Consider the following 144,179-nt stretch of genomic DNA (forward strand, 5'->3'; position numbering starts at 1 on the left):
ATCCAATACTAGGTAACCCTCTGTTCCCCCCGGGACTAGACAATAAACGGTTTACAACACTAAGGGAAAAAGGGCAGATACAGGCTTCATCATTCTTAATACAAAAAAAATGGCCCTCAGTGACCAAATTGATGGAGGAGGAAGGCCCATATAATATGCCATTTTGGCAGGCTATTCAACTACACCACTACCTGGTATCCATACCGAAACCAGAAGAGTTCAATAGGGTACTAACTAGATTTGAGCAGGCCTGCGTAAAACCAGGGAACCTATTACGCACTCTATTGATTGCATACGGACTATTGACAAACCCAGAGGACCAACCGAAACTGCCTTGGGTGAGAAAGTGGGAGGTAGATTTAAACTGTACCTTGACAAAAGAACAGATCCAGAGGATATTGAGGTTTACTTTTGGCCCAGTTAAATGCACCAGAACGCAAGAGATGAACTATAAACTTATAACAAGATGGTACATCACGCCCAAGAAATTACAAAAATGGTACCCAAATCAATCTAACTTATGTTGGAGATGTGAAAAAGAAGTGGGCACATTGTATCATATTTTTTGGTCCTGTTCTAAGATAAAAACGTACTGGGCGGGAGTGAGATCTATAGTGCAGAAAGTTGTAGAATATGAAATAGAAGAGAGCCCAACCTTTTTCTTGCTAAACATATCGGATATACCAGCAATTAAATATGAGAGATCGTTGATTCCACACCTGGTAAATGCGGCTAAGGCAGGCATTTCGGGTTGCTGGAAAAAAACACAACCCCCGTCGATAACAGATTGGATAAATAGGATAGAAGATAATAGGAGATTAGAAGAACTAATTGCCAAGACACAAAATAGGCAGGGAAAATATGAGAAAATCTGGAAATCATGGAATGACTTCATAAGCTCTGAAGAAGGGAAACAATACATGTAAAATAAAAAAGGTTGAAAAGAAAAGGAGAAAATAAAAAGGCGTTCTTTCTTTTTAACCACTTGCCGACCGCCGCACGACTATCTACGTCGGCGGTCAGCCCCTCACAGGCAAAGTGACGTAGGTCTACGTCACTAGCTTGTGAGGGTCTAGGGAGCGAGCGCGCGCCCCCGGAGGCGCGCTCCCGCTCCCGAGTGGTCACGGACCCCCCCGCGCGTGTGACCGGCGGACCCGATGTCCGCCGGCCACTCTGCGATCGGCGGGGGAGAGGGAGAAAGTCAGGCAGCTTGTGTAAACAAGCTGCCTGTCATTCTCCTCGCTGTATGAGAGCTGATCATATGGATCTACTATGTAGATCCGTTGATCACTCTGCATACAGCTGAAGCCACAGCCAATCACAGTTAGAATCACGCCCCTAGGGACACACACAGCCCCTCCCTCTCAAATAAAGTTAACCCCTTCACTACCAGTGTATTTTTACAGTAACAGTGCATATATATAGCACTGATTACTGTAGAAATGTCACTGGTAACCCCAAAAGTGTCAAAAATGTCAGTCAAGGGTCCGATCTGTCCGCCGCAATGTCGCAGTACCGCAAAAAAAATCGCAGATCGCCGCCATTACGCGTTAAAAAAAAAACAACAAAAATGACAAAAATCTTTCCCTTAGTTAGTAAACGCGATAACTTTTGCGCAAACCAATCAAAATACGCTTTTTGCGATTTTTTTTACCAAACATAGGTAGCATAAAACAAATTGGCCGAAAATTTTAAAAAATTTTGATTTTTACATTTTTTTTGGGGGGAATTTCATATAAAAAAAAGGGAAAAATATTGCTATTTTTGCAAAATTGACTCTCTTTTTTTGTTTATAGCGCGTGATCAAAAAATCGCACAGGTGATCAAATACCGCCAAAAGAAAGCTCTGTTTGTGGGAAAAAAAGGACGCCAAATTCGTTTAGGTACAGCGTCGCACGACCGCGCAATTCTCCGTTAAAATCACGCAGTGCCGAATTGCAAAATACCCCCTGGTCAGGAAGGGGGTAAAATCTTCCGGGGCTTAAGTGGTTAAGGATGTTCCAAACAGTTGATTTGGCCACACCTAATGTTTTTGCAATCTCTCTGATGGGTTTGTTTTGTTTTTTCAGCCTAATGATGGCTTGCTTCACTGATAGTGACAGCTCTTTGGATCTCATATTGAGAGCTGACAGCAACAGATTCCAAATGCAAATAGCACACTTGAAATTAACTCTGGACCTTTTATCTGCTCCTTGTAAATGGGATAATGAGGGAATAACACACACCTGGCCATGGAACAGCTGAGCAGCCAATTGTCCTATTACTTTTGGTCCCTTAAAATACCCTCAAATTAAAGCTCAAAGTCTGCAGTTAAAGTACATCTTGTTTGTTTCATTTCAAATCCATTGTGGTGGTGTATAGAGCCAAAAAGATTAGAATTGTGTCGATGTCCCAATATTTATGGACCTGACTGTATATATATAATGTTTGGAGGTTCTAAGTAATTTTCTAGCAAAGAATACTGATTTTAACTTGTAAGCAACAAATTTTAGAAATAGGCCAGGTTAAATTAGTGGTTAAATTAGCACTAAACACTACCATCTTGTGGGAAAACTACTAATTACAGTATAATGTATGATAACTATTGTTGCACTATCCTGTATAAACAGCATGCTAACACAATACTTTTTTTTTTTTTTTTTAAATAAAAGCAATGACTTACTGTAAACTCTGAGATTATAATGCTGCAAACATTGCCTTGATGGCTGTGTTTCTATAAATGCTTCATAAATTCCTTCATCATGTTCAGTTACATTGAATATAATTAGGGATCGATCAGCTGCAGCGCTCAGCCGTCCTTCATATCGATTATCTTTAATTGTAACATTATTGGGCTTTGTTACAGCAAAAATCTCTTCATTATGCCCAGCTACCCAACTGACAGTAGTGGTGTCAGTATAATCAACAGGTAGAGTGACATCTTCTCCTTGTGTGCCAATCACACGTCTTCTTTCTCCACATCGCTCAACATTTAACACTCCTGATAAGGGATAAAAATTAGATTTAGATACAGCATAGAGAGATTCCTCATAGACTTATTTTCTAGAGAACATTCTCTGACATCTACATCGGGCTAAGATAAGGGAGGGCAACAGACACACAAACCCTTTCTTTATGTACTCTTCCCACCATTGGCATGTCATGGTACTGAACCAGCAGCTTGAATTCTGCAATTCCTGCCTGAGCAAAGGATTCATTCATTGACAACTTTCTTATTACTCCATTATCTTTGTTAAGCGGTCCTTTCTTTGCAACTATTTATAAAAGGCAACGTCAACTTTTTTTGTAAGATTTGGACAGAGAGGGTAAAGTTTGTACGCGTTTTTACTGCTATATAAATGAGTCGGTAGGGCTTTGGGCTTTACTATAGTCAATTGTCCCAAATTTTTTTTTTTTTTTTTGGCTACAGCTAGATTAAAGTAGTGATAACCCTAAAACAAAAAATTATCCTGTTGTTTTAAAGCAGGATATACAGCACAGTGCTTGTGCAGTGTCATTTGTCCCTTTCTATGCTGTAAAATACCTGGTGGAACCTGTCTGTTCCTATGTCTCCCTTAGTGTGCTGACCACGGTAATCATGGCTGCAGATCCATGATACTGTGGTTAGTTTATGTGCCTCCGTCATCCCGCAGTCTCTCCCTCTCCCGCTTTCCACCTCCATCATCCTGCAGTCTCTCCCTCTCCCCCTTTCCCTCTCCATCATCCTGCAGTCTCTCCCTCTCCTCCTTTCCCCCTCCGTCATCCTGCAGTCTCTCCCTCTCCCCCTTTCCCCCTCCATCATCCTGCAGTCTCTACCTCTCCCCCTTTCCCTCTCCATCATCACGCAGTCTCTCCCTCTCCCCTTTCCCCCTCCATCATCCTGCAGTCTCTCCCTCTCCCTCTCCCCCTTTCCCTCTCCATCATCCTGCAGTCTCTCCCTTTCCCTCTCCATCATCCCGCAGTCTCTCTCTCTCTCCCTTTCCCTCTCCGTCATCCTGCAGTCTCTCCCTCTCCCCCTTTCCCTCTCTGTCATCCTGCAGTCTCTCCCTCTCCCCCTTTCCTTCTCCATCATCCTGCAGTCTCTCCCTTTCCCTCTCCATCATCCCGCAGTCTCTCCCTCTCTCCCTTTCCCTCTCCGTCATCCTGCAGTCTCTCCCTCTCCCCCTTTCCCCCTCTCTCCCTGTCATGGGTCTGCCACCTAAGGGTTAACTTAGTGCAGACTAATTGCAATGATTGGTAACAGGCTGCCCTATTTAAACACCTCAGAAGCACTGTGTCATTGCTGTCTGATCTGCAGCTTTACTTTGAGTCTGTTCCTGTGCTTGTATTGATTCCTGTATTGACCTGGCTTGTCTGACTTCGTTGCTATCTCCAGTCCTGGTCCCGGCTTGCTTTGACTCTGCTATACCTGCTTCCTGCCTGATATCCTGCTGCCAACCCCTGCCTGTACACTGACTACTCTCTGCCTGCTGCTTGAACTGTATCTGATTACCTGTGTCTGAAACCGGCTTGTCTGACCCTGCTCCAGTCTTTGCCCATCCAGCTCCTTCCAGTGCCTGGAGACGCTGTCCTGCATCCGCTGTGCATCCGCACCTCTTTACCTGCTTCTTCCTGCTGCTCAGCAATCCAGCCGCGTTCAGTGACTTATCAGCTACTCTTCTCAACTGCCAACAGAAGACCAGCGCAGGCACTCTTACCTCACTGCGCTCTTGCATCCACTGTTGCAACTCCAGTGGTGCCTGAGCCAGGGCTGTACGAGAGGTCTCCCTCTGCACGTCAGGCTCTGCTACAAGGTACGTGACAGTATCAGACAGCCATGTCTGAGCCTGCAAGAGGGACCTCTGCAATGGATGAGATCTGTCAACATCTCACAGCCCTCAACCAAGCCGTCAAGTCCCTGCAGGAAGGCTACGTCCAGCTGGATGAACGTGTGCAGTCTTTAGCCACCTCTGCAGGACCTATCACAGCTCCCTCTCCTGCTGCTGCACCAACGCTGACTACTACAGCACCCACTGTGATGATGCTACCACCTGAACCCAGGGTTCCTACACCTGAAAGGTTCTCGGGGGATCGAAGCAAATTCAGGGCATTTCGCAACGCATGCCAGTTATTCTTTGCCCTGCAACCCCGGACTTTCTCTCTGGAATCTACTAAAGTAGGATTCATTATCTCCTTACTTCAAGGGGAACCCCAAACCTGGGCCCACCGTCTACTCGAGGAAAATAGTGCTCAGATTCATGCTATGTCCTCTTTCTTTGACGCAATGGCCCAGCTGTACGATGACCCCCAACGAACTGTCACGGCGGAGGCTGCTCTCCATGCGCTCCAGCAAGGCCGCAGAGCGGCTGAGGACTATGTCACGGACTTCAGACGCTGGAGCGCGGATACACAATGGAATGATGCAGCTCTGCGACACCAGTTCCGCCTTGGATTGTCGGAAGGTCTTAAAGATGAGTTAGCCCGGGTTGGAGTACCTAATACCTTGGAGGGCCTTATCACCCTGGCTATCCAGATTGACCGTCGGCTCCGTGAGCGTCGGTCAGAAAGATCTTCCCCGCAGTTTCGTCCTACATGGATGATGCCTAGAGCTCCAGTTCCTGCTCATCCTATGTTTACAACTTCAGCTCCAGCCAGTTCAAGTTCTATTAACCCTGCATCAGATGTCCCTGAACCCATGCAACTCGGGTTAATGCGTCCTGCATTGTCTCCTGAAGAGCGACAACGCCGCCGACTAGGCAACCTATGTCTTTACTGCGGAGAAGCCGGCCACTATGTGAGGACCTGTCCTATTAAGATGCGTAAGTGTCCATCTGTCTTCCCTGCTAACCTGTCAACTTTATCTGCTAATGCAACTCACCTAGCTCTCCCACTCTCGTTCCAGCTTCCAAAAGGAACTATCTCAGTTAACGCCATTATTGACTCTGGAGCATGCAGTTGTTTCATTGACTTAAATTTTGCCACTCAGCAGCAAATTCCTCTGCGACCTAAGACTCAAGGACTTTCTGTCTACCTGGCAGATGGCTCATGTATTAGATCAGGACAAGTTACTCAGGAAACGCCTCCGTTACCCGTGATTACTCCTACTAAACATAAGGAGTTATTGAGCCTGGATGCCATCTCTTCTCCATTATTTCCCATCATCTTGGGCCTACCTTGGCTTCAAGCCCATAACCCTCAGATTGATTGGAGTTCCGGAGAGGTCAGTTTCCAATCACGCTACTGTCAAAAACACTGCTTTTCTGAATTCCCTGACGCCTCATTGACTCTGTTATGCACGGACCCTGATTCCGAAATACACCAGTTGGTGCCTGAGGCCTATCATGGGTTTGTTGATGTTTTCAGCAAAAAGGGGGCTGACACTCTCCCTCCACATCGACCATATGACTGCCCGATTGAACTATTTCCCGGGGCAGAGATCCCCTTTGGGCGAATATTTCCACTCTCTGAACGTGAGCAAGAGGCCTTAAAGGAATATGTTGATGAAAATCTAAAGAAGGGATTCATCCGCCCATCTACTTCTCCTGCAGGGGCGGGAATTTTCTTTGTTACTAAGAAAGATCAGTCTCTGCGACCATGTGTGGATTACCGGGAATTAAATAAAATCACGGTTAAAAACCGCTATCCCCTTCCCCTCATGCCTGAATTATTCCAGAGATTAAGGTCCGCGACCATTTTTACCAAGTTGGACTTGCGAGGGGCCTATAACTTGGTCCGTATCCGCGAAGGAGATGAGTGGAAGACAGCCTTTCGTACCAGATTCGGCCACTTTGAATATCTAGTCATGCCCTTCGGGTTGTGCAATGCCCCTGCCACCTTCCAGCATCTTATAAATGATGTGTTCAGAGACTTTCTGGATATCTTTGTAGTCGTGTACTTAGATGACATCTTGATTTTTTCTACGTCCCTTGACCTGCACCGAAGACATGTCAACCACGTTTTGGGCCGGCTCCGCCAACATGGACTGTATGCTAAACCCGAGAAATGTGAATTTGAGCAGCAGAGCATCCAGTTCTTGGGGTTGGTGATTTCCGCAGCAGGAATTAAGATGGACCCCCAAAAGGTTTCTGCTATATTGGACTGGCCTGCACCTACAGATAAGAAGGGGATACAACGTTTTGTGGGGTTTGCAAACTTTTACCGGAGATTCATTAAAGGCTTCTCTGCTATCATTACCCCAATCACGCAACTGACCAAACAGAACCTGCGGTTCTGCTGGAGCCCAGAGGCTCAAGACGCCTTCGAAACTTTAAAGAAATTATTCACTTCAGCCCCTATTCTCAGCCACCCTGATCCATTGCTTCCCTACATACTTGAAGTGGATGCCTCTGAAACAGCAGTAGGGGCAGTTGTTTCACAACGTCAGGGTCTTAAAGATTTAATGCATCCTGTAGCCTTCTTTTCACGCAAACTCTCCCCAGCAGAAAAGAACTATGATGTAGGGGATCGAGAACTACTAGCCATCAAAACAGCTTTGGAGGAATGGAGGTACCTGTTGGAAGGCGCAGCACATCCCATATTAATATACACGGATCACAAAAATTTGGAGTACTTGAGGTCTGCCAAGCGTCTAAAGCCTCGTCAAGCTCGATGGGCATTGTTCTTTTCTAGGTTTTCTTTCCATATAACCTACCGACCAGGATCAAAAAATATTAAGCCAGATGCTTTATCACGCATGTATGATGACCCCAAGGAATCAGTAACCCCAGATACCATCTTACCCGAAGGTAACTTCCTGATGATACAGTCTGACCTACTCTCACAGATAAAGCTGGCCTCCGTGGGCATCTCTGGCCCTGCCGGAAACACTTTGTCGTCTAAGGAAGGGTTGTTGTGGCAGGAAGACCGGATTTTTGTGCCAGAAAATTTACGGGTGAATGTTTTAAAGCTACTTCACGATCACCCATTGGCAGGCCATTTCGGCATCCATAAGACTCTCGATTTGGTACGACGTACCTTCTGGTGGCCAGATCTGGAAGGGTTCTGCAAGAGATACGTGAGCTCATGTGCTGTCTGTATCCGAAACAAGACTGCAAGAAGCAGGGCTTGGGGTTTACTCAAGCCTTTGCCTGTCCCTGACAGGCCTTGGAAAATGATCTCTATGGATTTTGTAGTAGAACTTCCACCTTCTGAAGGTTGCACAGCAATCTTTGTAGTGGTCGATCGGTTATCTAAGATGGCCCATTTTCTGCCCTTAAAAAATACACCATCTGCCTTGGAAACAGCCCAAGTATTTATTAAAGAGATTGTTAGGTTGCATGGAATCCCGGCAAACATCGTGTCTGATCGAGGTGTGCAGTTCACATCACGTTTCTGGAGGGCCTTATGTGGGGTACTTAAGATTGAATTATCCCTTTCCTCAGCTTATCACCCTCAAACTAATGGGCAAACAGAAAGGACTAACCAGACACTCGAACAGTACATTCGATGTTTCACTTCCTTCGTTCAAGACGACTGGGTGTCTTTATTACCATTAGCAGAATTTGCTTATAATAATGCCAGTCACTCAGCTACAGGACAATCACCATTCTATGCCAATTATGGTTTTCACTTGTCTTTTTTGCCCGATTTTATTCCAGAATCTACAGTTCCAGCTGTCCAGAGCACAGTGGACTTCCTCAAACGCAATAACCAAGTACTACAAGAAGCAGTAACAAAAGCCCAGGCAGACAACAAGAGAGCATTTGACAAGAAAAGAAGAGGGGAACTAAGTCTTCAGTTGGGCGATCAAGCATGGCTATCTACAGCAAACCTCAGACTGGCGTGTCCTTCGAAGAAACTTGCACCCAAGTTTATTGGTCCATTCCCGGTGAAGAGGAAATTGAACGAGGTATCGTATGAACTATCCTTACCTGACTCGTTTAAAATTCACCCTGTATTTCATGTGTCACTTCTGAAACCTGCAACACCAGATCCTTTTCCTAATAGGGGGGCGGGCCCACCTGAACCAGTGTTGGTTGATGGAGAAGAGGAATATGAGGTGGAAGCAGTGTTAGACTGCAGAAGGAGGAGGAACCAATTGCAGTATCTAATTAAATGGAGAGGTTATGGTCCTGAGGAGAACTCTTGGGAACCAGAATGTAATGTCCATGCCAGAGAGCTAGTTCGTGCCTTTTTCCGTGCCCATCCAGAAAAAGAAAACCAGCTAGGCATCCGGAGGCTGCCCGTCGGGAGGGGGCAATGTCATGGGTCTGCCACCTAAGGGTTAACTTAGTGCAGACTAATTGCAATGATTGGTAACAGGCTGCCCTATTTAAACACCTCAGAAGCACTGTGTCATTGCTGTCTGATCTGCAGCTTTACTTTGAGTCTGTTCCTGTGCTTGTATTGATTCCTGTATTGACCTGGCTTGTCTGACTTCGTTGCTATCTCCAGTCCTGATCCCGGCTTGCTTTGACTCTGCTATACCTGCTTCCTGCCTGATATCCTGCTGCCAACCCCTGCCTGTACACTGACTACTCTCTGCCTGCTGCTTGAACTGTATCTGATTACCTGTGTCTGAAACCGGCTTGTCTGACCCTGCTCCAGTCTTTGCCCATCCAGCTCCTTCCAGTGCCTGGAGACGCTGTCCTGCATCCGCTGTGCATCCGCACCTCTTTACCTGCTTCTTCCTGCTGCTCAGCAATCCAGCCGCGTTCAGTGACTTATCAGCTACTCTTCTCAACTGCCAACAGAAGACCAGCGCAGGCACTCTTACCTCACTGCGCTCTTGCATCCACTGTTGCAACTCCAGTGGTGCCTGAGCCAGGGCTGTACGAGAGGTCTCCCTCTGCACGTCAGGCTCTGCTACAAGGTACGTGACACTCCCTACCTGTCAGCTCGGGAGTCTGTGAGCCATCTCTTGTCCTGGACTGTCTCTCCAAGATATTCTCAGGGTGCTCCTCTTTTTGCTCTGGGGGCTGTTGACAGGTGGGCACAATGTACCATACTTGGTGGATGTGTGCCAATGTCAGACGGTTCAGGATAAGAGTCAGTTCTTTGATTTATTCAGTAACAATGGTGAATATTATCAAGAACCCTAAAGCTGCCATTCTTAACGAATCTGTGGGTGGTATTCTAGACATTCTCTGACCTTGATATTTTTTAAGTTTCTCGTGGCTCAAAATTGCCATAGCATCTGCTTGGAAAAGCCCAGTAGTGAAGCTGGCAATAAAGGCCAGTGTTGGGGGTAACTAGTTAGAAAGTAACTGATTACAGTATCTACATTACTTTTTTTGGTAACGAAGTAATGTAACTAGTTACAATACTAATATTGGTAACTACACTACTTTACTAGGCTATAGGAGGTAACTACACTACTTTACTAGGCTATAGGAGGTAACTACACTACTTGACTAGGCTATAATAGGTAACTACACTACTTTACTAGGCTATAGGAACGCGCTTTCCTGCGTTACCCAAGCCGTGCGATACAATCAATATTTCGAAGAATAGAGAGGGATGAAGTTTATGACTTTTTGTTGCACTTTATGTTTTATTCTGTTTTTTCAGGTTTTGTTCTCGTGTTTCCCAAAGCCTGTGTTTATACAATAAACTCTATGCAGGAAGAGTGTCATGTATCTTCTTCTACACGGTCAATTAAGAAAGAGGAAAGTAAAGTAATAAGTAGTGAAGTTACTTTTCAAATGCAGTAACTAGTAAAGTAATCTCGTTACAATTTACAGAAGTAACTAGTAACTAGTAACTAATTAAATTTTTTGAGTAACTACCCAAACACTGATAAAGGCCCATACATAAGATAAGGAAATCGTACGAAAACATCCGTACAAATAACGATCCGGCGATCCGGCAGCATTTTGTTGCGGATTATGTTTTACATTCTCAGTATTTACCATGACTGTATTGGCTGGCCTGCGGGATGTGGGAATGCCAAGCTTGACCCTTAAAAGTCCCATTCGTGGGCTTGATGTATATTCTACTGGCCTTGTTTTTGTGTTTCTTACATACCCCTGCTTACGGTTACATTAAATTGCATTATTTACTACCTCTGCCTTATCAGCATAGTACAGTTATTACTGCATTCCACCTGCGTCGTGGACCTATACTGTTTTACTCTTCTATTGAGCAATGATGCTTTCTACAGTATTCTATGATGGTTGTTAAGACATAAATTTATTAAAACAAATCCTTTGATAGAATAAAATAAAGTTATTCATGCAATTTAAAAAACATTAATAAAACATAAAAGTATTATATATATATATATATATATATATTTTTTTTTTATCATACTTTTATTTAATACTTTTATGTTTTATTAATGATTTTTAAATTGCATATATATATATATATGAAAATGCTTTTAAGATAGAAGCTTGCAGTACACACTGTACAAGCTGAAGTAGACCTTCACAAGACCTTAATTGGAGATCTGGACCAAGAGAAACTCTACGACACTCTGTGTAAGAATTATCTCTTTTCTCTCTTTTCTTCATTTTGTTGTGTCTTTTATAGCACTACAAATGTACCCTTTTCCAGTATGTTAATTTAAATGATCAACATAACTTTCTGTCCCTAGGTACAAGATATCTATTTCTCCACCTTAAAATACATAGTTAAAGGAAATAGCATGTGACGCACTAACTCCTGATAACATTTTTTAAAGATTAAAAAGAACAAAAACTTTTACAGTAAGTTCACCTATACTCCACCCCCTTCTTCACTAAAAATGCTACTGGGATACTTTCCATTCCCAAGCCCCAAGGTCCTTCCAGGTTCCATTTGGGTTCTGGTACCAAAAGTAAGCTTTGGCAAGCTGTGGGATACATGTTCAATCAGAGCTACTGATTGGTTGCCTCTGACCAAACAGCCATGAGGATCACAACCCATACAATGGAAACAACCAGAGGATGGTAAGAAATAAGTTGGTGAAGGTATTCCATTGGGGCTTTTATCATTTAAAGGCCACAAAATGGCCTCCTTAAGATCTTTGCTTCGGAAAAAGCTTTGCTCATTCCTGCACTCTCTGTAAAAGAAATTCTACTCTGCCTTAAGAAAAACATTAAATTATGTAATTAGAATGATCCTAAGAGGACTAATGACTTACCCGTTGGAAGGTACAAAAATATCAACACATATGGCAGAAGATCCTTCATCTTGATATGGTTTTTAGAGATGATCGAGGTCTACTGAGGCAGGTTGTGAATCAAGAACCTTGTGTTCAAAGACTTTCAACAAACAGTTTTGATGATAATGCACCAAACCTCATTTGCAGGTTGGGTATATACTGTATCTGTGTCATATTCTATTTCTGTCCACAATTTTGAGAGCTCAGACCAACAAACAGACCTCTGATACACGAGTCCTATACAGAGAGCAACGGTAATAGTACCATTTACCATCATTTAAAGGCCACAAAATGGCCTCCTTAAGATCTTTGCTTCGAAAAAAGCTTTGCTTATTCCTGCACTCTCTGTAAAATAAATTCTACTCTGCCTTAAGAAAAATATTAAATTATGTAATTAGAATGATCCTAAGAGGACTAATGACTTACCCGTTGGAAGGTACAAAAATATCAACACATATGGCAGAAGATCCTTCATCTTGCTATGGTTTTTAGAGACGATCGAGGTCTACTGAGGCAGGTTGTGAATCAAGAACCTTGTGTTCAAAGACTTTCAACGAACAGTTGAGATGATAATGCACCAAACCTCATTTGCAGGTTGGGTATATACTGTATCTGTGTCATGTTCTATTTCTGTCCACAATTTTGAGAGCTCAGACCAACAAACAGACCTCTGATACACGAGTCCTATACAGAGAGCAATGGTAATAGTACCATTTACCATCATTTAAAGGCCACAAAATGGCCTCCTTAAGATCTTTGCTTCGAAAAAAAGCTTTGCTCATTCCTGCACTCTCTGTAAAAGAAATTCTACTCTGCCTTAAGAACAACATTAAATTATGTAATTAGAATGATCCCAAGAGGACTAATGACTCACCTGTTGGAAGGTGCAAAAATATCAACACAAATGGCAGAAGATCCTTCATCTTGCTATGGTTTTTAGAGATGATCGAGGTCTACTGAGGCAGGTTGTGAGTCAAGAGTCTTGTGTTCAAAGACTTTCAACAAACAATTGAGATGATAATGCACCAAACCTCATTTTCAGGTTGGGTATATACTGCATCTGTGTCATGTTCTATTTCTGTCCACAATTCTGAGAGCTCAGACCAACAAACTGACCTCTGATACACGAGTCCTATATAGAGAGGAATGGTAATAGTAGCCTTTGTGGTTGACGCTAACCAGCTGAAATATTGAGAAACACTGTATGCTTAAAGTCACACATATATTGGTTCTCATCTCGCGCCGACAAAAAAAGGTCCTGCAAAGGTCAATGGGTATGGGCAACATGTAGTGACTAATAGCAAACAATTATCTTTAATCTTTTAGTGCTTTAACCAAACCACATGTGTAGCACTCTACAGGTAGGTGCTAGGTAAATGATATTGGGCCTTGTCTGCCTAACAGCAGGGCTGTGATTTAATTAGTTAGGGTGTCATGGTTTCCAGATGTGCTTGCTGAGAGGGAAGTCTCCCCATTGGCTCCTGTGAGAAGGTTCCTCATAGGGCAGTGGAGGAAGCCCAACCAGGGGACACATCCAAGCTTGTAACTACCCCAGAAGGCAGATTATGCTGCAAAGGATTCTGGGAGTGGGTATAAGTTTGGAGGAGGCGCATGACACAAGGTCTTTGGCGGGAGCAGAGTCCCAGGAGGGAGAGAACGGCTGTCTCTCCTCCTGTCTGAGGAAGAGGATCTCGGGGTGTCCCCTGAGGATCCAGAGAGTGATGAGTTGAGCTGAGGGGATCCAGTGTGCTGAGAACCTGCGGAGAGTCAGAGGGGTCCAGTCCCAGGAAAGCCTACACAGGTCCTGAGTACTGAGGATTGCCCCTAGGGGTCTGCCTGAATTTAGAGGGGACCACTCCGGAGGAGGTTCTGGGATCCAGTGCCAGCTAGCGGTGAAAGGGGGTACCTAGGTTGAGGACCTTGAAGTGACAAAGGGAGTACATAGTCAGTGGACCCTGAAAAGTTCAAGGTTAAAGGGGGTGCCAGAAGTGTTAACGTACAGTGTGAAGTGTACAGTTCAGTGTGTACAGCGTGAGGTACACAGTGTCAAGAGTTGCAGTCATACAGGAATCTACACAATCCTACCTCAAGCCAGTGTTTGGCCTGAGAGAGCATTCATTGACTTTGCAGTGCAGCAGTGTCAGTAATTCTACAGTAATCAGTCCTGGATCTTTTGGACTCCAAGCCGAGGATTCAGCACTTTTATTCAGTACAGTGAGTGTTCTGAGGGTCAGTGAGCATTGGCTGGCGTCGGCTGGCGTCAGGACAGCGTTAACAGACATTTTTCTGGAGAAAGTCCCAATTGTATCTAGTTCAATCCCTAAAGGAGTATCCCACTCAAATCCCTTCTCCCATCCCCTACAAATCAAATAAAATAACAAAAAAAAAAGATGCCGGAGTCGTTCATGTCTCAGTTCTCACACCCGGGGTCACAGCTCACATGGGCTGGAGAGGTAACCGGTAACAATGGCAGACCCACATCAGGCCACAGGCCTGGAAAACCTGCTACACACGTATACACTTTAGAAATGTATATAAAGTATGTGAGTTGTTTTATCTACCAAAATATTTGCAATTTTGAAAAAACAAAAAACAAATTCCAATTTGACAAAATAATGACAAAAAGCAAACTACTTATTTTTTTTTACATCTACTCTTGTTGGCCAAATGTATGTGGACACCCCCTCCAAATGGTTGAATTCAGGTGGATCTACTGAAGGATGCTACAATATACGAAGACATTGTAGACAAATACATGGATGTTTGGTGAAGGCCCTTTTAGGTTCCAACCTGACTGTGTCCATGTATGTACAGTATGTATGTGTCCAGCTCCATAAAAACATGGTTTGATGAATTTGGTGTGGATTACAGAAGTCTGAGACATGATCTCGGTAAAGTGATGCCACATCCCAAAAATAGATAATAAGGAACTGAAAGGGGGAAGAAAAAGGATATCTTCATCCCCTTAAAAAGAGTCGGACTTTGGAGGCATCCATTGACTGATTTCAAAAAGAATGTACACTTAGAAAAAATATATGTATAAAAGCAAGTTTATTGTATCAAAAAGTTCCATAAAAAAATCATCATGTAAACATACATAGATAGTCATGTGACAGTATGCTCCTAAATCGAAAAAACCCATGTGCATAACAAGCATAACATATTTGATTAATTCGATTCAGACCGTGTGAATGGTCAAACTTATCTATTTTAGGATATGCAGGGTTCAATAGTAGTGGAAACGTAACCAAACAATCGCTACTGTACGTGTTTCGCTCCGCAGCTTCTTCAGGCGATTCCGTGGAGTTATGGCAGCAGAAGCATTAGATATCTTGTATCCTCCCCATATATGGACTGGTTGTCAAGATCATATGACCATTTTTAAAGGAACTATAACATATATGTCTCCTTTGTGTATTACTGAAATGTTACATGTAGAGGGCCGATCCAGGTATGTTGCCACTGCTCGTAGTGTTTGGAGTGGAGGTGTTAAAGAATAGACCTAGAAGGCAATGTAAGTAGCAATACATGAGTTTCCTATGGCCAGGCAATTCTGTACAGATTAGATAAATAAATAGACTACATACTAAACTATCACACTCTTCCCTGATTGGATACTACTGTATTTACAATTCAAATTAAAGAAAGCGTCACCGCACATAAAGGGCAGAAAAAGGCAGATGGGACTTGTATGTGCCACCGAGAAATCACACAAATAAAGTAAAATACCAATTATTCTAATAAAAGCCCCACTGGAATACCTTCACCAACTTCTTTCCTACCATCCTCTGGTTGCACCCATGGTATGGGACATTTTCTGTGTGAGGGAATGATTGGCTCTTCGGCCAGAGGCAACTAATCAGTAGCTCAGCCTGCACATGGATCCCACAACTTGCCAAAGCTCAATCTTGGCCGTAGAACCTAAAGGGAACCTAGCAGTAGCCTGGAGCTTGAGAAAGAAGTTGGTGAATGTATTCCAGTGGGGCTTTTTATCATTTTAAGGCTACAAAATGGGTTCCTTGTGACCTTTGATTCCTAATAAGTTTTGATCATTCTTGCCCTTTCTGTAAATGAAATTCTACTCTGCCTTAAGTACATCATTAAATTATGTAATTAGAATGATCCAGGGAGGACATAACTGATGGCTCACCTGTTGCAAGGTGCAAAAAAAACAACACAAATAAAAAAAAAAAAGATGATTCATCTTGCTATGGCTTCTAGAGATTAGCAAGGCCTACTGAGGCAAGTTATGAGTCCAGAGAACCAGAGAACTTGTATTGTGTTCAATAACTTTCAACAAACTGTTGAGATAACAATGCACCAAACCTCATTTGCAGGTTGGGTAAATGCTGTGTTTGCATCATTTTCCATTTCAGTCCCCAATCAAGAGAGCTTAGACCAATGAACAGGCCACAGATGCGTGACAACTGTATAGAATGGTAATAGTTAGCTTTGAGGTTAAGGCAAACCGACTACAATTTTGAGAAACTCGTTCATACCTAGGAAAATATGTTAGACATATATTCTGTCTCATTTTGGTTTCTACATAACAAGTTCCTGCAAAGGTCTATGGGTATGAGTAGAATGTAATGGCTAATAGTAAACAAGTGGGTTTCATCTTTTAAGTAATGCTTTAACCAAACCGCTAAATACATTTATACATTTTAGAAATGTATGTAAAGTATGTGAATTGTTTTGTCAGCCAGAATATTTTGTACAAATTCAAATTCTTAATTCCAATTTGTTATTGTAATTACAAAAAGCTAAATACTGGTGATGTGGGGTGAATACACTGGAGGTATATCTCTCGCACCAATGGGTGTTTTATAATTGAAAATGGTAAAATTTAAAACTATAAATGTGAAATTAAATGTGAAGTGAACGTGTATAGCCTCAAATTGGGGGCTACCTACAGCGCTTGCTAATTGGTGGTGTAAACATAAATTACCCGGTGCACACAATACTTAATCACATTAAAATAAATTCATAAATAGTTCATAAATAATTTCATAGATGCATAAATATAAAAGTAAATAAGTAAATATAAAACAGTGAAATTCAATATATTGTAAATACAATTAATAAAGTGCTGTGTGCTTAATTGTCCCAATGAGTGCTCAAAAAAATTACATATGTAAAGTCCATAAAAGATCATATGGTGACTTTAGTGTAAACAGTTCAGGATTATTATGGAGAGAAAGTGCAGCTGCTCTGTGCCCAACTTCCAGATGGTCTTGGGATGACACTCGGTGGGCTGTGAAGAGTAACAGAAATGCTCACTCACCAGAGGGAATGGGTCTTATATGCCTTATGGCACTAAGAACGGACAGCGCTTGTTTGGCCACCTGGGCCAGGAACGGTCCCACTTTAGGGTCCAGCAGTCTCAGCCCTCACTCCTCTCTGTGTTCCACCTTACATGCGTTTCGTCATTCCGTTGACATCTTCGGAATGACAAAACGCGCGTAAGGTGGAACGCACACTGTGACGTCATGGGAGCTGAGTGGAACGCAGACGGTGTTCACCGCTCACCACTCCAGGGCTCCGTCTGTGACGGTCTACATTGTTTTATCTTGCCTATGTCGGCTTATATTGCCTTTTCTTTTAACCTTGGAAACAAATAAAACGTTTTAAATGTTATTACACCACTTTTCACCTTTTTTCTGTTCCCCACCCGGTCGGATGCATGGATGGAGAGGAGTGAGGGCTGAGACTGCTGGACCCTAAAGTGGGACCGTTCCTGGCCCAGGTGGCCAAACAAGCGCTGTCCGGTCTTAGTGCCATAAGGCATATAAGACCCATTCCCTCTGGTGAGTGAGCATTTCTGTTACTCTTCACAGCCCACCAAGTGTCATCCCAAGACCATCTGGAAGTTGGGCACAGAGCAGCTGCACTTTCTCACCATAATAATCCTGAACTGTTTACACTAAAGTCACCATATGATCTTTTATGGACTTCACTCCTCTCCATCCATGCATCCGACCGGGTGGGGAACAAAAAAAGGTGAAAAGTGGTGTAATAACGTTCAAAAAGTTTTATTTGTTTCCAAGGTTATAGGAAAAGCCAATATAAGCCGACATAGGCAAGATAAAACAATGTAGACCGTCACAGACGGAGCCCTGGAGTGGAGAGCGGTGAACACCGTCTGCGTTCCACTCAGCTCCCGTGACGTCACAGCGTGCGTTCCACCTTACGCGCGTTTCGTCATTCCGAAGACGTCAACGGAATGACGAAACGCGTGTATGGTGGAACGCAGAGAGGAGTGAGGGCTGAGACTGCTGGACCCTAAAGTGGGACCATTCCTGGCCCAGGTGGCCAAACAAGCACTGTCCGGTCTTAGTGCCATAAGGCATATAAGACCCATTCCCTCTGATGAGTCAGCATTTCTGTTACTCTTCACAGCCCACCAGTGACCAGTTTCATCCCAAGACCATCTGGAAGTTGGGCACAGAGCACTTGCACTTTCTCACCATAATAATCCTGAACTGTTTACACTAAAGTCACCATATGATCTTTTATGGACTTTATATGACATTTTTTTGAGCACTTATTGGGACAATTAAGCACACAGCACTTTATTAATTGTATTCACAATATATCGAATTTCACTTATTTATATTTTCTTATTTACTTTTATATTTATGCATCTATGAAATTATTTATGAATTATTTATGAATTTATTTTAACGTGATTAAGTTTTGTGTGCACCAGGTAATTTATGTTTACACCACCAATTAGCAGGCGCTGTAGGTAGCCCCCAATTTGAGGCTATACACTTTCACTAAATACTAATGATGTAAAATAAGAGGCTCATACATGTCTGCTATCTCTCTATGGTTATTATACACCCTCCCTTCACTGGGCAGCATGGGTTTATGGAGGAGGAAGTGCTGCTGAAGAGTATTATGGGAGATATAGTTCCACTGTAGAGTGGTGGTATTGCTCTAATGCTCGAAAAGACTACAGTTGCCAGGGAGCCGAGATACCAGAGGGAGGAGTGGAGGGATTCATAGTGCACCGCCCAGGAAAGTTTGAGGCTGTTGACAGCAGTACGTGGAAGAATCCAGACCTTAGGGTAGCATTCCCAGCTGACCACGGTCTCTGCTAGGAGCACGGTCTATGCAGCAGCACCACCAGCAGTATGGGAACATTGCTGTAACTGCCGCATGTCGGTTCCAGCACACTCCAGAGGAAGCAAGCGGGTTGGCCAATCATCACCAGCTTTCCTTGTGCAGGTTCACCAGAGCTCAAATCCTCAATCCATGAGGGGCCCCTCCTTCATTGGCATTGAACTTGGAAGCACAGGACTGATGAGAGTGTTCTTAACCCTATGTAAACACTGTATGGCAGGAACTGAGTCTCTTAACTGCCTACCATCACCATACTCTCTCCCTCCCTCTGGTAATGTCCACCACATATAACCCATCATAGAATGACATCCTAAAATCCACTCGAGATTACTCTACCATCCTGAACTGTCCTTATATTGGATTCCCTACCACTCCTTTAACTTGATTAACCTCTTGTTCAAACCACCGCTACAAAGCACCCCTGCACCTCGTACTTTGAACTGAATGTAGGTTGTGTCCTCTACTCATCACTGCTAGTACACTACTGTTAAAGGGCCCCAACAATAGCAGGCAGAAGAAACCACACAGAGACCCCCCCCCCCCTTATCTCACTCACTTTTGCCTAAATTTCACCATCTGTGACCTATCTGTGGCTGTTAGGCCCTGTGAAGTCCTGCAGGCAGTATTGGACCTAGCATGGTCACCCCATTGCATTGTGGGCAGTGTAGTTCTGGGGCTTAGACTTATCCACTGTTAAACTGCCCTTGCTGCACCTTTGGTGACCTTGGTATAGTTTAAGCTGACTTGGGTAGATAGTGAAGCTGTAGGCCCAGGTACCATCTCTGGTTATTGTAGATGAGTGATCCTGTATGAATCTATCCCTAAACATGTGCAATGTACTATTCTGTTCTATCCACTGACCAGTTATATCCTATATATTCTCTAGCTTAATATACAGTCAAAAGTCTAAAGGTTTCTAGCCTTACTATATGAGGGTTACTTTTCAACTGTGTTATTGTCCGTTTTCTTTAAGACAGGGCTGGTGCTAAATCTTGAATTGTGTGAATTTACCTGGGAGCTTAGAAATGGTTGAGGTATCAGTATAATCGAGATGAGCATCAGAGGACCCATTGAACTAGCAGCTCCTTCGGTGGCGGAGCTGCATACAGTGCCATGAAAAAGTATTCACACCCCTTGAATTTTTCCACATTTTGTCATGGTACAACCAAAAACGTAAATGGATTTTACTGGGATTTTATGTGATAGACCAACACAAAGTGGCACATAATTGTGAAGTGGAAGGAAAATTATAAATTGTTTTCAAAATTTTTTACAAATAAAAATGTGAAAAGTGTGGCATGCATTTGTGGTCAGCCCCCTTTACTCTGATACCCATAAATATAATCTAGTGGAACCAATTCCCTTTAGAAGCCACCTAATTAGAAAATAGAGTCCACCTGTGTGTCATTTAATCTCAGTATAAATACAGCTGTTCTGTGAAGCCCTCAGAGGTTTGTAAGAGAACCTTAGTGAACAAACAGCCTCATAAAGGCCAAGGAACACACCAGACAGGTCAGGGATAAAGTTGTGGAGATGTTTAACGCAGGGTTAGGTTATAAAAAATACCCCAAGCTTTGAACATCTCTTGGAGCGCTGTTCAATCCATCACCTGAAAATGGAAGGAGTATGGCACAAATGCAAACCTACCAAGACATGGCCGTCCACCTAAAATGACAGTCCAGGCAAGGAGAGCATTAATCAGAGAAGCAGCCAAGAGGTCCATGGTAACTCTAGAGGAGCTGTAGAGATCCACAGCTCAGGTGGGAGAATCTGTCCACAGGACAACTATTAGTCGTTCACTCCACAAATCTGGCCTTTATGGAATAGTGGCTGGCAAGAAAAAAGCCATTGTTGAAAGAAAGCCATAAGAAGTCCCATTTGCAGTTTGCAAGAAGCCATGAGGGGGACACAGCAAACATGTGGAAGAAGGTACTCTGGTCAGATGAGACCAATATTGAACTTTTTGGCCTAAAAGCAAAACGCTATGTGTGGTATAAAACTAACACTGCACATCACTCTGAACACACCTTCCCCACTGTGAAACATGGTGGTGGAAGCATCATTTTGTGGGGATGCTTTTCTTCAGCAGGGACAGGGAAGCTGGTCAGTAGTGATGAGCCGAACACCCCCCGGTTCGGTTCGCACCAGAACACCGCGAACAGAGGAAAAGTTTGTTCGAACAAACAAACCCTATTGAAGTCTATGGGACTTGAACCTCGAAAATCAAACTGCCTCATTTTGAAGGCTTAAATGCATGCTATTGCCCCAAAAAAAGTGTATGGGGGTCCTGACCTGGGAAACATGTAGCAGTAAAAAAAAAAGTTTTTAAAAACAATCGTTTTTAAAGCACCACTGATTTACTGATTTTAATGAGGCTTAAAGTGAAACTATAAAAATGAAAAATTCCTTCAAATATTGTGCCTGGGGGGTCCCTGAATGTGCCTGTAAAGTAGTGCATCTCTACGATGTATGTAGCCTGCTGCAGCTATACTGACATTTCTAAAGCAAAAAATGTCATATACAAATATACATACAAATTTCAAATCACATGTACTTGTCATACAGGTGCAGAAAAATTGGGCCTTGCTTGTTGATGGTACCTGAACACTGTAACCCCTCGCAGTTACTCTTGCTGGGTGCAGGAACGGGCCCTGCTGCTAAAAAATTCATAGAAATATGAAATCGCATGTACTTGTCATACAGGTGCCAAAAATTGGGTCTTTGGTGTTGCTGGTGCCTGACCACCCCAACCAACCCCTCACAGTTACTCTTGCTGGTTGCAGCAACGGGACCTGCTGATAAGATTTCCATGCAAATTTGAAATCGCATGTGCTATACAAGTGCCAAAAATTGGGCCTTTGCCATATGTGGTGCCTGAACACCTTTACCAAGTAGTGTAAATGATAAAGTGCTAGATGCAATATAAAAATGAGAAAGGTGCAATAAAATGCACAATACTACATATGTAGACAAATTAATACACAGGTAAGTGACACAGATAACTCAAAATTAAGGAAGGAAAGTGATTGGCTCTACCCCACTGGTGTGGTGAAAAATGAATATAGAAAAAAAGCGGTAAAATTGGCAAATGCTAATATCTCTCCAATGAGTGGTGTAAATGATAAGGTGCTAGATGCAATATAAACATGAAAAAAGGTGCAATAAATGAAAATGCACAATAATTCATATACAGAAAAATAAATACACAAGTAAAAGACAGAGATATCCCAAAATTAATTGTCTAAAAGTGCAATAACGGTCTGTGCGATGATAATATAAAGTGACTTGGTGCTTCAAAAAGGTGCAATGGTAAATACGGTATATAAATAAAAATGAAAGTGACTGTGCCCCTTAAACGGAGGGGGGGGGGGGGTTGAAAGTGTCCCCAAAAATGGCAAATAAAGAGATGTGCCAGGAAGGGAATATAACAAATCACATGAGATGATAAGTGAAATAAAGTGTAAAAGATAATAAAGGTGTGTCCCAAAGAAAAAATGGGCAAAAAGAGTGCAATAATAGCCACAAATAAAGTGTAACAAATGGCAAAATCTAAAATGACAAATCAAAAAAGCAGATGAAGTCCAATGACACTTGTGTAAATGGTCAGTGTCACGTAAAAGAAAGATAACTATATAGGTGAGTCCATGTGAAGTTAAAAGTTCATAGTATGAAGAGGATGGCAGCCATCCGATCCCAGGTTATCATGTAATAAGGTGGAACTGGTGACGCATGCAGGTGAATCCTAGGTCCCCCTTTTTTTATATTGCATCTAGCACTTTATCATTTACACTACTCATTGGAGAGATATTAGCATCTGCCATTTTTATTTCTTTACACTTATTTATTTTTCACCATACTAGCGGGGCAGCGCCAAATACCTTCCTGTTTTCATATCTTCCAATACAGATATTGACGTTGCATGAGATAAACTAACTGATGATAAAATTAAAAGAGGATCCAAACTTTTGCAATACGTTAAGCTATTCTCCACCTTCATCCTCGCTCTGACTACATATGTATGATTCTGGAATACTTCCTCAGGCTCCAGGCTCCTTCCAGGTTTCCTTAGGGCTCTGCTGCCAAGATTGGGCTTTGGTAGGCTGTGGGATCTGTGTGCAGGCGGTGCTGTTGATATGTTGCCTCTGCCTGACAAAGTGCCTCATCCCTGAACATAGATCATGCCCCACACACACATACACAACCAGAATACGGTAGGAAAAAAAAAGCTAGGCTACAAAATAGGCTTCTAGGAATCTTTGCTTCCTAATAGGCTTTTCTCATTCTTGCCCTCCCTGTAAAAGAAATTCTACTCTGCCTTAGGAACATCATTATATTATGATGTGCGGGTGTGGAAAGTGGGGTCCCCCAGGGTTCTGTCCTGGGACCAATCCTGTTTAATTTATTCATAAATGATCTAGAGGAGGGGATATCTAGTACAATCTCAGTATTTGCAGATGATACTAAACTAAGCATCCCAATATCTTCTATGCAGGATGTGGAAACCTTACAAGCAGACCTTAACAAAATAATGGGGTGGGCAACTACATGGCAGATGAGGTTTAATGTGGAAAAATGTAAGGTAATGCACTTGGGTGCCAGAAACCAGAAAGCAAGCTACTCACTAGGGGGGGGACCTCTGGGTGAGTCTAGGATGGAAAAGGACCTGGGGGTACTGGTAGACAACAGGCTTGGCAGTGGCATGCAATGCCAAGCCGCTGCAAGCAAAGCCAACAGAATACTGGGATGCATAAAAAAGGGGATTCACTCCAGAAATAAAGAGATTATTCTCCCTCTCTACAAGACTCTGGTCCGGCCACATCTGGAGTATGCTGTCCAGTTCTGGGCACCGGTCCTCAGGAAGGATGTGCTGGAACTGGAGAGAGTCCAGAGAAGGGCAACAAAAATAATTAGGGGAATGAAGGACATCAGCTATGAGGAAAGACTACAAGCACTGAACTTATTCTCTCTGGAGAAGAGACGATTGAGTGGGGATATGATATCAATGTACAAATACTCCCTCATGGAAAAAAAATATATTTAAAATATATTTTAAATTTTTTTTTTTTTCCCAAATATATTGGAAATATATTTGAAATGCTTCAATTTTGGCCATATTCAATATATTTCTAAAAATGTTTTCCCTAAATATATTGGAAATATATTTTTCTTCCATATGGGCTGTACTGGTGACCCTAGCATAAGGAACAAACTATTCAGAGAAAGGAGATACAATAAGACACGTGGCCACTCACTAAAACTAGAGGAAAAACGGTTTGACCTTAAAATATGTAGGGGGTTCTTCACTGTCAGAGCAGTAAGGATGTGGAATTCTCTTCCACAAGCAGTGGTTTCAGCAGGGAGCATCGATAGTTTCAAAAAACTATTAGTTGGGCACCTTAAAGACCACAACATACAAGGGTATACAATGTACAACATACAGGGGTATACAAAGGGGTATACAATGTACAACATACAGGGGTATACAATGTACAACATACAGGGGTATACAATGTACAAAATACAGGGGTATACAATGTACAACATACAGGGGTATACAATGTACAACATACAGGGGTATACAATGTACAAAATACAGGGGGATACAATGTACAAAATACAGGGGTATACAATGTACAACATACAGGGGTATACAATATACAACATACAGGGGTATACAATGTACAACATACAGGGGTATACAATGTACAACATACAGGGGTATACAATGTACAACATACAGGGGTATACAATGTACAACATACAGGGGTATACAATGTACAACATACAGGGGTATACAATGTACAACATACAGGGGTATACAATGTACAACATACAGGGGTATACAATGTACAACATACAGGGGTATACAATGTACAACATACAGGGGTATACAATGTACGGTTAACACACATCATAGGTTGAACTGGATGGACGGATATCTTTTTTCAACCTCACTAACTATGTAACTATGTAACTATATTATGTAATTCGAATGATCCTAGGAGGACATTACTAAGGACTCACCTGATGGAAGGTACAGAAAAACCAACACATATGGCAGAAGAACCTTCATCTTGCTATGGCTTGTAGAGATGAGGTCTACTGAGGCAGGTCCAAAGTCCAGAGAACTTGAGCTAACAATGCACCAAACATCATTTGCAGGTTGGATAAATATCTAGGTCATGTTCCATTTCCATGTTTTCAATGCTGAGAGCTCAAACCAATGAGCAGACCACAGGTACGAGGCACCTGTATAGAGAAAAAAGGAAATGGTCACATTTGTGGTCAACGCTAACCAACTCAAATGCTCAGAAATGTGTTCTTCCCTGGGAACGTATGCTTAGGGACAAATGGAGATGTATCCTCTCTCACAGTGGCGTAGCGTGGGGGGTGCAGGGGGGGCCACTGGCACCGGGCACAACATTTAGGGGGGCGCATCCCACGCCCGCAATCGGCGGGATCAAAGTGTCCCTTTATTCTGAAGTTGCCCGCCCGGCGCCCGCCCGCACTCCACCTCTAGGCTCAGTGGCCGCCGCTTTGTGCAAGACGAGCGGCGGACCACTGAAGGTGTCATGCGGCCAGGGTGGAGGGGCTGGTCGTGGATGAAGATGTCTGTGGCGCGGTGAATGTTCAGCACCGCTTCCGGAGTCTCCCCCTGCTGTCCGGCCGGCCACCGACATGCTGTCTCTCCCCTCCTCGAGTCGCCAGTGTATTGGCACAGAACAAGGTAAGTGATGTCTTGCCTGCCCCCAGGGAAGGGGGGGGGGGGTGTCATTGTAGTAGGGAGGTCAGCATAGGTGTCAGTGCAGGGGAAGTGGACATGGGAGGGAGGGGGGGTCAGTGTAGTTTTCAGTGTATGGGGGGGTCAGTGTATGTGGGAATGTAAGGGGGTCAGTATAGGTGTCAGTGTACGGGGGGGGGTCAGTGTAGGTGTCAGTGTATGGGGGGGGTCAGTGTAGAGGAGGGTGTGTCAGTGTAGGGGGGTCAGCATAGGTGTCAGTGTAGGTGTCAATGTATGGGGGGGGATCAGTGTAGGGGGGGTCAGTGTAAGTGGAAATGTAGGGGTGTCAGTGTATGTGGCGGTCAGTGTAGGTGGGTCAGTATAGGTGTTAGTGTATGGGGGGGTCAGTATAGCTATTAGTGTAGGGGTCAGTGTATGTGGAAATGTAGGGGGGAGTCAGTGTAGGGGTCAGTGTATGTGGGAATGTAAGGGGGTCAGTATAGGTGTCAGTGTACGGGGGGGGGGGGGTCAGTGTAGGTGTCAGTGTATGGGGGGGGGGTCAGTGTAGAGGAGGGTGTGTCAGTGTAGGGGGGTCAGCATAGGTGTCAGTGTAGGTGTCAGTGTATGGGGGGGGGATCAGTGTAGGGGGGGTCAGTGTATGTGGAAATGTAGGGGTGTCAGTGTATGTGGCGGTCAGTGTAGGTGGGTCAGTATAGGTGTTAGTGTATGGGGGGGTCAGTATAGCTATTAGTGTAGGGGTCAGTGTATGTGGAAATGTAGGGGGGAGTCAGTGTAGGGGTCAGTGTATGTGGGAATGTAAGGGGGTCAGTATAGGTGTCAGTGTAGCTGTCAGTGTATGGGGGGGGGGGGTCAGTGTAGGTGTCAGTGTAGGTGTCAGTGTATTGGGAGGGGGGGGTCAGTGTAGAGGAGGGTGTGTCAGTGTAGGGGGGTCAGCATAGGTGTCAGTGTAGGTGTCAGTGTATGGGGGGGAGATCAGTGTAGGGGTGTCAGTGTAGGAGGGTCAGTATAGGTGTCAGTGTATGGGGAAGGTCAGTATAGGTGGGTCAGTATAGGTGTCAGTGTATGGGGGGGTCAGTATAGCTATTAGTGTAGGGGTCAGTGTAGTGGGGGTCAGTGTATGTGGAAATGTAGGGGGGAGTCAGTGTAGGGGTCAGTGTATGTGGGAATGTAAGGGGGTCAGTATAGGTGTCAGTGTAGCTGTCATTGTACGGGGGGGTCAGTGTAGGTGTCAGTGTATGGGGGGGGTCAGTGTAGAGGAGGGTGTGTCAGTGTAGGGGGGTCAGCATAGGTGTCAGTGTAGGTGTCAGTGTATGGGGGTGGATCAGTGTAGGGGGTCAGTGTATGTGGAAATGTAGGGGGTGTCAGTGTATGTGGCGGTCAGTGTAGGGGGGTCAGTATAGGTGTCAGTGCATGGGGGAGGTCAGTGTAGGGGGGGTCAGTATAGCTATTAGTGTAGGGGTCAGTGTAGGGGGTCAGTGTATGTGAAAATGTAGGGGGAGTCAGTGTAGGGGTCAGTGTATGGGGGGGGGATCAGTGTAGGGGGGTCAGTGTATGGGGGGGGGATCGGTGTAGGGGGTCAGTGTATGGGGGGGGGGGTCAGTGTAGGGGGGTCAGTGTATGGGGGGGAATCGGTGTAGGGGGGTCAGTGTATGGGGGGGGTCAGTGTAGGGGGGTCAGTGTATGTGGAAATGTAGGGGTGTCAGTGTATGTGGGGGTCAATGTAGGGGGGTCAGTATAGGTGTCAGTGTATGGGGGAGGTCAGTGTAAGGGGGGGACAGTATAGCTATTAATTTAGGGGTCAGTGTAGGGGGTCAGTGTATGTGAAAATGTAGGGGGAGTCAGTGTAGGGGTCAGTGTATTGGGGGTCAGTGTATGTGGGAATGTAAGGGGGGTCAGTATAGGTGTCAGTGTAGCTGTCAGTGTAGGGGGTGTCAGTATAGGTGTTAGTGTAGGGGTCAGTGTGTAGGGGGTCTGTATAGGTGTCAGTGTAGGGGGTGTTAGTGTATGGGGGGTCAGTGTATAGAAATGTAAGGGGGAGTCCGTGTAGGGGTCAGTGTATGGGGGGTCAGTGTATGCGTCAGTGTAGTGGGGGTAAGTGAAGGGGGGTCAGTGTAGGTGTCAGTGTATGGGGGGGGTAGGTCTGTGTAGTGGTCTAGTACGTTTGTGTAGGGGGCGCAAATGACTTGCCTAGCCCCGGGTGCTGACAACCCACGCTACGCCACTGCTCTCTCATCATCTCGGTGCCCACGTAATAAGCTCTTGCAAATGTCAATGGGTATGAGCAGAATGTCGTGACTAATAGCAAAAAGTTGGGTTTCATCTTTTAAGTGGTGAGTTACCCACACAGCTAAATACAATTATACACTCTAGAAATGTATGTACAGTATGTGAATTGTTATCTGCCAGAATATTTGTATATTTGTGCAAACCCAAACACTTAAATCAAATTTGTTCATGAAACAAATGGAGAGCTAAGCCCGGCTAAGGGTTGCTCCCAAGAAAAAACGGGGGAATAGGATGTTTACGATGCCTTACATCAAGAACATGTACCAACCATATGTTTGTATGGGTATAAAAATAGTGAAGCAAAGGATGTAGTAAAAAAGTTTTTATTACATAAATTCATATAGAAAAAAGAAAAAAAAAAACACATGTAGGCATATTAAAATATGAAATATGAAAATTACAGCAAATAATGAAGACAATCCTCAATATGCTTGATGGAAAACCAAATGCAGGTAGATTCAGAGTTACATACGTGCATATGTCAAAAGGAACCAAAATTGAGACCCCAAACTCCTACGCGTTTCGACTTGGAGCAGTCTTCCTCAGGGGGGGTAGTGGTCCACAGTTCCTCTAACATATATCTGTATACACAATGTAAGGAACACAGAAATTGTTTATACACAGCATGTTCAATGTAAGAAAAATATATAACATAGTGCCCAAAAGGGAATATAATATATACCATACACTTACATTTATAACCCGCATTCTGTCCAAAAAATGTAATCATATAGATGATATTAACCCAGCTGTTCAGATATAACCCATGGGCCACAGATCCTCACCCAAAAACCACAAAGGGCAGGGGTAGCAACGGGCAGGAAACAAACCTGGTGGAGACATAGGGGAGAGAGGAGGGGGGTGGGAGAGAAGAGCAGGAAATGAAAAAGATAGAAAACATGGAAATGAAAAAAAGGGATGATACAAGATGGAAAACGAATAAAAAGATAAATGAAAAATCACCAACTGATAAAAAGGAAAAAAGAAAAAAAGGGGACATGAGAGTCCAATATAATCAAATTTTTTCATGTAATGACAAAAAGGCAAATTTTTTTTTTATAGTTACACTAGTTGGCTAGACATATAATGACTCCCCTCTAATCGGATGGGCTCCAATGAAGGGTGGTGTTAATATTACAACATAAAGGGAGTTTTGGACAGGTATGTATTTACAGTTTGTAGAGGACCTTTTTTTGTTCCAACCAGATTGTGTCCCTTTATTCAAAGCCAGCTGCATAAAGACATTGTTTGACCAGTTTGATGTGGAGCAGGGGTCTTCAAACTATGGCCTTCCATTTGTTCAGGAACTACAATTCCCATCATGCTTAGTCGTGTCTATGAATGTCAGAGTTTTACAATGCCTCATGGGATGTGTAGTTCTGCAACAGCTGGAGGGCCGTAGTTTGAGGATCCCTGATGTGGAGGAACTCCACAAAGCTTTGACCTCAACCCTACTGAACACCTTTCAGATGAATTGGAATGCTGATTGTGAGCCAGGTCTTCTTATCCAACATCAGTACCTGACCTCACAAACTGTGGCCAGCTCCATAAACCCTACTAAACACCTTTAGTTCCTGAATGCTTCTGTTCCAACCTGTGTCCATGAATTCAAAGTCAGCTCTGTAAAGACATGGTTTGACCAGTTTGGTGTGGAGGAACTTCTCAGAGCCTTGACCTCAACCCTACTGAGCACTAGGGATGATCGAACGGTTCGGGTCCACCATCGGTTCGGCCCGAACATTGGGTGTTCGAGGTTCGGTCGAATTTAGAACTTTTTGCCCAAAAAGTTCGGAATTCGGCAACCAGAACCGACCAAAATGCAATGCTTCAGGAAATGGGCTTTAAAAGCCCGTGATTGGACCAGAACCATTAGCAAAAGCCAAATGAGGGGGCAGGAGAATGCTAGGAATGTGATTGGAGTGACTAGGGGGTCCCTAGACCAATCATTAGTGAATACGCCCCCCAGTATATAAGATCGCCCCCGCCATATTCCTAGCATTGTTATACTGGACATGGAAGAGAGTGGAAGCAGTTCTGTTAATTTTACTTTAAAAGTGTCATTTAGCTATTTTTAGTGTGAGGAAAGGGATATCTAGTGTAGTTAGAGTGCTCCTTTACACTTAAGTTAGCTTCAAAAATTTAGTTTCTGTAGGGAAAGTGTTAAGTGTAAGGGGACCGTAGTGTAGTGTAGGGTTAACTGACAGTGACTGCTATGGAAGGGTGACAAAACCCTTCCATAGCAGGGTGACCGCTATAGAGAAATGATCATTTCTCTGAGTTGCTTCGGGACACCCATATGGCTTCTCACCAGCCAAGCATTTTTCATGCTGCAGGGGCTGCCACTGCCAGTGCTTTTTTGAGGACATGTTTGATGTCAGACATGACATCTGAACATGTGTATAGGGGGTATATATACACATATATGTCTGTATATATACCCCTAGACATATATAGGTGTGATAGTAGCAGAAATAGGGGGTTTTTGGAGGCAGGCAAAACATCAGAACTTGTGTATAGTGGTGTATATACACACATACATATATGTATATACACACCTAGACATATATAGGTGTGATAGTAGCAGAAATATATGCTTGCGCTAATGAAATCATTTACAGTAATATATTTCTGCTACTATCACACCTATATATGGCTAGGTGTCTACATACATATAATTATGTGTGTATATATACCACTATACACAAGTTCAGATGTTTTGCCTGCCTCAAAAGAACCCCAAAAAATGCCAAAAAAAAACGCTAGCGTAAAAAAAAATTGCCCAGGTGTGTTTTTGCTGGCATTTTTTGGGAGTTTTTGGAGGCAGGCAAAACATCAGAACTTGTGCACAGTACCACTATACACAAGTTCAGATGTTTTTCCTGACTGCAAAGAACCCAAAAAAATGCCTGCTATTAAACCGGCAAGGTGTGAAAACCGAGGAGAGAAGCCAACCCCCTGAGCTGAAAGTTTTCTAATACAAACAATTCTTTTTTTTCTGGTTCTGGACATGCTACAGAGCTGAAACTTCACATGCACACCTTTTAGACCCCCCAGATACTAAATCCAAAATCAAAAAATCTCTCCCTTTTTTTTTTTGTTCAATAATTGGCTTTTTTATCAAAAATGACAATTTTTAAGAACTTTTTTTTGTGTGATTAATAGTTAATGGGGCATGACCCAGAACCCTAGGCAATTTTTAGGGGCATTTATTGGGTTTTAGGGCTTAAAAATTGTGTTTTTTGATTACCGAAGTTTGGGTCCCATTAATTTCAATGGGGTTCTGAAATCCGAACCGAACTTTTGGGAAATTCGGGTGTTCTGGTCGAACCGAACTTTTCAAAAGTTCGATCATCCCTACTGAGCACCCTTGGGATCAATTGGAATGCCGATTGTGAGTCAGCTCTTTTCATTCAACATCAGTACCAGACCTCACAAATGATGGTCAGCTCCGTAAAGCCTACTGAACACCTTTAGTATGAACTGGAACACCAGGTCTACTCATCCAATATCAGTACCTGACCTGAAATTATCTAGGCTGAATGTACCCAAATTCCCCCAGACACCATGAACATTAGGTGGTGTGTGGGTTCTGCTGGAAGTCCACAAGTACAGTGTGGGTTGAGGTTCCGTTACAGGCACTATGTGTGCCGCATTACTATTCTCTTTGGAGTGCCCAAGGTGTCTCAGGTTTGTTGCAATCCTATAGTGTATACTAAAACAAATAATAATTGAATGTGTGCCACTAAAGTGTTCAGGCTTGGCTTGAAGAAAAATTGGCAACCCTACCTAGAATATGTGACGTACATATCCTGGGAGGCGCAGCAGGGCAGTGTGCGTGTCATTGGCCTAAGGCAAATGATGTGCATGGGGAGACAGGGCGGACTTTACATAAAAAAATAAATAAATAATAGAAAAAAAAAAACAAAAAACAATGTCCTTTTCTTGCAGAGGAAGGCAGGAGGGGTGGGGAGGCAGGATCCTCCTCGAGAGGGTGAAGGTCTACTTTATTAACCAAATCTAAACACTTACAATTTGTTCACTGTTTCATTTTAGGTTACTAGAGAAGGTTATGTTATCATTTTATTCACTGCATTATTTGTAGAAGAAATACATTTTCACTTTTCACATTATGCCACTAGAGGGAGGTATAGTACCCAGCTTTAATCTGTGCAGTGCATCAACAGCAAAAACAAATTGCATTCTTATTTTTCACCACTAGATGGTGAGTTGCTACTAATTTCTGTTCTACATTGCTTCGTAGCGAGAATTTTATTCTTTAGAACTTGATCTCTCCATAAAGAGGACCTCTGCTATTCATTCCTTGTGATAGCAAGAAAGTTGGTCAAAAAAAATTAAAGGGACAATGTAAAAAAATGGAAAGATTTTTTTTTTTTAAAGCCCCCCGTTGCATCGTGCTCACACGCAAATGCGAACACATCCGTAGGTCCTGCAGACGTATGTAAACAGTGATCGCACCACACATGTGGGGTATCGCCGCTAACATCAGAGTGAGAGCAATAATTCTAACACCAGACCTCCTGTGTAACTTTAACCACTTCTGGACCGGAAGATTTTCCCCCCTTAAGCTCCCTAGCGGTATTCCCGAGTGTGTCCCGGGGTTAATATAGAGTACCAAAAGCGGTAACCTAGAGCCACACTCAGGATTATCCCACAATAAAACTCACCTTCCCCTATGATCCCCCGCCGTCCTCTCCCTGTCCACCAGGCCTCCTTACGCTGTCCTCCAGCTGTGTGCTCAGCAGAAGTCGGCACCTGTCTTCCTGTTCCCTTCCCTGCTAGCATTGCGACGCAGAGGGGGGGGGGGGGGTTTAACCGGTGGCAATTTAAAGAAAGTAAATAAAACAAATGACATGATACAAAGCTGTTATCCTGACCGATTACACTGTATCAAGCCATTTCACCACAGGATTTCCCCGGGTGACTTTTCCAGTGCCCTGCCTGTGCGTTTCCAGTTCTTTGTGCCTGGAAAATTGAGAACGACCATGGCGTCCAAAAAGCGTTCTTTTTGCGCAAAAGCGCTTTCAGAAGAACTGGAAAACAGCGATAGCGAAACTGAGTTACTTGAAGAACTGAGCAATAGAGATTTATGGGAAAATTCGTTATCAGGTACAGAAAGTGACGACAGCGACAATTCTGCGACTGAGCTCAGCCATGTGCGGACTTTGTGCTCTATTGACTGTGGTACGGATCAGGCAGCGCCCCAAAGATTCACATTTACAGGAGCACCTGGTATGAAAGTTGACGTTTACCATGACAACCCCTTGGCATACCTACAATTATTTTCGACCGATGAGGATATTGAAAAAATAGTTACCGAGACGAACTGGTACAAAGAGCAGCAATGCTCTACACGTCAGAGGTTTGCAAGATGCAGAAAGTGGGAACCAGTGACCAAATATGATATTTGGAAATTTCTGTGCCTAATAATTCTTCAGGAAGTGGTGGGGAAACCCCTGCAGAAGGGGTATTGGACAACCAATACATTACTTGCCACTCCATTCTTTGGCACGGTCATGTCAGAAGTAGTGATGAGCCAAACACCCCCCTGTTCGGTTCACACCAGAACACCGCAAACAGGGGAAAAGTTTGTTCGAACAAACAAACTCCATTGAAGTCTATGGGACTCGAAGGCCAAAAATCAAAAGTCCTCATTTTAAAGGCTTAAATGCAAGTTATTGCCCAACTAAAGTGTATGGGGGTCCGGGTACTGACCTGAGGAACATGTAGCAATGCAAAAAACTTTTGTAAAAACGATTGTTTTTAAAGGAGCAGTGATTTACTGATTTTATTGATGCTTAAAGTGAAACCATAAAAATGAAAAATTCCTTTAAATATTGTGCCTGAGGGGTCCCCCTTAATGTGCCTGTAAAGTAGTGCATCTCTACGATGTATGTAGCCTGCTGCAGCAATACTGACATTTCTAAAGCAAAAAATGTCATATACAAATATACATACAAATTTCAAATGGCATGTACTTGTCATACAGGTGCAGAAAAATTGGGCCTTGGTTGTTGGTGGCGCCTGAACACCACAACCCCTCGCAGTTACTCTTGCTGGGTGCAGGAACAGGCCCTGGTGCTAAAAATTCCATACCAATTTGAAATCGCATGTACTTGTCATACCCAGGTGCAGAAAAATTGGGCCTTGGTTGTTGGTGGCGCCTGAACACCGCAACCCCTCGCAGTTTCTCATGCTGGGCGCAGGAACGGGCCCTGCTTCTAAAAATTCCATACCAATTTGAAATCGCATGTACTTGTCATACAGGTGCAGAAAAACTGGGCCTTGGTTGTTGGTGGTGCCTGAACACCGTAGCCCCTCGCAGTTACTCTTGCTGGGCGCAGGGCACAGGGACAGGGCCTGCTGTTAAAAATTACATACGGAATTTAAATTGTATGCACCTGTCATACAAGTGCAGAAAAATTAGGCCTTGGGTGTTGGTGGTGACCTAAACCAAAAACATTGTTGGAAGCTAGCAGGATCAAGGTTGAGGAAAAGGATAGGCAGCATATGCAGTCTTCAGGGGATGGCAGACCCCTAGCAAATTCAATCAGTTACATCAGCATCAGGGGCTTGATAGCTTCTGTTGATCCAGGACTGATTCATTTTGATAAAAGTCAGCTGGTCAACAGAGTCTGTGGACAGACGCACACTTTTATCCATCACAAAACCTCCAGCAGCACTGAATGTCTGTTCGGAAAGCACGCTGGAAGCAGGACAGGCCAGTAGCTCCATTGCATATTGAGCAAGTTCTGGCCAGTGGTCCATCCTCAAGACCCAGTAATCCAGTGGATGCTCAGTTGAAAAGGTCTCCAAGTCTGCTCTTGCCCCTAGATAATCATGCACCATATGATGGAGATGCTGCCGATGGTTGCTTAAACCTAACAGCTCTGGGTGCTGAGGACTAAAGAACTGTTTGAAAATCATCGGTCAGCCAGCCGCCTTCTCCACCGCTCCTCCTTTGGCTGAACGATGCCTCAGAAACACGTCCAGAGAATGTTAACCTCCCAGTGCCTGGAAAGGTTAAAAAAAAAAGGGGGGGTATGTGGGACTTTAAATGAGGCAATGACTGGGTAGGGTCATATGCCTCCTTCCCTGATACAGATAAATGAGGATCGAGGTTTGGGACTTTAAATGAAGCACACAGCTATAAAGTGATGTAAAAAAATCAATGTATAAAATGTTTATTGGTACATATACACATATTGAGTCATTTCAAAATACAATGAATAAATAGTATTGCTTATTAATCACACATAGTACATATATATATATATATATATATATATATATATATATATATATATATATATATATACACTAAGACATATTGCCACACCATCGTGTTGTGGGTGTTATAAGTTGACCTAGACTTCACTGTCAAGGTGCATTGATGGGTAATGGTTGTATAAACAAGTAATACATCAGATAGTGGTAATTGCGTAACATCGAGAAGGGCTCTACGCATTTCGTGGTTTCTTTCCACTCATCAAGAGCCGATGCAGGGTAAATAAACTTGTACCTGCAATAAAGTATATTTGTAGTCTAGTATTAAATACAAAAGGAGGGGAAGAAAAGTAAAAAGGGGGAGAGAAGCCTACCCTGGTTAATCACAGGTCAGCTAAAAGTTCCAAATGAGGTGCTGGAAGCCAAAGACATGGTAGGGGACTCATCTCCGGGAGCTGTGGTAGTGGCCAGCGGCATGAAACCAACACAAACAAGGGGGGATGGACTACCATGGGAGTGGGGTCCCCATTAAAAACCAAAAATGGTGCTGAATGTGTCTGAAAGGACATTCTGTGGGGAGTAATAAAATATATATCAATGTAAATAATTCATGTCTGATGATATAGTGAGGACTGAAGCCCAAAAGCAAGGTGTCAGTAGGAGTAGACCCAGGTGAGAAGTAGAAGTAGATAATGACTAGGGATGATCGAACTTTTGAAAAGTTCGGTTTGACCAGAACACCCGAACTTCCCGAAAGTTCGGGTCCAGATTCCAGAACCCCATTGAAATCAATGGGACCTGAACTTCGGTAATCAAAAAACACCATTTTGAAGCCCTAAAACCCAATAAATGCGCCTAAAAGGTGCCTATGGTTCTGGGTCATGCCCCAGGGACTATTAATCACACAAAAAAAAGTTCTTAAAAATTGTCGTTTTTGATAGAGAGCCAATTATTGAAAAAATGATTTAAAAAAAAAAAAAAAAGAGATTTATTTGGATTTAGTGTCTGGGGGGTCTAAAAAGTGTACCTGTGAAGTTTCAGCTCTGTAGCATTTCCAGAACCAGAAAAAAAAGATTGTTTGTCGTAGAATTGCAGTAGAGCAGGGATAGGGCTCTGCTACTTTCACACCTGGCCGTTTTTGTTGCAGGCGTTTATTGGGCTTTTTTGTGGACATCTTTGGAGGCAGGCATGACATCTGAACTTCTGTATAGGGGTATATATACACACACACATATATGTATATATACACATACACACATATAGGTGTGAAAGTAGCGGAACCCTATGCTTGCGCTAATGAAATTATTTGCAGGGATGTGGCTCCGCTCCTATCACACCTGTATGTGTGTATGTGTATATATACATATATGTGTGTGTGTATATATACCCCTATACAGAAGTTCAGATGTTATGCCTGCCTCCAAAGACGCCCAAAAAATGCACAATAAACGCCTGCAACAAAAACGCCCAGGTGTGTTGTTGCAGGCGTATTTTTGGTCTTTGAAAACGCCCAATAGGCGGGCGAAACGCATTGACGCACTTCCGATACGGCTGGAACGCATCGTCACATCCGGCATACTTTCTGTATTGTCAGTGGAACGCACGCTAATAGCGGCATCCACCAACACTTGTACACTGTGGTTTTTACTTCTTTTGCTTGTAAGTATGTTTTTATTGCTTTGGGGCCAATAAATTATTGGAACATACTATACTATCTGCGGTCCTTCTATTTCATATTTGGGGCTTACGGAGGTCTTTTCTGGAACGATCCCCTGCAAGACATCCTGATCTTGGATCCCCCCCATCGAGCCAGAGTGTAATAGTCCAACAGATCCTACAGTCATTAGAGACTCATCATTGTGGTGAGTAGGGAACCTAGAGGGTTTGCCATTCACCTGAGCACCGTTTGGATAACTATTTTTGCACTTGAGCACTTTATTGGATTTATCACTACAAGGACTGGTTTATCACACCATAAATAGTTATTGTCAATTACTTTTTTCAATATTTTTTCACCAATTACCCATTTTATTAATTCACACATGGATTGCTAGCGCTGTTTTAAATTCGTTTATTACATTCTTGTCTAAGATTTACTTAGAGATACAGCAGTCGCACCAAATTTATTCTTACCTTTTCCTACTTATATGATTTTTCACATTGTCATTTCCACATATTTAATTGTTTATTTTGTTCATTTGATTGTTTTATACAATTTTTTCACAAATATTTCCACCATAAGCATGGGTTTTAGTTTGGTATACACATCTGAACTTCTGTATAGGGGTATATATACACACACACATATATGTATATATACACATACACACATATAGGTGTGATAGGAGTGGAGCCACATGCCTGCAAATAATTTAATTTGCGCAGGCATAGGGTTCCGCTACTTTCACACCTATATGTGTGTATGTGTATATATATACATATATGTGTGTGTGTATATATACCCCTATACAGAAGCTCAGATGTCATGCCTGCCTCCAAAGACATCCAAAAAAAAGCCCAATAAATGCCTGGTGTGAAAGTAGCGGAGCCCTATGCCTGCTCTACTGCAATTCTAAAACAAACAATCTTTTTTCTATGGTGGTCACCCTGACATGGAAGAGTTTGGTCACCCTGCCATAGCAGTCAGAGTCAGTTCACCCTACACTACACTACGGTCATCCTGACACTTAACACTTTCCCTACAGAAACTAGATTATTGAATCTAACTATAGTGGTATATAGTACCCTAACTACACTGCATATCCCTTTCCTCACACTAATAATTGCTAAATGACACTTTTGCAGTAGGAGTAACAGAACTGCTTCCACTCTCTTCCACAGCCCCTGTATTACAGTGCTAGAGATTTGGCGGGGCTATGTTATATACTGGGGGGCGTATTCACTACTGATTGGCCTCTGGACCCCCTAGTCACTCCAATCACATTCCTAGCATCCTCCTGCCCCCTCAATTGGCTTTAACTAATGATTCTGGTCCAATCACAGGCTTTTAAAGCCCAGTTCCTGTCCCATTGCATTTTGGTCGGTTCTGGTTGCCGAATTCCAAACTTTTTCCGCAAATAGTTTGGAATTCGGCCGAATTTCGAACAGTCAATGTTCGTGTCAAACCGATGGTCGACTCGAACCGTTCGATTATCCCTAATAATGACATAAAATGGAAACATATAGCTCTCACCAAAGGAAGGAATGATATGAGAAAAACACCAAGAGACCAGTGAAAACAAAACAGCCAGAGTGAACAATGTAATCAAGTGATACCTGAATCCTGGGTGAGAGAGCATGATCCAGACAGGTGTGTAGTATAGCAGACAGCAAGAAACAGGAAGTGAAGGAAGTGAAGGGCCATCTTGGAGTCCTTCGCACATGCGCCTCCATCAGTCCTTTTTTTTTCTTATTACAGTGTTACAGTAGTACTTTTATTTTATGTTTATTTTTTATTCACAATTTTTTAAACAGACCAAACAGACAATAAAAATTCTCCTCTCTTCTCCTCGTGTCAGGTTGTCTTAGGCTGAAAGTGAGGCTTTCAGAGTTAACAGCAGCTAGAAATTTAAGGAAGTGGCATGGTAAAATGAAATCTCTTATCTTATAAAAATGTTTTAAGACATGAACTTGCCCCTTGTGGGTCCAAGAACTCATACAAATTGTTTTACGTAATATGCAAAGCGATGTTTGGTATAATAAATATGCGCAATAACAACAATGAAAGTGAGTTTATTTCTCAAACACAAAAAAAAAATTAATTGATAAAAAAAATGATAATGGGGTGATGTTACTGTATGTGGTCATTATAGACAGAGGCAAGCAGAAGTCTTCTTTAATATGGCACTTTTCTGTATTTTACAGCGGCATAGGTGACATCCTGTGAACACACAAGAATTATAGACAATGGTCCTTATAAATCAGTTTTTATATCTATGTTTTATAGGCTTTATTTGAAGCTTTTCAATATACGCCCTCCATAATACTATTACTGTAGAAAACATGGAACATTAATAAGTGTCTCTGTACTGTATACATGGACCAACACCTAACAGCAGGCTAGCGATCCTGATTTTTTTTAACTCCAAGATCTGAACATTGGTCCTCATAGATGTCAACCTTGCCCAACAAACAAAAACTTGAAGTGGAATTCCTGGCTTTATCTAATTACTCTTTTAACTCTACCCTCCCTCCCCCCCTAGGACCTATATTTACTATGCTGGCATACACTTACCTATTTTCAGACCTCTCTGGTCCGGTCACGTGATCCGGCTCTCCTGTGTCAGCCAGGGCTTCTGCAGGGGAGAGGAAGGAGTGACAAGAATGGATGGGCCATTCTCCTGTGTCAGCTAGGGCTTCTGCAGGGGAGAGGAAGGAGTGAAAAGAATGTATGGGCCATTCTCCTGTGTCAGCCAGGGCTTCTGCAGGGTAGAGGAAGGAGTGACAAGAATGGATGGGCCATTCTCCTGTGTCAGCTAGGGCTTCTGCAGGGGAGAGGAAGGAGTGACAAGAATGGATGGGCCATTGAACCCTATGGGAGATGTCACCACTCTAGGCTTTACTAGTCGTTGTCCGAGTGCTCTCTCTTCTTCCCTGCAACCACCACTAGCTGATACTTGGGAGATCATGCGACTAGATCGGAGCGGCCTGAAATTAGGTAAACATATGCAACTTTCTCACAGAGGATAGTAAGTATAGGCAGGGCTTTTTTTCTCAGATAGTAGGTGCAGGAACTCCCCCTTCTGAGTCACCCCTTGTCTCCGCCCCCTACCCACCCCCAAGCACATCCCTTGGTCTCAGCCCCCTACCCACCTCCCAGTACCGTCCCTTTTAGAGAACACAGAACCAAGTATCATTCTGCTAAGTAATTTGTATTGAACTTGTTAATTTTAACAAGAAATGCAGCAAAATAGATCCGCTGCAGCCAGCAACAATAGACCACCAGCAACAACCCTAAATTCTCCAGCAGCCAGCAACAATAGACCTCTCTCTCAACAGTAGATCCCTTCTAGCAACAACTAACTACCCAGAAATCTAAGATCCCTCCCAGCAACAATAGATCCCCCTCCAGCAACAACAGACCCCCATGCAAAAATAGATCCCCACTGGCAACAATAGATCTCCCAGCAGCCATCATCAATAGACCATCCAGCACACCCCAGCACCCCTTGCACTTAAATACATTCAGTGTTGGAGGTGCAGGAACTGCGTTCCCCCTGAAAAAAAGCCCTGAGTATAGGTTTTAGGAGGGGGAAGGAGAAAGTTTTAAGAGTAGTTAGGTAAAGCCCAGAAATCTGCTTTAACTTGGCTATGACAGTTTTCAACAAAGGCAGCTACAGTAATTGTGCACCTACAGCTATTGCTTGACTTACCTTGCCAGGGCCAAACTCTGCACAATATCTTGATTCCCCTGGTACCCCTGCCACCCCAAGGCTCCTGGCAGGCCCAAAATCTGAAGAACATTTGTACAATTTTGAAATTAGGATCTTGCCCTGCTTGTGCACCAGGGTATGCCTACTGCTCTAGATTTAGCTCTAGTGTTCATATTTTTCCTAAATCTGTAAAAAGAGATAAGGACTGGAGTGCCACATCAGAGTATTCAAATCCAAAATATGCTTTTTCAAATATAAAGTTCAAGCAGAATTTGCTTGTATAGCCAACTCGTTTTAGGCTCTAGGATGCCCTTTTCATATGGGCTTAAAAAACAGGAAATGTCTAAGACAGCCATCCTCATCTAGGGTTCCTCCGGAGGTTAGGTTGCCAGGGGTACCTTGAGCTGTGGCTGACTGACCTCTTATTTGATGGTCCTGTATTGTTCTGGGTCAATGCCACTTGCATTTTATTTGTTCTAGTTATCTTATTATTTTTTTTTTTGGGGTTGAAATAGATGGACTTCCATCTTTCTTCAGCTTGACTAACCATGTAACTATGAACTCAATGATCGTTTTAGCTGTCTGTAAGGGTGACATTTGGACCACCACTAAAGGGGAGCATTCTTCTTACTAGTCAGCAACAAAGGAGGCATTTTTTCCACTGACTACCAATGAATTGGTTTTTTAAGGGTTCCCCAACACCTGAAAATTATTTCAAGGGTTACTCTGGGGTAAAAAGGTTGAGAAAGGCTGGTCTAGGGAATGGAAATTATTAGGCATTCGAGTCACAGTGTTGTTATAAGGCAGGCTTTGAGCATGTTCTTCAGCATCTGATGGTTCAGTATTCTGGTGTGGCCCTCCAGTCTTTATCTCTTTTTCCAGTATCAGTCCGAAGTGGGCTTGAAAGCCCATTGGTTTGCGAGTAGCTGCCACAGTTTTCACACCACCATCTGGATACACTTTGGGTACCCATCACCACCCATTATTCCTTCCAATTATTCTTCTGAATCTGATATTGTAAATCTTGCACTTAAATAATGTTTTAATATTGAATTATACTCACAGGTTCTCTGGTCAATGTTGAAGACCCTAAAGAAAATACATACAATAAATGTACACAACATTCACAAATACTCCTATTCCATGAAAAGAACATCGACGCAGACTTTAATGAGACAATGAAAACAATATTCCATCTACCATGCAATTGGTTAAGCTCAAAGTGTCCAGCAATGATGCCAGCTGCCCTTTTCTGACAGACTGATATCCACTAGTGGTTTATGAAAATGTAATTAAAACAAAAGTGAGCAATTTAACCGCTTGCCAACCGCCGCACGACTATTTACTGCGGCAGTCAGTCCCCTACAGGCAAAACGACGTAGGGCTACATCGCTCGCCCACGAGTCTCTAGGGGGCGAGCGTGCGCCGCCGGAGGCGCGCTCCCGCCCCCGCTCGTTCCCTGCCTTCCCCGCGCGAGTGACCGGTGGCTCCGATGTCCGCCGGTCACTCGCGATCTCCCGCTGGAGATGGAGAAAGGCAGGCGGCTGATGTAAACAAAGCCGCCTGTCATTCTCCCCTGTGTAACAGCAGAGGTCATATGATCCTGCTATGTAGGATCGTATGTCTCTGTGGTTACATCACAAGCCACGCCCCCCACAGTTAGAATCAGAACCCCAAAAAATGCCCAAAAAAACACTAGTGTCAAAAAAAAAAAAACGCCCAGGTGTGTTTTTGCAGGCATTTTTTTGGGGTTTTTGGAGGCAGGCAAAACATCTGAACTTGTGTATAGTGGTATACATACCACTATACACAAGTTCAGATGTTTTTCCTGACTCCAAAGAACCCAAAAAAATGCCCAAAAAAACGCCTGCTATTAAACCGGCAAGGTGTGAAAAGCGAGAAGCCAACATACTGTGCTGAAAGTGTTCTAAAACAAACAATCTTTTTTTTTTATGGTTCTGGACACCCCAGACACTAAATCCAAAGAATTTTTTTAATTTATTTATTTATTTATTTTTTTATTTTTTCAATAATTGGCTCTCTATCAAAAATCTATCAAAAATGACAATTTTTAAGAACTTTTTTTGTGTGATTTTGTGTCTGGGGGGTCTAAAAGGTGTACCTGTGAAGTTTCAGCTCTGTAGCATGTCCAGAACCCCCAAAAAAAGGTGTAAAAGGAGGGTCCCACCATCCCTGCTCTACTGAAAAATTATCTTTTTTTCTGGTTCTGGACATGCTACAGAGCTGAAACTTCACAGGTACACTATACACAAGTTCAGATGTTTTGCCCCAAAAAATGCCTGCAACAACACACCTGGGCGGTTTTTTTTAGACGCTAGCGTTTTTTTGGGCATTTTTTTGGGTTCTTTGGAGGCAGGCAAAACCTCTGAACTTGTGTATAGTGGTATATATATACACACATACTTATATGTATATACACACCTAGACATATATAGGTGTGATAGGAGCAGAACTATATTGGTGTTAATTATTTCATTAGCGCAAGTAGTTTTTTCTGCTCCTTTCACACCTGTATATGTGCAGGTGTATATATACAGACATTGCTGTGTATATATACCCCCTATACACATGTTCAGATGTCATGTCTGACTCCAAACATGTGCTCAAAAAATCACTAGCAACGCCTGCAGCCAAAAATGCTGGCGGCGGCGAAGCCATATTCCTGCAGCGAAAGTGACTTGAGAGAAACTAGCTTTTCTCTATAGCGGTCACCCTTCTATGGAAGGGTTTGGTCACCCTGCCATAGCAGTCACTGTCAGTTCACCCTACACTACATTACGGTCACCCTGACACTTAACACTTTCCCTACAGAAACTCAATTTTTGAAGCTAACTAAAGTGTAAAGGAGCACTCTAACTACACTAGATATCCCTTTCCTCACACTAATAAATGCTAAATGACACTTTTAAAGTAAAATTAGCAGAACTGCTTCCACTCTCTTCCATGTCCTGTATAACAATGCTAGGAATTTGGCGGGGGCTATGTTATATACTGGGGGGCGTATTCACTAATGATTGGTCTAGGGACCCCCTAGTCACTCCAATCACATTCCTAGCATTCTTCTGCCCCCTCAATTGGCTTTTGCTAATGGTTCTGGTCCAATCACGGGCTTTTAAAGCCCATTTCCTGAACCATTGCATTTTGGTCGGTTCTGGTTGCCAAATTCCGAACTTTTTGGGCAAAAAGTTCTAAATTCGGCCGAACCTCGAACACCCAATGTTCGGGCCGAACCGATGGTCGACCCGAACCATTCGATCATCCCTAGTGAGGAGTACAAAGACAAGTGTGTCTTGCCTACAGTCAAGCATGGTGGTGGGAGTGTCATGGTCTGGGGCTGCATGAGTGCTGCCGGCATTGGGGAGCTACAGTTTATTGAGGGAACCATGAATGCCAACATGTACTGTGACATACTGAAGCAGAGCATGATCCCCTCCCTTTGGAGACTGGGCCGCAGGGCAGTATTCCAACATGACAACGTCCCCAAACACACCTCCAAGACAACCACTGCCTTGCTAAAGAAGCTGAGGGTAAAGATGATGGACTGGCCAAGCATGTCTGCAGACCTAAACCCTATTGAGCATCTGTGGGGCATCCTCAAACCGAAGGTAGAGGAGCGCAAGGTCTCTAACATCCACCAGCTCTGTGATGTCATCATGGAGGAGTGGAAGAGGACTCCAGTGACAACCTGTGAAGCTTTGGTAAACTCCATGCCCAAAAGGGTTAAGGCAGTGCTGGAAAATAATGATGGCCACACAAAATATTGACACTTTGAGCCCAATTTGGACATAGGGGTGTACTCACTTTTGTTGCCAGTGGTTTAGATATTAATTCCTGTGTGTTGAATTATTTTGAGGGGACAGCAAATTTACACTGTTAGGCCCCTTTCACACATGTGGACCATTCAGATCCGCCTGTCAGTTTTTCAGGCGGATCTGAACGGATGCCCCATGCATCTCTATGGGGCAGCGGATGTCAGCGGAGACATGTCCGCTGACATCCGATCCGATCCTGTCCGTCAAATCCGGACGGATGGAAACCCTATTTTCCATCCGTCTAGTGGATGGGATGAGAACGGACAGGCGATTCCCCTGTAGAGGACACCTCTGTCTCCGCACACAGAGTGGAGACAGAGCTGTCATCCGCCTGCTCAGCGGGGATCGGCGGATTGATCCCAGCTGAGAAAAGCGGAGTCCATCAGAAGAACGGACATGTGTGAAAGGGGCCTTATACAAGCTGTACACTCACTACTTTACATTGAAGCAAAGTGTCATTTCTTCAGTGTTGTCACACGAAAAGATATAATAAAATATTTACAAAAATGTGAGGGGTGTACTCACTTTTGTGAGATACTGTATATAGTAGTTTACTATCCTGCCACCAGATGGAGCTGTAGACCCCTTCTTATATGCTTTCGATAGATCTATTTCTACCGGGATCAGTAGCTGAAGCTAAGATCTACTTGCATAGATGAATGAGTCAGAACACTGACCCCTTCCCTCACTGGATGGCTCAGGCTGAGGTTTTAATCATACAAAGGTGAACTTACAAGCAGGGGAGGACAGCTGTGTTCTATGTGGTCAACCGATTATAAATTTGTAAACAGCAAACTAGAACATAAACTCCTACACAGGGATTACCTTGTGGCCCACGATGCAGAATAAGGTCGGTGTAAACGACTTCAGTGTCATCGGCTGACTCTCTGACAGCATCTGAGAAGGAGGGAGATGATAATTACACATTCTTTTGTATTATGTATGCACAAATTTTTTTTAAGGACCGGTTTACACTGGTCTGACATATACTCCAACTTCAAGAGCACATGACGCATGACATGTCAAAATCAATCAATCTAAACTGGTCTGACATGTGTCGGTCCGACTGTCAAAAAGCTTCCTGCACTACTTTGGTCTAACTTGGGCACAATTTCAGCCCATTGCTTTGAATATAAGTCAGATCCAAGTTGGATCATCATCTTAACTGATCCATCTTGTAGGAAATGACTTGCTCTCAGTATCTTAAAAAGGAACCCTACGCCAAATTTATTTAAAAAAATGTCATGGGGTCCCCCCCCCCAAAGACCATACCAGACCGAATCTGGTATGAATTTTGAGGGGAATCCCCACATAACAAAAATTAATAATTAAAAAAAAAAAAAATGTGGGGTTCCCGCCAAAAATTATACCGGACCCTTATCCCAGCATGCAGCCTAGCAGGTCAACAACCCCTACATATTCACCAAAAAAAAAAAGGAAGTGTAGTGTTACAAAAAAACAAGAGACGGTTTTTGACAAGTCTTGTATTAAAAAAGAAGAATGTCCCCCGTTGTAGCTCCAACGTGTCTTCTTTCTCCAGTTCCGCCACTGAAGTCTTCTCCCTCCGCTGATGTCTTCTTCCTTTGGTGATGGCTTCTCCCCCTGGTGATGTCTTCCCCCTTCTCTGATGTCTTCTTCCTCGGGTCCTCTCCCTCCGGACCGGTGATGTCTTCTCCCTCCACTGATGTCTTCTCCCTCCTCTAATGTCTTCTTCTTCTGGTCCTCTCCCTCCGGTGATGTCTTCTCCCTCCACTGATGTCTTCTCCCTCCTCTAATGTCTTCTTCTTCTGGTCCTCTCCCTCCGGTGATGTCTTCTCCCTCCACTGATGTCTTCTCCCTCCTCTAATGTCTTTTTCTTCTGGTCTTGTCCCACCGGTGATGTCTTCTCCCTCCTCTAATGTCTTCTTCTTCTGGTCTTCTCCCTCCGGTGATGTCTTCTGCGGCCCCTGACCCGGTAAAAATAAAAAAAAGGGTCCTCCTTTGACGCTGGTTTTTGTACGACTTCCGTGTGGCAACAGTGTGAACCTGGCCTAAAGCAGAATTCCAGCTACTAAATAAATAAATAGCGTAGCCTAGCAAAAGTAAAAGAATAAAACATCACCTTCAAAAATATTCACCATTAATTCTCCATGTCTCCAGACTGAATGACAGCCAGCAACATTCAACCTACTTCCTGTGAGCCCAGGCTAGCAGCACTAGGGTCGCCGGTTCGAACCTCAACTATCATACTACCTGCCTGCAGTTTGCATGTTTTGCCTGTGTGGGTTTTCTTCCACACTCCAAAGACATGCAGGTAGGCTAATTGACCCTAGTATGTGTATGTATGAATGTGAGTTAGGGACCTTAGATTGTAAGCTCTCTAAAGGCAGGGACTGATTGGAATGTACAATATATATGTAAAGCGCTGCGCAAATTAATGGTGCTATATAAGTACCTGTAATATATAAGTAAATATACTGTGTATATATATATGTATACCGTATATTCTCGAGTATAAGTCGATCCGAATATAAGCCGAGGCCCCTAATTTTACCACAAAAAAGAGGGAAAACGTATTGACTCGAGTATAAGCCTAGGGTGGGAAATGCAGCAGCTACTGGACCACCACGAGACACAAAACAGGGGCTGCGGGCATGGTACAGGAGATGGCGCAGGTCATGATATAGGCATGGAACAGGTCATGGTAAGGGCATGGCACAGGTCATAGCACAGGTGATGGTACAGGCATGGCACAGGTCATGGTACAGGCATGGCACAGGTGATGGTATAGGCATGGTACAGGCATGGCACAGGCATTGCACAGGTCATGGTACAGGCATGGCACAGGTCATGGTACAGGCATCGCACAGGTGATAGTATAGGCATAGCACAGGTGATGGTATAGGCATGGCACAGTAGGTACAGGCATGGCACAGTATGTACAGGCATGACACAGTAGGTATAGGCATGGCACAGTATGTACAGGCATGGCACAGTAGGTATAGGAATGGCACAGTATGTACAGGCATGGCACAGGAGATGCAGTGCTGTGGGCATGGTACAGGAGAATGTCCTGTACCATGCCCACAGCACTGCATGAGGAAATGCAGGGGCTGTGGAGGAGTCTCCCTTACCTCTCGGTGAGGCGCCTTCGATTAAAAAATCGCGCCGCCCGGCGCCAATATGTCACCGCGAATGCGCCGCCAATGTTCGGGAAAGCCCGTACACAATTGGCTAATCCCGGGAATGCGGCACATGCGCGGTGAGATGTCGGCGCCGAGCGGCGCCATTTTTAAAAAGACAGTGACTCGAGTATAAGCCGAGGGGGGCATCTTCAGCATGAAAAAACATGCTGAAAATCTTGGCTTACACTCGAGTATATACGGTAGCAGCTGTGGTCTGCATACAGAAGCACAAAGACCAAATAAGGATCTCAAAAATAGGGTATGTAAAAAAAATTGAAAGGTAATGTAAAATATCCAATGGCATGTTGATGTGGAGGGAAAGAAGAAACTAAGGAAAGCAAAGTATAAGAAGAATAAACTTAAAGTCATGTATATTAGAGAAACTCTTGCTAGCATATTTGTACTACACCCCACTCATCAGTACTCCTTTAATATATAGATGAAAGTCATACATGTTGGAGAAATTCGAGGCTCCGGTTGCAGTCCTCTTCGTTGATGTGGACACCCAGTGGCTGGCCAGTGCAGCTTGTGTCTGTACTTGAAGAGCAGGAAAGTGGCAACCAAGAGCAAGACCAGAAGAGTCGCAATGATTATTGGGGTTTTCTGCTTGCTACTTTTCTCTGTATAAAGGGAAACAGAACTGTTTTTAGTTCATGAGAGCAGATACTGCATACAGTATCTCACAAAAGAAAGTACACCCCTCACATCTTTGTAAATATTTTATTCTATCTTTTCATGTGACAACACTGAGGAAATGACACTTTGCTACAATGTAAAGTAGTGAGTGTACAGCTTGTATAACAGTGTAAATTTGCTGTTCCCTCAAAATAACTCAACACACAGCCATTAATGTCTAAACCACTGGCAACAAAAGTGAGGGAGTGTACTCACTTTTGTGAGATACTGATAGGTAGATGTACAAAGAGCCAGGATGAGGGGGGGGGGGGGGAGCAAGAGGGGCACATTCCCCAGATGCAGTTTTGTTATGTGGAGGGGGTGAGGTTCTGGGCGCTGGCCCAGTTCTTCATTCTCCAGATGCCTGTTTGAAAGGAGTGATGCTCAGGGTGAGGTGGGGGCAATTTGTCATCTCCGCCCAGGGCACTGGATGTACATACCTAACTGTTAACTTTTTTCATAACTGACAGTGAAACTATTCACCTACTATCCGGACAAAGACATCTTCACTCTTCTTAGAAATGTTCATTGCAGATTTCACTACACAGGAATAATTCCCAGAATTCTCCAGCTGAATGGACTGGACTCCATATTGATCAAATAAACTGAATTCCTGAACATTCCGTCCATCTCTGTAGAAGGCAAATTGCAGTTCTATCCTCTGTCTGAATGGACTGAGACTCGTGTCACATGTCAGGGTCATGTTGTCCCCTTCTAAGACTTCCGATGTGCTTACATTTAGCACCGGGGTGAAAAACAGCTCTGCAAAAAATAAACAAATAAAAAAATCAAATTTCCCAGAAATGATGAGCATCAAAATTTTGTGAACATTTGGTGATCCTTGTCTCCATTAAAGCTGAATTCTAGGTATGGATTGTTTGCATATTTATTAATTTTGGCCAGTTTAGCAGGGACCGTCCGGAGGTTCGAACCATCTATGGGCAGGCTAATTGTACCCAAGCCAATCCATCCATCTACTTGTGTGTAGGAATGTGATGAACACTTGTGAATTAAGCAAAATGTCTATTTTTCTATGTCTGTTTTTCTGTACATGTACATATCTTTTCTTTGTCTTCCTTACTCAAAATGGCCGTTACTAGATACCCCCCCACCACCGACAATGGAATGTTAGAAGAAAGATGGAGCCTTGGCACAGTGCCTTCAAGAGAAGATAACATTCATGAACTCGAAGGGAACCACCTTATAATGGACATGACTAATCAGAAAGCTGCAAATAATCAGTATTATGCTAATATTATGCTTATGACGTACTAACATATGACTCCGCCTACTGACTATATAATAGACTGTACATTACGAATAAACAGGAAGTCTCATTTACCTGAACAATGTGTGTCAGTCTGTGATATCCTTGTGCATGCACTCTAATTACCTATCTAATCAGATCCAGCAGCAAGAAATCTATTTTGAACCTGATTGAGGTTCGCTAACCATTACAAATGGCGCCCAAACGTGGAGCTCGAGGTTCGTCCGACGAAAAGCCGCATAGGAGGTTTGGTGACTGGATGAGACAGACCAAGAGGGACTTGCGCACCCCTGAGAGTATGGTAGGTACTTTTACCTTACCACTGTACGACTTGTTTCTGTCTTATCTTATCACCTATCTTGCCAGCTTTCCAAGGAAATTTCAGAGGCGGGTAATCTTTTATTCCTCACCTGGAGCTGTTTTTATTAACCTGCCGTAAGATTTCTGCTGGCTGTATATTGTTTGTTCAGTGTCTGCCACCCTGGCTGACTGGGACTCTGCAGACTGAAAGACAGTCCATCCTGGGTGCTTGGGACTCTGCAGACTGAAAGACAGACCATCCTGAGTGATTGGGAATCAAAAGGAGGTTGCCCGACACTAGGGTGGATGTACGTCCTTCGGGACGGGTTACTCAGGGGGTTGACTGGTTAAAGTGACCTCCTGAGGGGTAAGCTCAGTTGCAGTAGGTTGCCCGACACTAGGGTGGATGTACGTCCTTCGGGAAAGGGTTACCCGGGGGGTTGACTGGTTAAAGTGACCTCCTGAGGGGTAAGCTCAGCTGCAAGTGGATACCCGACAAAAAGGGAGGCAGGTGTAATGTCTCAGTGTTTGTCGTTTTGTTTGAAGTGTGTCTCTACAGACTGAAAGGTTGCATTTGTGTGTCCTGAGAAGGCAGATATTTGCAACGTCCTTCGGGACAGTTACTCAGGGGGGTTGACTGGTTAAAGGTACCCCTGAGGGGTTAACTCAGCTGTTGAGGTCACATGACAAGAGAGAGACGACAGGAGTTATGTTTTGTTCTGTGTGTGTTGTGAAATGAAACGTACATTGTTACACAGATAAATCAAGTCAGGTTTGAGGTTGCTACGGGCAACAGAGATAGAGAGAGATAGAGAGAGGAATGGGTTACGTTTTGAGTTTTTCTTTTTTTTTAGTTCAACCCCCTCCTTCTCTTCTGAGAGTTTTTTTTTTTTCTGAGACTCGCACTGTTGAACTGTTATCTGGTAAACCCTCCCCCGCTCGCAGCTAGCATACCTTTTTTTTTTCCTCGTGAGAAAGCGGGAGGGGGTCACTCCTTGCACGGAGCTCGTAGAGCAATCGGTCCCAGCATTCCCAGACATATGCAATTATTACTTTTTTTAATGGAATTTTTGGAGTTTTGACATCTAACCACTTAAGCCCCGGAAGATTTTACCCCCTTCCTGACCAGGGGTTTTTTTGCGATTTTTTACTGCGTGACTTTAACGGACAATTGCACGGTCATGCGATGCTGTACCTAAACGAATTTGACGTCCTTTTTTCCCACAAACAGAGCTTTCTTTTGGTGGTATTTGATCACCTGTGTGATTTTTTGATCATGCGCTATAAACAAAAAAAGAGCGTAAATTTTGCAAAAATAACAATATTTTTCAAATTTTTTATATGAAATTCCCCAAAAAAAATGTAAAAATCAAAATTTTTTAAAATTTTCAGCCAATTTGTTTTATGCTACATATGTTTGGTAAAAAAAATCGCAAAAAGCATATTTTGATTGGTTTGTGCAAAAGTTATTGCGTTTACTAACAAAGGGAAAGATTTTTGTCATTTTTGGTGTTTTTTTTTTTTTAACGAGTAATGGCGGTGATCTGCGATTTTTTTTGCGGGACTGCGACATTGCGGCGGACAGATTGGACCCTTGACTGACATTTTTGACACTTTTGGGGTTACCAGTGACATTACTGCAGTAATCAGTGCTATACATATGCACTGTTACTGTAAAAATGACACTGGCAGGGAAGGGGTTAACTGTATTGGAGAGGGAGGGGTTAAGTGTGTCCTAGGGGCGTGATTCTAACTGTGATGGGACATGGCTACTACTGTAAAAACAGAGATCAACAGTCCTACATAGTAGAACCGTCTGATCTCCATTTTTACACAGGGGAGAATGACAGGCGGCTTGTTTACATTAGCCGTCTGCCTCTCTCCCTCTCTACCGACGATCGCAGTGTGACCCGATGTCCGCCGGTCACACGCACGGACTCCTTAGTGAACGAGCCGGGGCTGGCGCGCGCCTCAGCGGGTGCGCGCTCGCCCGCTATTGGCTCACAAGCCGGTGACAGGCTAGTGACGTATATATTTGACAAAGGCATGATCAATTTTGGGCTACAATTTTACAGAAATGTCATTCAATTTTTCTGCTCATCCCTAATTTTGCTTAAAATTGTAACAGTTGGGAGACAGTCTATAATTTTGGACAGAACGCATTTTTCTTAAAGCTGGTGGTACATTTGTGATCTGATCAGGAACATATCATCTTTACCTTTTATCGCAATAGGGATGAAGTGACTTCTCTTCCTCACTTTGTCATTCAAAGCTCTCACATCACAAGAATAATTCCCAGAATCCTCCAGTTGGGCGAATTGGACTTCATATCGATCAGATGAACTGAATTCCTGAACATTCCGTCCATCTCTGTTGAAAACAAACTGCAGTTCTGTCCTATGTCTGAGCGGACTGAGACTTGTGTTACACGTCAGAGTCATGTGATCTCCTTCTATCGTATGATATTGAGTTCTTATGATTTTTGGATTTACGAACAGCTCTGCAGAGAAGGAAATCCAGGAGGAAAAATATAAATGCTTTTCCTTGAACAATTACAACAGGTGAGCTATCAACATGCTATAGGACGTATCAGAAGTATCATGAATGTACAGTGAAGAACCGACTGTGAGACATCAGGGAATCACAGCTGGTTCCCACATCAGAGATGGCGGCACCGGGGATCCGAAACCCACCGAAGAATTGGCTCTGGGGAAGACAGCACTGGAATCCATGGGTCCATAAGTACCTGTTCCTTAAAAGTCAGCAGCTACAGTATTAGTAGGCTCCAACTTTTAATTTTTAAGAACACAAGTGAAGTTTCTCCTTAAATGTTAAAGGACATGCTAATAGTTAAGTGTTTAGAGCTGAGAGTGGGGTTAGAGCTAATTTAAGCAGTTTCTTTAGATGCAAAGTGTTATTGTATTTGAGAGTTAGGTGCTAACAGTGTCAGGTGTCTCAGCAATGGGATATGGTCTCAATTAGCAAAACATTAGGCAGTTAGGCTCCTTACACACAGGTGGCCAGGGGGCAGTATAAACAAGCGGTTGATTCACATTTTTTGCAATGCAGTACTGAAATCCTAAACGGGGAAAGCTGTAAGGACCTTACCCAAAGCAGGAATGTTCTCATCAAAAATGTAGTACTGCTGGGCTGTTGTCCACCTAGGTCTGAATTGCTTCTGCTGATGTTGAGAAAAGTCCCTGTTAATAGTGTAAAGCCCCGTACACACGATCAGATTATCGAACGATCTGTCGTCTGTTTTCTGTGGCATGCTAGTCTGATGTGGAAAGTGAAGAGGTTATTTTCATACGAATTTTCCCGGTACGACAGAATTCTACTTCAGAAGTGATGTCATGTGTTGGATTGCTTTGTATGTGTTCTTTCGTCTCTGAGCATGCCTAGTCTTGCTCTTAAGATTTTTTTCGTGGAAATCTGTACTAATGAGACGAAAATCGGACGTTGTATCACGGACGACAAAAATTTTATAGCCTCCACATCAGGATTTTGTCAGCCGAAAAGTCAGTGTTGGCTGTCGAAAGCACTATACTAACAATCCGAAAATCGGCAGATCGGTCGTCGGACGAATTTTCCCATCAGATTTTCTTATCACATGTACGGGCCTTGAGTTGATCAAATACCCTAAGTTCTGAATATGTATAACTCCCTGGCCAACCACTAGGATTAGGTATATTGCCAGCAATGCATGCTGGGGAAATGTTTAAATATTTTGGAGTGACCTTGGAAAACTCTGTTGCTTTCCTGGCTCTGTCTGAAGAGGGTGTGTTGCTGTTTGTTCCTTTCCTCCTAGGCTTGCTGTCTCAGAAGGGTGCACTGTGCTATAAAGAAGTCCAAGTTTGGGGCCTGAAGCTTCCTGCTGTCCTCCTGGGGAGGTGGGACAGGAAGGTGATTGCACAGATAGGATCACCTGGAGTCAATTGAGTACTGTCCGTGATACTTTTTTTATTTGCACTAACATACAATTTTTTCAGGACAAGCTTTTGCGGTATGTCCTCTTCTTCAAGGTCCAAGCAGTACTCAATTGCCTCTGTCGCAAGTGCACTAATAAGGCTACAATGACCTCAAGTATCACCTGGAGTGAAATTTTTGCTGTTGAAGAGTGCCCTGGAGAGCCTGGGAGAAGTTATCGTGAGTGGACATTGCAGGAAGTTCTGGTGGCTCATCCAAGGGGTTGGTGTGCTGAACTGAAGCTGCTCTACAGTCTGAATAGTACAGAGCTCTGGTCCCTCTTTAATTGCTTTTCTGTTTTGACTGTGCGTAAAAATTCTGCATTTTTCCTCCTTTGGGAAACATGTGCCCTATTCCCTTTCTCCCTGAGTTTATTTGGTCATATACTGTAATAAACTCTTTTGAACTGTCTTAAAATGGCTGGTGCCCAACAACTTCCACCCCACAAGTCAATAATCCAACTGTAAAGGTGAAATATCAGCCCGCCAAGCCCCTTGGAGGTCCCTAACTGCCTGCCAAAAGTGAAGTAGTGCTACATACCAAGAGGCGTGTCCATTTGTTGGATTTTTTTAGAGACTATAACAGTTCAATTCTGAGTCATCTTATTTGGGCTTATAACTCAATTCTTTGGTTGGTCCTGTGATTGACTCACCGTTTATCTTGACTAATACCTCCTGACTCCTCTTCTTTATACTGTAGGTTGCAGTTGCCACTTCACAGGAATATTTCCCAGACTCCTTCACCTGATCGGACTGAACTCCATACTGATTATATGAAGTGAATTCTCGGATATTCCGTCCATCTTTGTAAAAAGCAAATTTCAGTTCTGTCCTCGGTCTGAGAGGGCTGAGACTAGTGTCACATGTCAGGGTCATCTCATCACCTTCTACCACTGGATATGGGGTCACTTTTAACTCTGGATGTTCAAATAGACCTAAAAAGTAATCACTGTAATATTAAGGTACCTTTTGTATTGACTATTGAGTGCAGAATTCACATCACACCTGTACAAAATGGGCTGCAGCAAGTGTATTATTTTGCTTTTGGTGCTTTGCTGTTTTATTTAACCTTTTCACTGCCACGCACATTTTCTGGTCAGCCTTAATGTTACTACCCACTTTAATCTGTCGAGACTCCACTAGACCTCTGAAGGTATGCTGCGGTTTCCGGGACCCAGCTATCAGTAGCAGCTCCTTTAAATCCTGTAAGTTGTGAGGTGGGGCCTCCTAGGATTGCACTTTTCTAGCACATCCCACAGATGCTTGATTGAATAGAGATCTGGAGAATCTCCAACCGAATTGTTGTGTTCCTCAAACCATTCTGGAATTCATCAGGCCAGGCCACCTTCTTCCATTGTTCCGTGAACAAGTTCTGATGCTCATGCTCCCATTGTGGCAATTTTGGTAGAGCACACGGTTCAGCATGAGCACCCTGACTATGCAGTCCCACACATAACAAACTGCGATGCACTATGTGTTCTGACACTTTTCTATTGGAACCGAAATTTACTTTTTCAGCAATTTGAGCTACAGTAGCTTTTCTATTGGATCAGACAACACAGGCCAGCCTTTGATCTAGATGTGCATCAATGTGTCTTGGCCTCCCATTACTCTGTTTGCCAATTTTCCTTCCTTGGACCATTTCTAGTAGTTCCTGACTGCTGTAGACCGGGAACATCCCATAAGAGCTGCAGTTTTGGCCCAGCAGCCATTACAATGTTGCCCATGTTAAAGGTACTCAAATCCTTAAGCTTGCCCATTTTTTCTGCTTTTAACATCAACTTCAATATATCCAACCCGCTTTTAGATGTCATTTATACAAGGTAACAAATGTTATTCACTTTGCCTGTCAGTGGTTAGAATGTTATGGCTGATCGATGTAAGTACCACATCTGTACAGCACAGCCTTGTAAACTGACTATAGCAGCCGGAAATCTGTTTACTTCTGTTCAGCCGACTATTGGCTTTCTAGAGGAAGTCATTATGTAAAGCTGCCCAAATCACTTCCACACATGTTGCAAGGTGCCACTACCCGCCTCCACCCACTATGTATCCAGGGCTCCACCACCCCTCCTTTACAGGTGGGAGAGCAGAGGACAATCAATGAACCTCTGTCTGGAAATATGGAAATAATTGCACTGAGAGCAATAACACTAGGGCCCACACTTATGTTAATTGTAAATTAAGGTGTCACTAAACCCACATCATAAAAAAAATAATAATACATGGTGTATTACATGCTGTTCATACTCAACCAGTCACTATGAGATTCATTTTCTGCATTCTGCAAAAAACCTGGTTTATTCTGCTGCTCTCTATCTCCCCCCTCCTGTCCAGGTCGCCAATTCAGCTAGGGATATGCAGAGCAGTGTTGGCAGCTCTGCACATGCTCAGTTTTCAGTGAGTTTCTATGCTGAACATTTCCTCCCTATCACATCTGGGCAGCCCATGTGACCATAGAGTCACACATGTGGGCGTATACACAGTGGTAAATGGCAACCCACTCCCTCCCTCCTCCTCCATGCCCACTAACAAGCTAAACACAATAGGGGCGGGAAATTACATGTAGATTGATGGAGGAATCACCTCCCTGTTATTCTAAGACACAGGCTGGAGGGGGGTGAGACAGCCTGTGACTGGCAGATATCTGTCCACACCATGTTATTGTGAAAAAAATAATAAAGACTTGATTTCAAATATATACTGGTATGGCCATTTAAAACAGTTTATTGATATTAATTATTTATTTTTAATTATTTATTTTATTTTAACTTTGTATTCCAAAGGTTTTTATTTTGTATTAATATTATATTGAACATGTGACCAGTAGCAGAGGATTGGAAGCTCCTCCTGCTTATATTTCCCTGCAGACAGGCTGGGAAAGACCTGGGTCATGTGAAAGCTGTATATATATTAGGAAAAACATACTTAGATGTTTTTTTGTTTTTTTTTAATTAAAATATTTACAGAGCCATAATCCGTTTACAGCAATAGAAGGGACAATGTAAATTAAATATTGTGTATTTAGTGCCCCTTTTATAAGACTTTAAAGCACCACCTATGGACACTTTGGGGAACTAAAGTTTGTTGCCAATTCACAGTGTACGACAAAAAAAATTGGATAATATATTGTGTTTGAGTACATTAAAATAAATTTACATGGGTTTGATAAACCATTGTTCTAATATCTTGTGGCAAAAAAAAATTCACCATTGTATTCTCCGGGGTCTCTGGTCCCCAAAAATACATAACGTTTAGGAGTCTAACTAATCTTCAGACATAAAATGTGCATTTAAACGTGTGCAAAAAAAAAAAATGGAAAAAAACAAATGTGAACATCCTGACTTACTTTGTATGGAAATAAAAGCTTCATCTGTGTAAGACTCCGATGTAAAAAAAGTTTTTGTCTTTGTACATCTATACTTCCCAGTGTTCTTCATCTGTACAATTCCTACATGAAATTCAGATGTGTCTCTCCAGCCTTGAATGACAGAGCCGTCCTTGTAGAATACTGTATATTTTCCCGTGTAGCCAGAACAATGGTGACACCTCAGAGTCAAATGATCTTCTTCATATACATTGAGAGGAACCTGCAGGATCACCTGGTCTGGAAGAGATACATCACATGAGCAGATGATGGTTACAGGACAAACATTGTATTGCCTCCACAACCAGGTACATTTGTATCATAGGCATGGCTGAGACTAGGAGGGGTAGGAGGGGCAGCTGCCCTGGGCAAAGTGACTTTATTTACAGTATTAGCGGCTGGAGGGGGGGGGGGGGATAAAAGGCAGTCCCAGGTGATGTAATTGACGAAATATGGACCTTACCAAATCTGATCAGTGACATTAAAAGGATCAGACTCAGCTAATCCCTTATGCTTGATAACGCTTAAATTATTTTGTCTGGAATGGGCAGAGAACACATTTGATTAAACATTTCCAAAAAGGATATAGGGAACTGACCGTGACCAGCATCAACAACATCAAGTCTGGCAATAATGCTCCTTTTTCTATTGGTCCAGCAGCTGTAGTCCCCGATATCTTCAGTTTTTGCAGATCTAATGGTAAATTTTTTTCCTGCATGCACCCATTCACCATCTTTGTACCAGATGTAGATTAGATATTCTCTTCCAGTGGACCCCACATCACACGTCATTGTGATAGACTCTCCTGTGAAGATCTTCCTCCAGTTTGGGGTGAAGGTGACCACAGGGCTCACTGCCAATCCTGTAGAGGTTTAAAGTGAAATTCTAACATTATGCTATGGTAATTTCACACAATAAAATGCTCGAGGAGAGTAAGGACTCATTCAGATGAGCGAGACTGACCTCCAATCTGGGATACTGTCTGCCGTGTATGAATCCTCTTAGACTTGCGTTCAGGCAGCCCATAGAGGTGTATGCACACGCAGCAGCTGCATGGACACAATTTCATGTCAAACAGAAGCGGGTATGTGGATTCAAATGTGGCTTAGATTGGAGGATGGGTCTGATTAGCCACCTGAATGAGCCCTTATATAACAGTGACCTATTTTTTGTTCAGGCCAACTGAACTTTGGTGAACCAGTTTTACGTGTGCTAAATGCATTCCAGATGCATCAAAATGCTACGGAGAAAGACTCCTGCTCTCTGAGTGGAAGCCGTGTTCTCTTTGCAGAAGTCTGACATGCCTACTGCTGAGTCAAAACAAGAACAAAGCTATAGGAGGAGTGACTCAGGGGCAGGTGGTGTAAATAAAAAAATGTAAACAATGGGGAGGACCGAATGGCGGATATGACCTCCGTATAGTCTATTTAAATCTGACTTCCGCAACGTGCGTACAACTTCTGAAGACGTCACATCTCTGACGAAACGCGTCAAGTTGGTACGCACGTTGCCTTGCTCTGAAGCCCGCTGGTGGAATGCACGCCGAGACCACACTTCCGGGTTCGGTGGAGCTACCGACACATACGGTAAAATCCAGCCGCGAGGCTGGAAACACACCAGTAAGGGCAGGAGCATCTTTTATATTTGATTGTAAGGACTGTTTTTTCTTGGATTTTAAATCTATTTGCACACGATTTGAAGTGGAGTTTTACACCAAAGTGCATATCCATTCCAGAATGCTTTTATGGAACTTGTAGTGGTTTTATATATTTTATGTGTGTGGATAAAATAAAGGAGTTTTAACACTCTACACGAGGAGAAGTCCTTTTGTTTATATTCCCACACTCCGAGCCACCAAGTATCCGTTGGAGAGGAGTCCCGTGTCCGCCAGCACCCAGGAATACAGCCATATCCAGAGGACCCTAGCCTGTTTTAGGAGCCTGGAGGCACAAAGATCAAGCCTTTTTGATTCCTTGTTGGCGTACGCCATAAGGAATCCACTACATCTGGTAAGTGAGTCTTCTTACCATTTGAGCACCCGTGGTGACCGGCGAAGGGACACAATACAGCTATTGCAACACAGAGACTTTTTCCTGCACCATTGCACTTTTCTCTCTTTTAGATGGTTTTATGAATGTTCCATTTTTTAGAAGTCTTTACCCATATTGATAATAATCATGGCAAAAAATGTCTTATAATAATCTTGGCATAATGATGTTTTAAGCGGTTGCTACATTGTGCATTAACACCATTGAATAGCCGGTTCTTATGCATATCTGACATTCTTAGAATATATATGCTTTTTGAGGGGTACAGCACAGTTACTTCATATATTCATCCCTAGTGAAGACCATTTCTGAGACCCCGTAGAAACAGTCTCAGAAAAAGCTACTGTTGACACTCAAAAAGTACACAGTCAATGAATCTTAAGCTTGGTTAAGTACTCACAATATCTCAAGGCAGCTGCACACCTCCCAGCTTACCCCAGGCACTCCAGAGTTCTCCAGACCAAATCCCTAACTCCAGAAGAAATTAGGAATAGCCCCTCAGCTCTACCACAGCTGGGACTTCGATAAACATCAGCAGACTCCAGCAGGACTTCAGCCCCTGAGGCTGGGAAATTCTCCAGCAGGAGAAAAACCAGGGATGCTCCAGCCCCCAGACTATTTATGTTCCCCTCCAGCCAACTAATGGGCACACTTTTCAAAGGATTGGCTGAAGCACAATAAATATTCAGGCCGCCAATTTAACTTTTTAGCCCTCTATGTTCTGGAAGCCTCCAGAAGTCAGGGGGAAGCAATCAAAACTGCAGCCTGTGAAATCTAAAACAGTAAAAGGAAATCGGTCGCTACTTCAATGATTGCAGACAATGCAGAGGAACCAAAATCTAAATTAACCTAGCATCCTATACTAGGAGGGTGCTACACAGGCAAGGGACGGACATTTCTACATTTCTATTTTTTTTTCCCCCATTTCTACATTTCTAATAAAACAAATTGTAAGACTTTTGTAAACATTGTAAACAGAAAGTTCAATTTGGCTTCAACCACCCTACTACTGCCCTATTGTAAATACATGGTGGGGTGACTGATGTCTATTTCTGGAATTATTTTTATAAATATCACTCCAAAAATAGCACTTTGGCAGCAAGTGCACCCATTAATGTCTGTAAACTGAGCCCTCCTCAGAAAACTCCATCTATGGATACTGTGTACAGAGTTGATCCAAGCACCAATCACAGTGATCACATGATGTAAACATTGTAGTGTTTATATCTGTGGGCCCTCCTCTTCCTCTTACAAAGGAGGAAGGGGAGAGAGCAGGAATAAATAAATTAATCATTCATTCCTTAGTTCCAGCAGTTGCACCACCAGTCAATATAGTGAGCAGATTTTTAACTCTTTCACTCCCTCCTCTCCTCCTACACATCTGATCTCCTTTGTCTCTGCTGTGATCTGTTTATTAACCCTTTCACTTCCCTTATCTTGCACATCCAATCATCAACCCCTTTGTTTCTATCCTTACATTGTTTGTGACCTGTACAATAACCTTTTCACCTTATCCTCCCTCTACATTTTTTTTTTTTGTACCGCAAAAAATGTGGCAAAAATGTTTCTTTCCAAAAATGGATTAATTTGGGGCATTCTTTCTGTCCTGGCATTTTTATTTGTAAGGTTTTGTAACGGAAAATAAGGGAAACAGTTTTTCTCCATTGTTTTTTTTTTTCCTTTCTACAGTAAAAAATGCTATAAAATTTATTTAGATACAATGTTGCATAAGTGAGTAATTGTCAGTCAAACTATCACACTGCTGAAAAATGAAAAACGACCTGGTAATAAAGGGCTATTACAGACTAGTAAGTACTAAATTGGTTGGAATTGGTCTAGGCAAGAGTGCCTTAGTCACTCATTCCAGATGGTATTATGAGATGCTCAAAAGCTAAAAAATGACTCACGGCCAGCCCAATTACTAAATGTTGGGTGTGAAAGATTAGACATAGGCAAATAATGGAAAATCCTCTGTGCTTGTAGAATAGAGGACTCAACAGTTGTAATAATACACCCTAAAGGACTGCTTATCAGTTCCCTATAATGCAGAATGGAATGGTCCCTTGAAATTCAGCCACCAAATAAGGATGTAGTATAGTATTTTCCTGTAAAGTGATAGGGCTAACAACAAACATTTTCATTGGCCAGTTGGCTGCTATATATTGAAATCATAAGGTACAAATCTTAAATTCAATTAAAACATGTTCACTCAATCAGGAGTATGCAGTATTGTCAGTGTAAATACAGTGAATTGGGATATGTACCTGCTAGAATTCCCTCTATGATTTTGCTGTTTCTATAATTTTACTATAGTGATCGATTGATTGACAGATCTAAAATAAAGACTCACCTGTGTGTCCCAGGATTGTGGCTGTAAAATAAGACAAAAAAGTCACATGTCTGAAATATAAACTGCAATCTAGGCATAAATGTTGTGTTGTTTCTACAAAAAGAACTTTTCAATATACAGTGATTATGAATTGAAGCACCATATGGTAATATTAAAGATCCAAACACCTGTTTATTCCAATGATAAAATATTTGTAAAGCCAAAGCATTTTGGGGGGCTGTATTTCAATTCTCTTCATCGGGGCATGAAATGATAATACCTCATAGCAGTGTATAGAGTCAAGAATCAGTTTCTAGTTGTATATTGTTATTGTAAGTTTAAGTGATTTCTCAACAGCTGGTTTTATCATTCTTTCAAACCCTGATTAAAGGAGCGGTGATACAGCAAAACCACCAAACTCATTAAAGTCTGCTTCAACCAGCTGCTGACAACAATTATGCCCTAAATAACGTTAGAGTTGAACTTATGAAAGTATTGCACCCAAGCACCATATTCCCTTAACATACTCTATAATAAAAAGTTATAAAAATCTCCCCCAAAAAATAAAAAACAATAATAAAACGGTTTATAGTGCACCAAGCACAAAAGTATTGCACCATAGAATCATATTTCCATCCCACATTCTATAATAAAAAGTTATAAAAACCCCTCCAAAAATCCCCGTCAAGTCTGAAAGGAGAGGCAGCCTGTGTCCACAGTGAAAATTGGTGGTCGTGGGCATGGTGCATCCTCTTCAGGCAGGGGAAGCTTGTCCTTTTTTTTTCCAGTGCTGGCCGTGTTATTGAGGCACAACATGCAGAAGAGTTGGTGGAGTGGATAACTAAGCCATCCTCATCCTCCTCATCCTCTGTGACCCAGGCTCATACTAGTACTGCTGAATTGTCTTCTGAACCAGCAGTGCTTCCTAAGCCTTTCAAGGGGCTACACAAGCAGTCAGGCTAAAAGATGTCATGCAGTGCTTCAGTTGGTCTGTTAAAAGGACAGGAGCCACACCAGGGCAGATATTCTGTCAGCTCTGCAGGGGCAGGCACAGAGGTGGTTGACGCTGACCGATGCCTATAAAAAATTCTTTAGTCCTCAGCTCCCAGAGCTGTTAGGTTTAAGCAACCATCGGCAGCATCTGCCGTATATGGTACAGGATTATCTAGGGGCAACAGCAGACTTGGTGACCTTTTCAACTGAGCATCCACTGGGTTAGTGGGTCTTGAAGATGGACCACTTTTCAGAACTTGCTCAATATGCAATCGAGCTACTGGCCCGTCCTGCTTCCAGTGTGCTTTTCAATCGAACATTCAGTGCTGCTGGAGGTTTTGTGATGGATAAAAGAGTGCCTCTATCCACAGACTCCGTTGAGCGGCTGACATTTATAAAAATGAATCAGTCCTGGATCAACAGCAGCTATTATGCTGATGTAACTGAATGAATTTGCTAGGGATATGGGATCCCTTGAACACTGCCTATGCTGCCTATCCTATTCCTGAATTTTGATTATGTTAGCTTCCAACAATGTTTTTGGTTTACGGCACCACCAACACCCAGGGCCTAATTTTTCTGCACCTGTATCACAAGTGCATGTAAATTCAATTTTTGTTTCAAATTTTTAACAGCAGAGCCTGTTCCTGCCCCCAGCAAGAGTAACTGTGAGGGGTTACAGCGTTCAGGTACCACCAACACCCTAGGCACAATTTTTCTGCACCTGTATCACAGGTGCATGTCATTTCAATGTTTGTTTCTAATTTACAACAGCAGGGCCTTTTCCTGCACCCAGCAAGAGTAACTGTTAGAGGTTACAGTGTTCAGGCATCACCAACACCCATTGCACAATTTTTCTGCACCTATATGACAAGTACATGCAATTTCAATTTTTCTTTCTAATTTTTAACAGCAGGGCCCATTACTTTGCCAAGCAAGAGTAACTGTAAGGGGTTACAGTGTTCAGGCACCACTAGGGATGGGTGAAGGGTTTGGGCCGTGTATAAGTTTGGCCCATTCAGGTACTCACCTAACACCTAAACTTTCTCGGCAATTAACGGGATGTTTGCCCGACGAGCGCAAACTCAATATGTCATGAACAGAAGTCAGGCTCGAAGACCAGTTGAGTTGCTATAGCAGTGGAAGCTCACACAGGAACCAGCAGGATAGGAACACAGGCAGGTTACCCTGGAAGATGATGCAGGCTCACCTGAGGTGCGTAATCGAAGTACTAACCGGTGTTCACCAGAGCTCCTGATGGTGGAGATGGATTTTGCTGCATGTTAGCACCAGGTCGCAGTCCTCAGGATCATCCCACCAGGAGGTGAGCAAACCAGGGTCCAGTAGCAAATAAAGCAGGTAGGGATCAAGCGGAAGCTTAGTCGAGGAACAAGCCAAAGATCGGTAACGAATAGTTGCAGGTAGGGATCAAGCAGAAGTGTAGTCGGGGAGCAAGCCAAATGTCAGTAACAAATGGTAGCGAAGATACAGATGGCAGCAGGAGAAACAAGCGAGATATTGGCTGATAAAGGCACAATATTCTGGCCAGGAAGTGCAGAGACATGGCTGAAATCAGGAAGTTCATATGGTATGGATTTTGGGGTTTGGATACCCTACAAGTTTTTTTTTTCATTTTGGCATGGGGTTCCTGTCAAAATCCATACCAGACTTGAAGGAACTGGTATGGACTGGGGGGAGGGGGGGACCTATGCAATTTTTTTTCATTTTTTTTATCTGTTTTTATCTATTTTTTCCGGGAGCCGACAATATAGCTGCAGGAAAGTTTAAATTACATTGTTTCCTTTAGAAATGTCAGTATTGCTGCAGCAGGCTCCATACATCGTACAGATGCGCCACTTTACAGGCACATTAAGGGGACCCTGTCATGGTCTTACCTTCTTGCTGTTCTCCTTCATTTGACATGTGCTGGCGGCCATCTTGGTTTCTGGGTTTCTTGTAGCCTCCCACCCTGCGGCTCCTCCTTCCCACTGGGAGGAGCTGGATGCCTAGCTCATATATATAGGAGGTCTGTGGCTTCAGTTTCCTGCTTGGTCCTCCTGTGTTCACATGCTTCTAAGACTGCTGCTGCTTCTGGTTCCTGATCCTGGCTTCGTCTGACTACCCTGCTGGTTCCTGATCCTGGCTTCGTCTGACTACCCTGCTGGTTTCTGATCCTGGCTTCGTCTGACTACCCTGCTGGTTCCTGACCTCTGGCTTCGCAAGGACTCTGCTTCGGTTTCGCCATCCGTTTGGACTTTTGCTTTACAGCTTGATTTTCAATAAAGCCTTCTTATTTTCACTTATCTGTTGTTGTACGTCTGGTTCATGGTTCCGTGACATTAGGACCAAGCCATGAATTCTGACGGTACAGGGCCATCCTCGCTACCCACGCTTTTTGCCAGACTTGATCAGCAGGATCACCTGTTGGGTCGGTTCGCCGTGGCGTTGCAAACCCTGCTTGAACGCACGGTCCCATAGGCCATGAATTCTGACGGTACAGGGCCATCCTCACTACCCACGCTGGTTGCCAGACTTGATCAGCAGGATCACCTGTTGGGTCAGTTCGCCGTGGCGTTGCAAACCCTGCTTGAACGCACGGCTCATTTCGCTCCCGTTGCCGATGGGTCGGTTGTCGCTCCTGGGCCCGCTCCTACTGCCGCTCCGGTTGTTGCGCCAGAGTCTACCCCGACACCTGTTGTTGCGCCTGCGGTGTTTCGGGGTATGTCCGGTTCTGCCCCCCTTCCACAGCGCTTTGGGGGAGAGCCAACTCAGTGCCGAGGTTTCCTTAACCAGGTGGGCATTTATTTCGAGTTGCTGCCACATGCCTTTCCTACTGAGAGATCAAAGGTGGGCTTCTTAATCTCGCTGCTCTCGGACAGGGCCTTGGCCTGGGCCAGCCCTTTATGGGAGAACAACAATCCGGTGGTTGCCGAGTTTTCCGGTTTTGTTGCTTCTCTTCGGAAGGTATTCGATGTGCCGGCTCGTGCTGCCTCTGCTGCGAGCTCCTTATGTCCATCAGACAGGGTTCACGATCCGTAGCTGAATACGCCATTGAGTTTCGTACCCTGGCAGCAGAGGTGGGCTGGAATAATGAGGCTCTGGTCGCTGCTTTCTCTCATGGTCTCTCGGATGCCTTGAAGGATGAGGTTGCAGCTAAGGACCTACCAGTGGAGCTCGAGTCTCTTATTTCTTTCCTGATTTTGATTGACACCAGACTCAGGGAGAGACCTTCCTTTAAGGAGAGTCTGCGGAGGCCTCCTAACAGATTGGCGCCTACCTTTGCTGTCCCACCCGTGCCTCCCTCTCCTCCCACGCCTCCTGGGGATGACTTGTCTGGGGGTGAACCCATGCAGCTGGGGTTTGCTCGCCTGTCCGAGGGGGAGAGGGTACTCCGGAGACGCGAGGGCCGATGCATGTACTGTGGTCTCGGTGGGCATTTTCGGTTGGCCTGTCCGAACCGTCCGGGAAACGCTCGCACCTGAGATCCTGTCGGGGGAAGATCTTGGGTGGAGTCTCCTCGTCCCCGGTTTCCCGTGTTGACAAACCACTGATCACTGTTGTCCTCTCCTGGGTCGGGGGCTCGGTGACGACCCAGGCGTTGGTGGACTCTGGTGCTGGTGGTTTGTTCATTGATAGTGTGTTCGCTGCCGCCAATTCCATTCCTCTGCAGGCTCGAGGTTCTCCTCCTCTGGCTCTTGAGGCGATAGACGGCAGACCCCTTCTGCCGCCACACGTGACTCATGAGACCCTTCCAGTGGGGTTAGCCATTGGTGCCGTCCACAGAGAGTCGGTCTGCTTCCAGGTTATTTCGTCTCCACACTACTCGGTGGTCTTGGGGTACCCCTGGCTCCAGAAGCATAATCCGATTTTCGATTGGAGATCGGCCGAGATCCTCTCGTGGTCACCGCAGTGTGGGACTAGTTGCATCCATGGGCCTGTCAAGTTGCTGTGTACTTCCTCGGACTCTCTGTTGCCTCCGGAATACGAGGAGTACCGGGATGTATTCGATAAGGTGCGCGCAGTTGTCCTACCTCCGCACCGCCCATACGATTGTGCCATCGAGTTACAATCTGGTGCCGTTCCCCCTCGTGGCAAAGTCTATCCACTGTCGGTAGCGGAGAATGAGGCCATGGAGGAGTACGTGAGGGAGGCGCTTTCACGCGGACACATTCGCAAATCCTCGTCCCCAGCAGGGGCTGGATTTTTCTTTGTGAAAAAGAAGGGCGGTGAGTTGAGGCCTTGCATCGATTACAGGGGTCTCAATCGCATCACGATCAAGAACGCTTACCCGATACCCTTGATTTCCGAGCTGTTCGATCGCCTTAAAGGGGCCACGGTCTTTACCAAACTCGACCTGAGGGCGGCATATAACCTCGTAAGGATCAAGGCGGGCGATGAGTGGAAGACCGCGTTTAACACCAGGACCGGTCATTATGAATCCTTGGTTATGCCCTTTGGGCTGTGCAATGCGCCCGCAGTCTTTCAGGAATTCATCAACGATGTTTTCCGTGACCTGTTGCAGCAGTGTGTGGTGGTCTATTTGGATGACATCTTGGTATATTCTGAGTCCATGGAGACCCACATTCTGGATGTCAGACGAGTGTTGCAACGGTTACGAGAGAACAAGCTGTTCGGTAAGCTTGAGAAATGCGAATTTCACCGATCCCAGGTAACCTTCTTAGGTTACATCATTTCCGCTGAGGGGTTCTCCATGGATCCTGAGAAGGTTTCGGCTGTCTTACAGTGGCCCCAGCCCAGTGGTCTTCGCTCCCTGCAGCGCTTCTTGGGCTTCGCCAATTATTATCGGAAGTTCATCAGGGACTTTTCCATGCTAGCCAAGCCTCTCACGGATCTGACCAGGAAGGGCAGTAATTCCCAGGTCTGGCCGCCCGAGGCCATCCGAGCTTTTGAGGCTCTAAAGTCCGCCTTTGTGTCGGCTCCGATTCTGTCGCATCCCAACCCTGGGTTGCCCTTTGTCCTCGAGGTGGACGCGTCTGAGACGGGAGTAGGCGCCCTTCTGTCTCAGCGTAGAACACCAGAGGGTCCTCTGCTTCCTTGTGGGTTTTACTCCCGGAAACTGTCTTCCGCGGAGTGCAACTACCAGATTGGTGACAGGGAGTTATTGGCCATCGTGCAGGCTCTTAAAGAATGGAGGCACTTGCTCGAGGGTTCGGTGGTTCCGGTCCTCATCCTGACGGACCACAAGAATCTGACCTACCTTTCTGAGGCCAAGAGATTGACACCACGTCAGGCCAGATGGGCTCTGTTCTTGTCACGTTTTAATTACGTGGTCTCCTACCTACCCGGTTCCAAGAACATCAGGGCGGATGCCTTATCACGGCAGTACTCCGACCTGTCCAGGGAGGAGTCGATTCCGACTTCGGTCATACCTCCGAATCAGATCCTGGCCGCCATTCGCACCAGCCTGACCTCTCCCCTGGGTGAGCAGATTTTGGCGGCTCAATCTGGTGCTCCCTCTGGGAGACCCAACGGCAAATGTTTTGTGCCTGAGGAGTTGCGCACTCGGTTGTTGCGAACCTACCATAACTCCAAGACCGCGGGGCATCCTGGAAAGAATCAGCTGTCCTGGGCTGTTTCACGTCTGTTCTGGTGGCCTTCCCTACGTTCCGACATCGCCGCATATGTAGCGGCATGCTCCGTTTGTGCCCAGAGTAAGTCCCCTCGGCACCTTCCGTTGGGCCTTCTGCAGCCCTTAGCCACCGGAGAGCGCCCATGGTCACACCTGGGGATGGATTTCATTGTGGACCTCCCTGCATCCCGAGGCCATACGGTCATTCTCATGATTGTGGATCGGTTTTCCAAAATGTGCCACTGTGTTCCTCTCAAGAAGTTACCCTCTGCACAGGAGTTGGCCACGATTTTTGCCAGGGAGGTCTTCCGGTTGCACGGTTTGCCCAAGGAGATTGTGTCGGATCGGGGGAGTCAGTTTGTGTCCAGGTTCTGGCGCGCCTTTTGCTCCCAGTTGGGGATTCATCTCTCCTTCTCCTCGGCCTACCACCCTCAGTCCAATGGGGCCGCAGAACGATCCAATCAGGCCTTGGAGCAATTCCTTCGTTGCTATGTCTCCGATCACCAAGACAATTGGGTTGACCTCCTGCCTTGGGCTGAGTTTGCCAGGAACACGGCGGTGAACTCTTCCTCTGGGACGTCTCCCTTCATGGCCAACTATGGGTTCCAACCTGCCGTGTTACCGGAGGTATTCTCTCCCCAGGATATTCCGGCTGTGGAGGATCACCTTTCCGTCCTACGTGCTTCTTGGGTACAGATCCAGAAGTCTCTTGAGGTATCTGCGCAGCGCCAGAGACTCCAGGCTGATCGCAGACGAGCGCCTGCTCCTTCCTACCAGGTCAGAGACCGTGTATGGTTGTCCACCCGCAACCTCAACCTTCGAGTGCCCACTCCCAAGCTGGCGCCTCGCTTTGTTGGTCCCTCCCGAGTGCTTCGCAGGGTAAACCCGGTAGCCTATGCCCTTGCGCTTCCTCCTGGCATGCGGATCTCCAACGTGTTTCATGTCTCCCTGTTGAAGCCACTGGTGTGTAATCGTTTCACTTCCTCGGTTCCTCGGCCTCGTCCGGTCCAAGTGGGCAATCGTGAGGAGTATGAGGTGAGCAATATCCTGGACTCACGCCTGGTCCGCGGTCGGGTGCAGTTTTTGGTTCATTGGCGTGGTTATGGTCCAGAGGAGCGTTCCTGGGTTCCCTCCGCAGATGTCCATGCTCCTGCCTTGCTCCGAGCCTTCCACGCACGCTTCCCTCAGAAACCGTTCTTTACTCCGCGGAGGAGGGGCCCTTGAGGGGGAGGTACTGTCATGGTCTTACCTTCTTGCTGTTCTCCTTCGTTTGACATGTGCTGGCGGCCATCTTGGTTTCTGGGTTTCTTGTAGCCTCCCACCCTGCGGCTCCTCCTTCCCACTGGGAGGAGCTGGATGCCTAGCTCATATATATAGGAGGTCTGTGGCTTCAGTTTCCTGCTTGGTCCTCCTGTGTTCACATGCTTCTAAGACTGCTGCTGCTTCTGGTTCCTGATCCTGGCTTCGTCTGACTACCCTGCTGGTTCCTGATCCTGGCTTCGTCTGACTACCCTGCTGGTTCCTGATCCTGGCTTCGTCTGACTACCCTGCTGGTTCCTGACCTCTGGCTTCGCAAGGACTCTGCTTCGGTTTCGCCATCCGTTTGGACTTTTGCTTTACAGCTTGATTTTCAATAAAGCCTTCTTATTTTCACTTATCTGTTGTTGTACGTCTGGTTCATGGTTCCGTGACAGACCCCCCAGGTACGATATTTAAAGGAATTTTTCATTTTTATTTTTTCACATTAAGCCTCATTAAATTCACTCTTCCTGTAAAAAACGATTGTTTTAAAAACATTTTTTTAGCATTCATGCATGACCCCCAGGGCAGTACCCAGGTCCCCATACACTTTTTATGGCAATAACTTGCTTATAAAGCCTTTAAATTGAGGACCTTTTATTTTTCATGTTCCTGTCCCATAGGCTTTAATAAAGCTTGAATGTTTGCTAGAACTTTTCCCTGTTTGAGATGTTCTGCTGCGAACTGAACCGGGGGGTGTTTGGCCCATCACTAGAATACAGACTGCCCCTGCCATCAAACTGATTCTTGAGTTCATTAACATTGTTACAATATATCATTCTTTCAGGCCCTGATTAAGGGAATACGGACCCTGAAATGCATTCGTTTTCCAAACATTTTATCAGTGGAGTAAACTTGTATATGGACTTTATTATCATGTGGCCCTTCAGTTCTTAATCACTCATTCTTACCACAATATGGATGCCCTAAAGTGTGTCGAAGCTGCCAACCCAATATTCAGATTCTTTCTACCTACGCTTTACTGCAATACTTGGAGGTGATAATGAAAGCAAGGAAACAAAGCAATCACACAGAGAAGCCTAAATGTCTTCATAAAGCCATTTTGTTTTGGTTTATTAAACTTAAATTTTTAAATTGAATTTATATTTTTCTTATTGTTTTAACTTAACCACTTCAGCTCCGGAATGTTTAACCCCCTTCATGACCAGGCCTTTTTTTTGCGATATGGCACTGCGTTACTTTAACTGACAATTGCGCGGTCATGCAACATTGTACACAAATAAAGTTTGTGTCTTTTTTTCTCCCAAAAATAGAGCTTTCTTTTGGTGGTATTTGGTATTTCTTTTGGTGGTAAAAACAATATTTTTCCTTTCTGCTATAAAACATAATAAAAATTGTAAAAAAAAAAATACAATTCCTTCATCAATTTAGACCAATATGTATTCTGCCATATATTTTTGATAAAAAAAAAAAAAAAATCCCAACAAGCAAGTATTGAATGGTATCTATGGGATATATTGGTCTGCTTGTCCCCCCTTTCCTGACCTGCCAGGCTGCATGCCCAGATGAAGGTTTGGTATGGATTTTGGGGGTTCCCCTCTAAGTCCATACCAGACCCAACTGGGGAAGGGGACCCCACGCTGTTTCTTTTTTATTGTTTTTTCAATAGCCTGGTGCCGGCAATTGTAACCGCGAGTCATTTTAAATGGGATGTGACTCGTTTTTTTTTCTGTAGAAATATCATTAATGCTGCAGCATGTTTTATGCAATTGCACTTTAAAGGCACATTAAGGGGACTCCTGGCACTATATTTAAAGGGATTTTTTATTTTTATTGTTGCACTTAAAAAAATATATGTATTGATACATGTTCCCCAGGCTAGTACCCAGACCCCCATACCCCTTCTATGGCCAATTACTTGAATATAAGCCTTCAAATTTGGCACTTTTGATATTTCCTGTTCAGCTTTCATAGACTTCATTGAAGTTTGCCGTTTGGGTTAGAACATTTCCCCTGTTCGTGAGTTCTGCTGCCAACCGAACAGGGGGGTGTTCAGCCCATCTCTAATAGCAAGCAGTGAGGACACTTTCCTCACAGTGCTTTTTACTAGAAATGTTTTTGTTTGCCTTTCAGAAACCAATCACATTCAGACCTACACTGGAAAATGACAGATAGTAAGTGAATGCTTGAATTTGATTGGTTGCTTGTTGTCTTTTCTGGTTGTCCCAAAGCAACTAGCATTAATAATACAGTTTAAAAAGAGTGTAGTCGGCTGTATTACCCCAAGGGGGGTGGGTGGTTGTTTTAGTTCTTGGAGCCTCCAACAGTGACTTCTCCCTAGTAGAGTTTTTGGCTCAGTTTCCACTTTTGACATCGCACTCCTCATGCAAAGAGGGAGCCGGACACTATAGTAAAGGTAGCAGTAGGTGGACAGATCTGGAAACGCAAGTGTTTTATGTTATCGACCAACTGACAACGAAAGCAAACCTATATATTTTTTTGCAGCTGTGTTAAAAAAAAAAAAAGTTACCAGATACTTGTTCATTGAATAAGAAACTAGAATAGGCGACAGCATTTAAGATATGGAAATAGATAGGTACGTTAACAGGTAGATAATTAAATGCTGATACTAATCAAAGCAGATACTTACAGATGAAGACTATCAGAGCTGTGGACTGGACCATCATTGCAGTTTTCTGGTTCAGTATTGGTGAGTGTAGAAAGATCAAGGACTTTAAGAAGTTTTTGGCTTTCAGGAACGTCTCACGTTAATTTCACCCACAAAAAAGATCAACAAAACTGGTAACAGCTAAAAATAAAACACAGGAAATAACCATGTGAGGTGTTCTCTCATTATAGCAGAATTCTGGTAAAATAAAAAAAGTTGACCCTTGCAGCGGGTTTCCTCTAAACTACCTTAGTATTAATTAAATGTGAGTTTTTGTGTAGGCGGATGAAAAAAAAACAGCTATACTTACCTTATTCCTTGCTCTTGCAGGCTTCCTCCTAACTCCACAACAGAGACCCCCAAGCAGCTTCTGTTGGGTCTCAGGCACTGAGACTCTGACCATCATCACAAAAAATGAAAGACCAGCAGTCCTATGGACACAAATGGTCCATCCATAACCTGGAGTGTCTCAGAGAGAAGAAAGTGTTGGCTACCAGGAGAACACAGAATAAGATAAGTATAAAAACAGTATTTCTCCTGCGCTCAAGTGGTATGCGGGGAGGTCAATGGTCTGAATGGTCTTTTTAGCACAGATAAGGTGGTCTTGCTGCCCCCTCGGGACCAAGGGTATCCAAAAACATTGAAAGACAACAACAAGAGAAGGGTGCACCAACCTTGTGCATTACCACTAAAAAGTTTATTAAAATCGAAATGGGTAGCATACATTATACTCACAAACATAGGATGTGTGCATGCATGTAGGAAATGTGAACCAATCACCTCCAGAACACTTTTCTACTGCTGGATGGTGTGATGGCATCCACAAAGACCTGGTTTGGCTTTGTTGCGTGTCTCCTTAAAGTCCCATGGGCCCTCACTTCCTGTCTTTGAGTAAAAAGACAAGTGTGTCTTGCTTACAGTCAAGCATGGTGGTGGGAGTGTTATGGTCTGGGGCTGCATGAGTGCTGCCGGCACTGGGGAGCTACAGTTCATTGAGGGAACCATGAATGCCAACATGTACTGTGATATACTGAAGAAAAGCATGATCCCTTCCCTTCAGAGACTGGGCAACAAGGCAGCATTCCAACATGATAACAACCCCATACACACCTTAAGAAGCTGAGGATAAAGGTGATGGACTGGCCAAGCATGTCTCCAGACCTAAACCCTATTGAGCATCTCTGGGGCATCCTCAAAATGAAGGCGGAGGAGCGCAAGGTTTCTAACATTTACCAGCTCCATAAAGTCATTGTGGAGGAGTGGAAGAGGACTCCAGTGGCAACCTGTGAAGCTCTGGTGAACTCCATGCCCAAGAGGTTTGAGGCAGTGCTGGAAAATAATAGTGGCCACACAAAATATTGACACTTTGGGCCCAATCTGGACATTTTAACTTAGGGGTGTACTCTTTTGTTGCCAGCGGTTGAGACATTAATGGCTGTGTGTTGAGTTATTTTGAGGGGACAGCAAATGTACACTGTTATACAAGCTGTACACTCACTACTTTACTTTGTAGCAAAGCGTCATTTCTTCAGTGTTGTCACATGAAAAGATATAATAAAATATTTACAGAAATGTGGGGGGTGTATTCACTTTTGTGAGATACTGTATATATATATATATATCTATATACAGTGTATATATATATATATATATATATATATATATATATATATATCTATATATATCTATATACAGTATATATATATATTTATTTATATATATATATATATATATATATATATATATATATATACATATATATGTCTTTTTTTGGTACTGTAAATTAGGTAATGACATAGATTCATAGCTGTAATGTTAAAATCTTCTGGTCTATAGGGGGTGTACAGGTGTGAGAACGAAAGTGATTAAAGACCTTAGTTTTTTTCTGTGTAATATATATTGAACCACGGCCACCAAACAACCGACTTGTACATATATAGATATATCAGAGTGTCTAATGTTTACAGGAAATGGTTATTGGTTTCTTTCTCTTTGCAGCCTCTGCTTACTTTAGCTCAGTCTTTCTTAACCATTTTATCTAAGAAGAGCCCTTGAAATTATTTTAAGGTCTTGAACACTTGAGAAAACCAATGTATTGTGGATCAGTTGGAAAAACACCCCTTATATCAGTGGTCAGTGGAAAGAATGGCCCCCTTGGTCAGAAGGTCACTCTTACAGACAGCTAAAAAGCAGAGGTGGGGGACTCGAGTCACATGACTTGACTTAAGTCAGACTTAAGTCATAAGTTTGAGGACTTGAGACTTGCTTGACTAAAATTAATAAAAGACTCGACTTGACTTTGACTTGGTATTCATGACTTGAGACTTGACTTTGACTTGAGACATATGACTCGAAATGACTTTACTTTTTTAAGTTATTAAATATTTGCATTTTCCCAAGATGTGTTAAAGCAAAATGAATGTGCCTGTTATGTTTCTGACACCACAGTCACTTAAAACACCTCGGTGTGTTCTCATTTTTAGGACACTGGCTGTTTAACAATGGAAATACTTAACATGTTTTTAGTGACTGTTGAAACATGACCGGACGAAGGATTTTGAGCTGTTTGGGCATTCAAAGTGTTTCTTTAATATGCCAAGAAAAAAGCACTAAGCAGTTTTGTTAATGTTGAAAATAAAACAAAACCTTTCCTGACCACTGACTTTTAATTGATTTAAAGGTGAAAATTGGGGTGGATCTGTATTTTGACTTGATTTGTGACTTGACCAAAATAAATGACTTGACTTGCTTGACTTGCTTGACTTCTAGCAGGGACTCGACTTGACTTGCTTGCTTTTCGCCACAGTAACTTGGGACTTGCTTGAGACTTGAAGGTTAAGACTTGAGACTTGCTTGTGACTTGCACATGTGTGACTTACTCCCATGTCTGCTAAAAACATCACTGTTTTCATGCATCTGGCCAATAGGTGATGCCCCAGAACTATGGAGGTATCATCAAATAGGAGGTCAATCAGCTGCAGCTCAAGGAACCTAGAAACCTATGAAGGAACCCTAGTTGAGAATGGCTGCCTTGGCTGTCCAGAGAGCTGGACACAGTGTATATTTTATGTCCTTGTAATATTTATTTTTAAAAAGAAAAAATATATGTATTTATTTGATAAAAGCTTTCAGTCTCCTCTCTGTTACTGGAACAAGAAGTGAGGAAAAATTCCCATCATGGGAGCATAGATAAAAAAAGTCCTTTAAAGTTATTAACTCTTACTCACTATACTGGAACATGCTTCAATTGCTTCCTGTGTCACCATTGGGGGGGATCCCCCCCCCCACACCCTGTTCTATCTGACACCATTTAAGCACACAGGAAGTAAGGAGACATCTCCCAAATGGAGACAAAAGTGAAAATAAACATTGGCAGAGGTTCTAACCCTAAGTGCCCGTTCACATACGAGCGACGCTACTTCGGGTGGCGACCTCCGAGGTCGCGGTGCTAGCAACGCGCTGCGACCTCGGAGCGGCCGCCACAGACTTCATAACATTGAAGTCTATGGCGGTCGCCTCCTGGTCGCCCCAAAGAAGCTCCGGACCCTTTTTCTAAGTCGGAGCGACTTGTGTCGCTCCTATTAGAACGGGTCCGCAGCTTCCCTATGGGAGGTGACCTACGGCTACCTGACCAGGTCGCCTCAGTGTGAACCGGGACTTACAACCTGTTTCTTGGACTAATAAAGTGTTGGAGTCATAACAAAGCAACAATACAGTTTGTTTTATAACAACTTTATTGGCATATTTTACAAAAATATAAACCTGAACAGTTTCCTGCACCTGGTATAAAACAAAATGATCTTCTATCTACAGATCTGTTCATACTTATATGCTTTGATAAGAAAGACATACAATAAAGCTAAGAAAAAAAAAATATGTGGTATGCCACTGTTCATACACTTTCTACACAAGTCTGTGGTCTACATTGCCATGTATGGGGAAAGAGAATTACAATTTTCCCTTTTTGAACCATATTTATGTCTTTATAGACAATACATTGTCATATATTACTATAGATATGTCAGGAGCAGAAACAGTTACATAACTATACTTCGTAAAGCTGAACTCCAGCCAAGAACAATAAGATATAACTAAATAGCCTATTTAAAGATAAAATAACACAATAAACAATATACATTTTTTTTCCTGGAATGATCACCTTCAAGCTAAAGATTTCATTAATAATACTTATTTTCTGCCAATAAATGTCCTCAGCATTATTTAATCCACATCCCGGACGAGCCCCCAACCTGTGACAGGACAGTGAAAGGAGAAGCAGCACAATAATGAGCTCATGTCTCAGTCATTCTGTTTTGTCTTCTATCAGGATTCTTCTTGTCAGCACATGAATTGATTGGCTCCTTGTGCTGCTTCTTCCTCACACATTTCATCCCTGATGTAGAGGGGCTGTAAGAGGCTGATATCAGGTCAAATTCAGGAACTAACATTGCTTGTATTAAAAAGAAAAAAAAAATACATTTGATAATGTATTAATGACAATGGAGCAGGAATAATTTATGTCTTTTATATATGCCTAAAAATCAACTTGACAACATACAGTTGGTGCCATATTGTCATTGAGAAATCTTCTGGTTCTCTTCCTCTGCATCTTTGTCACCTTTAGTCATGGCACCCCTTTCAGTCTTCATATGACAGAAGAAAATAAAGGTTCCTATAAGTAATATGATCCCAGATGCCAACAGTCGAATTATGTTCTGTAAAGTGTAATCTCTGTACTTTTTACCTGAAAAAATGAACAAAGAAACATGAAATACCTATCACTATCAACAAAAAATATTGATAAGGAGAAGCTTAAAAATTATTTTTATATTGCAGAATGATAGATCATTGGTCTACATTGTTAGCATTTAGTTTTAAAATGTGGGGCCATAGTTGTAACAAGGCCTACAAATTACTTCCATTATCTCCCATTTCCTTTATTTATAAATGGGTAAATTGGTGATTTGGTGGCTTCTCTTCTTTCCTTAAATCTCAACTCCAGGCAAATATAATATTATCGCTTGCAATCCATCTGCCCCAGTGATGATCATTCTCAGTATGCTTGCGTTTAGATTGTTGTCGCGTGTTCTGAAAAATCTCTTTACAATGTGATGATGAAAGTGTAACGTACTTGGTTGGTGAGCCTGACGTGCGGAGGAAGGCCTCTCGTACAGCTCCGGCTCGAGGGCCACTGGTGGTGAGACAGTAGCCGCTGGAGCACGGCGGGGTAAGAGTGCCTATAATCAGTCCAGAAGTCTGTGTGGCAGACATGCCAGCAGGATGGCTGGAAGCAGGCAGACTTGCTTGACTTGGCTGAAGACAAACTGTGGATGCACAGCAGGAAGCAGGTGCCAGAAGATGCTGAGCTGGACCAAAGGATCTGCAGCATGCTGGAAAAGCTGGAAGCAGGGTCAGACGAGCCGGGTCGGTAACAGACAGACAGATCAGGCAAGTACGGCAGACAATAGCGTAGTCAGGTCACGGGCTGAGTCGGCAATAGATGCAGGATCAACAAGTGCAGCAGGCAGAGGCAGAATCCAAGGTAAAGCCAGGGGTCAGGACAAGTAACAGACAGAATGGTTGGAAGCAAGCCAGGTCAATATCAGAGATCAAATGCAGGAATCAGGAATGCAGGAACGACATGGAACAGTGTAGACCAAACAGCAATTAGCCAGTGCTGGAGTCCTGTTTAAATATGCCGTTTTGCGCCAGATGTGCGTCCGCAAGTTGCGCATGCGCATAGGTGTGTGCCTGGAAACACCATTAGTGCTATGGCAAAGCCTTTCCTGACAGAGAGTCACCTTGTACAGATCATCACAAACTATAATTCACCTATTCACCTAATTGACCTAATTAACTTAGAGTTTTTTTATAGAAGCAAAACTAGGTTTGGTTCCTTACTTAAAGGAGGGCCCTATCCAAATTAACCAAACTTAACCCTTCCCTCAAAATTAGGCTTGGACAATCCTTAAAGGCCAGTGGGTCATGAAAGGCTTTGCTCAACATCCAGCTCATTTCCACGAAGAGGATCTGGGATCTGAGATCTTCAGCCAGCAATTGTCACTGCCGCAGCAATTTCAGACACAACATAGGTTGGGAGCTGACCACAACGACCCCAGAGATTCCTCACATGGCCATTTTCTTTCGAAAATTGCAGAAAAGGTCTAAATTTGCTGATGTGGACACCAAGTGGCTGGCCAGTGCAGCTTGTGTCTGTACTTGAAGAGCAGGAAAGTGGCAACCAAGAGCAAGACCAGAAGAGACACACTGATTATTGGGGTTTTGTGCTTGCTACTTTTCTCTGTATAAAGAGAAACAGAACTGTTTTTAGTTCATGAGAACAGATAATGCATACAGTATCTCACAAAAGGTAGTACACCCCTCACATTTTTGTAAATATTTTATTCTATCTTTTCATGTGACAACACTGAAGAAATGACACTTTGCTACAATGTAAAGTAGTGAGTGTACAGCTTGTATAACAGTGTAAATTTGCTGTCCCCTCAAAATAACTCAACACACAGCCATTAATGTCTAAACCACTGGAAACAAAAGTGAGTACACCCCTAAGTAGAAATTTCCAAATTGGGCCCAAAGTGTCAATATTTTGTGTGGCCACCATTATTTTCCAGCACTGCCTTAATCCTCTTGGGCATGGAGTTCACCAGAGCTTCACAGGTTGCCACTGGAGTCCTCTTCCACTCCTCCATGACGACATCACAGAGCTGGTGGATGTTAGAGACCTTGCGCTCCTCTACCTTCCGTTTGAGGATGCCCCACAGATGCTCCATAGGGTTTAGGTTTGAAGACATGCTTGGCCAGTCCATCACCTTCACACTAAGATTTTTTAGCAAGGCAGTGGTTGTCTTGGAGGTGTGTTTGGGGTCGTTATCATGTTGGAATACTGCCCTGTGGCCCGTTCCCTGAAGGGAGGGGATCATGCTCTGCCTCAGTATGTCACAGTACATGTTGACATTCATGGTTCCCTCAATTAACTGTATCTCCCTAGTGCCGGCAGCACTCATGCAGCCCCAGACCATGTCATTCCCCCCACCACCATGCTTGACTGTAGGCAAGACACACTTGTCTTTGTACTTCTCACCTGGTTGCCGCCACACATGCTTGACACCATCTAAACCAAATAGGTTTATCTTGGTCTCATCAGACCACAGGACATGGTTCCAGTAATCCATGTCGTTAGGGAGTCTGCTTGTCTTCAGCAAACTGTTTGTGAGCTTTCTTGTGCATCATCTTTAAAAGAGGCTTCCTTCTGGGATGATAGCCATGCAGACTAATTTGATGCCGTGTGGGGCGTATGGTCTAAGCACTGACAGGCTGACCATCCATCCCTTCAACCTCTACAGCAATGCTGGCGGCACTCATAAGTCTATTTCCCAAAGACAACCTCTGGATATGACGCTGAGCACGTGCACTCAACCTTTTTGGTCGACCATAGCGAGGCCTGTTCTGAATGGAACCTGTCCTGTTAAACCACTGTATGGTCTTGGCCACCGTGCTGCAGCTCAGTTTCAGGGTCTTGGCAATCTTTTTATAGCCTAGGCCATCTTTATGTGGAGCAACAATTCTTTTTTTCAGATCCTCAGAGAATTCTTTGCCATGAGGTGCAATGTTGAACTTTCAGTAACCAGTATGAGAGAGTGAGAGCGATAACACCAAATTTAATACACCTGTTCCCCATTTACACCCAAGACCTTGTAACACTAACGAGTCACATGACACAGAGGAGGGAAGATTGCTCATTGGGCTCAACTTGGACATTTTCACTTAAGGGTGTACTCACTTTTGTTGCCAGCGGTTTAGACATTATTGGCTGTGTGTTGAGTTATTTTGAGGGGACAGCAAATTTACACTGTTATACAAGCTGTACACTCACTACTTTACATTGTAGCAATGTGTCAAATTTTTCAGTGTTGTCACATTAAAAGATATAATAAAATACTTACAAAAATATGAGGGGTGTACTCACTTTTGTGAGATACTGTATTAGTAGATGTACAAAGGGCCAGGACAAGGATGGGGGGGGGCACATGTCCCAGATGCAGTTTTTTCATGTGGAGGGGGTGGGGTGCAGGGCGCCTACCAGTGCTTCGTTCTCCACATGCCTGATTGAAAGGAGTGAGGCTCAGGGTGAGGTGGGGGAAATATGTCATCTCCGCCCAGGGCACTGGATGACCTTGTCCCGACACTGGATGTACATACCTATGAAGGTTAACTTTTTTCATAACTGACAGTGAAACTATTTACCTCTTATCTGGACAAAGACATCCTCACTCCTCTTAGAAATGTTTGATACAGATTTCACTGCACAGAAATAATTCCCAGAATTCTCCAGCTGGAAGGACTGGACTCCATATTGATCAAATAAACTGAATTCCTGAACATTCCGTCCATCTCTGTAGAAGGAAAATTGCAGTTCTATCCTCTGTCTGAGTGGACTGAGACTCGTGTCACATGTCAGGGTCATGTTGTCACCTTCTAAGACTTCTGATGTGCTTACATTTAGCACCGGGGTGAAAAACAGCTCTGCAAAAAATAAGCAAATAAAAAAATCTAATTTCCCAGAAATGATGAGCATCAAAATTCTGTGAACATTTGGTAATCATTGTCTCCATTAAAGCTGAATTCTAGGTATGGATTTTTTGCATAATTATTATTTTGGCCAGTTTAACAGGGACCGTCCGGAGGTTCAAACCATCTATGGGCAAGCTAATTGTACCCAAGCCAATCCATCCATCTACTTGGGCACGACCAGCATGTTGGACTTATACACGCGATTATTGCCAGCCGCTATATCACTGTGTTCTCTTGTTAGGGACAGCTCCCCGTATCCCTCAGGGAGAACACAATGGCTCCATTGGAGGGACTCTCCCATCAACACTGACTGTGTTGAAAGGGGAATCAAGCGATTTCTTTCCTGCCACTTGTGGTTGCAGAAAATACATTTGCGACATCTATGGCCTTCCCTACACTGGTCCAACTAGGACCAATGTAAGTATGCATATGAAATACTTGTGAGACCACAGTGGAAGGGCAACATCACCATGTTAGTCATCACATTTCTAAAGTGATTGCTGCATGATCCGGATTTCGTGTCCTCCTGCATAGCGAAAATAGGGGGCTTCTGATAGAAGGCCTTGCATTTTCTCAAAGAATTTAAGACATTCTTTGATTTGAGAAAGGGGAGAGGCAGATAGTACTATCTCCACCTCACCCAATAGGAGAATGCCTTGCACTCAATGAAGAAAATGCAAGGTGTTCTGTGAGTGGCACCTGTGTCAAGGGAGTGACCCCCATGTGGTTACTGTGTAAGAGGCCAGCCTTTCTCAACACTTCTAAAACCAATTTAGTAAGGGACAGTGCCAAAAATGTCCCTTACATTTGTGGTCAGAGGGAAGAATGCTCCTTACATTGGTAGTCAGTGGGAAGAATGCCCCTTACATTAATGGTCACTGGGAAGAATTGCTCCTTGCATTGGTGGTCAGTGGAAAGAATGTCCCTTACATTGGTGGTCAGTGGGAAGAATGTTCCTTACATTGGTGGTCAGTGGGAAGAATGCTCCTTACATTGGTGGTCAGTGAGAAGAATGTTCCTTACATTGGTGGTCAGTGGGAAGAATGTTCCTTACATTGGTGGTCAGTGGGAAGAATGTTCCATACATTGGTGGTCAGTGGGAAGAATGCTCCTTACATTGGTGGTCAGTGGGAAGAATGTTCCTTACATTGGTGATCAGTGGGAAGAATGCTCCTTACATTGGTGGCATTGGTGGTCAGTGGAATGAATGCTCTTGACATTGGTGGCCAGTGGATATAATGTCACCGACCTCCCCTTAGAGTGGTATTCTGAATGTCACATTTACATAAAGGGAAAATAAGGCATTTGGGTCATGAAGCTGACTCTGCCAAGCTGCACTGCCTCCAGAATTTTGCAGGCACTATGAGGTCAATATGCCACAGCTCAAGGGACAACAAGCAACTTTTGGAGGAACTCGAAGGTTGAGAAAAGGCTGCACTAGCACAGGACCTTAAGCAGAACGATGACCACTGTAGTAGCAGCGACTACTAGAGTTACCCTCTGCTTCCACAGTGGTTCTACGTGTATGGAACATGCATAATGGACTAATGTAACTATGCAAAAAAAAATCCATATTTAGAATTCAGCTTTAACATCAATTAATTTTGCCAAAATTTCCCAACATTTTGACAAAGGCATGATCAATTTTGGGCTACAATTTTACAGAAATGTCATTCATATTTTCTGCTCATTTCTATAATTTTGCCTAAAATTGTAACATAGTTGGTAGACAGTCTATAATTTTGGACAGAATGCATTTTTCTTAAAGCTGGTGGTAAATTTGTGATCGGATCAGGAACATATCATCTTTACCTTTTATCGCAATAGGGATGAAGTGACTTCTCTTCCTCACTTTGTCATTCAAAGCTCTAACATCACAAGAATAATTCCCAGAATCCTCTAGTTGGGCGAATTGGACTTCATATCGATCAGATGAACTGAATTCCTGAACATTCCATCCATCTCTGTTGAAAGCAAACTGCAGTTCTGTCCTATGTCTGAGCGGACTGAGACTTGTGTTACACGTCAGAGTCATGTGATCTCCTTCTATCGTATGATATTGAGGTCTTATGATTTTTGGATTTACGAACAGCTCTGCAGAGAAGGAAATCCAGGAGGAAAAATATAAATGCTTTTCCATGAATTACAACAGGTGAGCTACCAACATGCTATAGGACTCTTGACAAAGGGTGAGGTGAGTATGAAGAGTACCAAGAGTTATTTAGTGTTATAGGGTAGTTTAAAAGTTTCACTAGGCTAGTATCAGGTTTGAGGTTCAATTTTTCAGAAAATACAGTTTGAGATTAAAGTGTAAGTCCACCCTAAAACTAAATTCCTGCATCCATAGACATCCACGACCTAACACGAACCTATCTAGCCCTGTAAAGAAGAAATCAGAATACATATCTTTTTTTAAGCCAATCTGATCCGGTCTTTGCAGAGGACACAGATGACATGAAATGAATAGGGAGTGACATTACCCATAGACTTACCAAGGGGCTTCCGTTGTCAGATGTGTCCTCTGCTCCCGCCTCCACAGCGAAGCCGCGGTGGACAGCTCAGCGTAGAATCGGGTCGGATTGGCTTCAAAAAAGGTATTAAAAATGAAAGGTGCAGCGTTGAATAGTCTCTCCCTAAAGCCTCATCAAAAGAGGAGAAAGTTCCTTGAGTCAGGCATAGAGGGAACCACCACCAACACCCAACTTGACAGCCTCTTACCAAATAACACAGACCCCCATTACAGAGGTCTATGTAGGCAGATCAACAAGTGACTCCTTTGGTTACAGCGATGTTCAATCCCAATAGTCTCCCATGTAGTGTCTCTCATCAGTATCTCAGGCAATATCATCATGCGGAGATAGATGGGAAAATCCTCATAGTGTATACCATAATATTTGCTTTACTGAAAAAACGTATGCACTTACAATCAAGGTAGAGAGTGGACACCATCATTGTTTTTCACACACCTGAATCTTCTGATTTGGGTTCATAAAATGTTACTCAGTCCTTAGGTTGGTCCTGGGGTTGACTCACCATTTATCTCAACCAATATCTCCTGACTCCTCTTCTTTACACTGTAGGTTTCAGTTGTCACTTCACAGGAATATTTCCCAGAGTCCTTCACCTGAGCGAACTGAACTCCATACTGATTATATGAAGTGAATTCTTGGACATTCCGTCCATCTTTGTGAAAAGCAAATTTCAGTTCTGTCCTTGGTCTGAGCGGGCTGAGACTAATGTCACATGTCAGGGTTATCTCATCACCTTCTACCACTGGATACGCGGTCACTTTTATCTCTGGATGTTCAAATAGATCTAAAAACATAATTTCATATAAAGAGGCTTTAGAAGAACCACTTTAAGTACATCTGTGGCAGCATAACCTTGAAAACTGACTATAGCCGCCCGGAGTCTTTAAATGTGGCAGCTGCTCTTGTTTTATTTTTTTTTTCAGGTGTTTATCATTTATTTTTACCTTCTAATCCTTCCAATAACGCACTTTGTACCTGGGGTAACAATGCTAACCTAAAATACTGTATCTATGAAGGAGCAGCATTGTCATGTTAGACTATTCTCCTGATCCAGACCACAAAATTCTGCTCCTCTCCCTATCTTCTTAACATAGAAGGGAGGTATTTTATAGTTCACAGAAGATACCTTTGAAAGCTGTTAGCATTGTTTGAGACCTCAGTTTAGTGCACAGGGAAGAAACTTTTGTTTCACTTGACCCTCCCTTCTAGATTGTAAGCTCTAACGAGCAGGGCCCTCTGATTCCTTCTGTATTGAATTGTACTGTAACTGTATTGTCTTCCCCACACTGTAAAGCGCTGCACAAACCGTTGGCGCTATATAAATCCTGTATAATAATAATAATAATAATAATAACTGCATTTCTATCAGTGATAATGTACTTAACCTGGATGAAGAAGATGGCTGGAAAGATGGTGGTTGCTTTTGAAAACAAATGCAACCTCCACATCTAAGGTCTGGTAAGCTGCAACATATTATATTTTGTTCTTAGGATTTAGATATACTGTTAGTGGTAGGGTTTGAAGGTTAAAGTGGAACTTCACCGAAAAGTTGATGTGCCATTTATTATTTTCTTGCCCCTAGCTCCTAACTGATTTTCAAACCCTTTTCTTGGGAGCAGGTTCCCTTTTTGACAGGCGTCTGCTCCCAATTTCTTCATCGTTGCCTGGGAAAGGATGACATAATTTTGTCTCTTCCTCCCACTGCCTGCAGCCTCCTGGGACACGTCAAATGTATCAGAAGAATCCCGCATGTGCAGAGATGTATAGTAACTAAGTAGAACTACTTCACTACTGTACTTAAGTACCGAAAGGCGGTATCTGTACTTTCCTAGAGTAGAATTTTTTTCTCCTACTTCCACTTTTACTTCACTACATTTTTTCGATGATTTCAATACTTCTACTCCAATATTTTTTTTTTGTGCTGCATAGTTACTCATTACAATTATAAAAATTACCACTGCCAGAACAGTAGATGGCAGGTTTCATGAAGCTCAAAAAAATGTGTATAATGTCATGTGTAAATCAGCGCATACGAAAATAAATGCTACTGTATGTATAAATAAAATGGTCTACATATCTGCTGTTAAGGGAAAAGAGAACCTCCCCCAACCAAGGAGAGACCTTTTTGGTAAGAAGCTGGTTTTGCTTTTTTCACTGGAAGTTGAGAGCACAGGTTTTGCAGTTTTGTTTCACTGGAAGTCTATTTGGATATTAGTTTTCACTTACCTTCATCCGCCGGGTAAGGGGGAAATCCACAAGGTGGTGGGAGGAGTCTGCACCTATTATTTGGAATAGCACCTGTTTGATTCCTGCACCTTTGAAAATATATTCATCTTGTTTTGTCACATATATATGGTATTATATATATATATATATATATATATATATATATATATATATATATATGGACTTTTTATTGACTTTGATTTCATACACTCTTCCTTTATTTCATTATTGGAATATATTGTTGTATATCACATTGGTTTATATATGATTTTGCGCACCAATAAGCTGTGGGGAAAAAAAAACATGCAGGGAAGAGAAGGAGGGATGCTTTAAAGGGGAAAGGGAGGGACATACTTTATCTGTTTTTGTTTACAAAAAGTTACAGCCAAAGGAATTGTGGTTGTCCATTTAGGTTAATCATTTGAAATAATAAAAAACAATATGATGTTCAAAGTTTCGACTTCTTTCTTTAATACCTACATAACACAGTACTTGTACTTTTACTTTCAGTACTTGAGTAGCAAAATTTAAAAAAAAACTACTTGCAATACTTAAGTACAAAAAATGTTGAATACTTTAGTACTTCTACTCAAGTCACTTTTTGATCGAGCACTTCCACTTCTACTCAAGTCCCTTTTTGATCGAGCACTTGTACTTTTACTCAAGTATCGGTTTCGAGTACTTTATACAAGTGTGTGCATGTTCAGTGAAGGACCGACTGTGAGACATCAGGGAATCACAGCTGGTTCCCACATCAGAGATGGCGACACCGGGGATCCGAAACCCACCGAAGAATTGGCTCCAGGGAAGACAGCACTGGAATCCATTGGGCCCATAAGTACCTGTTCCTTAACCTCCCTGGCGGTATGATTATGTCAGGAATTATGTACCAAAAGGGGTACAATTTTTTGCATGGAAATTTGGCGTTATGTATTATAGGCCTACAATTCTTAGTAATTACTGACTTAAACCTGACCAAAACAAGAGTCTAGTAGACATCCCAGATGTGATAAATTTTGAAACACAAACGCATGAATTATAATCTAATCAATAATATAATTTTATTATACAGTATAATATATTATATAATATATAAAATATATATATACATATATATATATATATATATATATATATATATATATATTATATTATATAATAAAATTATATTATTGATTAGATTATAATTTATGCGTTTGTGTTTCAAATTTATCACATATGTATATATATATGTATATATATATATATGTGTGTGTGTGTGAGTGTATATATATATATATATATATATATATATATAAATATGTGTCTGTGTATACATATATATATATGTATATATATATATATATATATATATATAATATAATATAAATGTTACGTGTTTGTGTTTTGTGCAACATTTGAATTTCCCTCCCAGTTACGCTCCCATGCACCATTGCTGCTGCAGAGAACGGAACCAGGAAGTCATCACACCGACGGACGAACGGCTGGCGCTCACAGCAATGAGAGATCATCGCTGGATCGCCAGGAGAAGGTAAGAGACACCACTGCACGCTCTGCACATCTACGCCGAGCGTGACTCGGGGATACCGATAATAGCATGGAAAATCCACCCCGATTCACGATCGGGGATACCGCTAAGGGGGTTAAAAGTCAGCAGCTACAGTATTAGTAGGCTCCATCTTTTAATTTTTAAGAACACAAGTGAAGTTTCTCCTTAAATGTTAAAGGACATGCTAATAGTTAAGTGTTTAGAGCTGAGAGGGGGGTAAGAGCTCATTTAAGCAGTTACTTTAGATGCAAAGTGTTATTGTATTTGAGAGTTAGGTGCTAACAGTGTCAGGTGTCTCAGCAAAGGGATATGGTCTCAATTAGCAAAACATTAGGGGGTTAGGCTCCTTACACACAGGTGGCCAGGGGGCAGTATAAACAAGCGGTTGATTCACATTTTTTGCCATGCAGTACTGAAATCCTAAACGGGGAAAGCTGTAATGACCTTACCCAAAGCAGGAATGTTCTCATCAAAAATGTAGTACTGCTGGGCTGTTGTCCACTTAGGTCTGAATTGCTTCTGCTGATGTTGAGAAAAGTACCTGGTAATAGTGTAAGTTAATCAAATACCCTAAGTTCTGAATATGTAAAACTCCCTGGCCAACCACTAGGATTAGGTATATTGCCAGCAATGCATGCTGGAGAAACGTTTAAATATTTTGGAGTGACCTTGGAAAACTCTGTTGCCTTCCAGGCTCTGTCTGGAGAGGGTGTGTTGCTGTTTGTTCCTGTCCTCCTAGGCTTGCTGTCTCAGGAGGGTGCTCTGTGCTATAGAGAAGTCCAAGTTTGGGGCCTGAAGCTTGCTGCTGTCCTCCAGGGGAGGTGGGACAGGAAGGTGATTGCACAGATAGGATCATCTGGAGTCAATTGAGTACTGTACGTGATACTTTTTTTATTTGCACTAGCATACAATTTTTTCAGGACAAGCTTTCGCGGTATCTCCCCTTCTTCAAGGTCCAAGCAGTACTCAATTGTCTCTGTCGCAAGTGCACTAATAAGGCTACAATGACCTCAAGCATCACCTGGAGTGAAGACTTTGCTGTTGAAGAGTGCCCTGGAGAGCCTGGGAGAAGTTATCATGAGTAGACATTGCAGGAAGTTCTTGTGGCTCATCCAAGGGGTTGATGTGCTGAACTGAAGCTGCTCTACAGTCTGAATAGTACAGAGCTCTGGTCCCTCTTTAATTGCTTTTCTGTTTTGACTGTGCGTAAAAATTCTGCATTTTTTCCTCCTTTGGGAAACATGTGCCCTATTCCCTTTCTCCCTGAGTTTATTTGGTCATATACTGTAATAGACTCTTTTGAACTGTCTTAAAATGGCTGGTGCCCAAAAAATTCCACCACACAAGCCAAAAATCCAACTGTGAGGTGAAATATCAGCCCACCAAGCCCCTTGGAGGTCCCTAGCTGCCTGCCAAAACTGAGGTGGTGCTACATACCAAGAGGCTTGTCCATTGGTTGGATTTTTTTAGAGATTATAACAGTTCAATTCAGAATTATCTGATTTGGGTATATGAAATGTTACTCAATTCTTTGGTTGATCCTGTGATTGACTCACCGTTTATCTTGACAAATACCTCCTGACTCCTCTTCTTTATACTGTAGGTTGCAGTTGCCACTTCACAGGAATATTTCCCAGAGTCCTTCACCTGATCGGACTGAACGCCATACTGATTATATGAAGTGAATTCTCGGATATTCCGTCCATCTTTGTAAAAAGCAAATTTCAGTTCTGTCCTTGGTCTGAGAGGGCTGAGACTAGTGTCACATGTCAGAGTCATCTCATCACCTTCTACCACTGCATATGGGGTCACCTTTATCTTAGGAATTCCAAATAGACCTAAAAATAATCACATAGATAAACTGTAATATTAAGGTACCTTTTGTGTTGACTATTGAGTGCAGAATTCACATCACACCTGTACAAAATGGGCTGCAGCAAGTGTGTTATTTTGTAGTTGGTGCTTTGCTGTTTTATTTAACCCTTTCACTGCCACGCACATTTTCTGGTCAGCCTTAATGTTACTACCCACTTTAATGTGACTCCACTAGACCTCTGAAGGTATAATGCGGTTTCTGGCACCCAGCTATCAGTAGCAGCTCCTTTAAATCCTGTTAGTTGTGAGGTGGGGCCTCCATGGATTGGACATTTCTAGCACATTCCACAGATAAAAGAAAAGGAATTGGCAGCACTCCAGGTTGAGTCAAAATCCAGGTTTATTGACTGGACATCCAAATATGACAATCATGACAAGGTAGACGCGTTTCACACACTGACTGTGTGCTTAATCATTACTTAATGATTAAGCACACAGTCAGTGTGTGAAACGAGTCTACCTTGTCACGATTGTCATATTTGGATGTCCAGTCAATAAACCTGGATTTTGACTCAACCTGGAGTGCTGCCAATTCCTTTTCTTTTATCAAGTTTTCACGGAGGCGAGCCGGGGCATGCACCTGTGTGAGTCATCAGGCAATTACACCACCTTGAGCAGTGACTCCTTGTCTGTTCACATTCCACAGATGCTTGATTGAATTGAGATCTGGAGAATCTCCAACCGAATTGTTGTGTTCCTCAAACCATTCTGGAATTCATCAGGCCGGGCCACCTTCTTCCATTGTTCCGTGGTCAAGTACTGATGCTCATGCTCCCATTGTGGCAATTTTGGCAGAGCACATGGGTCAGCATGGGCACCCTGAGTATGCAGTGCCATACATAACAAACTGCGATGCACTATGTGTTCTGACACTTTTCTATTGGAACCAAAATTTACTCAGCAATTTGAGCTACAGTAGCTTTTCTATTGGATCAGACAACACAGGCCAGCCTTTGCTCTAAATGTGCATCAATGGGTCTTGGCCTCCCATTACTTTGTTTGCCAATTTTCCTTCCTTGGACCATCTCTAGTAGGTCCTGACTGCTGTAGACCGGGAACATCCCATAAGAGCTGCAGTTTTGGCCCAGCAGCCAGTACAGTTTGGCCCCTGTTAAAGTTACTCAAATCCTTAAGCTTGTCCAATTTCTTTCTGCTTTCAACATCAACTTCAATATATAGCATCCGCTTTTAGATGTCATTGATACAAGATAATCAATGTTATTTAATTTACCAGTGGTCAGAATGTTATGGCTGATCGATGTAAGTACCACATCTTTACCAGAGCAGCCTTGTAAACTGACTATAGCAGCCGGAAATCTGTTTACTTCTATTCAGCCGACTATTGGTTTTCTAGAGGAAGTCATTCTGTAAAGCTGCCCAATCACTTCCACACATGTTGCAAGGTGCCACTACCCCCCTCCACCCGCTATGTATCCAGGGCTCCACCACCCCACCTTTACAGGTGGGGAGAGAAGAGGACAATCAATGAACCCCCTGTCTGGAAATATGAAAATAATTGCACTGAGAGCAATAACACTAGGGCCCACACTTATGTTAATTGTAAATTAAGGTGTCACTAAACCCACATCATAAAAAAAATAATAATAAATGATGTATTACATGCTGTTCATACTCAACCAGTCACTATGAGATTCGTTTTCTGCATTCTGCAAAAAACCTGGTTGATCCTGCTGCTCTCTATCTCCCCCCTCCTGTCCAGGTCGCCAATTCAGCTAGGGATACGCAGAGCAGTGTTGGCAGATCTGCACATGCTCAGTTTTCAGTGAGTTTCAATGCTGAACATTTCCTCCCTATCACATCTGAGCAGCCCATGTGACTATAGTGTCACACATGTGGGCGTGTACACATTGGTAAATGGCAACCCACTCCCTCCCTCCTCCCCTATGCCCACTAACAAGCTAAACACAATAGGGGCGGGAAATTACATGTAGATTGATGGAGTAATCACCTCCCTGTTATTCTAAGACACAGTCTGGAGGGGGGTGAGACAGCCTGTGACTGGCAGATATCTGTCCACACCATGTTATTGTGAAAAAAATAATAAAGACTTGATTTCAAATATATACTTGTATGGCCATTCAAAACAGTTTATTGATATCAATTATTTATTTTTAATTATTTATTTTATTTTAACTTTGTATTCCAAAGGCTTTTATTTTGTATTAATATTATATTGAACATGTGACCAGTAGCAGAGGATTGGAAGCTCCTCCTGCTTATATTTCCCTGCAGGCATATTAGGAAAAACATACTTAGATGTTTTTTTTTTTTTTTATTAAAATATCTACAGAGCCATAATCCATTTACAGCAATAGAAGGGACAATGTAAATTAAATATTGTGTATTTAGTGCCCCTTTTATAAGACTTTAAAGCATCACCTATGGGCACTTTGGGGTGCTAAAATTTGTTGCCAATTCACAGCGTACGACTTGATATGTTTGGTATCAATTTACTTGACACAACTCTTTCATATTTTTCCATAAAATTGGATAATATATTGTGTTTGAGTGCATTAAAATACATTTACATGGGTTTGATAAACCATTGTTCTTGTGGCATGAAAAAAATCCACCATTGTATTCTCCGGGGTCTCTGGTCCCCAAAAATACATAACGTTTAGGAGTCTAACTAATCTTCAGACATAAAATGTGCATTTAAACGTGTGCAAAAAATGGGAAAAAACAGACAAATATAAACATCCTATGACTTACTTTGTATGGAAATAAAAGCCTCATCTGTAAAAGTCAAATATGTATCCAAAGTTATTTCCTTTGTACATCTATATTTCCCAGTGTTCATCATGTGCACAATGCCTACATGAAATTCAGATGTGTCTCTCCAGTCTTGAATGATAAAGTCATCCTTGTAGAATATTGTATATTTTCCCCAGAAGCCAGAACGATGGTGACACCTCAGAGTCAAATCATCTTCTTCATATACATTGAGAGGAACCTGCAGGATGACCGGGTCTGGAAGAGATACATCACATGAGCAGATGTTGGTTACAGGACAGACATTGTATTGCCTCCACAACCAGGTACATTTGTATCATAGGCAGGGCTGAGACTAGGAGGGGCAGCTGCCCTGGGCTAAGTGACTTTATTTATTAGCGGCTGGAGGGGGGGGGGGGGATAAAAGGCAGTCCCAAGTGATGTAATTGACGAAATATGGACCTTACCAAATCTGATCAGTGACATTACAAGGATCAGACTGAGCTAATTCCTTCTGCTTGATAATGCTTAAATTATTTATTTATTTATTTTTTTGGGCGGTTGATTTGTTTTATATAGAAATAGGGAAGTTAGGGTGAGAAGAGCCCATTGGAAATTAGCTGTGCTATGAACAGATTGATGTAGGAATATAATTGAATATGATATGTTTTGTTTATTGGACTCTGTATTATACTATCTCACCCGGAAACTTTAATAAAAATTATATTTGAAAAAAAAAAAAATTATTTTGTCTGGAATGGGCAGAGAACACATTAAATGAAACATTTCCGAAAAGGATATAGTGAACTGACCTGCAACAACAACATCAAGTCTGGCAACAATGCTTATTTTTCTATTGGCCCAGCAGCTGTAGTTCCCCATATCTTCAGTTTTTGCAGATCTAATGGTAAAATGTTTTCCTGCATGCACCCATTTATCATCTTTGTACCAGATGTAGGTTAGGTCTTCTCTTCCAGTGGACCCCACATCACACGTCATTGTGATAGATTCTCCTGCGAAGATCTTCCTCCAGTTTGGGGTGAAGGTGACCACAGCGCTCACTGCCAATCCTGTAGGGGATTAAAGTGAAATTCTAACTTTATGCTATGGTAATTTCACACAATAAAATGCTCTAGGAGAGTTAGGACTCATTCAGATGAGCGAGGCCGACCTCCAATCTGGGCTACTGTCTGCCGTGTATGAATCCTCTTAGACTTGCATTCAGGCAGCCCATAGAAGTGGATGCACACGCAGCAGCTGCATGGACACAGTTTCATGTCAAACTTTGACAGAAGCGGGTATGTGGATTCAAATGTGGCTTAGATTGGAGGAGGGGTCTGATTAGCCACCTGAATGAGCCCTTATATAACAGGGACCTATTTTTTGTTCAGGCCAACTGAACTTTGGTGAACCTGTCTTACGTGTGCTAAATGCATTCCAGATGCATCAAAACAAAAGGTGTGCAAAGTTTTACAGTTTGTTAAAATGCCTGTCCACTGCCAGCGTGCTACAGAGAAAGACTCATACTCTGAAGAATAGGGGTAAAGGGGGTGCCACCGGGGCCGTGAAGAGTGATTCACTTTAGATTTTGTTTATTAACTACTTCACTACAGTGGCAAATTGAAGCAGCGGCCTTGTCGCATTCAACCACGGTTAGAAGTCCTGAAATTGTGCATAGTTCATCTAGTTGGAGTATCCCACTCATCCCTTCTCCTATCCCAGTTCTCAATAAAAACAACAAAACCAAATCCCCTGGACTGTTTTCTGACTGAGCCAAACACTTAGAGTACCTGGAATTGCTAAGTTGTTGCTTTGGGTAACCCAAGGGAATCCGCATCCAGCAGCTCCCATAGGAGTAGTGCTACAGCTATTGCAGACTGGTAAGTACTGAATTGGTTGGTTTGTATGTAGCCTTGGAATTGGTCTAGGCAAGAGTGCCTTAGTCACTCATTCCAGCTGGCATTATAAGATGCCCCAAAGCTAAAAAATGACTCACAGCCAGCCCAATTACTTAATGTTGGGTGTAAAAAATTAGACATGGGCAAATAATGGAAAATCCTCTGTGCTTGTAGAATAGAGGACCCAACAGTTTTAATAATACATTCTAAAGGACTGTTCCCTACAATGCAGATTGGAAGGGTCCCTTGAAATTCAGCCACCCAGTAAGGATGTAGTGTAGTATTTTCCTGTAAAGGGCTAGGGCTTACAAATATTTTCATTGGCCAGTTGGCTGCTAAATATTGAAATCATAAGGTACAAACGTTAAATTAATTTAAAAAATTTCACTCAATCAGGAGTATGCAGTATTTTCAGTGTAAATACTGTGAATTGGGAAATGTACCTGCTGGAATTCAATGATTTTGCTATTTCTATAATTTTACTATAGTGATCAATTGATTGACAGATCTTAAATAAAGACTCACCTGTGTGTCCCAGGATTGTGGCTGTAAAATAAGACAAAAAAGTCACATGTCTGAAATATAAACTGTAATCTAGGCATAAATATTGTGTTGTTTCTAAAAAAAGAACTTTTCAATATATATATATATATACAGTGCCTTGCGAAAGTATTCGGCCCCTTGAACTTTGCAACCTTTTGTTACATTTCAGGCTTCAAACATAAAGATATAAAACTGTGATTTTTTTGTGAAGAATCAACAACAAGTGGGACACAATCATGAATTGGAACGAAATTTATTGGATATTTCAAACTTTTTTAACAAATAAAAAACTGAAAAATTGGGCGTGCAAAATTATTCAGCCCCCTTAAGTTAATACTTTGTAGCGCCACCTTTTGCTGCGATTTTTTCACACACCTTCATTTATCCCCTCTTGCTTTTCAATTGCCTTTTGCTGCGATTACAGCTGTAAGTCGCTTGGGGTATGTCTTTATCAGTTTTGCACATCGAGAGACTGTAATTTTTGCCCATTCCTCCTTGCAAAACAGCTCGAGCTCAGTGAGGTTGGATGGAGAGCGTTTGTGAACAGCAGTTTTCAGTTCTTTCCACAGATTCTCGATTGGATTCAGGTCTGGACTTTGACTTGGCCATTCTAACACCTGGATATGTTTATTTGTGAACCATTCCATTGTAGATTTTGCTTTATGTTTTGGATCATTGTCTTGTTGGAATCTCAACAATCTCAGGTCTTTTGCAGACTCCATCAGGTTTTCTTGCAGAATGGTACTGTATTTGGCTCCATCCATCTTCCCATCAATTTTAACCATCTTCCCTGTTCCTGCTGAAGAAAAGCAGGACCAAACCATGATGCTGCCACCACCATGTTTGACAGTGGGGATGGTGTGTTCAGGGTGATGAGCTGTGTTGCTTTTACGCCAAACATAAAGTTTTGCATCGTTGCCAAAAAGTTATATTTCGGTTTCATCTGACCAGAACACCTTCTTCCACATGTTTGGTGTCTCCCAGGTGGCTTGTGGCAAACTTTAAACGACACTTTTTATGGATATCTTTAAGAAATGGCTTTCTTCTTGCCACTCTTCCATAAAGGCCAGATTTGTGCAGTATACAACTGATTGTTGTCCTATGGACAGAGTCTCCCACCTCAGCTGTAGATCTCTGCAGTTCATCCAGAGTGATCATGGGCCTCTTGGCTGCATCTCTGATCAGTCTTCTCCTTGTATGAGCTGAAAGTTTAGAGGGACGGCCAGGTCTTCGTAGATTTGCAGTGGTCTGATACTCCTTCCATTTCAATATTATCGCTTGCACAGTGCTCCTTGGGATGTTTAAAGCTTGGGAAATCTTTTTGTATCCAAATCCGGCTTTAAACTTCTCCATAACAGTATCTCGGATCTGCCTGGTGTGTTCTTTGTTCTTCATGATGCTCTCTGCGCTTTAAACGGACCTCTGAGACTATCACAGTGCAGGTGCATTTATATGGAGACTTGATTACACACAGGTGGATTCTATTTATCATCATTAGTCATTTAGGTCAACATTGGATCATTCAGAGATCCTCACAGTACTTTTGGAGAGAGTTTGCTGCACTGAAAGTAAAGGGGCTGAATAATTTTGCACACCCCAATTTTTCAGTTTTTTATTTGTTAACGAAGTTTGAAATATCCGATAAATTTCGTTCCACTTCATGATTGTGTCCCACTTGTTGTTGATTCTTCACAAAAAATTACAGTTTTATATCTTTATGTTTGAAGCCTGAAATGTGGCAAAAGGTTGAAAAGTTCAAGGGGGCCGAATACTTTCGCAATGCACTGCATATATACAGTATACTGTAAAACTTTGGTTTGAGAGTAACTTGGTTTGAGAGCGTTTTGCAAGACAAGCAACATTTTTTTTATAAACTTTGACTTGATAAACAAGCGATGTCTTTATACGCAAGTAGCATCATGTTACAACTGAGTATAAAAGAGAAGAGAGGCGCCTCTAAGTGTAGCAATATGGTTACATTTAATGAAGGTTCAACATTTAGAAACTCACATGGTTGATGATTAAAACAGGCACATCTAAGGATGCAGGCATCCGGGGTAAAGCTGTCCACATAGACCATCCTCCGCACCGCCATCTACGTCATCCCTTCCACTCTACACTCCACGAGCGCTTCAAGCCTCGCTTTCAGATCACTCTACTGCAGGGTAGTCTTCCCGGTCACGACTGCAGACTGACAGTGGTGAGAGGCGACGGTGCGGAGGATGGTCTATGTGGACAGCTTTACCCCGGATGCCTCGGATGCCTGCATACTTAGATGTGCCTGTTGAAATCATAAACCATGTGAGTTGCTAAATGTTGAACCTTCATTAAATGTAACCATATTGCTACACTTAGAGGTGCCTCTCTTCTCTTTTATACTCTGTAGTTCCTGCTGGATTTTGCTTCTAATCCCCTTGTGGGGGCGCCATTTGTAAATGGACATTTTATGGTTACACAACCTATCACATTGCTATAATCTTTTTATATGGACTATAAACTGAGGACTTATAAATGGTTGTAGAACGAATCATCTAAGTTTCTATTATTTCTTATGGGGAAATTTGCTTTGATATACGAGTGCTTTGGATTACAAGCACATATCCGGAACAAATTATGCTCACAATCCAAGGTTTTACTGTAAATATATATATATATATGATGTATTTAAAATTGTGAGTGATTATGAATTGAAGAATCAGTTTCTAGTTGTATATTGGTATTGTAAGTTTGCAAAGTGATTTGTCAGCAGCTGGTTTTATCATTCTTTCAAACTTTCAAACAAATTAAAGGAGCGGTGATACAGCAAAACCGCCAAACTCATTAAAGTCTGCTTCAACCAGCTGCTGATGGATTGCTGTACAAAACTCACACAAACAATATACAACTATAAACTTGTCAGCTAGGTGTAGTTTGGTGTGAGAGGCAATATATTGTAGAAACGTTCAGCAAGTATAAACAGGCCTGGCGGGGAGGCACACCCATCCTCAGCCTGTAGCAGCAGTAAAACAGGGATCTGAAGACCCAAAGATGCTAAAAACATCTGCCATGAGGAGAGGAATGTGGCATAGCTGGTCAACACTCAAAGCTTCCTGGAAGAGGTAGAAGCTATCCCTGTGCTATCCCTACTCCTCCTGGAACCTTTCCCTATCTCTAATCACTGTCCCTGACAGATGAGGAACCTGTCCCTACGCTAGCCACTCACATAAAGTGTGTCAAGCCTTGGAACCAGAGTCTTAAATAGACTCTGCCTCATCCAAGATGGCCACAAAAGTCACATGGGGTGCCAGCATCCAATCAGATAGCTGCCCCTCCTGTGACCGAGGAAATCATAGAGGAACCAAGTACCTCTCAACAGTTGCGGTCAAGCGCCACCCTCAGTTGAGAATAGGGATGAGCTGAACGTTCGAGTCGAACGTAAGTTTGACATCAACATTGGGTGTTTGTGAGTTCTCTGAACACACAAACAAATGTGGCGCTCAGCTGGAAGTTCACCCGCCGATGAGCGCCCTATAATGCTCTGCGCGATTGCAGTGCATTAAGTGCTTGAGATTAGCCAAAGCATGCACCTGACCTGTATGGTTCAGCCAATCACAGCACAATGTCCTGTCAGAGCCATGATTGGCCAAAGGCAGGGAGCCTTTAGCCAACCATGGCTCAGGGGCTAAGTCCACGTCCCACTCTATACAGTATAAGGCTGCTGCTTATACGGCAGCCGTGTGTAGTGTGTTAGTGGAGATTAGGCAGGTAGTTAGTGGATTGTGCTTTCATATTTAATGCAGTCAGTGCAGTGTAGTATAGGGCTGATTCTTGTGTAACACAGTGTAGTGCAGTCAGTGTAGTGCTGTGCTGTGATTCTTGTGTAACACAGTGTAGTGGGGCCACTGAAGTGTTGGCGTATACAACACGTCTGTGTCCCCCCATAGATCCCTTTTTTGTTTTTCATTGACATTTTTTTTTTTTTCTTTTTAATTTTTTTGTAGAATCAGGTCCGGTTTCTGCAATATTAGTACTCCCCCTTCTGTATCACAGGTGCTATTCCTTCTGCTTTAGCAGTGTTTTTTTTTTGTTACGCAGCAGCGCTAATTTTATTTAGGGCATAATTACTGTCCCCCCTTTTGTGTCGCAGGTGCTGTTCCTTCTGCGTCAACAGTGTTTTTTTTTATGGTGGCCCAGCAGTACAAATTTTTTTAGGGCATAATTGCTGTCCCCCCTTTTGTGTCACAGGTGCTATTCCTTCTGCGTCAGCAGTGTTGTTTTTTCCTGGTGCAGCAGCACTAATTTTCTTTAGGGCATAATTGCTGTCCTCCCTTTTGTGTCGCAGGTGCTATTCCTTCTGCATCAGCAGTGGGGTTTTCTTGTGGTGCAGCAGCACTAATTTTATTTAGAGAATATTTGCTGTCCCCCCTTTTGTGTCGCAGGTGCTATTCCTTCTGTGTTAGCAGTGAGTTATTTTTGTGGCGCAGCAGCACTCATTTTATTTCCGGCATAATTGCTGTCCCCCCTTTTGTGTCGCAGGTGCTATTCCTTCTGTGTTAGCAGTGAGTTATTTTTGTGGCGCAGCAGCACTCATTTTATTTCGGGCATAATTGCTGTCCACCCTTTTGTGTCGCAGGAGCTATTCCTTCTGCGTCAGATCAGCAGTGGGGTTTTTCATGGCGCAGCAGCACTAATTTTATTTAGGGCATAATTGCTGTTCTCCCTTTTGTGTCGCAGGTGCTAATACTTCTGCGTCAGCAGTGCGTTTTTTTTTGTGGTGTAGCAGCATTAATTTTATTCAGGGCATAATTGCTGTCCCCCCTTTTGCATCATAGGTGCTATTCCTTCTGCATCAGCAGGGGATTTCTTTTTTTTGGCTTTATTACTTTTTTTATTTAAAAAAATATTTAAGAAAATGGTTTATAGTGCACCAAGTACAAAAGTATTGCACCCAAGCACCATATTCCCTTCCCACACTCTATAATAAAAAGTTATAAAAACCCCTCCAAAAATTACCATCATGTCCAAAAGGCAAACAAGGAGAGGCAGATGCTCACAGGCTACTAAAAGAGGGCCACAGTGAAAAGTGGTGGTCGCAGACATGGTGCATCCTCTGCAGGCGGGGCATGCTTGTCCTTTTTTTTTTTTCAGTGCTGGCTGTGTTATTGAGGCACAACATGCAGAAGAGTTGGTGGAGTGGATAACTAAGCCGTCCTCATCCTCCTCATCCTCTGTCACCCAGGCTCATACTAGTACTGCTGAATTGTCCTCTGAACCAGCAGTGCTCCCTAAGTGTCCAAGGGGCTACGCAAGCCGTCAGGCTAAAAGATGCCATGCAGTGCTTCAGTTGGTCTGTCTAGGTGACATGAGCCACACCGGGGCAGAGATTCTGTCAGCTCTCCAGGGGCAGGCTCAGAGGTGGTTGATGCCACGGCAGCTTAAATTAGGAATGGTTGTATGCGACAATGGCACCAACCTTCTCTCCGCCCTCCGACAGGGACACTTGACACATATTCCATTCTTGGCACATGTTCTGAATTTGGTGGTACAGCGTTTCTTGAACAGATACCCGGGCTTACAAGATCTCCTGAGGCAGGCCAGAAAAGTCTGTGGCCATTTCCGGCTGTCATACAATGCCAGTACTAAGCTGGCTGACATTCAACGGGAATTCAACCTGCCCACCAACTGCCTCATTTGTGTCAAGCCCACCAGGTGGAACTCAACATTGGCAATGCTGCAGCAGCTGCACATGCAGCAGAGGGCCATCAATGAGTACCTGTGTGAGTATGGCACAAGGACAGGCTCAGGGGAGCTTGGCTTCTTTTCACCACACCAATGGCTGCTGATAAAGGATGCATGCACTGTCCTGTCACCTTTTGAGGAGTCCACAAGGATGGTGAGGCGGGATGATGCATGTATCAGTGACACAATCCCTCTAGTCTTCTTGCTGGAGCACACACTTCGTGGAATCATGGACAGGGCATTTGAGACAGAACAACGGGAGGAAAAGGAGGACTTCCTTTCTTCACAAGGCCCCCTTTATGCAGATAAAATTCCTGAGGGGCCACAAAACACACAGGAGGAAGAGGAGAAGGAGTAGGATTGCGGCAGCATGGATGTAGAGGATAACATACATCAGTCTTCAAGGGATGGTTTTCATTCCCCAGAAACCTCAGGAGTTGTACGTGGCTGGGGAAAGGCTGCTCCTGACAATGTCATCCTTAGTGATCCAGAGGACCCAGAATCTCATGCCTCCTCAAACTTACACTGCATGGGCTCCCTGATGCTGCAAAGCCTGCGAATGGACCCAAGGATTCGTGGTATCAAGGAGAGGGATCATTACTGGTTGGCGACCCTTCTTGATGCACGTTACAAGGGTAAAGTTGCAGAGCTCATCCTGCCTTCACAAAGGGAGCAGAGGATGAAACATCTTAAGGACGCCCTGAAGAAAAATTTGTGTAACACCTTTCCAGACAGTGGGAGGTTACCATTTCCTGGACAACAGGTTTCTGAGGCTTTGTTCGGTCAAAGGAGGAGAGATGTAGAAGGTGGCCATGCTTTTAAACAATTCTTTAGTCCTCAGCACCCAGGGCTGTTAGGTTTAAGCAACCATCAGCAGTGTCTCTGCAGTATATGGTGCAGGATTATCTAGAGCAGACTTGGAGACCTTTCCAACTGGGCATCCACTGGGTTACTGGGTTTTAAAGATGCCACCTGGCCAAAACGTTCTCAATATGCAATTGAGCTACTGGCCTGTCCTGCTTCCAGCGTGCTGTCCGAATGGACATTCAGGGCTGCTGGAGATTTTGTGACGGATAAAAGAATGCCTCTGTCCACAGACTCCGTTGACCGTCTGACATTTATAAAAATGAATCAGTCCTGGATCCACAGCAGCTATTAAGCCCCTGATGCTGATGTAACTGATTGAGTTTGCTAGGGATCTGGGATCCCTTGAAGACTGCTTTAGCTGTCTATCCTATTCCTGAATCTTGATTTTGCTAGCTTCCAACAATGTTTTTGTTTTACGGCACCAGCAACACCCAAGGACCAATTTTTCTGCACCTGTATCACAGACGCATGTCATTTCAATAATCGTTTCTAACTTTTAACAGCAGGGCCCGTTACTGCACCCAGCAAGAGTAACTGTGAGGGGTTACAGTGTTCAGGCACCATCAACATCCAAGGACCAATTTTTCTGCACATGTAATTTCAATTTTTCTTTCTAATTTTGAACAGCAGGGCCTGTTCCTGCGCCCAGCAAGAGTAACTTTAAAGGGTTACCGTGTTCAGGCACCACTAGGGATGGGTAAACGGTTTGGGCCGAGCATAAGTTTGGCCTAAACATCACCCATTCAGGTACTCGCCTAACACCTGAACTTTCTAAGCACTTAGCGGGATGTTAGCCCGCTGAGTGCAAAATCAGTATTTCAGAACAGGGGTCAGGCTCGAAGATCAGTTGCTATATCAGTGGAAGCTCACACAGGAACTAGCAGGATAGGAACACAGGCAAGTCACCCTGGCAGATGACGCAGGTTCACCTGAAGTGCGGAATCTAAGTACTAACCAGTGTTCACCAGAGCTCCTGATGGTGGAGATGGATTTTGCTGCGTGTTAGCACCAGGTCACGGTCCTCAGGATCGTCCCACCAGGAGGTGAGCTAACCAGGGTCCAGTAGTAGATAAAGCAGGTAAGGATCCAGCAGAAGCGTAGTCGAGGAACAAGCCAAAGATCGGTAATGAATAGTTGCGAAGGGGGGCGTGGCTTGGCGCGCAGCGTGGATGGCTGCTTGATCCCTGAGCTCCGGACCCGAAGCGGCATTGCACCCGTTCTACAACAGCATCTAAGCTGAATTTTCCTACATTATGGGCAGGATCGGTAAGGCGAACCCCCCGGCCAAATCCGTGAAGTCCATCAAGGCTAATCAAGGCAAGATCATCGCCGACATTTTCAAGGCACAGGCGGCGCTCTCCAGGAGGCACACTACTGGACACAAAATGGCGCGGAGGCCGTCCTCAGAGGATGAAGAAGAGATTGACAATGACTCCATAGCTGCATCTGAGGAAAATGTAAGTGCTGCATCCCCTAGAGACAGACAACTGACACTGAACGACATGATGGCTATTGCAGCCGACATTAAAGGTTCCCTTGGAGCTGCCATTACTGATCTAAAGGCAGACGTTGTGAGACTAACCGACCAGATGGCGGGGGTGGAAAGGGCTGGTAGATACAGAGATAAGGCGATTAAAAGACTTGAGGAGGTGACATGTACCCATGCTGGACATCTAATCTCTATGAATCGTCACTTAGAAGATTTAGATAATCGTGGCAGAAGAAATAACATTAGGGTCCGCGGCCTACCCGAATCTGTGGAGGGGGGAGACATCAGATCAGCACTCTCATCCATATTTAACAACTTGTTGGAAAGACCTCCTGAGTCTCCTATAGAAATGGACAGAGCACATAGGGCACTCAGACAAAAGGCTCCTGATTCTATGCCCCCGAGGGATGTCATTTGTTGCCTCACTAGCCATACTCTCAAGGAGGAGATTTTAGCCAAGGCAAGGCAGAATGACCAGATCCTTTTTAATGAGGTCCCAATTCTACTCTTTCAGAAAATGTCACCAATTACCTTGAAAAACAGGCGAGCGGTGAGACCTCTGTTAGAAGCTCTGAAGGAAAGGAATATTCCGTATAAGTGGAAATACCCCTTTGCCTTACAAGCCACATTTAGAGGGAAAAATTTCCTTTTGCGGACGCCGGATGATCTACCTTCCTTTTGCACAAATGTACATTTAGATCAAATCAGCCTGCCAGAATGGTATGCAGAGTTTTTGCTGCCTTCTTCTCCTGTTAACCATCACGCCTATGAAAGCTCGCCCTCGACGTCTGCTCACAAATCTCCGCACTCCAAAGGGGGCAACAAGACAAAGTTCAAAAATCAGCAGTTACCCTTTGCCTCTCCTCCTAAGACTCCGAGACTGAGAGATTCAAAATAGCGTATAAGGTCTATTTGTCCCTGATTTTTCTTCATTTTTTGGACTATGCCATTCTTTCGGTTTTTATTTTTGTTCTTGATCCCTATGATGGATATTTGCTTTTTTGGCATTTGACTGTGGTTGATTTTGGTCGCTGATGCTTTTCAGGAAGCTATGTGCCTCCATCATAATGATGAGTGTTTAGTCTCAAGTTCTTGAACTGACAAGCTAAAAGATCTAGCCTGTTTGCCTCTGGCACTACAGTTTCATGCTTCAGAAAATCTGATACGTTCTAGGTGACAATACCTTTCTTTCGCCACCAGAGGTTGCCTATGTTCAAGAAGAAAGTTATGATCCTACGGTTGAAGGATTCCTCTTGCTCATTATGTTTAAGCATTGAAACAAAGTCTGACTACTTGAACAGGGATTGTTGCTATGGGCAATTGGCTTCACTACTCAACCTGATTCAATATATTGTCTGTGTCTTGCTGTTTTTGTTTTATTTTCAGGTTCTGTTTGATGTGCTCACTCTAACCCTGCACTTCCAGAAAGTTGCCCCTGTAAGCTCTTCTCTCCTGATCAGGATCTAGACACTCAGAGAAAGATTCCACATCGACGGATCCTTTAAGGTACTGTGACAATATGGTTTAAGAGCACACACACAGACATGCAGACTTAGGATGTTGCCAGGTCATGAGAGTGCCTGGAAGAAAGATCCTTTCTTGCTCTGAAGCTACACCATCCATAACTCGAAATCTAAAATGACTGTGCTAATATTTGGAGGAATCCTCTTGAGATATGGACACTCATCACCTCTTTGACACATTTGGAGCTTCACCATCTCATTTTTAGACCAAACATGCCTGGGTTTGCAAGGTTTATTTTAAACCCTGCCGGTTATTTTGTTTGAAAGTTGTAGAACTGTTTTCTGCTTTTTCAATTTTTTCTTTTCATCACATAAGCCGCTTCATATGGGTCGGGGTGTTACCTTGTCCCACAGGAACTTTAGACGTTAGCCGTTGCGTTGTGCTCCTTCTAGCGCTCCTACTAGGCTTTTATACTGTTGTGTTGTAGCCTTGTGTTGCTACCAATTATCACATTTAATTCAACTGTCTAGCCTAATTTTTGGTTGACAGAGGGATTAGTTCTCTAGTCGACTGGTCATAATTTGTCTTTTTGTATTCTCCTTTTCTTTTCTTTACCTTCTCTCTCTCTTTCCCCACCCAAATCCCCACCCCATCCCCACCAATTGTGTAACTACAAGATGGCTTTTGCCCACCTTGGCAAAGAGCCCCTGATGGTCTCCTTCAACGCCAACGGTCTCAACATTCCGGAGAAAAGAAGGAAATTATTGGGAGAACTGAGAAAGAGCAAAGCTCATATTGCCTTTATTCAAGAGACACATTTCAAAGCAGACCACATACCCAAATTTACAGACAGACACTTTACCGAAATTTACTCCGCCTCAAATCCACTGGCGAAAACCAAGGGAGTGGCCATTCTGCTTAGCAAAAATTCATCATTTGTTGTTGACAGGGAACTGGCGGACCCCGAGGGGAGATTCATCTTCCTGGCGGGATCCATGAATGGACGCCCCCTGACATTGGCAAATGTATATTTCCCTAATAGGGCCCAAGTTACCTTTTGCACAAAAATGATTAATGAGCTTAAAAGTTTTGCGTCTGGTTGTATCATTCTTGGAGGAGACTTTAATGTACCATTGGAACCTCTGAGGGATACATCCTCGGGCAAAACCAGCATTGCATACGGAAAACTCAAAAAAATCAAGGAACTGTTGAGATCCTTGAATCTTGTAGATACTTGGCGTGCACTACACCCGTTAGATAAAGACTACACCCACTACTCTGCTCCGCATAACAAATATGCCAGAATAGATATGATTCTGATCTCTCAGAGGGATCTACCTGATTTAGTGGAGGCAAAGATAGGTCATATTGTCTTATCAGATCATGCACCTATTTCAATCACCTTTAACACTGACACAAAATGTAAATCTGATTTTAATTGGAGACTGAATCCTTCGCTTCTTATCGATCCAGAAATCAAAAGGGATATTGAGGGATCCATCTCTAATTATTTTAGAGAGAACTCCTCACCTGAGATATCACATCTGACAATTTGGGAAGCACACAAAAGCGTCATCAGAGGAGAATTTATTAAATTTGGTGCAAGGAAAAAAAAAGAGAAGGAGAGGTTGCTGGACGAATTGGTCTCCAAGATTGCTAAATTAGAAGCACAACACACAATTTCTACAGCTGGCTCCTTATTGGAGGAACTGACTGAAACCAGGAAGACACTAAGGGACATACTAAATAACAAAACTAAAAGAGCGATTTACTTTAACAAAGCAATATACTACGAACACGGAGATAAGAGCAGCAAATTTCTCGCGAGGGCTCTTAAAGACATTCAGGCGGCATCACATATCCCTTTTATGAGAAACAGACACAACAACAAGATTCACGACCCCAGATTTATTGCGGAATCATTCCGCTCATATTATGAAAGTCTATATAATCTGCCCCAACAAACTCGCCCAGCTAATCTCTCAGGTTCTAGAGGACAACTAATCTCCCAATATATAAAAGACAGCGGACTTCCATGCCTCTCACAATTGGATATTGCCCAATTAGAGAAGGACATATCACCGGAGGAGGTCCAACAAGCGATTATCTCTTTAAAATGTGGCAAGAGCCCTGGACCCGATGGTCTAACGTCACAGTTCTACAAATTACTGCATCCATTACTGATTAGACCCTTGACCATGGCACTGAATGACCTTTCCAAAAAGACTCGTCCCTCACCTGAATTCCTGACTGCCCACATAAAGGTTATTCCCAAAAAAGACAAGGACCCGACTCTATGCGCTAGCTACAGGCCTATCTCGTTACTTAATTTAGATGTTAAACTCATGGCTAAAATCCTGGCAAATAGACTTAGGCCCCTTTTGCATAATATTATCGGGCCAGAACAGGTAGGCTTTATGCCGGGACGGGAAGCAAGAGACAACATTATCAAATCTTTAAACTTACTTCATGCTGCAAAGACTAATAAGATACAAGGTTTGATGTTGTCTACTGACACCGAGAAAGCTTTCGACAGAGTGGCGTGGGATTATCTCCTCGCCACCTGTCGTAACCTTGGTTTTGGGGACAACATGATGGGTTGGATCAGATCACTTTACACGAATCCTCTCGCAAAAGTTAAGGTTAATAATGTTTTTTCTACGCCCATACACTTGCAAAATGGGACGAGACAGGGTTGCCCTCTTTCACCAATCCTATTCATCCTAGCCTTAGAGCCTCTGATCAGACACATTAACGCAGACTCAGCAATCCATGGATTTCAGGTCAGGGACAGAGAGTTTAAGGTTTCGGCTTATGCCGATGACCTTTTGTTCTATATCTCCCAGCCCCACATTTCTATCCCCAATCTGAACCTACAATTCCAAAAATTCAGATTCTTTTCAAACTTTAAAGTTGATCACTCGAAGTCAGAAGCATTGGACGTATCACTATCAGAAAATATTAAGTCACTTACTCGTGCCAACTGTCCCTACAAATGGGTACCTAAATCTCTAAAATACCTGGGAATTCAATTAACACCCAAAATTGACGCGATCTTTGAGCCTAATTTTACCCCGTTATTAGCAAACATAGGCAAAGATCTCAAGAGCTGGAATACCAAGAATTTGTCTTGGTTTGGGAGAGCGGCTATCTTGAAGATGGTAATTCTCCCCCGCCTACTCTATCTTTTCCACGCTCTACCGGTCAAAATCCCTATTAGCTTTTTTCGTAAATTAAACACCATCCAGAGACAATTCCTATGGGCGTTGAAGAGACCTAGAATTAAACTCCAGATTTTACAGCGATCTAAACCCAGCGGTGGTATAGGCTTACCAAACTTTTCTAAATACCACCAAGCCTCTCACATTACAAGAGTTGTAGACTGGCACTGTCACTTGTTACAGAAGGATTGGGTTGCCCTAGAAAGAGAGTGCTCTAGCTTCCCTACACATAATTTACTTTGGACGAGTCCGGGGAACTACCCGTCAGAAATCAAACAGCACCCCTTGATATCCACCACCTTAGACATAGTTAATCGAGTGGCAACTAAACATCACTTGATAACCAAATTTGGGACAATGACACCCATTTCAAACAATCCTGTCTTCGCTCCAGGCTTGGATTTCAGGAATATGCTCAGAGATGGGGACCATTCACGGGCGCAATTACGAGTTATTGACTGAGTGAATGGTACCAGGTTACTCTCTCTCGACGAATTTAATAATTTGCAACCCAAAGGATTTTATCTTTCCTTTTGGAACTATTTGCAACTTCATAATTTTTTTCGAAATTCAAAATACAAACTGCAATTGAGCACTCCCCTGACGGTTCTTGAAGAGACCTGCCTTAGACAAACGCCCTACATCAAAACTACCTCGCAGGCTTATCAATGGCTGTCCCAGCCCACGGGGACTTTACCTGACAAATACAAATCAGTGTGGGAAAAGGATTTAAATCGCACCATTACTGACAAACAATGGGAAAAAGCATGTGTCTTCACACATAAGTGCTCCTTAAGCACGAAAGTGCAAGAAACTTCTTTTAAAATCCTGACACAATGGTATATTACCCCGGTGCAACTTAGGGTGTGGTCCACGCAGGTCTCAGATAGATGCTGGAGATGCTTGAAAGAGAGAGGATCGTTTTTGCACCTGTGGTGGTCCTGTCCTGTCATCCAAACATTCTGGAGTGAGATCATACATCTCATAAAATATATCACCAACACCACCTTGTCCCTAGATGCTGCTTGCTGTCTTTTACACTTGCACAAGTTATCCTATAGGAAATACAAACATTCTCTTGCCAGACATTTACTCAATGCTGCAAAAGCAGTTATCCCTTTACACTGGAATGCCCAGTCCAGACCTTCTACAAAGGAATGGATCGATAAAGTTAATTCTTTCTATGAGATGGAAGAGATCCTTGCTATTAAGAAAGAAAACGACTCAGCTTTTCACAGAACTTGGCGGCCCTGGTGTGAATTTACACTTTCTGACATTTTTACCAGATTTTCTGACCATTAGATTCAAATTTTACCTTGACCTGACGGTTCATTGCAACCTGGATCCCACATAATTTGACAACATGATTAATGAGCTTGTATGCGTACTCATTAGGATTTCATACACCTCCCCCTATCATTACCCTACCCCCATCCCACCCCACCTTTTCTCTGTTTCTCTTTCTCTTTACTCTCTCATCACCCTTTTCTTCTTCTTCTACGGCATACTAGCCGTTGCTGCGGGCTTCGCCCGTTGCCTTTAAATGCTTGTTGTACTAATGTTTTCAGGGAATAGGTCACAGTACTTGGCTATTTTATATTTTACTATTTCTTGTTGCTCTTTTGTGACCTCCATTCCTTTGTTCTCTTTTTTTGTATATGACATTTTCATGTTTTAATGCGCTTCAATTTGTTTTATTATCTTTGAAGCTTATGTATGTACTTGAATTTCCTGCAATAAAGCTTTATATTGGAAAAAAAAAAGAATAGTTGCAGGTAGGGATCAAGCAGAAGCGTAGTTGAGGAGCTAGCCAAATGTCGGTAATGAATGGTGGCGAAGATACGGACAGCAGCAGGAGAGACAAACGAGATATTGGCTGGTGAAGGCACAATATTCTGGCAACCAGGAAGTGTGGAGAGATAGCTTAAATCAGGAGGTTCATGTGGCCCAAAGGGCCTGGTATGGACTGGGGGGAGGGGAACCTACGCCATTTTTCCATTTTTTTATCTGTACTGCCGAGAGCTGAAAATACATTACAGCCACAAGCAAGTTTAAATGACATTTTTCCTTTAGAAATATCAGTATTGCTGCAGCAGGCTCCATACATCATACAGATGCACCACTTTACAGGCACATTAAGGGGTCCCCCTAGGCATGATATTTAAAGGCATTTTTCAATTTTATTTTTTCACTTTAAGCCTCATTACACTCACTGTTCCTGTAAAAACTATTGTTTTAAAAAAAAAATATTTTTGCATTGATGCATGTCCCCCAGGGCACTACCCGGGTCCCCATACACTTTTTATGGCAACAACTTGCTTATTTCTTATTTATTTATTTATTTATTTATTTCTTACTTATATGATTTTTCATATTCCTATCCCATAGACTTTAATAGAGTTCGAATGTTAGTTAGAACTTTTCCCTGTTTGAGATGTTCTGCTGGGAACTGAACCGGGGGGTGTTTGGCCCATCACTAGAATACAGACTGCCCCTGTCATCAAACTGATTCTTGAGTTCATTAACATTGTTACAATATATCATTCTTTCAGGCCCTGATTAAGGGAATACGGACCCCAAAATGCATTCGTTTTCCAAACATTTTATCAATGGACTAAACTTGTATATGGACTTTATTACCATGTGGCCCTTCAGTTCTTAATCACTCATTTTTACCACAATATGGATGCCCTAAAGTGTGTCGAAGCTGCCAACCCAATATTCAGATTCTTTATACCTATGCTTTACTGCAATACTTGGTGATAATGAAAACAAGGAAACAAAGCAATCACACAGAGAAGCTTAAATGTCTTCATGAAGCACTTTTGTTTTGGTTTATTAAACTTTAATTTTTAAATTTAATTTATATTTTTCTTATTGTTTTAACATAACCACTTTCGCTCAGGAAGGTTTACCCCCCTTCATGACAAGGCCATTTTTTGCAATACGGCACTGCGTTACTTTAACTGACAATTGCGCGGTCGTGCGACGCTGTACCCAAATAAAATTTGTGTCATTTTTTCCCACGAATATAGCTTTCTTTTGGCGGTATTTGATCACCTCTGTATTTTTTATTTTTTGCGCTATAAACAAAAATGCTGACAATTTTGAAAAAAACAATATTTTTCCTTTCTGCTATAAAACATAACAATTGAAAATTGTAAACAAAAAAATAAAATTTCTTCACCAGTTTAGACTAAAAATATGCACTGTCACTGTATTAATGACACTTGCTGGGAAGGGGGTTAACATCAGGGGCAATCAAAAAATGTTTTTTGATTCAAAATGTTAACTGTGTGCCTATCCAGTGTTTTTGTACAGCGTGGGAGGATCTTTTACTATGGGAAGGCAAGGATCTATGTCCATGCTTTACAGGAATACAGAATCAATGCCTTCCCTACTGACAGAATGGCAATCTCCCTTGTTTACATAGGCAGACTGTCGCTCTGCCTGTGTATCAAATGATCTGCGGGGGCCAGCGGACATCGAGTCCATGGTACCCACTGTGCATAATCCCAGTGGAAGCAGGCCGCCGGTGGCGCGCATTTGTGCCCGATATCCGGAAATGCTTGATCACATATATGTACCTGATCTACCACACAGCTGCTGCCCTGTAGCAGAAAAGTGCTATGGGGTGGACATCAAGTGGTAAACCTAATTGCTATCACAAGGGGCTGACAATCCCCCCTATGTGTTAGCGCACTGCAGGTGATAGGCACTATTTAAGGAGACACCAGTTATCTATTAGACCCCTCATGTTACCTCTACATTCCTTCAAAGATTTAGGTGTCACAAAGGACAGAGAATGAGAGCTCTAAACCCATCAGTGATCAGAGCTCTCCATGTCTGGGTTCGTTCTAGCTAGGGAAGATCAGCAAATGGAAGTTTGCTCGGCTGCCTCTGTCTGCTAACACCCACCATGGACATCCTGGGCACCCAAGATAGGCAGGTGAGACGGGCATAGATGGCGGGGTTACAGCACACATCTTGACAAAAAAAGCTGATAGCTGGGTGGAAAAATGTAGACAAACTCCCTACTGATAAAACAGCTTGGAGCTTGTGTGCATGCCAGCATTGTTGCCAATGTATGACATATGCCCAGTGCTGGTGAAAAAGTTGAAGGCATCTCCGGCACTACCAAAAAACAAAAAACACTGCGGCAGGCTGCAATCTCGTACCTCTTTCCTAGTCAACATTAAGATAACATTAACATGTTGAGGGCATGTGGCCTGGCATGGTTCCGGGGGGTGGGGGGTGTCTGCTTGTCCCCCTTTCCTGACCTGCCAGGCTGCATGCCTGGATAAGGGTTTGGTATGGATTTGGGGGGTTCCCCTCCAAATCGAAAACCAGACCCGACTGGGGGAGGGGGGGGGGACCCCGTGCTGTTTCTATTTTTTTTTTTTTTTTTCAATAGCCAGGTGCCTGCAATTGTAACCGTGATTTATTTTAAATGGGATTTGACTTGGTTTTTTTCTTTAGAAATATCATTTTTGCTGCAGCATGTTTTTTGCATGCTACAGATGCGCCACTTTACAGGCACATTAAGGGGACCCCCAGCACTATATTTAAAGGAATTTTTCATTTTTATTGTTGTACTTAAAAGCACTTAAAAAAAAAAAAAGAAATTATGATACATGTTCCCCAGGCTAATACCCAGACCCCCATACCCCTTCTATGGCCAACTACTTCAAAATAAGCCTTCAAAATTGGCACTTTTGATTTTTCCTGTTCAGCTTCTATAGACTTCAATGAGGTTTGCCGTTTGGGTTAGAACATTTCCCCTGTTTGGGAGTTCTGCTGCCAACCGAACAGGGGGGTGTTCGGCCCATCTCTAATTGCAAGCAGTGAGGACACTTTCATCACAGTGCTTTTTACTAGAAAGGTTTTTGTTTGCCTTTCAGAAACCAATCAAATTCAGACCTACACTGGAAAAGGACATATAGTAAGTGAATGCTTGAATTTAATTGTTTGCTTGTTGTCTTTTCTGATTGTTCCAAAGCAACTAGCATTAATAATACAGTTTAAAAAGAGTGTAGTCAGCTGTATTACCCCAAGGGGGGTAGGGGGGGGTGGTTGTTTTACTACTTGGAGCCTCCAACAATGACATCTCCCTAGTAGAGTTTTTGGCTCAGTTTCCACTTTGATATCGCACTCCTCATGCAAAGAGGGAGCCGGACACCATAGTTAAGGTAGCAGTAGGTGGACAGATCTGGAAATGCAAGTGTTTTATGTTATCGACCAACTGACAATGAAAGCAAAGCTATCTATTTTTTTGCAGCTGTGTTAAAAAAAAAGTTACTAGATACTTGTTTGTTGAATAAGAAACTAGAATAAGCAACAGCATTTAGGATATGGAAATAGATAGGTACGTAAATAGGTAGATAATTAAATGCTGATACTAATCAAAGCAGATACTTACAGATGAAGACTATCAGAGCTGTGGACTGGGCCATCATTGCAGTTATCTGGTTCAGTATTGGGGAGTGTAGAAAGAACAAGGACTTTAAGATGTTTTTGGTTTTCAGGGACGTTCAGGTAGCTCATGTTAATTTCACCCACAAAAAAGATTAACAAAACTGGTAACATAGCTAAAAATAAAACACAGGAAATAACCATGTGAGGTGTTCTCTCATTATAGCAGAATTCTGGTAAAAAAAAAAAAAAAAGTTGACCATTGCAGCGGGTTTCCTCTAAACTACCTTAGTATTAGTTAAATGTGAGTTTTTGTGTAGGGGGGGGGGATGAAAAAAAAAGCAGTTATACTTACCTTATTGCTTGCTCTTGCAGGCTTCCTTCTAACTGCACAACAGAGCCCCCCAAGCAGCTTCTGTTGGGTCTCAGGCACTGCGACTCTGACCATCATCACAAAAAATGAAAAACCAGCAGTCCTAGGGACACAGATGGTCCATCCATAACCGGAAGTTTCGCAGAAAGAAGAAAGTGTCGGCTCCCAGGGGAACTCAGAAAAAAATAAATATACCCCTGGCAGTGCAAGATCCCCTGCAAAAGTCAGTTTTTATTGTATCTGGAGTGTAACTTTAAAGCTGAACTTTGAAGAAAATCCAAAACCTCCCATGCAGTGGGGCTACTTCTACATTGCAAGGGATAAATGTTTGTGTTTACCTAGGGTACCATTCAAAAGCACTTTCACTTACCTTATCCCTCACTTCTGCAGGCTACTGCCTCTCCATCCAACTGGTCCTTCACCGGACTTCTGTTGGACATTCCATCGGTTGCAAGCTTGCAGACTTCATCAGGACCAGCAGTCATGCATTGTATGTGAGTATGCCGAGGGCCCACCCACAACCTTAAATGCCAGACAGTAGAGGTTGCTTTAGGAGTAAGGGATAAGGAAAGTACAGTATAACTGTTTTTTCTGTTCCCACTAGACAAAAAAGAGCATTGAACCCTTGCAGGAAGTTTGGTTTCTCCTGCCAGCTTGTCTTGTACTGATGTATGAGATAATGGGGGAAAAAACCTAGGGATGGCAGTTATACCACAAAAAAAAAAAATTGTGTAATACACTCATCAGAATTGCAGCAAAATAAGTGTAAAATATAATGTAGCAGGTTTTCCAGGCCTGTGGCCTGATGTGGGTTTGCCATCGGTACCGGTTACCCCTCCAGCCCTTGTGAGCTGTGGCCCTGGGTGTGAACACTGAAACATTGACAACTCCGACATCTTTGTTTTGTTGTTTTATTGTATTTAAGGGAATGGGAGAAGGGAATGAGTGGGATAATCCTTTAGGCTCAACTAGATACAATTGTGGAACTTTTCTGGCAAAAATGCCTGTTAGCGCTGTCTTGACGCCAGCTGACGCTAGCCAACGCTTCCTGACGCTTCCTGATGCTTGAACACTGTGTAATTACTGAAACTGTGCTGGATCCTTGACTTTAGTCCAGAAGATCCAGGACTGTAGAATTGCTTGACCTGTAACACTGCTATAGCTATAGCTAAAACGTTTGCGCTACTGGTTTCTTTAATGTGACACCTGTTATTTGAGGTACACATGAGATTTCTTTATTATAACATATTATACGTATAAGTAGCAGTAGTTAGGCAGGTTTCAGTGGATTTTCCGGAGCGCAAGGGCTTACCATATTTTTGCTATATACAGTGGGTACGGAAAGTATTCAGACCCCCTTAAATTTTTCACTCTTTGTTATATTGCAGCCATTTGCTAAAATCATTTAAGTTCATTCTTCTTACTCATGAATGTACACATAGCACCCCATACTGACAGAAAAACACAGAATTGTTGACATTGTTGCAGATTTATTAAAAAAGAAAAACTGAAATATCACATGGTCCTATGTATTCAGACCCTTTGCTGTGACACTCATATATTTAACTCAGGTGCTTTCCATTTCTTCTGATCATCCTTGAGATGGTTCTACACCTTCATTTGAGTCCAGCTGTGTTTGATTATACTGATTGAACTTGATTAGGAAAGCCACACACCTGTCTATATAAGACCTTCCAGACCACAATGCATGTCAGAGCAAATGAGAATCATGACGTCAAAGGAACTGCCTGAAGAGCTCAGAGACAGAATTGTGGCAAGGCACAGATCTGGCCAAGGTTACAAAAAGATTTCTGCTGCACTTAAGGTTCCTTAGAGCACAGTGGCCTCCATAATCCTCAAATGGAAGACGTTTGGGACGACCAGAACCCTTCCTAGAGCTGGCCGTCCGGCCAAACTGAGCTATCGGGGGAGAAGAGCCTTGGTGAGAGAGGTAAAGAAGAACCCAAAGATCACTGTGGCTGAGCTCCAGAGATGCAGTCAGGAGATGGGAGAAAGTTGTAGAAAGTCAACCATCACTGCAGCCCTCCACCAGTCGGGGCTTTATGGCAGAGTGGCCCGACGGAAGCCTCTCCTCAGTGTAAGACACATGAAAGCCCGCATGGAGTTTGCTAAAAAACACCTGAAGGACTCCAAGATGGTGAGAAATAAGATTCTCTGGTCTGATGAGACCAAAATAGAACTTTTTGGCCTTAATTCTAAGCGGTATGTGTGGAGAAAACCAGGCACTGCTCATCACCTGTCCAATACAGTCCCAACAGTGAAGTATGGTGGTGGCAGCATCATGCTGTGGGGGTGTTTTTCAGCTGCAGGGACAGGACGACTGGTTGCAATCGAGGGAAAGATGAATGCGGCCAAGTACAGGGATATCCTGGACAAAAACCTTCTCCAGAGTGCTCTGGACCTCAGACTGGGCCGAAGGTTTACCTTCCAATAAGACAATGACCCTAAGCACACAGCTAAAATAATGAAGGAGTGGCTTCACAACAACTCCGTGACTGTTCTTGAATGGCCCAGCCAGAGCCCTGACTTAAACCCAATTGAGCATCTCTGGAGAGACCTAAAAATGGCTGTCCACCAATGTTTACCATCCAACCTGACAGAACTGGAGAGGATCTGCAAGGAGGAATGGCAGAGGATCCCCAAATCCAGGTGTGAAAGACTTGTTGCATCTTTCCCAAAAAGACTCCTGGCTGTATTAGATCAAAAGGGGGCTTCTACTAAATACTGAGCAAAGGGTCTGAATACTTAGGACCATGTGATATTTCAGTTTTTCTTTTTTAATAAATCTGCAACAATGTCAACAATTCTGTGTTTTTCTGTCAGTATGGGGTGCTATGTGTACATTCATGAGGAAGAAGAATGAACCTAAATGATTTTAGCAAATGGCTGCAATATAACAAAGAGTGAAAAATTTAAGGGGGTCTGAATACTTTCAGTACCCACTGTATATATATATATATATATATATATATATATATATATATATTATACTGTAAACTTGGTGGTGATAGAGTTTTTGGGTTCCTGTTTGTTTATCATAATCTTGTTCTAGATTGCAATTTATTTTATTATGCATCATCTGTACCTTTGGGATACCATCGAGCCACTTAGGATGGTGTCCACTTTTGGCCGGAATGTATCTATTCCAGTCGGTATCCTTAAAATGTGTACGTGTGTAAAGGTTCACCCCTTGCACAAAAATCTCTAAATCTAGGAAATTTACCAATTTGTTAATGTAGGAACCCGAAAATGTGATACCATATCTATTGACATTCATAGTTTCCAAAAATTATTTTAATGTTTCCTCTGTACCCTCCCATACAATGAATATATCGTCAATGTATCTTTTAAACATCTTTAGCTTTTTCTTGGGATTCCTAAAAATTTCTTCCTCCTCCCAGGAGGAGGAGGAAGAGGATGAAGGATCAACTGTGGGGGCGTACTTAGCCCCCATGGTAACCTCCTTTGTCTGTGTATTCCTGTTTTTTTTTTTGCTTGTTTTACCTTGTACAAAAGTGAGTGCAATACTGTGTTTTTAGTTTTATTTTAATAAATGGAATTATGCTATATATTCCTCCTCTCTTCTGGCATTATACTATACATGAAGAGAATCTGCACCCACAAAGAAGGAGCTCCGTTGGAGGACTACTAATCCCAGCATCTCAGCTGTTTTGCAAAGCACACATGACTTCTGTTATAGGAGTCTATGGCAGCTGGTGAGTGAGTGGGCATCCCGGAGGGGAGCACAGAGTTCGATTTAATCCTTGCTTACTATAAAGGAAACAATTTTAAGTTCTGCCTGCGCCCTGTTGGGGATAATTTGTTCTTACATCCTGTTCCATTTGACATAATTAAGGCACACAGGAAGTAAGGAGAAATCTCTTAAATGGGGACAAAAGTGATAATAAAAATTTGACAGAACTTCTTTTTTTTTTTTATTATTATAATTTCTGTTAAGTTTCACATCAGTTTTACAAACAACAAGAAAAACTTTTCTTATATTACAAAATCACCTCCCCTAGCATTCCCCAACCTCTTATATCATTCTAGTTCAACATTGTGGTCGCACCTAACCCTTCTATATTCCTCTAACATACCCCTATCTTACTCACTCCCCTGATCTATCCATATTTCTACATAATCTCAGTTTTTTTTAACGTTTATCCACTTTCTCCATTTATTTGAGAAACTGTCAGCTTGTTCTTCATCTCTGCTACACAAACTTTTCACTTCATACATATATTCAACTCTACTACACCATTCCCTTACAGTAGGGGCTTCTTTTTCAAGCCATCTTTTAGGAATTGTCCCCTTCGCAGCATTAAGTAAATTGGGAACTATCAAGTTTCTATAAAGCTTTAGTTGATCTATTTGTTTTATGAAATAGGCATGTCCAGGGATCATCCATAATATTCTCACCTGTAATTTGGTTAATGAGTTGTTGTATCCTTAACCAGTACACCCGGATCTTGGGACATTCCCACCATACATGAATCATAGTGCCCGTCTACTGACAACCCCTCCAACACAGATTTGACTTTTGTGGTTGACAGCAGTGTGCTATTACTGGTGTTGTATACATCTCCAAAGGCACTTATAGTTCATCTCAATGGTGTTTACATCTCTGGCGGTGCAGTATATGGCTCTCAGCCCAGTTTTCTCCTCATGTTCTTCCAAACGAATTCCTATATCTCTTTCCCAATTATCTATAAATGTGAGTTCCCTTGTCCCCACCAGATCAGGTTACATCCTGTATATCTGGGAAAAACCATGACTAGTTTTTGCTAACGGGTTACTGAGTTTTTCCATAAAGTTTAACTCTTTTTCTGACCTGATGGGTTGAGACAAGGATCCTACTAAATGTTTTAATTGCATATAGTTGCACTCATTTAGTGTCAACTTTCCCATAGTGTTAAGCTCATGAAGTGGCCTAATCTTTCCGTTTTGTATTATTTATTTTAATCCCAAGTCCCCCAACTTAATACCAAACTGTTTCTCAAACCCAGGTAAAAACAAATTTTTGCCTTCTAGTGGTAATATAACGGAGGGTTGTATTCCCATTTGGCCTGCCTATAAAACGCGTCCCATGTCCTGAATACAACTCTCGTTATCTCATGTGTATCCTCGTGTATTTCATTATTCTTTGGTGGAATCCAGATACTCTTTTCTAATTCTGTTCGACTTAACATGATTTATGATTTAACCCATCTTTTTTCTGAAATTTTTTTTGTCCATTCTATCATCTGTGATAACACTGCTGCTGTGTAGTATATTTTAATGTTAGGTGCCACCAGTCCCCCTAACTTCTTATCGCTACTAAGAGCCGCATACTGCACCCTATGTTTTTTCCCCCAGCCATATATACTTCAATAACATTGTTTTTATTATTTTAAAATATTCCGGTGGGATAGCAATGGGTAGCATCTGAAATCTATATAATATTTTGGGCAATATTATCTTTTTGAGGCTATTTATTCTGCCCAACCATGAGATTGGGAAGGTCGATATTTTACTGATATTTAACTTTATCTCCTCTAACAAAAGTAAATTATTGGCTAGATATACGTTTTCAGGTGATGGCGTTATGTTTATTCCTAGGTATTTTAGTTTTGATTTTGCCCATGTAAAAGGGAATTCCTTCTGTAAAGCCTGCTCTTCTTTTTCATTCAGTCCAATATTTAAAATTTCTGACTTTACTGGGTTTATCCTAAAGTTTGACAGTTCCCCAAATCTCCTCAATTCCTTGATGATATTTGGGAGGTTTATTGTAGGATTACTAACATAAAACCACACATCATCCGCATATGCTGCAATTTTATGCTCATCCTGTCCAATCTTCACCCATTTACGTCTACGTTATTGCTAATAGATGCTAGCAAAGGTTCCAATGACAGAACAAACAAAAGGGGCGAGAGAGGGCAACCCTGTCTTGTCCCATTAGACATCTTAAACCAAGATGATACGTTACCATTTACTTTTACGGAGGCTGATGAATTTTTATATAGAGCTCCTATCCACTGGTTCATCTTAGGTCCAACGCCCAAATCCTTTATTGTTTTGGCCATGAAGTCCCAGTCCACCCTGTCAAATGCTTTTTCAGCATCAATTGACAGCAAGAGGGCTGGGACACCATGGTCTTTAAACTTATGTAGTAACAATTGAGTTCTAATTCTGTTGTCTTTACTTTCTCTTCATGGAATCCTATCTGGTCTGCATGGATCCATTCTGCCATCAAGTATTTCAGTCTGGTCGCTAAGACCTTTGCATATAACTTTGTATCTGTGTTTAACAGTGCTATTGGCCTGTAGCTCGAGCACAGAGTTTCATCTTTCCCATCTTTAGGGATTACTGTCATATGTGCCTGCAGTGATTCTGTTCTCATCTCCCCCTTTTCACCTATCTCATTTATATTGGAGCAAAGTTTCGGGACCAGTATTTCCTTAAATCTCTTACAATAGCTGGTAGTATATCCTTCTGGGCCAGGGCTTTTTCCAATTAGTTTATTTTTTAAGGCCTCTTTTACTTCCTCTTGATAGATTTGAGTCCTGTATATATTCTATAATCTTTTGTTTTCTAAGTTGTTCTACCTCAGGTGTGTCTTTTTGAAGAACAGAATATGGAGTATTGTAATGATTTTGAAAAGCACTAGCTTGTCTCTTCCTCAAGCAGATCTCTCAATTCATCTCTTTTTAACACCAAAGCTTTTTGTGTTTCATCTTAGGCTCTCTTTATTTTTCTATTCCAGCTCGTCTATCTCTGATATTAATCTGTTTATATGAGTAGTTCTTTCCTTTTTTTTTTCCTGGAGCCTGCAGAGATAAATATTCCTCTAATATATACTTTATGAGCTTCCCAGATTGTGGCTATGGAAACATCAGGGGTTTAATTTACTAAGAAATGCTGGTCCAATTCTTCCTCTACTCTCCTTTTCCCTTCCGCGTCCTGAAGTAGTTCTTCAAATAATCTCCATGAGTTCACTTTCCCTGGAAGTTTTATTTCCATAACAATTGGGGCATGATCAGAAATAGTCAATGTCCCTAATGATGTACTAACAACAGCTTCTATCAACCTATGCTCTATAATTATACAATCCAATCTTGAGTAAATTGAGTGCACGGAGGAGTAGAATGAATAGTCTCTCTCTGCCAGATGTTGGATTCTCCAAGCATTCACCAATTGACATTAATGGAGCTTGTTCTTAATCTTCCTAAGCTGAAGTCCTCCCTTCACTCGTGCACTCGATGTACAGTCTAAAAATGTATCCATGCAGAAATTAAGTTACAGTTTTTAAAAAGGTACAGTTTACCTAATATTTTCCTTAAATATCTTTTTGGGTTTTTATTTGGACAATATATGTTTGCTAGGGTGCAATATATGCCCTGCAGTTGTCCCTTCAGAAAAATGTATCAGCCGTCTGGGTCGACCATTCTGTCCTCAAGGGAGAACCTTACATCTCTAGCAAAACCAATCGCCACCCCCTTGGCTCTTTTAAATAGGTGAGTCTCCATAGTACCAGGCCGGGAAGTATTTTGAACATATTTTCACGTTTGTATCCTGTCTGTGCAATAACACTCTTCCAATATCTTATATCTTTTAGTTGGTGTGTTTAACCCTCTAACATTATGTTATTTTTTTCAGATGGATCATTCAATCTCTCTGTCTCCTCTCACCTCTCCATGTTTGTTGTCCACTTGTCTTCCACCCGGACAAGCCGAGTGAGGGAGAAGGGGGTCCGTTTTACAATGCTTCCACTTCCATCCACAATTTATTTCAAATGGGATAGTGACCTCTATCGATAAGACCACAAGTCCTACACAGCTAGATTTTCCGATCTCCCCTCCCAATACCCCAACCCTTTCCCTGTCCTTCCCCCCCATCCCATGTCCCACGCCACTCTGTATGCCTGTGAGCCAGATTATGAGTCAGACTTGCTAGTGTCACAGACCCCTCTATTGACCCTCAATCGTGCCGTCTGGCTGTTTGGCTGACTGGGACAGAACCCGTCAGGCGCATGACAGCTGTGGTCTATAGAGACTTACCAAGAAGGAGTGATTCACTTTGCCACTGCCCGGTTGTTCTATTGTGGTCGTTGTTCGCGGCTCCATGCTCCCCGATTCTTGGACCCAGGATACCCGAGCTGCTGCTGCCCCTGGTTTCGGATGCAGGAGAGCGCAGCTGTTGTGGGCTGAGGGTGCTGCTGGAGATGACTGGGAGATGAGTCGTGTTGTGATCCCCTGCCTTAGAGCCATACTGGTCGCTTCAAGTTATTGAAGCTGTTGAAGCTATTAAAGCATAAACATTTACAAACATCTACAAACCTGACCAAGCATTGTTTAAGTGGTCCTTACTCTTCAACCCTGATCCTTGATCCTTGACCCTTAGTCCTTCACTGGTCCTCTGCTGAATGGTGAGATCTCTTTTTATTGCTACTTCAATGTTACCTTTGCTTCTTGGAACTTTTGCCAGACTGTTTTAACAATTTCCACACTGCGATTTTTTTTGTTTTGTGTGTCTCTCTGATCTCTGATCTTTGATCGTCTATTGAACTTTTAACCTGAAATATCATCTAATAAGCTGAAATACCCACCTCTCTTCCAACTGATTTCCACCTGATTTAGATTATTCAAGTTTGGTTCTCTTTAAAAAGGGGGTCACATCAAAGTATCTAAAACATGTAAGGGGAAAAAAAAAAGAGAAAACCCAAACAAAAACATATAAAAAGTGGAAAAATGTATGATCCAAGAAGAGAGCTTGGAAAAAAGTATATCAGTGAAATCACAAGGAGCGCTAGGAACGCAATTGAAACAGACATAGTTAAGAACTGACAAAAAAAGGCTGTCACTGGGCCTGGATTCTGGAGAACAGATTAGTCCAATACAGACACTAGAAGTGGTTGCCGGTATAGATCAAATTGAAGAAAAAACATTGAAAGATCGAATACTCACAAAGGGGGAAATGACTATAATGCTTACGGCATTAGAAAAGTCTTTAAAAATAGAGTTAACAACAATCCACAAAGACCTGGCTCACTTACTACAGCGTGTTGAGATAAGATGGCTACATGAAGACAATAACAGACCCAAAAGGTGATGTGAAGGAATTAAAGAGAGAATATAGAGATCTCGCCTATAAAATGCAGGACCAGGAGAATAGGAGTATGCGGAAGTATTTGAGAGTACGAGGCCTTACAGAATAACATGGCGAGGATTTACACGATAAAATGAGAGATCTTCAACCTGTTATCAGAAGGAAGAGAAATAGATCAAAAGAGGATTGAGAGAGTACACCGGCTTAGAAGACCAAAAAATATTCCAACAGAAACCTCTACAGACGTTATTATAAGATTTCAGAGCCATTCTGACAAAGCACAGATTTGGACTTATCTGAAAGGAAAACCGCCCATTTGTTACGTTACGATGTGAAATTATGAAAGTGTGAAATTACAGATCTTCTTGGATTTATCTCAAGCGACATTAAGGAGAAGGAGGCTATTGAGAACTCTTGTGGAATCCCTGCAAAATCAAGGAATACAATATAATTGGGGTTTTCCCGCAGGTTTGATCAGGAAAAGAGACGAGCGATTAGCTAGACTAAAATTCCCAGAGTGATGGCAGTCTAATATATGGTGGTCAGCGGATGTTTAACTGTCGGAGGGTCTACCCCCCCCCCCAACTGGACACAGTGTGTACCCATTTGGGGTGTTGAGGGGGGTTGGGGGTGGCCCGATTAGAGAACGGCCATCTTATAAGTATTAATGCTATTCGTATATTTGGATTGCTTAATGCTGTAAAGGCTTATCTTCATGGGTATGAAGTTAGATTGCATAACTGCACCTATGTGCTACTGGCCATAATATCAATGTTTTATGAGTTTGCTTTCCTCTGTTATTATAATTTCCTTTCCCTGTTTGTTACTATTTGAAAAAATCTTAATAAAAACTATTTAACAAGAAAAAAAAAAAAAAAATTCCCAGAGTAAACCCAAAAGTGTGGTGGAAAATTGGACATTCTCATTCTAAGAATACACGGTTGGAACGAAGAGAGTGACTCAGAGGAGACGACCAGAAAAGAACAATGGTGATTAGTTTCAAAAAAGAAAAATTACATTTTTTCTTTCTTTTAAGGGAGACCTGGGGGAGAAAGAAATGTAGGGCTCTGGGGTGGTGGGGGACGGGGAGGTCGAGGTTGGGGAAAAGGAGAGTTTAGAAGACTGAAATTTTTTTCTTTTTGGTTTGGTCGCTTAGTTGGTTCCAGAACCTGTCCATCTATTGGGAGGGTCACCTCGCGAATGGGCAAGTTGAACAACACCACGAGTTGGAAGGGTTTAGGGAGGGAGGATCCCCTTACAAGATAACCCTTACAAACTGTTTCTTGGACTAAACAAGTTTCAGAAGGTTTTTGGACTTAAAACCTTAAGGGCTCTTTCACACGGTCCGCCTCCGTAGGCGGATCCGTGCTGCTCAGCGGGGATCGATCCGCGATCCCCGCTGAGCCGGCGGATGACAGCTCCGTCTCCGCTTGCAGTGCGGAGAGGGAGGTGTCACAGTCCCCGCTGCTCTCTATGGGGGATCGGATGAGAGCGGACCGCCTATCCGCTCTCATTCGATCCGATCCGATACCTGAACGGATGGAAAAATAGGGTTTCCATCCGTCCAGATTTCACAGACAGGATCGGATGCGGAGGGCAGCGGGTGTCAGCGGAGGTGTCTCCGCTGACATCCGCTGCCCCATAGAGCTACATGGAGGATCCGCTTAGATCCGCCTAAAAAACTGACAGGCGGATCTGATCGGACCGCCCGTGTGAAAGAGCCCTAAGTGCATATCAAATCAACAATACAGTTTGTATTGACAAAAGTTTTATTGGTGTATAATAATATATATATAAATATATATATAGATCTTAGTGGCCACACAGTTTCCTGTACCAAGTATAAAACAAAATTATTCTCTATGTACAGATCTGTTATATTTTTATACTTATAAGCATTGACGAGAAAGAAATGTAATGAAGGTAAAAAAGAATATGTGGTCTACCACTATCTGAACATTTTTTCACACTAGTCTGTGGCCTACACTGCCACATACGGGGTAAGCAATGGCTGAAGATAAATTACAGTTTTGCCTTTTTAAAATGTATTTTTGCCTATATAGACCCTACATTGTCATATATTACTATAGATTGTTAGGAACAGAAACAGTTACAAAACTATTGAAAAAATGTTATAAGTATACCCGCACTATGGTGCTATATAAAGTGCCTAATGTACAAACCCAAAATGTGAATGTTTTAAAGCTGCTGCTAATGTGTAAGGTGTGATACCTCAATTGTTAGTTTCAAAACTATACTTCGTAAAGTGGAACTCCAGCCAGAAATAACAAGATAAAAATATTTTCCTGCAATGTTCACCTTCAGTTCAAAGATTTCCTCCACGGTACTTTTTTTTTTTGGTAATAAATGTCCTCAGTTGGAGGGCCAGCATCAATCTACCATCTTCCCCCTTCCCAGCCCACAACTTGTGACTTGATAATGAAAGAATAAGCAGAATAGTGATAGGCCCCTTTCACACAGGGAGTCCGTTCAGATCCGACTGTCCGTTTTTCAGGCGGATCTGAACGGATGTCCCATGCATCTCTATGGGGCATCGGATGTCAGCGGAGACATGTCCGTTGACATCCAATCCGTCAAAACCAGACGGTCGGAAACCCTATTTTCCATCTGTCTGGCGGATCGGATCGGATGATAATGGACAGACAGTCCGTTCTCATCCGATTCCCTCATAGAGATGCATGGGGACCTGACAGCTCTGTCTCCGCACACAGAGCGGAGACAGAGCTGCCATCCTCCTTCTCAGCTGGGCATCGGCGGATCAATCCCCTGCTTAGACAAATGGAGTCCTCCTGATGGACTCCCTGTGTGAAAGGGGCCATAAGCTTATCTCTCTGTCCCTTAGCTTTTTCCTCATGCTTCATGTCAGCATGTGAACTGATTGGTTCCCTTGCTGCTTCTACCTCTCACACATCATCCCTACTGTACAGGGGATGCAAGAGGATGATCACATTCAGGTACTTCCACTGCTTGAATTTAATAAAATCTTTTTTATAATGTATTTCTGACAATGGAGCAGTTTATAGTTTATATCTTTTACATCTGCCTAGAAATCAACTTTAGGATGCGAAAGAATCATGGCTTCTATCTCCATCTTCTTTCCTATAACCTCCTGTTATTGACAACATATGATTGGTGTCAAAGAGTCATTGAGATGACAGTTGGTGCTCATCCACTCTTTCATCGGCATCTTTGTCATCCTTAGTCTTGGCCGACCTCCCACTCTTTACGTTACAGTAGAAAATAAAGACCCCTAAAAGTAATAAGATCCCAGATGCCAACAGTCGTATTATGTTTTGTAACGTGTAATCCGTATCCTTGGCACCTGAAAGAATTAAAAAGGAACATGTAAAATATCTATCACAATCAACAAAAAATTGTGGTAAGGAAAACCTTAAAAGTAATTTTTATATTGTAGCATGGTAGATCAGTGGTCAGCACTATTACATTTCAGCTTTAAAGTAGAACTATAGGAAAAACTTTTAATTTTTATTTTTTATTTTGGATAGAGCAAGGGAGAGTTAGAACCCCTGTCAAATTTTTTCTTCACCATCTATGTCCCATTGCAGAGATTTCCCTTCACTAGGGATGATCGAACGGTTCAGGTCGACCATCGGTTCGACCCGAACATTGGGTGTTCGAAATTCGGCTGAATTCCGAACTTTTTGTGGTAAAAGTTCGGAATTTGGTCACCAGAACCGCCCAAAATGCAATGGGACAGGAACTGGGCTTTAAAAGCCCGTGATTGGCCCAGAAACGTCAGTAAAAGCCAATTGAGGGGGCAGGAGTCTGCTAGGAATGTGATTGGAGTGACAACGGGGGCCAGAGGCCAATCAGGAGTGAATACGCCCCCCAGTATATAACATAGCCCCGCCAAACCTCTAGCACTGTAATACAGAGGCTGTGGAAGAGACTGGAAGCATTTGTGTTTCTCCTGCTTCTTGTAAAGCTCCAGTGTCATTTTGCAATTATCTTCTGCTGTATTAAGCTGTTCTTTTAGTGTGAGGAAAGGGATATGCAGTGTAGTTAGGGTACTATATATCACTATAGTTAGATTCAATAATCTACTTTTTGTAGGCATAGTTTTAAGTGTCAGGGTGACCGTAGTGTAGTTTAGGGTGACCTGACTCTTCCATGTCAGGGTGACCATAGTGTAGTTTAGGGTGACCTGACTCTGCCATGTCAGGGTGACCATAGTGTAGTTTAGGGTGACCTGACTCTGCCATGTCAGGGTGACCGTAGTGTAGTTTAGGGTGACCTGACTCTGCCATGTCAGGGTGACCAAACTCTGCAATGTCAGGGTGACTGTAGTGTAGTTTAGGGTGACCTTACTCTGCCATGCCAGGGTAACCGAACTCTGCCATGTCAGGGTGTCCTTAGTGTAGTTTAGGGTGACCTGACTCTGCCATGCCAGGGTGACCGAACTCTGCCATGTCAGGGTGACCCCACTATGCAGATTCTGGGTTAGAGGTATACATATATACATGCATACATACATATATATATATATATATATATATATATATATACTATATATATATATATATATATATATATAGATATATATATATATATATACACACACACACACATATATATATATATATATATATATATATATATATATATATATATATATATATATATATATATATATATCCCTATACAGAAGTTCAGATGTCATGCCTGCCTCCCAACGCCTTCAAAAAACACCCAAAAAACACCTGAAAAACGCCTGAAACAAAGACGCCCAGGTGTGAAAGGAGGGTAACACCGTCCCTGCGCTACTGAGGAGGCATCTAGGATCCCAAGATGGAGCTTTTGCAGCAAGAAGTGGAATGTGGTAGCCAGGGTGACCAGGGTACATTCGGAATACTTGTGCCCTAAACCAAAATAACATCATCTTCATGCAACTAGTGCCTTTATAGATTATTTGATTACGATAGACTGTTGAGTGTTGAGGTCTTTGTCAACAGGCATATAATACTATGCTTTTGATCCCAAGTCAATGGGAATGCAAAATTAGCTGAAGCCGGTCAAAAGGTAATGGCACCTGCTATTACTGGCATAACCATTGTCATGGCTGTGGTGGCAGTGGTTATGGGGCCTGGGAAGAGTGGTTCCCAATGAGAGGAGGAAACATGGCAGGTCCAGCTAGGATAAATCCTTCTGGGGAAAATTTTTTTCCTATTTTTGCTTGAACACCACTTCCCTGTTTTCAAAATTTGCAATGGCCTTTGAACCAGTGGAGGCATGTCAATTGAGGGCGCAAGGGAGCTGCCCCCCCTACCTGTGCATCCGACCCCCCATTCTACATGGAGGGCATCGGATGCATGGATTCAATGGGTTTTTTTTTTAAGCACCTGATTAGAGCCAGAGGCTCTAATAGGCTTCAAAAAAGGGTGGGCTCAGGGCGCAGAGCACTGCGCCCTGAGCCCACCCAGTTGTGTGACAAATAGCGAATGAATATTCACTATTGCCACACTGATTCTTCTCCCGGCCAATCAGGAAACGGGTCCTGAGACCTGTTTCCCGATTTGCCGAAAGGAGAAGGCATGCTATTGGCTAAAAAGGGGGGAGGAGATGGCCGCCGAGAAGGGACATGAAGGAGCCTGTGGGGAAGCCGCCGGCGGAACAAGGTAAGTAAACTGGCGGAGGGAGATGTGGTAGTGCAGGCTGGAGTGATATGGGGGGGGGACCGCCGCGGCCCGGGTCTGCCGCCGCCCCCCAACTGATGGAGCACCAGCCGCCACTGCTTTGAACACTAATCGTAACGTTTCTCTGAATTCTAATGGGAAGTGGATGATCCTTCTACGTAAGTTCTAATGTAAAGTGGACCATTCCTCTGAACTCCAATGGAAAGTGGATTCCTCTGAATGCTAGTTGTAAAGTGGACAATTCATTTGAACTTTAATTTAAAGTGGATGATCCCTCTGAAATCGAATGTAAAATGGTCTGTTCAATTGACCTCTAAGGTGAAGTGGACCTTTTATCTGAACTTTAATGTACAGAGAACGACTTCCCTGATCTTTAATGTGAAATGGAGTAGTCATGCTGAATGCTAATGTCTGATAGCTAATGTAAAATATGTGGGGAGACAAAATGTGGGGAGAATAGGGGAGTAGTACTGAACAATGTATCATCCACTTTTTCCCCAGAATTCGCAAGACGGTAACAAAAATGGTCAGATTTAAATCTCATGTCTATGCATGGCATGCAGGGAAGGTGACCCATTTGACAAATCACAGTCCAGCTTAAAGTGCAATAAATGCAGCTCTACCCCCTGCAGGAATCACTTGTTTATTGTTGGTTCCTTACACTGGCACACCTGGGTAAATGTTAGTGTAATTGCAGAAGAAAGAGGACACAGGCTCTAGTGAACACAGAAGTTATCTTTACTGTGGACTTGCTTAAAGAGGAAAATAAACCATAGTAACAATATTATTGAATTGCATACAAATATGTATGGGTGAAGCAAAAGGAATAAAGGCTATCAAAGAAACCTCAACGATCAACTCTGTCTGCTTCAGGGGGCTCCTTTAAGTGAAATAACCCTGAGAGCAGAGGTAAACACACAAGAGCAACAAAATATATGGTGGATATCAACTCAGTGAATTAACCTCCAATTCTACTTGAATTGGGCTGTATGAGTCCAGGCAGGAGGAGGACAGAGCAATGACATTGCTTTCTATGTCAGTTCTCTGAGAGAGAACTTCTCTCCTTTCTTCACCCCAGCATCACAGTCCCAGATGACCAGCTTAAACACTGTAACCAATTCAGTTGCACTGAATTATTCCACAACTTAAGCCCGCTCATATAATGACTAGAGTCCCAAGTGTAGACAGGGCCCTTCAAACTTTAGATGACTTTTTGGTGGTTTGGTAGATAGAAGAGACTCCGATAGTGTGGGTAATCTTCAGTTAAATCAGGCAGGTACTATCACTGTCAAACAGAGTGTATCAGCATCACATATTTTCCTCATCAAGTGTGGCAAAACAACAACAGCAGTTCAATGTTCTGGGTTAGGGAGGACTGGGCAAGTGCCCTCTCACCAATCCTGCAGTTAAGGCCCAAACCAAACAACCTGGAACAGGCAGACACTTCTGGTAACCAGACTGATCACCTCACCCTGGATGTGCTTCACACAGCGGATGCAGGTGCACCTGGATAAGCACCTGGGATCCCCCTCTCTCAGGCTGGATGTCTGGAACACAGTGGTGAGCTGACTGGGAAGATCGCACCTCTCTCTTGCATCCAGTCTCCTCTCCTTCCTCCTGGTGAACTGACTTGCTTAGCCAACAAGATGGATGCCTCTTCCCCTCCCTTTGCCAGAGAATCCTGAGGTGTGTAGTTACATAGTTACATAGTTACATAGTTACATAGTAGGTGAGGTTGAATAAAGACAATAGTCCATCCAGTTCAACCTGTGTAGGTGTGTGTGGCTGTAATCATCTCACATACCCCTGAATGTTCTGATCCTTGAGATGTAAGTCTAAGAGTCTTTTGAAAGCCACCATACTACCCGCAGAAACCACCTCTTGTGGTAGAGAATTCCACAATCTTGTAGCCCTAACAGTAAAGAACCCCCCACGTTGCCTGAGGTTAAAACGCTTCTCCTCTAATCGCATTGTATGCCCTCGAGTCCTCATGCAATCCCTTCGAATGAACAGCTTTTTTTCTAAGCTGGGATCCCCATTAAGATATTTATAAATTGCTATCATGTCCCCCCTCAGACGTCTCTTCTCCAGGGAGAATAAATCGAGCGATTGTAGACGCTCTTCATAGTCAAGGTCCTCCAATCCCCTAATTAGTTTAGTTGCCCTTCTCTGGACTCTCTCCAGCTCCAACACATCCCTCCTGAGGACTGGCGACCAGAACTGGACAGAATACTCCAGATGCGGTCGGACCAGAGTTTTATAAAGTGGAAGGATTATAGTCTTATCTCTGGAATACATCCCTTTCTTTATGCATGCCAATATTCTGCTGGCTTTGGCAGCTGCCGCTTGACATTGCATGCTGTTGCCTAATCTATCATCAACCAAGACTCCCAGATCCTTCTCCATTTTTGATTCCCCCAAGGGTTCCCCTCCTAACGTGTATTGTGCTTTTATGTTTTTAGTCCCCAAGTGCAAAACCTTACACTTCTCCACGTTAAACCTCATTTGCCATGTCGTTGCCCACTCTGTAATTTTGTCCAGGTCATTCTGTAGGATATCTGCTTCATGCTGTGCAGTTATTGCTCTGGCCAATTTTGTGTCATCTGCTAAAACTGATATAGAACTACCGATCCCGACCTCAATGTTGTTTATGAATAAATTGAACAAGGTTGGTCCCAGGACTGAGCCCTGGGGCACCCCGCTTACTACCTCAGACCAGTCTGAGTATGCGCTGTTTATTACCACTCTTTGGACACGCCCTTTAAGCCAATTCCGTATCCAAGAGCAAACCCTGCTGTCGATACCTGCAGATCTTATTTTATAAATTAAGCGCTTGTGGGGAACTGTATCAAACGCCTTAGCGAAATCCAAGTACACCACATCCACTGGTCTCCCCCTATCTAGCTCACAGCTCACCTCCTCGTAGAATGTTAGGAGATTGGTTTGACAAGAACGCCCATTTGTAAACCCGTGCTGATTACTGCTGATGATGTTGTTGTCTTTAGCAAACTCTACGATATAGTCCCTTATCATCCCCTGTCCTGTTCTGTCCTCATATAAGTCTATGGAGCCAGGAGGAACCCAGGACCCACTGCACCAGCGTAGGGTTTGACAATGGGTCCAAGGATTTTATCCCGATTCCTAATGGCAGTCAGGGTGCCATTGTCTTTAGCCTGTAGAGGTCTGTGCGTCCCTCCATGGACATGCCTTCCCAGACCATCCAGACCCTTTCACATCTGTCCTGTCACATGTGCCCAAGGTGAACCTGCTCTCATCTGTAAAAAGCACAGGGTGCCAGTGGCGGACATGCCAGTTCTGGTGTTCAATGGAAAATGCCAAGGGAGCCCCACGGTGCTGGGCAGTGAGCACTAGAGGACGTTTGGCCCTGAGGCCACCCTCATGAAGTCTGTTTCTGATTGTTTGGTCAGAGACGTTCACACCAGTGCCTGCTGGAGGTCATTTTGTAGGGCTATGGCGGTGCTCTACCTGTTCCTCCATGCACAAAGGAACAAATTCCAGTCCTGCTGATGGGTTAAGGACCTTCTATGGCCCTGTGCACCTCTCCTGGAGTAACTGACTGTCTCCTGGAATCTCCTCCATGCTCTTGAGACTGTGCTGGGAGACACAGCAAACCTTTGGCAATTACACATATTGATGTGCCATCCTGGACTGCTTTCAGTAGTGACACTGACCCCAGCCAAATTCAAAACTAGTGAAAAACAGTCAGAAAAAATGAGTAGGGAAAACAATTTCAGTGACCTCCACCTGTAAAACCATTCCTGTTTTGGGGGTTGTCTCATTGTTGCCCATCCAGTGCACCTGTTGTTAATTTCATGAACACCAAAGCAGCTGAAACTGATTAACAACCCCCTCTGCTACTTCCCCCATCCATCCTTGTCTCTTTGCTTTATTTTGTCGCGAAATCATATTGAAAAACAACCCCTAGCATTTCCAGCTGAGGCCACCTTGAGCAAGGAACGATAATTCATGTAGCATTTACTCCCTGGAATCTATCCGCCCTTAGCTCAGGCATGCATGCAGGGGAATGTGCTTAGTGAGAAAATCCCTCAAATCCCTCCTCCCCTCCTGAAGACTCCTGGGTTACCTAAAAAGTCTTAAAGCGGAGTTCCGGCCTCAAATACCTTTTTTAAGTAAAAATACCCCTATAATACTAATCCATCTTTACAGAACCGCTATTCTCATACTTACAAGGTGTACAGTATTGGATTTTACCAAAATTAGAGCATATACCCAGAGGCCACATGTGCCTAATAAAGTTTATTTTTGTTTAATTTGCATAACGGTGTCCTTAGTTGACTCTTTCCCTGGGGGGATTCTTGTTCTCTCCATACCCTGTTTTTTACAGTATTGGATTTTAGTCAAAATCTTACTTTTAAAAACGCTGTCTGGGAGGGGCCATCTTGGATGTGGGCATCTGAAGCCACAGTGTAATCTGCTGTGTCCTTCTTCCTGACTCCAGGGGGTGTTCTGGGAGTTATTCCTGATTCCAGCCTCCTAGGAGTGATGACAAACAGCTCCCAGGATGCAATGCAAAGGCGGAAGTGATGTCAGTGGCTGTGGTCACAGAGGGGGGAGGAGGAAGTACAATCAAAATGCACACCCAATGAAAATGCCCAATTGGTGATCAGCATAGCGAGCACACCAGGAATCTCTAAAGTTGCAAAATAGGCTGGAACTCCATTTTAACTTAATGTTGACCCTCCCGAAGACTCCTGAGATGCATGACATAATTTGCCTAGGCAAGAAACCAGGAAGTAACTGAAGAAATGTAAAAAAAAAAAAAAAAAAAAGTTTAAAGCAAGTAAATATTATATACTTTCTAGGGTTGAGCGGACACCTAGATGTCCGTGTTCGACGGGTTCGGCCGAACTTTAAAAAAAAGTCCGGGTCCGTGTCCCGGACTTTTACCGAACTTTTCCCGGACACTGAACCCCATTGAAGTCAATGGGGACCCGAACTTTAAGGCACTAAAATGGCTCTAAAACACCAAAGGAAAGGGCTAGAGTGCTGCAAATGGCAGCAAAACGTAATTAAGAGCATGGCAAGTGCTCTGCAAACAAATGTGGATAGGGAAATAACTTAAAACAACAAAAAAAACAGAAAAATAAAACAATGTTCTTTTTCATCTCTGAAGGACGAGGTCCATATGGAGTAGGAGGGAGGTTGAGGTGGTGGTGGATGTGGCGGTGACATAGGCATGCGCACAGGGTGTGCCGGGTGTGCCTGGGCACACCCTAATCACCTAGGGCACATAGCATTGCCAGTGAGGAGATGGGAAAGATCTCCCTCGGACCTGCTCTGCTCTATTTCTCTTTGCCTACAGGTACATGGCCCCGATACATTACTCTCCCTGCTGGCAAACACATGCATGTGTATTTCAACTTTGGGGTGCACACCTTAATGCAATAGGCTGCGCACACCTATGGGCGGTGTAGGTGGAAGCGGCGGTGGAGGAGGACCAGGGCCGGATTAAGAGCATCATGGGCTTGGTGCTGAGGATTTTGAAGGGCCTTAAGGGCCGTGCCTTGCCATGCACCCAGAGGAGGAAGGGTGCAGCCATGCATGCCTAATTCAACATGGGATGCTGTCTCTGAAGCCCATAAACACATCAATGCATCGGCAACTGTCCCTCCTTGTCCGGCCTTCGCGCTGTGTGGGGAGGTTCTGAGGGTGCTGCCTGGGGAAGCGAGCATAGAAGCCAGACTTCTGTGTTTACAAGTGACAGAAGAGCGGTAACAGTGAATATGGCCAACCCAGGGCCTATATAAAAGGTAGGGGCCTGGAGCTGCAGCTCCAATAGCCCCTACGTTAATCTGGCCCTGAGGAGGAGGACGAGGTAGCCAACACTGCTTCTTTTCACAAATTTTAAATGAGGGTACACCCCAAAAGAGTGAGAAAGAGCAAAAATGGAACAATGGGTGGGTAAGGTCGGTATCCATTGCTATTCTGCATAAGGTACGGAAAAGTCCCGTGGGATCCATGCCTGGTTCATTTTAATGAACGTGAGCTTGTCCACATTGTCTCTGGACAGGCGGCTGCGCTTGTCTGTTATAACGCCCCCAGCCGTGCTAAATACCCGTTCAGATAATACACTGGCTGCAGGGCACGCCAGCACCTCCAAGGCGTAAAGGGCAAGCTCAGGCCATGTGCCCAATTTGGAGACCCAGAAGTTGAAGGGGGCAGACCCGTCATTCACTACATGTAGGCGTGTGCACACATACTGCTCCACCATGTTGGTAAAATGCTGCCTCCTGCTAAGACGTTCCATCTGAGCTGCTGGTGCTGCTGTTTGTTGTGGCGTGCTGACAAAGCTTTTCCACATTTCGGCCATGCTAACCCTGCCTTCTGAGGTGCTGGCGGTGCCCTGGTTGCGTTGGCGACCTCCTCCTCCTCCTCCTCTGCCTTGTGCTTCCACTGCGGCCCCGCTGTCAGATGGGAATGCCAGCAGCATGGCGTCTACCAGCGTGCGCTTGTACTCGCGCATCTTGCGATCGCGCTCCAGTGAGTGAATTAAGGACGGTACGTTGTCCTTGTAACGGGGATCCAGCAGCGTGGCCACCCAGTAATCAGCACAAGTTAGAATGTGGGCAACTCGGCGGTCGTTGTGGAGACACTGCAGCATGTAATCGCTCATGTGTGCCAGGCTGCCCAGAGGCAACGAAAGGCTGTCCTCTGTGGGAGGTGTATCGTCCGTGTCCTCTGTATCCCCCCAGCCACGCACCAGTGATGGCCATGAGCTGGCCTGGGTGCCACCCTGCTGTGAACATGGTTCCATCTCCTCCTCCAGCTCCTCCTCCTCCTCATCCTCCTCATCCTCCAGAACTGTGCCCCTGCTGGACAATTGTGTCCCTGGCGTTTGTGTGTGCAGGAACCCACCCTCGGAGCCCCTTGCGAATGACTGCCCTGAAAGCCTTGGAAATGTTACCTCTTCATCCTCCTCCTCCTCCTCATCCTGTGCCACATCCTCTTCCATCATCGCCCGAATTGTTTTTTCAAGGAGGCATAGAAGTGGGATAGTTAAGCTGAGAACGGCGTCATTGCCACTGGCCATGTTGGTGGAGTACTCAAAACAGCGCAACAAGGCACACAGGTCTCGCATGGAGGCCCAGTTATTGGTGGTGAAGTGGTGCTGTTCCGCAGAGCGACTCACGCGTGCGTGCTGCAGCTGAAACTCCACTATGGCCTGCTGCTGCTCGCACAGTCTTTCCAGCATGTGCAAGGTGGAGTTCCACCTTGTGGGCACGTCACATATGAGGCGGTGAGCGGGAAGGCCGAAGTTACGCTGCAGCGCTGCCAGGCGAGCAGCAGCAGGGTGAGAACGCCGAAAGTGCGCACAAATGGCCCGCACTTTCTGCAGCAGCTCTGACATATCGGGGTAGTTTTTAAGGAACCTCTGCACCACCAAATTCAGCACATGCGCCAGGCAAGGGATGTGCGTCAAACCGGCTAGGCCCAGAGCTGCTATGAGATTTCGCCCAGGCCGTGCTTGAGGCTCGCTGGCAGCAACCACTCATTTGTCTGCTGTTCCATGCTCCTCCACAACTCCTGCGCGGTGTGTGGTTTGTCCCCCAAACAGGCAAGTTGTAAAACTGCCTGCTGTCGTTTACCCCTGGCCGTGCTGAAGTTGGTGGTGAAGGTGTTACGCTGTCCAGATGAGGAGGCGGTAGAGGATGAGGAAGCGGAGTAGGAGGAGTTAGGAACAGGAGGCAAACTGAAGCGCCCTGCAATCCTCGGTGGTGGAAGGACATGCGCCAAATTGCTATCCGCCTCAGGCCCATCCGCCACTGCATTTACCCAGTGTGCCGTTAGGGAGATATAACGCCCCTGACCGTGCTTACTGGTCCACGTATCGGTAGTTAGGTGGACCTTGGCACAGATGGCGTTGCGCAGTGCACACCTGATTTTTTCCCCCACTTGGTTGTGCAGGGAAGGGATGGCTTGCCTGGAAAAGTAGTGGCAGCTGGGCACGACGTACTGTGGGACAGCCACCGACATAAGCTTTTTAAAACTGGGCGTCTCCACCAGACGGAATGACAGCATTTCAAAGGCCAATAATTTTGAAATGCTGGCATTCAGGGCCAGGGATCGCAGGTGGGTAGGGGGGTACTTCCTCTTCCTCTCAAGTGTTTGGGAGATGGAAAGCTGAACGATTCCACGGGACATTGTGGAGATGGTTGTTGGTGACCCAGGTGGTGGTGTTGCTGACAGATCGTCTGTTTGCGGGGTGGCAGGTGCCGGTATCACTACAGATGTGGCTGGAGCGGCCGAGACTGCAGCAGAAGAGGAAGCAGGATGAGCCAGAGACGTTTCTTGGTTTTGAAGGTGTGTACTCCACTGCAGCTCGTGCTTTGCACTTAGATGCCTGATCATGCAGGATGTGCTCAGGTTGAGAAGGTTTATGCCTCGCTTCAAGCTCTGATTGCACAGGGTGCAAACCACTCGTGTCCTGTCATCAGCACATTTTCTAAAGAACTTCCACGCTAGAGAACTCCTTTGAGCTGACTTTGGTGCGCTCGTTCCCTTGCTGCGTTGGGCAGTAGCGGGCGTAGTGTCTAGGGCACGGCCGCTCCGCTTCTGCACCCTGCTCCCTCTTCTGCTGTGCTGGTGGCTCTGTGCGACCACCGCCTCTTCCTCCAAACTACTCAGGTCACCTGCATGACGTTCATTCCATGTGGGGTCGAGGACCTCATCGTCCTCCACATCATCTTCCACCCAGTCTTCACCCCTGCCCTCCTTGTCGGTCTCCACAATGCTGAACGCCGCAGCAGTTGGCACCTGCGTTTCGTCATCATCGGAGACGTGCTGCGATGATCCTTGCATGTACTCATCTTGAGAAATAAGTGGTTGGGCATCGCTGCACTCAATCTCTTCCACTTCTGGGGCAGGGCTAGGTGGATGGCCCTGGGAAACCCTGCTGACAGAGTCATCAAAAAGAAGAAGAGACTGCTGTATGGCTTGGGGCTCAGACTGCTTGCCTGATTTGCAAGGGGGTGAGGTGAAAGACGGTTGGACATCGGCTGCAGGTGCCAACTGTGACCTTTCTGCAGTAGACTGGGTGGGAGACAATGTGAAGGAACTGGAGGCACTGTCAGCAGCAAACCAATCTACTATCGCCTCCACTTGTTCTGGCCTCATCACTTCTAGGGGCGTATGATGCCCTACCAAATACTGATGCAGGTTCTGTCGCCTACTCACACTTGAGGAAGGTGTTTCACTTGTGTGTGTAGCTGGCACAGATCGACCACGTCCTCTCCTTGCAACAGGAGCTCTACCAGCAGCACCACGACCCAGGCCACGGCCCTTATTTGACGGTCTCCTCATATTTCTGTAATTTAAGATCTTGCCCTAGAAAGGTTTTTATTGAATAGCGGAATAGGAAATATGATCCAAAAAAGTGTATGTATCTCGCACGTACAAAACCACACTAGGCCCCAATTACTATTGTTTCTACCCCTAAAAGGATGGATGAGGAGTAGGAGGAGTATGGAACAGACAGCACCCTCAAATCTTCAGAAGTATGAGATGAACCCCAAAAACTTGGAAAGGTGGATCTCACACGTACCGACACAGACTATCACGCAATTTAATTGATCCCCAAAGGTTTTAATTGAATAGCGGAATAGAAAATATGATCAAAAAGAAAGTGTATGTATCTCACACGTACACCACCACACTAGGCCCCAATTACTATTGTTTGTACCCCTAAAAGGATGGTTGAGCAGTAGGAGGAGGAGTATGGAACAGGCAGCACCCTCAAATCTTCAGAAGTATGAGATGAACCCCAAAAACTTGGAAAGGTGGATCTCACACGTACCGACACAGACTATCACGCAATTTAATTGATCCCCAAAGGTTTTAATTGAATAGCGGAATAGAAAATATGATCAAAAAGAAAGTGTATGTATCTCACACGTACACCACCACACTAGGCCCCAATTACTTTTGTTTGTACCCCTAAAAGGATGGTTGAGGAGTAGGAGGAGGAGTATGGAACAGGCAGCACCCTCAAATCTTCAGAAGTATGAGATGAACCCCAAAAACTTGGAAAGGTGGATCTCACACGTACCGACACAGACTATCACGCAATTTAATTGATCCCCAAAGGTTTTAATTGAATAGCTGAATAGAAAATATGATCAAAAAGAAAGTGTATGTATCTCACACGTACACCACCACACTAGGCCCCAATTACTATTGTTTGTACCCCTAAAAGGATGGTTGAGCAGTAGGAGGAGGAGTATGGAACAGGCAGCACCCTCAAATCTTCAGAAGTATGAGATGAACCCCAAAAACTTGGAAAGGTGGATCTCACACGTACCGACACAGACTATCACGCAATTTAATTGATCCCCAAAGGTTTTAATTGAATAGCGGAATAGAAAATATGATCAAAAAGAAAGTGTATGTATCTCACACGTACACCACCACACTAGGCCCCATAACTATTGTTTGTACCCCTAAAAGGATGGTTGAGCAGTAGGAGGAGGAGTATGGAACAGGCAGCACCCTCAAATCTTCAGAAGTATGAGATGAACCCCAAAAACTTGGAAAGGTGGATCTCACACGTACCGACACAGACTATCACGCAATTTAATTGATCCCCAAAGGATTTAATTGAATAGCGGAATAGAAAATATGATCAAAAATAAAGTGTATGTATCTCACACGTACACCACCACACTAGGCCCCAATTACTATTGTTTGTACCCCTAAAAGGATGGTTGAGGAGTAGGAGGAGGAGTATGGAACAGGCAGCACCCTCAAATCTTCAGAAGTATGAGATGAACCCCAAAAACTTGGAAAGGTGGATCTCACACGTACCGACACAGACTATCACGCAATTTAATTGATCCCCAAAGGTTTTAATTGAATAGCGGAATAGAAAATATGATCAAAAAGAAAGTGTATGTATCTCACACGTACACCACCACACTAGGCCCCAATTACTATTGTTTGTACCCCTAAAAGGATGGTTGAGGAGTAGGAGGAGGAGTATGGAACAGGCAGCACCCTCAAATCTTCAGAAGTATGAGATGAACCCCAAAAACTTGGAAAGGTGGATCTCACACGTACCGACACAGACTATCACGCAATTTAATTGATCCCCAAAGGTTTTAATTGAATAGCGGAATAGAAAATATGATCAAAAAGAAAGTGTATGTATCTCACACGTACACCACCACACTAGGCCCCAATTACTATTGTTTGTACCCCTAAAAGGATGGTTGAGCAGTAGGAGGAGGAGTATGGAACAGGCAGCACCCTCAAATCTTCAGAAGTATGAGATGAACCCCAAAAACTTGGAAAGGTGGATCTCACACGTACCGACACAGACTATCACGCAATTTAATTGATCCCCAAAGGTTTTAATTGAATAGCGGAATAGAAAATATGATCAAAAAGAAAGTGTATGTATCTCACACGTACACCACCACACTAGGCCCCATAACTATTGTTTGTACCCCTAAAAGGATGGTTGAGCAGTAGGAGGAGGAGTATGGAACAGGCAGCACCCTCAAATCTTCAGAAGTATGAGATGAACCCCAAAAACTTGGAAAGGTGGATCTCACACGTACCGACACAGACTATCACGCAATTTAATTGATCCCCAAAGGATTTAATTGAATAGCGGAATAGAAAATATGATCAAAAAGAAAGTGTATGTATCTCACACGTACACCACCACACTAGGCCCCAATTACTATTGTTTGTACCCCTAAAAGGATGGTTGAGGAGTAGGAGGAGGAGTATGGAACAGGCAGCACCCTCAAATCTTCAGAAGTATGAGATGAACCCCAAAAACTTGGAAAGGTGGATCTCACACGTACCGACACAGACTATCACGCAATTTAATTGATCCCCAAAGGTTTTAATTGAATAGCAGAATAGAAAATATGATCAAAAAGAAAGTGTATGTATCTCACACGTACACCACCACACTAGGCCCCAATTACTATTGTTTGTACCCCTAAAAGGATGGTTGAGGAGTAGGAGGAGGAGTATGGAACAGGCAGCACCCTCAAATCTTCAGAAGTATGAGATTGTGTTCACAGTACCCCACAAAGATTGTGTTCACTGCACCCCACAAAGATTGTGTTCACTGCACCTCAAAAAGGATTTTGTTCACTGCACCCCACAAAGATTGTGTTCACTGCACCCTAAAAGGATTTTGTTCACTGCACCCCAAAAAGATTGTGTTCACTGTACCCCCCAAAGATTGTGTTCACTGCACCCCACAAAGATTCTGTTCCCTGTACCCCACAAAGATTGTGTTCACTGCACCCCACAAAGGATTTTGTTCACTGCACCCCAAAAAGATTGTGTTCACTGCACCCCAAAAAGGATGTTGTTCACTGCACCCCAAAAAGGATTTTGTTCACTGCACCCCAAAAAGATTGTGTTCACTGCACCCCACAAAGATTGTGTTCACTGCACCCCACAAAGGATTTTGTTCACTGCACCCCAAAAAGATTGTGTTCACTGTACCCCCCAAAGATTGTGTTCACTGCACCCCACAAAGGATTTTGTTCACTGCACCCCAAAAAGATTGTGTTCACTGTACCCCCCAAAGATTGTGTTCACTGCACCCCACAAAGATTCTGTTCACTGTACCCCACAAAGATTGTGTTCACTGCACCCCACAAAGGATTTTGTTCACTGCACCCCAAAAAGATTGTGTTCACTGCACCCCAAAAAGGATGTTGTTCACTGCACCCCAAAAATGATTTTGTTCACTGCACCCCAAAAAGATTGTGTTCACTGCACCCCACAAAGATTGTGTTCACTGCACCCCACAAAGGATTTTGTTCACTGCACCCCAAAAAGATTGTGTTCACTGTACCCCCCAAAGATTGTGTTCACTGCACCCCACAAAGGATTTTGTTCACTACACCCCAAAAAGATTGTGTTCACTGTACCCCCCAAAGATTGTGTTCACTGCACCCCACAAAGATTCTGTTCACTGTACCCCACAAAGATTGTGTTCACTGCACCCCACAAAGGATTTTGTTCACTGCACCCCAAAAAGATTGTGTTCACTGCACCCCAAAAAGGATTTTGTTCACTGCACCCCAAAAAGGATGTTGTTCACTGCACCCCAAAAAGGATTTTGTTCACTGCACCCCAAAAAGATTGTGTTCACTGCACCCCACAAAGATTGTGTTCACTGCACCCCACAAAGGATTTTGTTCACTGCACCCCAAAAAGATTGTGTTCACTGCACTCCAAAAAGGATTTTGTTCACTGCACCCCAAAAAGGATGTTGTTCACTGCACCCCAAAAAGGATTTTGTTCACTGCACCCCAAAAAGATTGTGTTCACTGCACCCCACAAAGATTGTGTTCACTGCACCCCAAAAAGGATGTTGTTCACTGCACCCCAAAAAGATTGTGTTCACTGCACCCCACAAAGATTGTGTTCACTGCACCCCACAAAGGATTTTGTTCACTGCACCCCAAAAAGATTGTGTTCACTGCACCCCAAAAAGGATGTTGTTCACTGCACCCCAAAAAGGATTTTGTTCACTGCACCCCAAAAAGATGTTGTTCACTGCACCCCAAAAAGGACGTTGTTCACTGCACCCCAAAAAGATTGTGTTCACTGCACCCCAAAAAGATTGTGTTCACTGCAGCTCACACACAGAAAAATGGATGTGGATCACTGACACCTGCCTATCTCCTATCCCACACCACACAGCAATATCGATTGTAGTTTGTAGAACACCGTTTCCCTAAAATTCAGCAGCAGCAGCCTCTCCCTAACAGGATTGAGAAGAGATCGTAGATCAGGATTGAGTGCAGAGTCACCCCACCCCCCACACAGCAATATCGATTGTACTTTGTAGAAGACACTGACCCTATAATTCAGCAGACTCTGTCCCTAAAATGCCTACAACTCGCCCTGCCTAAACACTCCGACCTGTCCCTCAATTCTATCCGGACACAAATGGTTTTTTCCTGCCTGTCTTTCCCTAATCAGCAGCCAGCACGTTGATGTGTGCTCTGTCCCTGATCTAAGCAGCAGAATGAAGACGCTGCGGCTGCCTGGAACTTATAAAGACTTGGTCACATGCTTCAGACGGCCAATCACAGCTACTGAGACATTTGCAGGCATGGCTGGGACACCAGTTAAACGATTGTTGATTGGCTGTTGAAAGCCCGCCATGAAAAGAGCGCCAAAGCATGCAAAACCGGAAATAAAACGACCGAACACGGATTTTTACCCGAACATACAGTAAAGTGTCCGTGTCCGTGGTTCGGGTACAAAAAATCCAATTATTCGGTACGAACACGAATAATACAGTCCGTGTTCGCTCAACACTAATACTTTCCTATCTATTTACTAAGGCTAGCAGCATGAGTATTAAAAATTAATCAATGTTGATTGGGAGAGTAAAGTTCCCTCTACAGAACTGTCCGAAAGTGGCTGGTACCCAATTTCTTCACACCCCAAAATAAGTCAATGATCCAACCCTGAGGTAAAATGTCAGCCCACAGAGCCACTTGGGGAGCCCAAACTTCCCCCAGTAGGATGAGAGGATGCTATATCCCAAGAAGTTAATACACCTGTTATTTTTTCGGGACTATTACAGCCCAGACCGGGTATCATTACTTCGTAAATTTGAAGTTAGATGATGGCTCATTCATTTACTATTAAATGCTGAGTCCTCTGATTTGGATTTATGAAATATAACTCATTTCTTTGGTTGGTCCTGTGGTTGACTCACCGTTTATCTCGACCGATATCTCCTGACTCCTCTTCTTTACACTGTTGATTGCAGTTGCCACTTCACAGGAATAATTCCCCGAGTCTTTCACCTGAGCGGACTGAACTCCATGCTGATTGAATGAAGTGAATTCTAGGACATTCCGTCCATCTTTGTGAAAAGCAAATTTCAGTTCTGTCCTCGGTCTAAGCGGGCTGAGACTAGTGTTACACGTCAGGGTTATCTCATCACCTTCTACCACTGGATCCGGGGTCATTTTTATCTCTGGAATTTCAAAAAGTTCTAAAAAATATAAAATAAAATAAATAAATCACATATTTAACCACTTAAGCCCCGAAAGATTTTACCCCCTTCCTGACCAGGGCCTATTTTGCGATTCGGCACTGCGTGACTTTAACGGACAATTGCGCGGTCGTGCAACGCTGTACCTAAACGAATTTGGCGTCCTTTTTTTCCCACAAACAGAGCTTTCTTTTGATGGCATTTGATCACCTGTGCGATTTTTTGATCATGCGCTATAAACAAAAAAAGAGCGTAAATTTTGCAAAATTAACAATATTTTTCACATTTTTTTATATGAAATTCCCCCCCAAAAAATGTAAAAATCAAAATTTTTTAACATTTTAGGCCAATTTTTTTTTTACCATATGTTTGGTGAAAAAAATCGCAAAAAGCGTATTTTGATTGGTTTACGCAAAAGTTATTGCGTTTACTAACAAAGGGAAAGATTTTTGTCATTTTTGTTGTTTTTTTTTTTTAACGCGTAATGGCGACGATCTGCGATTTTTTTTTGTGGGACTGCAACCTTGGGGCGGACAGATCGGACCCTTGACTGACATTTTTTACACTTTTGGGGTTACCAGTGACATTACTACAGTAATCAGTGCTATACATATGCACTGTTACTGTAAAAATGACACTGGCAGTGAAGGAGTTAACTGTATTGGAGAGGGAGGGGTTAAGTGTGTCCTAGGGGCGTGTTTCTAACTGTGATTGGCTGTGGCTTGAGGTGTAGGAACAGTGATCAACGGTCCTACATAGTAGAACCGTATGATCACCATTCTTACACAAGGGAGACTGACAGGCGGCTTTGTTTACACTAGCCGCCTGCCTTTCTCCCTCTCTAACGGACGATCGTGAGTGACCGGCGGACATCGGGTCCGCCAGGCACACGCGCGGGGGGGGGGTCCGTGACCGAGCGGGAGCGCGCATCCGGCGGCGCGCGTTTGCTCCCAAAACCCTCACAGGCTAGCGACGTAGCCCTACGTCGCTTTCCCTGTGAGGGGCTGACTGCCGACGTAAATAGTCTTGCGGCAGTCGGCAAGTGGTTAAACTGTGATAGTAATTTATCTATCGATCATTACTAAGTGCAGAATTCAGGTCACATTTGTACAAAATGGACTGCTGCCAGTGTATTATTTTGTACTTAGCTTCTTCTTTTAGTTCAATGTGTTTATTGGTTTTAACAGAATAAACAAGGAGTAAACATATGAGTATACAACATTGGTGCCGTGCAAGACTACCAGAACATGGAGTAATAAACTGATATATAAACAGAGAACATTGCCAGGTCATAGAAGATAGAGAATATATCACAAGAACGTCATAGATAGCATGGACGGGTCTGGCCCACTTATAGTGACTAGCGGGGTTATCCCTCCAGGCAATTCAGGGATCTCTGCTCTCTCCCTGGACACCCCCTTGGGTTAGCACCTTCTTTAGTTAACCCTATTACGGCCACAGATTCTACTACATCCGTGACAGATTCTACTACATCCATGACAGCAGGGCCGCTGATAGGGGGGGACCACCAGCCCTCTTGTAGGGGGCCCAAACACACTGGGGGGCCCACACCGAGAGGGGGATTTGTGATGGACAACAAAT

At 43.4% G+C, this 144,179-nt stretch overlaps 1 protein-coding gene and 1 long non-coding RNA gene across 2 annotated transcripts; both read right to left on the reverse strand.

Moving 5' to 3' along the window:
* Window positions 1–39,227: 39,227 nt before the first annotated feature.
* Window positions 39,228–48,429, reverse strand: LOC309543414. Its single transcript, XR_014224789.1, has 4 exons — window positions 48,266–48,429; window positions 45,475–45,546; window positions 41,880–41,905; window positions 39,228–39,324 (listed from the first exon to the last, which is right to left on the reverse strand). It is a non-coding gene; the product is annotated as an uncharacterized lncRNA (long non-coding RNA).
* A 534-nt stretch (window positions 48,430–48,963) lies between these two features.
* Window positions 48,964–102,016, reverse strand: LOC309569097 (Fc receptor-like protein 5; the record flags this gene model as incomplete). The annotated part of the gene is made up of 9 exons (XM_082274861.1): window positions 48,964–49,250; window positions 52,274–52,555; window positions 54,674–54,955; window positions 83,901–84,182; window positions 88,730–89,011; window positions 91,782–92,039; window positions 92,594–92,851; window positions 94,205–94,225; window positions 101,845–102,016. The coding sequence occupies 9 exons, from the start codon at window positions 102,014–102,016 to the stop codon at window positions 48,964–48,966; spliced, it is 2,124 nt and encodes a 707-aa protein (XP_082130987.1).
* Between the last annotated feature and the right edge of the window lie 42,163 nt (window positions 102,017–144,179).

This window comes from Pelophylax lessonae (genome assembly GCF_965119305.1).
Source record: "Pelophylax lessonae genome assembly, chromosome: 13".
Taxonomy (NCBI): domain Eukaryota; kingdom Metazoa; phylum Chordata; class Amphibia; order Anura; family Ranidae; genus Pelophylax; species Pelophylax lessonae.